A 112,137-nucleotide genomic window follows, 5' to 3' on the forward strand; every position below is an offset into this window, starting at 1 on the left:
TTTAAATGCTGTATAGGTTAAAGGAAATGTCTTAGAAGCTTGGTTTCAGCCTGTGCAGAAGTTTTCACCTTTTTCAAGCTGATTCTGTTTCTACGAGTGTATTTGTGTTTATGAAAATCTGGAAGCTGGCGGAACTGTCTCCCCTTGACTTGTACTTTCTATCATTGGTTCTTTTTTCTTAAACTCCACTGTACTTAGAGTTCTACTTTTGGTCTTTTTTAGCGTTATGTGCATTTCCTGTCTCTTTAAGACTTAGCAGCAGAGAGCCTGTCTTCCTTTTAACAATGAATTTCTACTATGTGTCGAGAACAGTGATAGGCACTGCAGGGTCAGAGAGGGTGACTAAAATATTGTACCTGACTTCCAAGGTTCTCCTTGGATGTTAAACATTATAATAAGGTATAATCAAGGTATTCGTTAAATGTTATGGGAGCAGAGATGAGGGCAAAATTGGTTCTTCTTGGAGGAGTTGGGGAAGGCTTCACATTTGAGCTAGATCATAGTATGACTAAAAGTTAGGATACGTTTTTATTCAACTCTGTATCGCTCATGGTAAATACTGAAGCACAAAAGGGGCATGACTTTTTTTTTTTAATTGAAATACAGTTGACAACACAATGTTACATTAGTTTCAGGTGTACAAAGTAGTGATTCCACAACTCTGTTACACTGTACTCACCACGATTGTAGCTGCCATCTGTCAAGAAGAGCATGACCTTTGAAATCAGACCTGATTTTCAAGTCTAGCTTTGTCACTTAATTGACACCTGTCCTTAAGCATCTTTAGTCCTTGAGCCTGAGTTTCCTTATTTGCAAATATGGTAATAATAACACAGCTGCATAAAACTTACAAAGATTAAATGAGAAAGAGTATATTATACAGTATTTAAAGCTGTGCCTGACACAGTTGATCAAATCCAACATGCTATTGATTGTAAGATGAAACATTATTTTATATATGACTAAGAAAGAAAATAAACAACTAGTTAACCCATGACACACCATTGATTGTAAGATGCATCCCATTCAGAAGTGTTAAAATGTGGGGGGAAAAGTCTCACAATCAACAAAATACAGTAATAAGAGGAATTTCAATTATTTTTATGTAAAAGTTTACTACAGAACTGTGGGCTGCTAGGATAACATTTCCTTCCCTTGGGCAACAATATAGTGACCCTAATCCCCTCATTGAAGAACAGTGCTAGAGGCAAGTTAAAATAACGTATTTTCTACATTCTACCAGATTCCTTTATCATATTTCCAAGTTTTCTAAGCTTTCAGTTGTATTAATTTAAGATTTCATTTATTTGTTTGAGAGAGAGAGTGCACGAGAGGGGATAGGGTCAGAGGGAGAAGCAGACTCCCCACGGAGCAGGGAGCCGGATGTGGGACTCGATCCCAGGACTCCAAGATCATGACCTGAGCCAAAGGCAGTCGCTTAACCAACTGAACCACCCAGGTGCCCCATTTGTATTAATTTTTAGATTTCAAAAGTTTTCCCCATGAGGACCACCATTTCAGACTTTATCGTCCTGCTCCAATCTCTATGCCTATTATAAGGGTTTTGTCCTGGGACTTCCTTTTGCTGTTCTCTGGGTAGGGTTCACTATTTCATGTACCCGTATCTCCCCCTTGCCTTAGTTTATACTTTATGTTGTGGTACACCCTCAAGGAACTTGTGGAAGGTAAATGGGAGCTAACCCTTCAGTGTGCTTATTAGAAGTATTAGTAACAATACTGTTTATAAACAAATACTTAATATTAGGCTAGGCATCATAACAGATTATGAGAGAAATTAAATCCCATGGGGTACCTGGGTGGCTCAGTCTTCAAGTGTCTGCCTTCGGCTCAGGTCATGATCCCGGGGTCCTGGGATCAAGCCCCATGTTGGGCTCCCTGCTCAGCGGGAAGCCTGCTTCTCCCTCTCCCACTCCCCCTGCTTGTGTTCCCTCTCTTGCTGTGTCTCTCTCACTGTCAAATAAATAAAAATCTTCAAAAAAAAATTAAATCCCTGCTTATAACTGAGATATGAACGGGTAAGAGCAACTTCTCTGAGCCTCACTTTAAATTTGTAGAGATAAAAATGCCTACCTTTCAGAACTGCTTTGAGGTTTATATAGAATGAGAGCAAAGTTCTGAAGTCAGACTACCTGTCTTCAAATCTTGGCTTCACCACTTCACTAGATGTGTAATTTTAAGCAAATCTTTCACTGCATTGTGCCTTGGTTTCCTTGAATATACAATGGCATAATGATAATAGTGCCTAAGTCCAAAGGATTTTATTTTATTTATTTCAGAGAGTGCAAGTGGGAGGAGGGGCAGAGGGAGAGGAGAGAGAGAGAATCCCAAGCAACCTCCACACTAAACACAGAGCTGGATGCGGGGTTTGATCCCATAACCTCTAGATCATGACCCGAGCCGAAATCATGAGTCGGATGCCCAACCTACTGAGCTATCCAGGTGCCCCCAAAGGGTTTTTTTTTTTTTTTTTTTTTAAGATTATGTGAGTAAAGTGTTTAGAACAGTACCAGGCTCATAGAGAGGGCACATTAAGTGTTAACTGTTATTATTATTGGTTCTATTAAACCACCTACCTCATAATCATTGAACAGTTTTTTTCATTCTATCCATTTTCCCTGGATTCTTACTCTCTTTAAAAGCTTCAGTTACCATCTGTCTGCTTCTGATCTGTAAAATAGTATCTGTAGCCTAAGTTTCTTCCCTGATTTTCAGACCTGATACCTGAAAGCCAAGTGGGCATTTACATTTGGAGATCTGAAACTAAACCTTTCCAGTTCTTCTACCCAAACTCCAATCTTCCCTTCTTCCCTTATTCTCCTAAAGAGTAGCACCATCATGTACCCAGTCTTTCAACCCAGAAAACAGGAATATCTAATCACCAAATGTGATAAATTCTCCCTGCCTCATTTCTCTTTTTTTCCCCCACATCTTTCAACTCCTACAGTTTAACTCAGGTTACCATTGTCTTCCTTTGCATTACAGCCTTCTACCTGGTTGGTCTCCAGTTACACACCCAACTGTCCCCTCTAAGCCATTCTTTTATGTAGCCAATAGTGATCTTTCTCAAATACAAAGATTTTTTTTTCCCCACTAGGCTGGCAGGACTAGATAAAAACTTTGAGAAACGAACACTGAAAAGATTATGAGGACCCTCCCCAAAATACACTTTAAATTAAAACAAATGCTAAAGTAAATGTGAGTTTATTATCTTTTGGAATATTTTATTTATTCAAATAATTTTCACTCTGTGAGTGTGGGTCCCAAGTATGTGCTTAATTTGTCTTTTGGGTAAGCAGCACTGTTTGAGGACAGAGACTGGGTCTTGTTTATTTCTGCATCCCCAGCTTTTGGAACATGGCCTGGCACAGAGAAGCTTCCCAATATATAATGAATGAATGATACAGTTGGGAGAGAGGACAATAGGTTGGACAAATATCTTGGAAGAATGGGGAATTTTAGTTGGACTTTGAGGAAAAAGTGAAATTAGGATGTGGGAGAAGTGGTGATCAAAAGCATTGAATTGGGAATGAGAGAGAGGACATCATAGTTTGTGTGTAGTTGAAACAACCAATATGTGTGAAGAGGCTGTATGTTTAGTAGAAATAGAATTGACTAGGTAAAGTGACTGTATTTTATCTGTAAGAGGTACATGGTTGAACTTCAGGAGAGCCATAAATCTGAAACTGTAGACAGAACTTTGTGCATTTTTTTCCTGAATCAAAGATTCATAGTTTTTATCAAATTCTCAAGGGAGTTTATAAACCAATAAATGTTAAGATTTATGTTGTATATTTGAGAGACTGATGGGTCTTAAGCTTGATGCTGTAACCAGTTAGTGTTCAAAAATTTTTTGCTGCAGTACTCCTTAGGAGCAGAAGGGAGAGAATGAGAGCCTAAGATCTGGAGATAGAGCCTGAAGATTGGGACTTTTAACAGTATATGTGAATTTTGCATTAAGGGATTGGTATTAAAGTTTCTAATGACCAGGGAACTCTAATTCAGGACTACTCCTTTCAGTTGGCAAAAAGATGAGCCATCGAATTGGAAAGGAAAAATTAAAATTAATCTTTGTTTGCAGATGACATCTTATATGTAGAAAACCCTAAAGATTCCACATAAAAAACCAACTGTTAGAACTAGTAAACAGGGGCTTCTGTGTGGCTCAATTGATTGAGCATTCGACTCTTGGTTTAGGCTCAGATCCTGATCTCAGGGTCATGGGATCAAGCCCTGCGTTGGGCTCTGCAGAGTCTACTTGGGATTCTCTCTCCCTCTGCCCCTATCTCTGCTTGTGTACGCTCTCTCTCTCTCTCTAAAATAAATCTTTAAAAAAAAAAAAAAAACTAGTAAACAGGGGCGCCTGGGTGGCTCAGATGGTTAAGCGTCTGCCTTCAGCTCAGGTCATGATCCCAGGGTCCTGGGATCGAGCCCCACATAGGGCTCCTGGCTCAGTGAGGAGCCTGCTTCTCCCTCTCCCTCTGCCTCTCTCCCTGCTCATGCTTTCTCTCTCACTCTCTGTGTCTCAATAAATAAAAATCTTAAAAAAAAAAAAAAAGAACTAGTAAACAAATTGAGCAGAGTAGCAGAATACAAAAACCCACTGACAAAAATCAGTTGTGTTTCCATAACCGTGAACAATCCAAAAAGGAAATTAAGAAAACAATTCCATTTGCAGTAGCATCAAAAACAAAATACCTATAAATAAGTTTAACCAAGGAGGGAAAAGATTTGTAACTCAGAATTATAAAATACTGATGAAAGAAATTAGAGAAGACACAAATAAAGACATTTTGTGTTCATGGATTGAAATGCTGTATTTTTAAGATGTCAATACTACCCTAAGCAGTCTGCATATTCAGTGCAATCCCTGTCAAAATTCCAGCATTTTTTGCAGAAATAGAAAGATCCATCCTAAAATTCCTATGGAACCTCCAAGGATCCTGAGTAGCCAAAGCAATCTTGAAAAGGAAGAATAAAGTTGGAAGTCTCATACTTCCTCATTTCAAAACTTACTTTCAAGCCTCAATAATCAAAAAAGTGTGGTACTGGCATAAAGACAGATACATAAACCAGTGAAATAGAATAGAGAACCCCCCAAATAAACACTTGCATATATGGTCAAATGTTTTTCAACAAGGGTGCCAAGACCATTCAATGGCTAAAGGACAGTTTTTTCAGGAAGTGGTATTCAGAAAACTGGATATCCACATGCAAAAGAATGAAGTTAGACCCTTATACCATATACAAAAATGAACTCAAAATGGATCAGAAACTTTAAGAAATAAAACTATAAAACTCAGAAGAAATCACAGGGGAAAAGCTTAATGAGATTGGATTTGGCAGTGATTTATTGTGTATGACACCGAAAGCATAGGCAACAGCAAAAAATAATAAGTTGGACTTTATCAAAATCTAAAACTTGTGCACAAAAGGATACAATCAACAGAGTGAAGAGGCAATTTATGAGATTGGAGGAAATGTTCACAAATCATATATTGGTAAGAGATTAAAATCCAGAATATATGAAAAACTACAACTCAACAGCAGCAAAACAACTCAAAAATGGGCAAAGGACTTAATAGATGTTTCTTCAAGGAAGATCTACAGATGGCCAATAAGCACATGAAGGAATGCTCAACATCACTAATCATTAGGGAAATTCAAATAAAAACTATGAGATACCACGTCACACCCAGTAGAAAGGCAGTTGTTCAAAACAACAAAATAATGTGTTGACAAAGATATGGAGAAATTAGAACATTTGAGCATTGCTGGGGGAAATGTAAAATGGTGCAACCACTAGGAAAAAGTATGGTGTTTACTCAAAATATTAAACAATTACCAAATGATAGGGGCACCTGGATGGCTCCGGTGGTAGAGTGTCTGACTCCTGGTTTTGGCTAAGGTCATGATCTCATGGGTCATGGAGCTAAGGACTGGGAAGAGGGAAGAATGGAGAGTTATTGTTTAATAGGCATGGAGTTTCAGTTCGGGAAGATGAAAAAGTTCTGGAGATGGATGGAGGAAGGTGATTGTTGCACAAGAAAGTGAATGTACTTAATACCACTGAATTGCACCTCCAGACCTGGTTAAATGGCAAACTTGACGTTATATGTATGTTACCATAATCTTATTTTTTTTAAAGATTTATTTTATGAGAGAGAGAGAATGGAGGGGAGGGGCAGAGGGAGAGGGAGAGAGATCCAAGCAGATTCTGCACAGAAGGTGGAGCCCAGCAAGGGGCTTGATCTCACCACCCTGAGATCATGACCTGAACCGAAACCAAGAATCTGCCGCTTAGCCAACTGCGCCACCCAGGCGCCCCATATGAGCACTCTTTTTAATACCAAGATCTGAAAACAACTCAATGCCTATCTACACATAGAGGAATAAATTATATAATAAATAAATTGGAGCGTATTTAAACAGCACTACAAATGAATGTATTACAGTTATATGCCACAATGTGCATTAATCCTAACAATATAATATTGAGTGGAAAGAGTAAGTGCTTAAGAATTACAGGATGTGGTAGACTTTCTATAACGGTCATAATAATAAGTGATGCAATGGAGGATCAAAGATGGATGTAAATGTAAATTCCTGTCTTAGTTTTCAAGTTGGTGGTGATTTCATGGATATTTGTTACTTTAAATGAAAGACTGAATGCTTGAGGGCCTTGAACACACCAATGATGCGAATGTGTCATGAACCAAGAATAATGATGAATCTAATTCTCTGCATCTGAGCTAAAATAAAAAAATTCTTCCTGTGTTCAACTCTGTATCTGTTTGTTCTAAGTAAGAAGAAGAAAGTAGAGAGGTGGGGAGTAATCTTTTAAATTACTTACCATGGGGGCACCTGAGTGGCCCAGTCACTTAAGCATCCAACTCTTGATTTTGGCTCAGGTCATGATCTCAGAGTCATGAAATTGAGACCCCCACCTTGGGGCTTAAGATTCTTTCTCTCCGTCTCCCTCTGCCCTTCCCCCCCATTCTCTCGCTCTCTCTCAAAAAAAAAATTTTTTTTTAATAACTTACTATCAAGTAAAAATGATACTCTAGGAAAATATGTCACATTTCTTTTGCAGCTTCAGATACCCTCTGATTGATTGCCACTTATGCCTGGGCATTTAAGCATCTCAATTTTAGAAGATAAGTGACAGTGGAAAGTCACCCAAATATCTTGAGCTTGGATGGGAATTTTGCAAAATAAGCAGTGTTTCTGTGAAAAAAAAAATTTAGTCTGGCAGCTTTACATAGGATAGATACATTTTTTTTTTAAGATTTTATTTATTTATTTGACAGAGACACAGAGAGGGAACACAAGCAGGGGGAGTGGGAGAGGGAGAAGCCAGCTCCCCGCTGAGCAGGAGCCCGATGCGAGGCTCTATCCCAGAAGCCTGGGATCATGACCTGAGCTGGAGGCAGACGCTTAACGCTTGAGCCACCCAGGCGCCCCAGGATAGATACATTTTTGAGAGAGATTGCAGTCAGAGTAACCAACTATCAGGCCATCACCATGATGCAGTTTTCAAGTAAAGGGAGACTTGAACTAAAGTATCAGCAGAAACTGGGAAAGAGCTAAACTAAGAACTTTTTGTAGGATGAAATAGTAATTCTTAGAATTAAATAAGATGAAGTAGGGGCACCTGGGTGGCTCAGTCAGTTAAGCGTCTACCTTTGGCTCAGGTCATGGTCTTGGGTCCTGGGATTGAGCCCTGTGTCGGGCTCCCTGCTTGGCGGGAAGTCTACTTCTCCCTCACCTTCTCCCTGTGTGTGCTCACTCGCTTGCTCGCTCTCTCAAATCTCCAAAAAAAAAAAAAAAAAAGATGAAGTAAATAAGAATACTTAAATAATTCTAAGGTTTCTACCAGAAGTATTTCTAAGTTTTATGTGACCCAAAGCTTATACAATTCTAGGGACTCCCTTTAAGAAAAGTGGTATGGCAAAATCAAAATAGGATCAAAATTAGATACAAAAGTGAATACTTCTTTGAAAGGGCCTAGTGCAAGTGAGGATTCCAGAAACTTAATTTCATTAACGTCTTGGCAAATCTGTCTCTGGATTTTAACCTGTATGGGGACAAACCTGACACAGAGTGGCTGGAAGGGCAGCCTTTTAAGAGAGGAAAATATAAAAACTTCAGTCTTGGCAATAAACTTCTGTAATATTAGTTAGAAGGGGCATTTGAAAAAAAATACCAAAACAGATCCGCATTCCTTTTCCCATGTGCAAATCTGGCCCATCTTAATAGAAGCCTAAAATCTGAGGTGACTTTCCCCATTACAAATACACAACTGTCGTGCTTACTCAGTATTCCTCTATCATTGGCCAATAATTCACTTTTACTCACTATTTAGACTCTTACCCTTCACCTTAGTGGTTCACTTTGCTGCCAAAAAGACGTTGATTTCATTCACAGAGAAACATAAATAGCATAAGTAATTCTGTTGACTGCCCATAGCTTCATTTCCCCAGCTTCAGTCCTTTTTAGGAGCTCAGTCTCCAATTGACCTATATATCTGGCACAGGGCCTGTTTAGTGGATACTTTTTTTTTTTTTTTAAGATTTTATTTATTTATTACAGACAGAACAGGAGGGAACACAAGCAGAGGGAGTGGGAGAGGGAGAAGCAGGCTTCCCGCTGAGCAGGGAGCCCGATTCAGGGCTCGATCCCAGGACCCTGGGATCATGACCTGAGCCAAAGGCAGACACTTAACGACTGAGCCACCCAGGCGCCCCTTGGATACCTTTTTTTAAAGAATTTATTTGTCGGAGAGAGAGGGAGCACAAGGAGGGGAAGAGGCAGGCAGAGGGAAAAGCAGTCTCCCCACTGAGCAAGGAGCCAGACGCGGGACTCAATCCCAGGACCCTGGGATCATGACCCAAGCCGAAGGCAGCCATTTAACCGACTGAGCCACCCAGGTGTCCTGTATTAAAGTTATTTTAAAATTTTTCTTTAATTTTTTTCTTTGACCATTGGTTCTTTAGTAGTATGTTGTTTAATCTCCGCGTATGTGTGAATTTTCCAGTTTTCTTCTTGTAATTGATTGCTAGTTTCATACACTGAGGTCAGAAAAGATGCTAGACATGATATTAATCTCCTTAAATTTATTAAGGCTTATTTCATGGCCTAACATGATCTCTCCTAGACAATATTCCATGTGCACTTAAGAAGAATGTGCATTCTGCTGCTTTTGGATATAATGTGTTCTAAATGTCTTAATTCTACTTGGTGTAACATATCGTTTAAGTGCAACACTTCCTTATGGATTTTCTGTCCCTATTATCTACCCATTGTTGAAAGTAGGTTATTGAAGTCCCCTACTATTACTATGTTGCTGTTTCTCCCTTCAGGTCTGTTAATATTTGCTGTATATATTTAGATGCTTCTATGCTGGGTGCATAAATATTTACAAATGTTGACCCTCTTTTGGGTACATTATATAATGACCTTTTTTTGTTTCTTATTACAGTCTGTCTTAAAGTCTATTTTATCTGATTTTAAGTATAGCTACTCCTACTTTCTTTTGATTTCCATTTGCAAGGAATACCTTTTTCTATCCTTTCAGTCCACATGTATTTTTTTAAGATTTTATTTATTTATTTGAGAGAGAGAGAACTAGGGCGAGAGAGCATGAGTGGGGGAGGGGCAGAGGGAGAAGGAGAAGCAGACTCCCTGCTGAGCAGGGAGCCCGACATGGGGCTGGATCCCTGGACTCCAGGATCATGACCTGAGCTGAAGACGATGCTTAATCGATTGAGCTACTCAGGTGCCCCAGTCCACATGTATTCTTAAAGCTTAGCTGAGTCTCTTGTAGGTAGCATATAGTTGTTGTTGTTGTTGTTAATCCATTTAGATACTTTATGTCTTTTCCTTGGAGAATTTAGTCCATTTACATTTAAAGTAATTATTGATAGGTATGAACTTATTATTGTCATTTTGTTCATTATTTTCTGGCTATTTCATGAGTCCTTTATTCCTTCTTCTCTTGTTCTCTTTGTGATTTGATGATTTTCTGTAGTGGTATGCTTAGAGTCCTTTGTCATTAACTTTTGTATATGTGCTTATAGATTTTTGATTACCATGAGGCTTACATAAAAGAGAAAGATATTTTGCTTTTGAATCCTTTTCCATCCAAATAATTTTCTTGTGAAATGTCTGTTTATACCACTCCCCCTGTTGGTTTTTTCTTTTCCTATTATTAACTCCTGTACTTCTACAACATCCTTATATTTGTCAGTAGCTTTGCTTATAATTATAGAGGTTCTCCACTATTATTTTCCATGACTTTATGAAAGTCCTATATCTTTTAAAAGAGATTTGCAATTTCACTTTGCAAACACTTTGGACTGAATTTGCAAATAAACTAATGGAGCAGAAAGATATGTTAAACGAGGAGGGATATGTGATGATTCATTTTTATAAATGATTGGTTCATTGGTAAATATATGATAGGGAAACTTTTGCTTCCTAGTGCAATCTATTAACTGTGAGGACCTAGGTAATGAAACCCTGACTATTAAGGATCCCTTGCAGGCATTTAGTGGGGTTCCAGTGAGTCTCCTAAGAGACAATGGATGTGAAGTGCTTAGCGTTTGTTCCTGGCACAAATAGAGTTGATTACTTAATTCTTTGTGTTGCCAAGGTATACTATAATATCACATCACACAGTATTATGATTGCCTAATTGTTTGTTTCTTGATAGTCTGTGACTCCTAGAAGGTAGAAATGGTTTCTAATTCATCTTTATGCTCTTGATACTCAGTAAGTGCCTCATACATGGTGAACATTCAAAACATGTTGAATGAGTAAGTAAAGGAATGAATGAATAGATATCTTCCTTGTCTTTTCTTGTTATGATAACCTATCTCAGATTATCTATTAGTCTTCCACAAAAGTAATTCCTTTAGGCTATGAAGCTATTTTGTTTTTTGCCTTTAATTAAAAAAAATTTTAACAAGGCAAATACCTTTGTACTGATACGGAATGTTCTCCAAGATACAATGATAAAAACAAAATGCAGAACGATTTGTAGCATATGCTACTTTTTTTTAATAAAGATTTTATTTATTTGACAGAGAGAGAGCGTGCGCATAATCAGGGGAAGCAGCAGCAGAGGGAGAGGGAGAAGCAGGCTCCCCACTGAGCAGGGAGCCCGATGTGGGGCTCCATCCCAGAACCCTGAGATCACGACCTGAGCCGAAGGCAGACGCTTAACCAACTGAGCCACCCAGGCACCCCTATGCATAGCCCATCTTAAGCATATGTGAGAAACCAGTAAGAGTGACTGCTTTTGGGTAGTAACACTGGGAATACCCATGGTAAAGATTTACTTTATTACTGTATACTCTTTCAATTTACCTTGTGCCTATATTACCTATTCTATATAGGTATAGATAAATATATATAAATTTTATTTTACAAAGTTTTTACCATTTGTGAAACCTAAAATAACTGGTGAAAAGAAAGACTGAGATGATGTTGGGATATTACTAATTCAGGTTAGAAAAGTACGTAAAAATGCATATATACAAGTATGTAAGATTTTAAAAATATTTTTTCTTTGTCTTCATCTACCGGAAGGCTTACATATTGCATATTTCAAGTTGGCCTAAAGGTCACAGATACATAAAAATTGGATGGAATTTAAATTACTTTTTTTTTAAGATTTTATTTATTTATTTGAGAGAGAGAGAATGAGAGAGAGCACATGAGAGGAGGTAGGGTCAGAGGGAGAAGCAGACTCCCCGCCGAACAGGGAGCCTGACGCGGGACTCGATCCAGGGACTCCAGGATCATGACCTGAGCCGAAGGCAGTTACTTAACCAACTGAGCCACCCAGGCGCCCGGAATTTAACAGTTAAATTGTTTTTCTAAGTGATTTCCACACTCTTTGTCGTATAATTTGGTTTTTCTGTGAGAACCTTTCACCTCTAGCCATACTAAGTTTTGTTTCTGAGACTTTCATTCAGTATGGGGGTTTTGTGTGTGTGTGTTTGAAGGTTTTATTTTTTTTTTAAAGATTTTATTTATTTATTTGAGAGAGAGAGAATGAGAGACAGATAGCAAGAGAGGGAAGAGGGTCAGAGGGAGAAGCAGACCCCCCGCTGAGCAGGGAGCCCGATGTGGGACTCGATCCCGGGACTCCAGGATCATGACCTGAGCCGAAGGCAGTCGCTTAACCAACTGAGCCACGCAGGCGCCCTGAAGGTTTTATTTTTAAGTAATCTCTACATCCAACATGGGGCTCAAACTCACAACCCTGAGATAAAGAGTCCCACACTGCACTGACTAAACCAGCCAGGCGCCCTTCATTCATCGTGGGTTTTATGGTTACTCTTGCACAGACAACCTAAAATATGCCCAAATATCCCAAATTAAATGATCTATATACAGTTTCTCCCTAAAGCATAATAGATTCTGCCAGTATTCTGCCCACCCTTGGGTCTAACCTGTTGTATTCACTCCACCAACTTCCAGCTGCCTGATGTTTTCTGGCATCAGGAGCCTCTGCCTTTCGAGCCTAAATGGGTTTAAACTTTAATAGTCATTTATCAGTGTATCAAAGGCCTTAAAGGGGTGCATGCTTTTTGATCCAACAATAGGAAAAAAATCAGAGGATGGGCCAATAAGCATTTTTAAGGATGTTCTCACAGCCTTCAATTTAAAAATTTTTAAAAAGCAGAATATCTAAATGCTAAAAAAGAGGATTGTTTAATACAGTATAACAAATGTATGCAATGGAATACTGCTCAGTATTTAAAATTATATAAATGTATATTGATTTCACTGCACGTTCACAATATATTATGTGACTATATCGGTTCATTGGTAAATATGTATTAGGGCAAACTTAGCTTTTTAGTGCAATCTCCTAACTATGGGGACTTGGCTAATAAGATCTTAGCTAAGGGGCACCTTCACTAAGTACCATATGAAAGTTATTTAAATTAAATGGATTTACATACATACATGGCTCAGTCGGTTAAGCATCAGCCTTTGGTTCAGGTCACAATCCTAGGGTCCTGGGATTGAGCTTGTGTCGGGCTTCCTGCTCAGTGGGGAGCCTGCTTCTCCCTCTCCCTCTGCCCCTCCCCCTGCTCCTGCAGCAGTCTCTTCCTCTCTCTCGCTCTATCTCAAATAAATAAAATCTTTAAAAAAATAAAAGTATTCGGGCGCCTGGGTGGCTCAGTTGGTTAAGCGACTGCCTTCGGCTCAGGTCATGATCCTGGAGTCCCTGGATGGAGTCCCGCATCGGGCTCCCTGCTCGGCAGGGAGTCTGCTTCTCCCTCTGACCCTCCCCCTCTCATGTGCTCTCTCTCATTCTCTCTCTCTCAAATAAATAAATAAAATCTTTAAAAAAATAAAAAATAAATAAAAAATAAAAAAATAAAAGTATTCAACAATAACAGCAACAGTGAAGCCTTACTCTCTTAAATACACAAAATGATGTGTGTCTGTATTGGCCAATTAGGTTCCTTTGTAGCAAATGCAGTACACTGGTTTGTGGGGTATTCCATGTAGAATACAGCTGAAACATTTCTGTGAACAATGGATAAGTTATATTGGATTTGATTCATTTTACCTGTGTCAGGCCACTTTTGCACAACACTTGGGGAAAATGCTTTATTGTTTACTCCTACCATATGAAAGGAAGGAAGCAGTTCCCAGCTGTTAGGAAATATAAAGCCATTTGGGAAATCTCCTGGGTTGTAAGGTATTACTGATACAGAGATGCTGAACCACAGCTACTTTTCTAGGGAAAGGAGAATTTGTAAATGTTATTACTTAGTTAAATTACTTTATCTTAAAGTAGAACTACAGATATAACTTATTTAAATTTTCCCAGTTTCAAATAGTGAAGCCAAAGATTATTTTCACAAATTAAAGTTGCTCTGGGACCTGGTTAGATGTCTCTGCTGTACGTTTCCTTAGTACTTTCCTTAGCATCACATTTTTTGTCATGGCTTATTCGAGGATGTTTTTCTTTTCTTTCTGAATTGTAAGCTCAGTAGGAGTAGGAATGATATCTGTCTTACTGGCACATAATAGGAACTCAGCATTTAATGAAAGAATGTATAAAGAAGGGATGGAGGGGCGCCTGGGTGGCTCAGTTGGTTAAGCGACTGCCTTCGGCTCAGGTCATGATCCTGGAGTCCCGGGATCGAGTCCCGCATCGGGCTCCCTGCTCGGCAGGGAGTCTGGTTCTCCCTCTGACCCTCCTCCCTCTCATGCTCTCTGTCTCTCATTCTCTCTGTCTCAAATAAATAAATAAAATCTTTAAAAAAAAAAAAAAAAGAAGGGATGGATACAGTTCCAACTTAGAGCTAGGACATAAAGAGCATAGGCTTTAAAATGCACAATGGAGACATTCCTTACACATTGATAGAGAAGTGCATGTTACATTTAAGGTTTGAAGTGCATGTTACATTTAAGGTACATTTGCATTTAAGGTGAAATATTTATGTTAGTAGTTGACACTCACCAATTCTAGTAAGTAAAATGCCAAGATAGGAATATTCTACTATGAGTCCCTGTGAGGAGTAAGAATATAGAGAAAGTGACAGATAGGCTACAATGTCACAATTATATAAATTCATCATTTAATAGATGAATAAATTGAAATCCATACAATTTAAATAACTTATAAGGTTTCATAGTTCATTATTGATCATTCCAGACTGTGAGCCAGGTCTCCTGATTTGCTGGTCTAGTTCTCTCTCCACCAAACTTAAAGGATTGACTATCACCTAAGTTCAGGAAAGGAAGAACAGAGATAATCTTCTTGTTCTTCAAACATGCTGGTCCAGGGGCGCCTGGGTGGCTTATTCTGTTAACCGTCTGTCTGCCTTCGGCTCAGGTCATGATCTCAGGGTCCTGGGATGGAGTCCTGAATCTGGCTCCTTGCTCAGTAGGGAGTCTGCTTCTCCCTCTTCTTCTGCCTGCCCTTCTGCCTGCTTGTGCTCTCTCTCTGTCTCTGTCAAATAAAGTCTTTAACCGGCCCCCCCCCAAAAAAAAACCAAAAAAAAAAACCAGAAAAAACCATGCTGGTCCACATTTCTTCTTCAGCCACAAAGATCAGCAAAAAGGGGGGGAGGGTCATACATACCCCACAAACCAATGTACCAGTGTACAAAACAGGATTTCACATCTGGAATACTATCTGTAACTCTGTGTCCATACCACAGGAAAAATACACTAGCCAGAGAAGAACTGCAGGAGGTAGTGAAATTGACCTGACAGAAGGATTGAGAACAGGCTAAAGACATTGTGATGTTTCAGACTGAGCTGTTAAAAGAAAATATAACTCTTGGCACTACACCTGAAACTTTTAAGTTGTCAGCATAGAGGGACGTGAGATCCTTCCACAAAATAGCCATGGATGCTATTGTCAAGACGGTCTGTCATGAATTAAATGATCCATGAGACTGATCCGGTGTGTTCATTCACATGGTTTTACTTACAAAACTCTATTTCTTGTCATTTTAAACCCCATTTAATCCCTAAAAACACCACCAGTGGAGAGGGGAACATGAATGCCTAATTGTTTTCTTCTCTGGTGACAAACTGTGGGGCTTCAGGTAATAGAATGACACACTTGGAGGCCCCTCCTCTGTTGATCTTCATTTCATTCCAAGTCCTGTGATGTTATGGATGAGAGATCCCTCCCCTGCAGTTATAACTATCAACTACCCATCTCTTCTATTCATTTCCTCTTTTGGGGCCTGTGAATATCTTCCTGTGTAAGCACGTCTTGATTTCTAATACCCATAGTGGAAACTGTTTTTTTGTGATACTGTCAGAGCACTCAAAAGATAAATATTTTGAGTATCCTAAAATAAACAAATTATCCGTTTGTTTCACATCTGTGTTGTGTCCTGTTTCTTTTTTTTTAAAGATTTTATTTATTTGCGAGAGAGAATGAGAGACAGCATGAGAGGGAGGAGGGTCAGAGGGAGAAGCAGACTCCCTGCTGAGCAGGGAGCCCAATGTGGGACTCGATCCCGGGACTCCAGGATCATGACCTGAGCCGAAGGCAGTCGCCCAACCAACAGAGCCACCCAGGCGCCCCTTGTGTCCTGTTTCTTGTTGGAAGTTATCAGATGTCAGTCTTCAGCCTTCTTCAGGGTTTGTTTCTTCTTTAATCTTCTCTTTTGTATTTAACTTTTAATATTCTCCTGTCCCACATATTTTTCAAAGTTCTAATATTTATTTCATATTTATTTGAAAGTTTAAGTGATTTTATAATATTAATATATGCATTTTTCAGTAGATAGCGAAAACTGAGCAACTCTTCTGTAGGTGAGCAGTATTCTAAAAACTTTGCATATGTGAATATTCAAAACTGAATAATAATACTAAACTGCTGTTAATGATTAGCTCTTAGGGAGGGAATTAAAGAGGATGTTCACATTCTATAAAAAATTTCTGCATTGTGGGATGCCTGGGTGGCTCAGTCGGTTAAGCATCTGCCTTCGGCTCAGGTCATGATCCCAGGGTCCTGGGATCGAGTCCCGCATCGGGCTCCCTGCTCCGCGGGGAGCCTGCTTCTCCCTCTGCCCCTGTCTCTCTCTCTGTCTCTCATGAATAAATAAAAAAAATAAAATCTTTAAAAAAAAAAATTTCTGCATTGTTTTGCATTTTTATACTAAATACAACTTTTTAAGCCAGAAAACAATTATAATAAATTATTAACAACTGTATATTAAACATGAGACATTATCTAATATAAAGCTAAAGTCAATAAATATCCTTCTCCGTGTAAATAGGTCTCTTAGGACCTCCTCCAAGGTAGCAAAATACTGTTTATTTCCTTGTAAAAGATAATTTGTTGTTTTGACACTTGGTTACTATAGAGAAGCATTTCCTAGGATGACTTCCACCATACACTGGTTCTGCTCCTTAGTAATAGGCAAACCAGAAAAAAAGGATTCTCTGGTTTGGTAACTTTGGTTAAAATACTGGTTTAAACAAACATAGGTAAGTTTCTTTTTTTTTTTTTTTAGGTTTTATTTACATAGTTAAGTTTCTTAACTGCAGTATTTCCCAGGGTGGTAAGTGTGCTGATGGACACTGGGACTCTCCAAGAAGTTACGTGGGAACACAGTAGTGCACAGGTTTTTCTAAACTTATGTGTTCCTGGTATCTTTTTTCCTCCCAGAACCACTGTTTCAAGGCATATATTTTGCTAAACACTGCTTTAGGGTGTTCAAGAAAGAGTTATTTTCATAGTGAGGGATAATGAAGGGCCCTCCCCCTTCTTACTTATCCTAGGATTTATCCATATCTAAAGATACAGTGATCAGGGCGCCTGGGTGGCTCAGTTGGTGAAGCTTCTGCCTTGGGCTCAGGTCATGATCTCAGGGTCCTGGGATCCAGCTCCGCATGGGGCTCCCTGCTCAGTGGGGAGTCTGCTTCTCCCTCTCCCTCTGCCCCTGCTCCTCCTCCTCCCCCACTCATGCTCTCTTCCTCCCTCCCTCTCTCTCTCAAATAAAATCTTAAAAAAAAAAAAAGATCATTGCACATTGTTTTTGAGCCAGACCCAGATTATTTAAAGTATAGATTTTTCAAATATTAAACTGACCTTACAGTTTTTTAAATAAAACTGGGTTGTGATGTATTATTAGATTTGGTTTGTTAAAATTGTGTTCAGGATTTTTACATGTTCTCATAAGAGACTCTGGCCTTTAATTTTCCATTTTTGTAATATGTTGTCAGATGTTGGTGTTAAAGCTATGCTGGTCTCATAAAATGAGTTGTGAAGTGTTCCATCGTTTTCTTCTCTCTGTGTAATCTTGTTATTAATTCTCCTCTGAATGTTTACTGGTAGAGTTCACTGGTGAAGGTATCAGAGCCTGGAATCTCATTTTGTTGTGTTTTATTTCACTGGGAAGTTTTCAGTTTTGCGAGAGGTGTCAGAGTCTGTTCGGTGTAGGGGGCAAAGTCCCAGAGCCTTGCCAGCAATGAGCAGCGGACTTACTTAGGCACAAATTAGGGGCAATCCTTCAAGCAGTTCCGCCAGACTGAAGATGAGGGTCTGCTTCAGAACAAGAGATGAAGCCAATAGTAGGGGGAATCCTGGAAGTGAGAGAGACACAGAATGGCTGAGATAAACTCCTCACACGTTCTTGGCTGACTAGAATATTACACATGAGTGAAGAGACCCAGGAGAGCCCACGGAAAAGCAAAAGACAGCCTTTCAACCAGAACCGCCACCTTCCAGTAATTTGCCCAAAAGACCAATACAAAGGGTAAGAGGAGAGGTACCTGCTACGTGTTCTCTTGGCCTTTTAGAAAACATGGAGTTGTTCCTTTGGCCACATACATGGGAATTTACAAGAAAGGTGATATTGTGGACGTCAAGGGAATGGGCACTGTTCAAAAAGGAACGCTCCACAAACGTTACCGAGGCAAAACTGGAAGCGTCCACAGTGTTACCCAGCATGCTGTTGGCATTGCTGTAAACAAACAAGTGAAGGGCAAGATTCTTGCCACGAGAATTAAGGTACATATGGAGCATATTAAGCACTCAAAGAGCCGAGCTAGCTTCCTGAAGTGGGTGAAGGAAAATGATCAGAGGGGCTCTTGGGTGGCTCAGTCGTTAAGCGTCTTGCCTTCAGCTCAGGTCATGATCCCAGGTCCTGGGATCGAGCCCCACATCGGGCTCCCTGCTCCGAGGGAAGCCTGCTTCTCCCTCTCCCACTCCCCCTGTTTGTGTTCCCTCTCTCGCTGTGTCTCTCTGTGTCAAAAAAAAAAAAAAATCAGAAAAAGAAGGAAGCCCAAGACAAAGGTACTTGGGTTCAACTGAAATACCAACCTGCCCCACCCAGAGTACTTGTGAGAGCCAATGGGAAGGAGCCTGAGCTGCTGGAACCCAGTCCCTATGAATTCATGGCATGATAAATGTAAAAACAAACAAATGAGCGCCTGGGTGGCTTAGTGGGTTAAGCATCTGACTCTTGATCTTAGCTCAGGTCTTGATCTCAGGGTTGTGAGTTCAAGCCCCGAGCTGGCCTCCACCCTAGGCATGGAGCCTACTTTAAAAAAAAAAAAAAAGGAGGGGAGGAGACTTGAGAGCTGGCTGGATCTGTGAATGCATTCTCCAAGAGATAAACAATTTTAGTTGGATATTTCAGTACTTCACCATCAGTTATGTGATGGCCAGAAGTACCTCAAAGACCTCTACCTACAAAGAACATCGACCAAGAGCCCCAGCTGATGTGCTCTGAAATACATAGCTGCATTTGCTCCCTGGCCATGCTTCCCCTAGGCTAGACACAGCCAAGGACGCTGTGTCGTTGGACTACTAAGGCGGGTCCATTCCTAGGAGATAGGAGGTTCTTCTGATTGCTAATGTGTCCTTGGACTACTAAGGCAGGTCCATTCCTAGGAGATAGGTTCTTCTGATTGCTAACAACTTTGACTTAAGGACTCACAACAGCTTGGCTGAACCTTCTTAGTCTTCATCTAGTCTAGAATGCTTCTGCCCACCCTTGTCGCTGTGCCTCTCCCATTCTCAGGGTCAAGCCCATCCTGTGGTCTGAAGGACCTCTCTCCCAGGCTTTTCCGGCGCCTTCCTATTTCCTCTCCCAGCCACTTCTCCCCTGTCTTTAATCCTATTGTCATGGGCTTTTTAGGGGGCCCATATTAGCACAAGTGGTATGAAGAGTGGTCCAAGAAAATGGGTGGTCAGATGGGGATTCGGGACTGGCTCATCTGCTACCCAGCAGGTAAGGACAGTGCTGTCGTGGTTGGGACATGGCACAAGGTGGTGACTCAGCTGGTAGATTCCCCTAGTGGTGAGCTGGGAAGATGTCCTGGTAGAGGAGAAAGCTTGTGGCAGGTGCAATGGTTCAGGCCTTTGAAAAATATGGGGGACCTGAGGCGCCTGGGCATCTCAGTCAGTGAAGCATCTGCCTTCGGCTCAGGTCATGATCCCAGGGTCCTGGGATTGAGCCCCGCATCGGGCTCCCTGCTCTGCGGGAAGCCTGCTTCTCCCTCTCCCTGCTGCTCCCCCTGCTTGTGCTCTCTCTCTGTCAAATAAATAAATAAAATCTTAAAATATATGTATATATGGAGGACCAAAGCCTACAAAGACAGTGGAGTTGGCTTGTAGTTATCAAGTTGTAGTGGTACTCTACTGTTAGCAAGCAGTTCATGGTTAAGTGAGAGAACACTTCTGGTAGCTTCCAAAGAGGCCCTGATCTCTTGCAGTAGAAGGGTAGGCACATTTGAGGCTGAAAAACTAATTGTTAGAGCCTTAGAGCTCCATAGTTGTTTGCATTGGTCAGCCAAGGCAAGGAAGGTTAGGAGAATGTTAGAGCCTTCATGACAAAAATTGAGGATCCTGAAATATGGGACATCCGGATGGATGCCTTTGAGCATATAGCCTGTGCAACAACCATGGCTCTGGACCCTCTGGGCTTACAGAGGTGGCCCATATTCCCTAAGAAGAGCTAACATTCCTGAGATGCTCTCCTCTGAAGCTGCCCTCACCCCTACTTCCTCTCCTGACTACCAGACTGATAACTGGGGTGATGTAGGGTCTGAGTAAGTTATACTCAAAATTCTACTTGTGTGCATGCATGGGCACGTGTTTTCCTGGGGAATCTGTTGCTTTTGTTAGTTTTTTTTAGTCTGCGACAAAAATATTTCTGAAACACTAGCTTTCCTCCCTTAGGCCTCCTTCCCACCAGGAACAGCTGTAATTTCATTACAAAGCAGAATTGAACTAATTTTCCCTCCTAATGACCTGGGGGAGAGTTCACTTTGGCACACCCAAATAACTTTACAGAAAAATACCACTTAAGGAAAGAAAGAAAGAAAAAAAAAAGAAAGCAAGAAAAATACCAGTTGAACCCTAAGCACAGACTAGTCTGCTGGATCTGCTCATCTCCTTTGGCCTCCAACACCAGTTGGTGCTTCAGCACATCATCTTCAGGACAGTCAAACCTGCCATCCTGGGCCACCAGTCTAAATCCAAGCCACTAGATAAGATTTAACTACTCCTCTGAGGCAGTTGCCTTCAGCTGCGCCATTCTCTGCTTCACTTGTGGACAATCACCACGGCTGGGACTGGGGTGAAGCAAGGAGGGCGCTTAGAGCCAACCCATTAGGAGGGGCTCGTTTTCAAGACTCCCCCTACGCTGGCCCCTTACTCCATCTGAAAGAGCTTCCTTGCGTTTTGCACCCTTGGGGGTCTCCCTTGTCAGACCCTCGTCCCATGACCCTGTCCATCACCAATTCTAGTGCATCACTTATGGTACGATGGAAAGAGCATTAGTGCCACGGTCGTGGAGGAGGGGGGAGTAGGTCATATACAGAGAAGGTGACCTGGGAGCTCACTGGGGGAGGTAAAAGAAGTCAGTGCAGAAGAGTGGGAGAGCAAGGGTTTTAGTCTGGAGACAGGAAAAGAAACGAAGGGTCAGATCCCTGTCTGGGAGAAGCCCCATGAACAGGCAGAGTGAACGCAATGGGGTTGCCAGGAGCTTGCTCTTACTGGGTGCCGTAGTGTCTGGGTGAGACTACTAAACTCCTGATGATGTCCCGGTCTTACTTTCATAGCATCTTGTTAGAAAATACATCCTGGTATGGGGATTGGGAGACAAAATCGGAAAATCTCCATGGAACGAAAATCTGTATGTTAACATTTTCTAAGTCTGGGAAGCCTTCTTAGGGCATATGGGATTTCTGAAGTTGGGCCAACTAAAATGTAAAGGCCCATGGGGTGCCTGGGTGGCTCAGTCGGTTAAGGGTCTGACTCTTGATTTCGGCTCAGGTCATGATCTCAGGGTCATGATACTGAGCCCCACATCGGACTCCACCCTGGGCGTGGAGCCTGCTTAAGATTCTTTCTCCCTCTCCCTTTGCCCCTCCCCCCCTAAAAAAAATAAAGGCCCTCATATGACTATTATCTTTGCAGGGGAAAGCTGTATGCACAAAAATCAATGTGTTGAATTTAATGAAATTAACAAAACTTGCGTTTATGTAACATTCTATAGGTTATAAAGTCTTCTGATGCTGCCTTTTTAATTTTCAGTCAATATAAATTGTACAATTCAGTGGTTCTTATGATAATCAAAGTCGTGCAACCATCAAGATAGTCAATTTTAGAACATTTACCTAAAAAGAGGGGGGCACTTGGGTGGCTCAGTCGGTTAAGCATCTGACTCTTGATTTTAGCTCAGGTCATGATCTCAGGGTCGTGGGATCAAGCCCCACCCACATTGGGATCCGTGCTGAGCATGGAATCTGCTTAAGCTTCTCTCTCTCCCCTCTCCCTCTGCCCCACCCCCTTGCTTGTGCTCTGTCTCTCTAAAAGAAATTAAAAAAAAATAAAAATAAAAAGAGGGGTGTCTGGGTAGCTCAGTGGGGTTGTATGCAGACTCTTGATTTCGGCTTGGGTCATGATCTCAGGGTTGCGAGATCGAGCACCACGTTGGGCTCTGCACTCAGCAGGGAGCTTGCTTGAGATTCTGCCCCCCCCCTTCATCTGCTCTTCCTCACTCTCTCTAAAATAATAAGTAAATAAATCTTAAAAAAATAAATTAAAAAATTAAAAGAAATCCTGGGGGCACCTGGCTGACTGAGTCAGTAGAACACTGTTGATCTCAAGGTCATGAGTTCAAGCCCCACTTTGGGCATGGAGGCTATTTAAATAAATAAATAAAAAGAAATCCTGGACTCATTTAGCAGCCATGCCCCATTTCCTTCCTAACCTCCCTAGCTGTAGGCAACCACCAATCTACTTTCTATCTCTGTAGATTTGCGTGTTCTGGATATAACCTTTTTTACCTTAAAGTGACCTTGGGGATTAGGAATTCTTATCTTTGAAGCTCCTAATCCCGAAACGGTGGGGCTTCTATGGGAAGAGCTGTGATCTGTGATCCAATAGAAGGGGAGAGAAATGGAATTTGACAACTGCTATATACCAATATATAGTCTTTATTTTCACAACCACCTTACAAGGCACCTTATCATTTAACAGTTGAAGAAACTGAATTCCATAGAAATTAAGTAACTTGCCAAAGGTTACAAAGTAGTAACAAAGCAAAGGTGTAAAACTTGCTTTCCCAACTAGAGCTCATTGTCTTCTTTCCACTAGATCAGTGATTCTCAAACTTGGCTGGGTGCTAAGAGGTACCTGGAGGGCTTATCAAACACAGGTTGCTGGGCTCCACACACAGAGTTTTGGATTCTTTAGCTGTGTGGGGATGGGGTCCCAGCTTTTGTATTCCCAGCTGCTCCCACTGCTGGGGTTTGAGACAGCTCTATCATGCTGCCCACAGTATCTGAGAATGTACCTAAGATCACAGAGCCAGATGTAAGCAGCTCTTCAATATCATCTGGTCATCTCTTCAGAACAGTATTTATGATCTGTCCAAGCAATTACTGATTGATAAAAGGCAATACAGGCAACTACAATGTTTCGGAGAGAAACTAAAGTTTAATAACCTTTCTTTTTTCCGGTTTGGAAATGGGATAAGCAATTAGAGAATTAACCATGGTTTGTGAAGCACCCAGAGGTAGAACTTTTCCGATGGAGACAAAATGTAGTGTTCCTTGCCTAGTTCGGACCTACAGCCACTTAGAGGGAGGGCAGGCAGACGAGGACCGTAGCAGAAATGTCTCTTGTTCTTTGGCTATAGCTGCACACTCATGCTGACTTCATCCCCGTATGTTAACTAGGCCAGAACTTGATCAGACGGAAATCTGTATATAAACGAAAATGATCACAGATACCGAGAAAATAGTATTTGCTTGAATCTGTTCTAACTCTGGATTTTATTGAACATGTTTGATTCTTTTTTTTCCTGGTGGCAGGGGAAGGAGGACAGGTAGAGATCCTTTAATTCAGAATCTGCAGTGTAATTGCTATAGGAGACTCAAACGTGATTTGAACATCCCCAGCTATGGGATTTGGTGACCAGGCTCCTGAGTGAGGATGACACAGCACAGGGAATAGCACAGACAGCCTGGCTGGCTTTATAGAGAACAGAGATACAAAAGTCCTTGTCGAGGTCACCAGTGCTCAGAATACTCTTAATTTAAACGGACTTGGGTAACTTCCTTACCTGTAGGTAAGGCAGCCCTAGGGACAGAAGAGAGTGAAAACAGGGAGTGCAGAGTGCAGCGGGATGTCCTTGCTAACTAGGCCTTACCTTTGTATAGATAGCTTTTTTTTTTTTTTTTCAGGACACTTTTATGTATATTAACTTACGCACAGAGGTCAAAATTATTAAACAAGGTACAGAAAGGGTGCCTGGCTGACTCAGTACAGAATGTGACTCTTTATCTTGGTTGGGGTTGTGAGTTCAAGCCCCACATTGGGGGTAGAGATTACAAAAAAAAAAAAGATAAAATCTTTAAACAAGGTACAGATAAGTTTAACGGGTTAGCTCAGTTAATGAGTTGGTCCAACTAGTTAATAGATGTACATACAAGACTAGCTGTACACAGTCACTTGGAACGCCAGGAACACAAAACATTTGGAAATAAGAGTAGTAACCATGTAAATACCATGTAGGGAATACCACCTTTCATTCCAAAATGGTGGCAGTGAAGTTTACTTGTTGGTACTTTTTGACCTTTTCCATATTCTTCATTTGTTCATTCAATACAGTGAACATGTATTGAATGTTTCCTACCTGCTGTCATTCTACTCAGTTGGCCCTGGGAATGTAAAATTGAGACATGGCGTTGCTTCATTTGTTCAACAAATATCTGTGAAGGCCCTACCAGTGCCAGAAACTGTTTTAGATGCTGGGAATATAGTAATTAAAAAAAAAAAAAACAAACACCAAGAAATGTATAAACCAGTTTGGAGTAAGCCACTTCAGACTAACCAGGTAAAGGCAAATAAATACTCCAATAAAAATGTGGGCCGGATAGAGGGATGGGTCGATGACTAGTGTGATAAGTATGGTACAATGTTCATGGTAGAATCCAGATGGTTATATCAGTGTTTACTGTAAAATATTTCAATGTTTGAAAATTTTTATGATGAAATATCATGGAAAAAAAGCTATAGAAAGAAGGAAGGTGGGGATTTGGGAAAAGTTCATAGAGGATGTGGCATTCTCATATCCTCCTCTTCTTTCTCTAGCTACCTGATATCCCCTTAGCTCTGGGTCCATCGAATTGTCCAAGTTCCAACAGGCTTTATCTTGGGCTCTAAAGAGCTCTGCAAAAGTCTTTGAAGACTTAGATCTCTTTAGTGGAGAAAAGACATTGGGGAGAAGAGGCAGCCTCCTGAATCAGCTACAACCCACCCACCCAACAGCCCTGTGGTAAGGCACCCTCCTTCTAGCTGACCTCTCCCAGCCAGGTAGCCACTCTCTCTATCTTAGCCTCCTGTCTGAGCTTCTGTGGAGTTTGATTTTGGATGGGGACACGAAATATGTCAGAAGTGAAAAGAACATTGTGCTTTCTAATATTCTTAATTTTCTTTAGCAATTTTTTTTCAAAAGAATTCTGAATTTAAGATAACTAAGTTTGAAAAGAATGCTATTGACTTCAACTCTCTTTTAGCCTGTAGGAGCCAGTCAGCTCATCAGTTCCAGATTCACAGGGGCAGAGACTGGAAGCTACTGATCTAATCCTACCTCTCCCCCCCGTACCCCAACAAAATTTCCCTTTGGGGTCCCAGCCTTGTAGGGGCCTCTTCCCTTCCAACTCTTACATAGGGCCTAGACTATGCCAGCAGCTATTCTAAGAACTTTAATATAACAATTCATTTAATGCAACAATCCTAGGATGGAGTGGCCATTATTCCCATGTAACAGATGAGAACACCGAGGCACAGGGAGATTATGTAACTTGCTCGTGGAACTGCGTGTGAATAGAGAAATCTGCCTTCAGAGGTGGGGGCTGCTGAGTCACCAGCGGATCCTGCCTTTCTAATCAAGTGACTAATTGCCCATCTCTGAATGAAAAACCAGTTCACTTAAAGGTATTAATGGGTCAAAATGGCATTAATTATTATTTTAATGTTTCCACAAATCCTAATTCAACAGGAACCTCAGTATTTGTGATTTCAAACTATGGTTTGAAACGGCCTTGCTTTTTGGAGAGCGTGTGCCCTTCAGATACCGCCCCCCCATTACCCTTCTCTAGGGACAAGGACTCCAGGCAGTCGCCTGCTAAGGAGGATGGTGTTTCCAAGAGAGGAAATATTTAAAGCCAGCGTCTGACATATTTTGGCAAACGGAAGGGGGAAATTTTTTCATTTGGGGAAAACGCAAGTTTTTAGCCTGAATAATGGGCAAATGACATTAACTCTTTGCTTCGTCTTAATCTTCCCTGCTTGTTCGAATTTTGCTTCCCAAACCTGGGGCGCTGGCATTCTGCCCTGGTAGCTTCGTATCCCCTTTGAAAGAGGGGGTAGCACACCCAGTTAAAGCGCCGAGCGCGTGTTTGCCTTCCGTCGGTCCGCCGGAGGTCGCCGAGGAAAGGGTTAACCGGGCGGGTGACGGGGGAGGAGGGCCGGGCTCACACCTCTCCGGGAGACCTCGGGTGGCGGCGGCGGGGCCCGGGAGGGGCGGAGGCTGGGGCCGGCCGCCTCGCCGCCTCCGCCTCGGCGAATAGCAGCGCGCTGCCCGCCCGGATTGGAGCATTAGCATCACGCTGACCTCCGCCTGGGCTGTAAACCGAGCCGGCCGCTGCGGGCAAGAGGCAGGCTCTCGGCGCCTCCGGGAAAGGCAGCCCCACGGCCGAGCTCCGGGCGGCTCGCAGGGACCCGGGCAGCGCCCTGCGGCGGCTGCGGGGCAGCGGGGGAGCCCGACGCGGGCGCGGGCGGGGAACGTGCGTCCGTCGGCAGCAGCGGGAGGAGGGGCGGCGCCAGCCATGGCCGGGGACAGCGAGCAGACCCTGCAGAACCACCAGCAGCCCAACGGCGGCGAGCCCTTCCTGATCGGCGTCAGCGGGGGCACGGCCAGCGGCAAGGTACGGCGGGGGTCGCGGCGCCGCGCTCCCGGGCCCGGGGCCGGGCGGCGGCGCATGTGGCGCGGCCGCGGGCCGTGTCAGTTGCTGCAGCCACCGCGTGGCCCGCGCGCCTCCGCTCCTGGCCGCGCTCCAGCGCTAGTCTTCCCCGCGCTGACTGCGGGCCGGCCGGCCGGGCGGGGATTCCGGTCATCGGGGTCCCAGGGGGCCGCCGACCCCCGGTCGCGGGGCTGGCGCGCTCCCGCTCGCTCTTTTTCTCCGCTGCGGTAACTCGTGGCCCGGCTCCTATGGGCGACCAGCTGGGAAAGCGGATGCTTATTGTTTTGCGGGTCCGACGGTGGGGGAGAGGGTTTTAGGCAGGGTCGCCGGCGAGCCCCTGATGCGCCCCAGCCCCGCTTGGAGGTCCCCGGTACCCAGGGCGGGGCAAGCCGGGGAGCCGGACCTGGAGGGCTGCGAGAACGCGCGAGGCGGCGTCCCGGGGACGGGAGTCCGTCTTGGGCTGGGGATTGCAGGGCTTTCTGGGGAAAATCCTGAGCGCCAACTAGGTGCGGTGGCATCAACGAAACGTTAATAGCAGGGGCTTCTGATTTTTATGGTTATAAGAGGAAACGTGGCCGGCTTCAAGGAGAAAGTTGTACTGGCTCCATGCTCCTCGGTGTCCGGGGCTTACGCGTCTTGGGTCCACCGAAAGGGGTCATCGTCTGGGTGTCCGACCCTCCTACGTGCCTCTCTTTGTTTTATCAGCAAGGCAAGGAGAAACTAGGGAAATGCTCTTTTAGCTTTATCCCGGGCTTTTTCTGCAGGTGGGGAAGGGTGGAGTCCTCCCAGATGTTTCTTTCTCGGTCCCCCCCTTGCTGCCTTTAAGGTGTGGGTACTTGTTCCTTGGGCGTTTAGCAGCCTCGGCTCGCGGTGGGAGCACGGGCTCCTTCCTGCAGGGGAGCCTGCGAGCTGGGGCCGTGCGCGCCGCGTCTGGCGACGTGGGATGCTGCCTCCCAGGGCCCGGGAGCGCCGAGCAGGAAGGCTGCTTGGCGCCATGAGGAGCGAGCCACGAGGTTCTCGCGCCTGAGCCGACTCCTCCCGAGCCCCTCCTCCATCTTGGCCTCGCAGTTTCCCCTCCAGGTCCTGACTACCTGGGCGCGTGGGGCTCAGACCTGGCGGCTGGCGCTCTGAAACTTCTTTCTAGATCAAGTTAATCTCGTCTCTCTAGCTCCCGGGGCTAGGAATCTGGCAGCTTCAGGTCCCAGAAGCTGATGTGGCATTTGCTGAATGCAATCCCCCCCCACCCCCCTTGTTCTGTGTTCTCTGCTCGTGCTGTTACTCGTAATTAAAAACAAAACCACGATGTCAGCTCTTAGGAAGTTTTCCCTGTTTTTAGGATTATCCTTGCCCCCCTCTTTCCATTGCATATGAATGTTGCATGGGACGTTTTTGTTGTTCATGGCTGTATTCCCAACACTCCTAGCATGATGTGTGACACACAGTTGGTCCCAAATATTTACCTGAGGTTCGGTCCTCCTGGGGGGAGGGAGACTTAAACTGGCAGGTGAGTTTGGCATTTAGAATGTCCTCGGCAATCACAAATGATAAAGTCACTGCGGAGGGGGAAACTGAGACCCTAAAAGGGGAAATAAGGCCATTCTCTTTATTTTTGTGGCCTTGTGTCATCACCTGGTCTCAATTGATACTCATTGTAAGTCCTAAGTGTTAACTTCTGTAATGTGTCAAATGGGAGCTACTGGTGAGCCATGATGGGAGTGGTAAGCGCTGTCCCTGGGGTTCTCATCAAGGAGGAAGATTATAGAAACTCTCAAGACAAGGTTTGTCTTCAAAACCAGGTTCTTGTATTTCCTCCAAAAGGACTTCTAGCGAGAGCAAGAAGTCATCTGGAAGAGAAGAAAAGCAACAGCATAAAGCATGTTGTACACTTTGGGCACTGATAAATACTAGGCATTGTTTAAGATTATTTTAATCTTTTTGTTGTTGTTGTTATTAAAAAAGATCCAAAGGAGCATTGGACTTCTGTAATTCCATATGGTAGTCCATTTGCTGCAATTCTATCTTGGTTCTCTTATTCCAGTCCTTAGTGCCTTAACTGCAAGGAATTCAAACATTCAAAGTTGTTTTTTTTTTTTTTAGAGGATGATCAGCATCAACAGGCTGGACCTCCTTTGGAAGTCTGAGCATAGTAGGGCAAGAGGATCTGGAAGCAAGATTGATCCTCTGCTCCCTGGGTTTTTATTATGCGCCTGTTAAAAGAGAATTTGGAAGAAACCAAAGGATCTAAGAACATCATCAAAAATGACAATTTTAAACCTAGAAGGCACCTCAGAGTCTCTGGAGTCCAACACTTAGGCTCATTACTTATAGATGAGAAAAATAATGTATCCAGGTCATATATTTAGTGGCGGAGCCAGTTTCTAGTTTTCTAGACTGGTGCTGTTCGTTCCCTGCCGTTGCCTTGTTGAGGAAGAATTGATTAATAAGGAAAAATAAGACTAAGGTGCCGAGGGGCAGGGAGGGACATATGTTTACAACCTTCACTTTGGAAAGGGGCTGCTTGGAAATGGCTGTGGAATGATTTCAGAAGTACTTGATCCAAAGGGAAATGGAAATGCAGATTGCTTTGTACCCTGGGCCCAGCCCTGTAGATCTTGATTGTTCTCCCCCTCCCCCATCCCTCCTTTATAAGAAAAAACAACTCCCTGTTCAGCTTCTCTTGAGGGCTCTAATTTGTCTCAATGTTGTGGCTGCCCTAAGTACAAGTATTGTCTCAGACTAAATTATTTTGGTTGTGCAAGGCAAAAATAGTGATTGCAGCTCTGTAGATCACATTTTTTAAGTTTGTTTTATAAGTGAAGATGAATTAGAACTTGAGAGTAAGCTTTGCCAGGCTGACGTGGCAAGTCATGGTTAAAAACTCATCTCAAAACTGTAGTAGGTTGAGAAAGTTGTTCTGATCTGTGTTAAAAACCAGGTTCTCGTGTTTCCTCGGAAAGGACGGGTCTGGAGAGAGCAGGAAGTCACTGGAAGAGGGGAAAAAGTAAACTTTTCTGCCAGCGTCTATGTCCATGACAGTGGGGGCCGTTCACTCTCCTTCTTGCTGTGACTTCTTCCCCGGACGGAGAAAATAGCTTCTCATTCTGCTTCTTCGCACTGCCATCAGAGTGGGCTTCCTTAGCTGTAGTTCTGACTGTGTCACACTCCTTTCTGGAAACCTTGGGCCACTCTCCAGCACCCAGACTGCTGGTCAAATGTTTCAGCACACAGTGCACATCCCCTTGACCCCCAAATGTGGTCCCAGACTGTTTATTCCCCGCCCCCCAACCCGAATGCACACAGACACATCTTTGGAACTGCTTTCACTTACTTTTGCTCTGGGTCTTCTCCAGAATGACCTATAATCCTTTTAAGCCTTCAGTTCTGCAAATACTTCCTCCAGGGAACTCTCTTATTCATTTCCTTAGTCAGAATTGTTTTGTTTGTCTAATGCTTCCCTAGTTTTACCGCAGTTTGCTGTGCAGTGTGGCTACCCCTTGACTACTTCCCGCAGCCTAATGCAAGTTCTATAAGAGCATCTCACGTATTTATTTGAGCCTTATTTGGGTGTTTGATGCCGCATTGGTGTTTGGTGTGCGTTGAACTGAGTTAGGCAGGCCAAAATTTGTAATTACTCTTCTATTATTTAATTCATAAGACTATTTGAATTAGGATTTGAGGCCACAGTGGAAACCCTGTTTAACTCTGTTACTCATGTTGCAATGACCCAAATATAAAAAGCTCCCCAAACGCTAATACATTGGTATTGCTTATTCAGAGCCTGGTATTTATTTAATATGTACTAAGTAGGTACTTGTTGAATGAATGTCATTGTGCAAAATACTGTATTAAGTGTTTAAAAAAAAGATTTTATTTATTTGAGAGAGAGAGAGCCCACGTGCGTTGGGGGGGGGTGGGGCGGAGTGGCAGAGGGAGAAGCAGACTCCCCACTGAGCAGGGAGCCCAATGCGGGGCTCGATCCCAGGACCCTGGGACCATGACCTGAGCCGAGGGCAGATGCTTCACCGACTGAGTGATCCAGGCGCCCTGTATTAAGTGCTTTTGAGGAGAAGTCGGGATACGAGGATACCTGAGAGAAAGTCTCTGTTAGTATTATAGTTAAAACTTGCTTAAACCACTTTCACCACCAAGCCAGTTTATCTTTTTTTTTTTTTTTTTAAAGATTTTCTCTTTCTCCTTTTTTTTTTTTTGAAGTAATCTCTACTCCCAACGTTGGGCTCGAACCTACAACCCTGAGATCAGCATGCTCCACTGACTGAGCCAGCCAGGTGCCCCTAAGCCAGTTTACCTAAATCATTGGATTATCTCTTCCCTTTTTTTTTTTTTTTTTTAAAGATTTTATTTATTTATGTGAGAGAGAGAATGAGAGAGAGAGAGCATGAGAGGGGGGAGGGTCAGAGGGAGAAGCAGACTCCCTGCTGAGCAGGGAGCCCGATGCGGGACTCGATCCCGGGACTCCAGGATCATGACCTGAGCCGAAGGCAGTCGCTTAACCAACTGAGCCACCCAGGCGCCCTATCTCTTCCCTTTGAAGTCAGGCAGGTGTGTTCCCCATTGATGGATAGCAGTGGAAGATGAGGTTAGAGTTTTTGACTTGCCTGACCTCACGTGGCTGGTAAGTGATACGACTTGGATTCGAATCCAGATTTTTCCTTTCCTAAATCTGTGTCTGTTCTGAGCTATCTTCACAGGCAACAGCCAGTCCTCTGAGGTATTTTGGGGGAGGTCGGTCTGACTGTGTATCAGTCAGACAGACCAAGAGAGGAAAACTGCAGTCCCCTCAGAGGTGTGGGCTGTCACCTCAGCTCTGCTTGGCCGTGACTCAGCATCTGCTTTGGAGCACTCTGGAATATGCTGTGGGCCGGCGTCTCCTTGGCTCCATCACCCTGTTCCTGAGACCTCAGCAGCCATCCCCATCTGGCCAGCTTGTTGACTCCACACCCTCCTTCTGTAGGTGCTTCCAGAACCGCGGGACTGGTTTGGTCCTGCTGTTTTTCTCAGAGACCACCCCGAACTTCCGCCATGGCCATCAAGGCCTTGTGTGATCTGGCCCTGCTGACCTCTTGCCCCTCTCCCCCTTGCTCTCTCTGTTGCAGCCATATTGGCTGCCCAGCATGCCTGGCTTTCCCTCTGCCCCAGGAATACTGCTGGCTCTGCAGGAAATTCTCCTATTCCTTGTGCCAGTGCCTAGCACCGTGCCTGGGAGAGGGAAGCAGCAGCAGCCTGTCTTGAGGTGTCCGGTTGGTTCCTCTTCTGCTGCTTGTCTTCCCCCAGCTATGCCTGTGGTCAGCTGCCTTCTCTTTCATTCCTTGCTTGTGTGTCTTTGAAGTGTGGCTTCTGATCTCGCTCTCTGTGGTCACCTAACTCCAGCTCGCTCTATAGCATTTGCTGAGATCTTCTGCCTGATGTCCTCACTTCTTTGTAGAGTCTTGCTTTTATGAAGTTCTGGGCTGGGGACAGATTGTATTGGGGAGTTTCACTGTTGAGGGCCTGAGGTTTCTTGCTAGTGGGCTCTGAGATGGTGCTGTTGGACTATTCAATCTGTGAGGTCTTTCAGATGTGTGTCTTAGTGTTTGAAACCAGTGAGAAAGCTTGGAGGGTATACTCCTGTGTCTGTGCGCGTGTGCACGCTTTCTTGTCCATCAAGCCATTTTTTTTTTTAAAGATTTTATTTATTTATTTTTTAGAGAGCGAGCGAGAGAGAAACAGCATGAGAGGGGAGAGGGTCAGAGGGAGAAGCAGGCTCCCCGCTGAGCCGGGAGCCTGATGTGGGACTCGATCCCAGAACCCTGGGATCATGACCTGAGCCGAAGGCAGACGCTTAACCATCTGAGCCACCCAGGCGCCCCACGCCATTTTTATCATTAAGCCAACTTACTAAAGGATTTGATCATCTCTTTATCATATATCGTGTATAAGTAAGTATATGTGAATTGCATAAGTATAGTCTCTATAACTGTAAAACACAATAGGAATTATAAAACTGAGGAAAAAGAAACGCTTAAATGGTGGTGTCTTTAATGGTATAAAGCCTTTTTTTTTTTTTAAGATTTTATTTGTTTATTTGACAGAGAGAGAGAGAGAGTGAGAGAGGGAACACAAGCAGGGGGAGCGGGAGAGGGAGAAGCAGGCTTCCGCTGAGCAGGGAGCCCGATGCGGGGCTCGATCCCAGGACCCTGGGATCATGACCTGAGCCGAAGGCAGACGCTTAGTGACTGAGCCACCCAGGTGCCCCTAGTCCTTTGAATCCTGATTTAAAGATCATCATCTTTGAAAAAGTTAACTCCTTAAAAAATCCAGGAACAAGAAACTCCCCGTTTGCAGTGTTTACCAAATCACAATAGTTCCATCCCCCAAACCCAGAATTTCTTCCATCAGTTGTTTTTGCAAATCAAGGTGCTCCATTTAAAGGTTTTTAACTAGTGGACCAAGTCCTTATTTGGAATATTTTACAGGTTTTAACAAATTTCTGTTTACAAGTTTTATAGGTGCACACATAGTTTTTGGCAACAGAGTTGCTTAACAATGGAAACGTTTTCAAATCTCTAAAAGATAATTTGGTCATCTAACTTTAATAAATGTATTTGTTTTCTTTCACTCCTGTGTAAAACCAAAAAGTCAAAACTTTACTTATTTTCTTTAAAGATTTTACTTATTTAAGAGAGAGAGAGCACAAGCCGGGGGAGTGGCAGAGGGAGAGGGAGAAGCAGACTCTCCGCTGAGCCAGGGAGCCTGTTGGGGGCTCGATCCCAGGACCCTGGGATCATGACCTGAGCCGAAGGCAGATGCTTAACCGACTGAGCCACCCAGGCACCCCTCAAACCTTTATTTTTAAAAGAGAAGTATTTCTAAATGAACAAATAACTGCAAAGTTTACATGAAAATAAAAAGGGAAAGACAGGAGTGTCTAGCTTTTTTCTTTTTTTTTTTTGACAGAGAGAGAGAGAGCACAAGCAGGGGGAGCGGGAGAGGGAGAAGCGGGCTCTCCGCTGGGCAGGGAGCCTGATGCGGGGCTCGATCCCAGGACGCTGGGATCATGACTTGAGCCGAAGGCAGATGCTTAATCCTCTGAGCCACCGAGGTGCCCCAAAGACAGGAGTTTCTAAAAGACAAAATAAAAGGTGTAACGGTTGTCAGGTTTTTTTTTTTTTTTTGAGATTATTTATTTATTTATTGGACACAGAGAGAGAGAGAGCACAAGTAGGCAGAGCGGCAGGCAGAGGGAGCAGGAGGAGTAGGCCCCCCGCTGAGCAGGGAGCAGGATGTGGGACTCGATCCCAGGACCCTCAGATCACGACCCTCGGATCACGACCGAAGGCAGAAGCCCAGCCGACTGAGCCACCCAGGTGCCCCAGTTGTCAGGTGTTGACAAAAAGTACTAATCTGTGTTTAGGTCGCATGCTTACAGAAGTTCAGTGAACATGAAAGTTCACACAGAGAAAGCCAAAGTACTTACAATCATAAAATTGCCATCAGTAGCCTACTTAACATAATAACGGAAAAGTCTAAAGAATCCTAGAAAGCACTGAACCTTCAGGCCTCTCCTGAGCAGTAATTTGATGACATATGGGGGCATTGGTTCTAAAGTGGATCACGTGTGCTTTGAGAATTTTGATTGATGATGGAAGAAAGTGAGAATTTTAAAAAAATCAGGGTTGCTCTGTTACCTGGCTACTAAAAATGGTCTTTCTATAGTATAGGGAAAAAGCAGTTATTGCCATATGGTTACAAGCTCTGAAACTGCAGGAGAAGTAATCAGGAGTGTCTCTGAACCTCCCATACTTCCTGTAGTAACCTTGACTCCCCTACATGGTAACCTTGAGTACCTTATGGAGCAGGTGGTCAGCAGTTTCATTCCTGCCCTGTGTGGTCCCCCACATCATTTGTGGTAAGGTATTCCTTTTCACAGGAGTAGTGATGGAAGGTTCTGCCACGTGCCCTTTGTGTGACTGTGGAAACACGGGAGGACTTCTGTAGGACACGGTAGATCCGTAAGAGTTGTGTGTGTGCAGGTGAAGTGGGGTTGTGCTTCTTCATTGCTTTAATCAGTCCATAAGTGTGCTGTCTTTTCTGAAATTTTGGCCTTTCTTTTCCCCTGAGCTGAAGGGCCATTCTGTCATATCCCAACACACATCTGCCGTTGACCTGTCCTCTAGGAAGCCCCAAGTTTTGCAGATGTCTCTAGCATGGCCTCCTTCCCCATGGTGGAGGGTGAGTGCTGTCTCTGCCCTGTCCAGGTTGGTAAGTCTCAGGCTATGGAGAGAGAGCCTGTAGAAGAATGGCAGGCTAAGAGTCCTGACTTGTGATTTGCACTCTGGTCTTCAAACATGTTTGCATCCTCTAACAGCTAAAAGAAGTTTTGGAGAATTCTTTATTCCATTGTATACTTTTGCCATAAGTGTTTTTCACCCTGATTAAAGACTTGCAAAGGATATATTTCTGATATGTTGTAAATACTGACACTCTGAAATAATAATTGTTTCATTCTTTTAAGTGTATCTAGTGGGCTCTGAATACTGTAATAATTTGGCCTATTGTTATCCATTAAAAAAATACGTGAATAAGCTCTTACTTGAGCCAGAAACCTTCATTTTTTTCCCCTCCATGAAATCACACTTCCATTTTCCCTGCAAAATACTAACTTAATCTCATCTATTTTTATGCTTGAAAATCTTTTATTGATCATTCTATCATCCTTATGCTACAAAAATATATGTGTACATTGGAATGATTTTATTTCCTATTACAAGTCTTTTCAGTGTTAAGTTCTTTCAGATTATATTATTATGGTTTTTGCCGTAAGTTAATCAGAACATGTAGATAAACATTTTGATAAATTCTTAAAACATAAAAGGTAGACTTTGATTGGAAAGCAACTTGATGAGAGCGATGGAGCTCCCCCACCCAAGTATGCCATGTATAGGTGGGTTATTACCACTTAATGCTGGAAAAGATTTGTCTCTTGTATAGGTAGAAACTTCGAGAAGCCCTGTTGACGTAAGTAGGTGGGAATGGGAGGGCTTTCATTATATCACGGTCACTCAGTTTTTACCTTTCAAAGTATGTGTCAGAACCCAGTATATTTTGATGAATCAACTAGCTTGCCACCCACCTCCTGTAATTTTGTCAAAAGCAGAAAGCTGGAGACCTTCAGATTTGTAAAAGGGTTTTGTTACGTCATTAGCCATTCACTTTTTAGTATCAGTGCTCGTACTTCACATTGCCCCTTCGTATGGCCACTCATATAGGGAACATGCGTTCCAGCCTAGCTTTGCCAGATACTTACTAGCTATCTGTATATTCATCTCCAGGAGAGGCTCCTGTCATCCCTTAACATTTCTCAATTCTGTAGCTAGCCTCAAGTGTTCTTTGTTTTCTCACCATTGGTCACACATACCAAGTACTTCTTCCGTCCGCACCTGCACAATGCAGTTGGCGTTCGTGATCTTGTGGTAGGGTCCTAAAAGGCTCTTACCCCCTGCCACGTGCCAACATTCACTTCCGCTGGATATTAACTGGGTTTCTCGTAGATCTGGGGACCCTGTATCTCGCTGTCCTAGATGTTGCTGCTAGCGTCCCTCCCTCTACCTACCTTCCTTTTCCTTACTCGGGTAACCCCTGCTCGTCTTTTTTTTTTTTTTTTTTAAATTGCTTTAAGTAATATTTTATTGAGTGTTTACTATTTATTTATTTATTTTTATTCTTATGTTAATCCCCATACATTACATCATTAGTTTTAGATGTAGTGTTCCATGATTCATCATTTGTGCATAACACCCAGTGCTCCATGCAGAATGTGCCCTCCTCAATACCCATCACCAGGCTAACCCATCCTCCCACCCCCCTCCCCTCTAGAACCCTCAGTTTGTTTCTCAGAGTCCATCGTCTCTCATGGTTCGTCTACCCCTCCGATTTCCCCCGCTTCATTCTTCCCCTCCTGCTACCTTCTTCTTCTTCTTCTTTTCTGCTCATCTTTCTATATGTGTTCTCTCTTGGCCTCTCTTGGGAAGTCCTCCCGGGCATGCTTGGGTGTCCCTCTTCTGCGTGGCTGAAGCATCCCAACAACCTCAGTCATAGGATTTCCCCCAGCCCGTGTTGCCCTTGCTTGTTGAGTCTGTCTTCCTCTCTCGAGACCGAGTCTCTGCATCAGGGACTTGTTTCTCCTCACTGTTCCCTGAGGCTAACATGTGGGCTAAAAAGTCTAGGTAGGTCCTCAATAAATATTTGTTGAGTGGCCAGATATTAAGGACCTCTTTCTGAAACTCCTTGCCATTTTCTCTTGGGATCCCCATGGGAAACTCTGTATGGCCAATATTTAACTCCTGATCTTACCCTCACATGTGTTCACCCTGCTCCCTTCCCCATCTCGGCTGCTGACAGCTTGAGCCTTCCGGTTGCTCAGACCTCAGCCTTGGAGTCATTCTTGACTACTCTCTTCCACTGGTTTCTAGTGCATTAAGAGAGTTTGTTGGTTCTACCATCACAGCACGTCCTCAGTCCGTCCCTTTTCGCCTCCACTGCTTACCCCCCTCGGTCCAAGCCACCGACATCTCAGAGTTGGGTCATTGCAGTAGATCCTGGCTCTTCTCCCCCTCCTGCCTCTGTCCTTGTACATTCTGCTCTCCTTACAGCGGCCAGAGTGATCCTGCTCAAGTGAAGGTTGGATAATAATTTCCCTGCTCTGCTTAAAACCCTGCCATAGCTTCCCATTTTACTCCCAACAGAGAAGCCAAAGTCCTTGCAAAGACCCACAGGGTCCTCAAGATGGCTTCGCACTAGCTGTTCCTTCTGCCAGGATAGCACCTCCCTCAGATAGCAGTATGGTTGGCTCTGTCACCTCCTCATGGTCACAGTGTTTAAAATTGCAGGAGTGCCTGGGTCGCTCAGGCGGTGGAGTGTCCGACTCATGGTTTGGGCTCAGGTCCTGATGTCGTGGTCCTGGGATTGAGCCCTGCATTGGGCTCTGCGTTCAGTGTGGAGTCCGCTTCAGATTCTCTCTCCCTCTCCCTCCCGCTTGTGTGTATGCGTGCGCTCTCTCTCAAATAAGTAAATAAATAAAATCTTTCAAAAAAATTGCACACGGTAGGCACTCAATTACTTGTTGAATAAATGGTTGAAGAATGTATTCCTTCTTTGCTCAGTTATCTCTTCTAATATTAGTTTTCAGCATTTAAACCTGGTTGCTTTGGCTGTTGCCGGGAGATGTGGATAGTTGTCCCTTGGCTGTTCATATTTGTACTTCTTCTTGGGGTCCCTTTACATGGATAGGATTACTGGCACATTGTCAATCACAGAGCTCAGTGTAGGTATACATGCTAGATGGCTAAGGTGCCTGTTTCATGGTGCATTTGTAAAAATAGAAATCAACTGGAGGGTAACCATATCTTATCAAATTCTTATTACGGATGCTACCTATTTTGTTTGATTAGGTGCTTGTTAATATGAACTGGATCTTTAACTCAAGAAATGCTAGAAGAGTAGACTTTTTTTTTAATATTTTATTTGAAATATTTCAAATATTTATTTGAGAGAGAGAAACAGAGATAGAACACGAGCGAGGAGGAGAGGGAGAAGCAGGCTCCCTGCTGAGCAGGAAGCCTGACACGGGGCTCGATCCCAGGACCCTGGGATCGATCATGACCTGAGCCGAAGGCAGATGCTTAACCGACCGAGCCACCCAGGCACCCCTAGCAGGATAGATCTTTTAAGCCAAAACGATCATCTTCCCTATCTTAGGGGAATACAGATCCATCATCTCTGGAGAAAAGCTATCTCTACTTTGGGGCAGCTCGCCTTAGTCTGAGTACTAGGCCTTCTGTAGCTAGGATTGGAGCCGGGAAAGGGCTGAGCAGAGCTACGGGTGGGGGCATGGTCACTTTTTAGCTTCTGAGTTTAGTGTGGCTCGTAGGGAATAGCATATATATCCTTGTTGAGTTGTAGAGATTTTTTTTTTTTTTAAAGGTTTTATTTATTTGACAGAGAGAAAGACAACCAGAGAGGGAACACAAGCAGGGGGGGTGGGAGAGGGAGAAGCAGGCTTCCTGTGGAGCAGGGAGCCTGATGCGGGGCTCGATCCCAGGACCCTGGGATCATGACCTGAGCCGAAGGCAGACGCTTAACAACTGAGCCACCCAGGCGCCCCGAGTTGTAGAGATTTGACATGACAAAGACACTTTCCAAAGCTATCATCCCATTGGGATTATTAGTGTTCTTCTGTTCAGCAACACAGATAAGTAATTACATGTATTCTAAACTTTCAGTTTCTGCTGTAAAACAGCAGTTTTAAGATCTGAGATGCTGCCATTTAAAACATTTTCTTTTCTTTTTTTTTTTTTTTTGACAAAAGAAATGCAAACACAGTAAACTGGAGTCATTACGGTCTTTACTGTTCAAGTCAATTTATGAGAGGATTGGTAATAAGAAGTACTTCTGACTGAGCAGGAGTAGAACTCAGAACCCAGGGAATATACCCAGGGGCCAGGGTTGGCCTGCCCCATCTGTGTGGCTCATGGGTTGGCATCTCCACCAACAGGTGCCTTGGAATCATTGGACATTTATCAAAGCAGCTGTGGCATGACTGCCCTTTGTCTCTGTGGGGGCTTCTGAGGGTGTGTTTCTCTTCGGTGGCATATTGGTTGTCTAAGAGAACTTTCTCCATGCATTGAGTTTGCTGAGGAGATGGGCCAAGAGCCTTTAGGGTGAGGCCTATCTCCTGAGGACCTATTGATTTTTCTACTGAGGCAAAACATGCTGTTTTGACAAATTAGTGGCTTTATTTTTCTCCACTTCATGGTAGAGAGAGTAAATATTTGAAACCAGACAGGACAGAATAGTATTTGACACATAGTATTGAACACAGAGTGTTTGAACAAGAGAGGCAGTGAATATTCTTCTGGAAGGAAATGCAAGCATTAGTGCTCTGCTTGGCTCACGATGAAGGACACAAGCCTGAGTGCGTGCTGGGCTGTTTGGTTTCTGGAGGCCATGATCAGGAGAGGTCACGCTTGATGCGCGGAAGCGGGTTTAAGGTCTGTATGGTGTGATAGAATCGAGGCTTTATGAGGTCTCTTCTGGAAGACGCTTTCTTGCCCTAAGTCCAGACAGCTTGTTGTGGTCGAACAGACATGGGCTTTGGAGTCAGCCACGCTTGTGTCAACATCCCAGCTCCACCACTTTTAATCTCTTTCTCCTGACCCCCGTTCCTACATCTGTGAAAAGCAGATAACTGTCTGATTTGGAGAGTCGCTGGGAGGACGCAATGAGAAAAGGCATGCAGAAGTTTCTCCATTGTGCTCTTTCTGCGGGGGGACCATGGTTTGTGCTCCAGGCAGGTGTGTGGCCGTCTTGCTCTCTGTCCGCCTCTAACCAGCCCAGCTTCCTGGACACGTGAGCCAGATGTGTCCAGGTGTGGTGTCACTGATAGTGGTGAGGACCTGTTAGGACAGTTTGATTTCCACTTACGAACGTGATGTAACTTGCTTGAGGCGGTGGCCCTTTGCTGATAAAGTGCCCAGCGAGTCAGATACTGGTCACTCCCTTCCGGGGGCCAAGGCGTCTCGTCTCTTCTCTCATTACCAGCTTGCTGGAGGCCTTAGCAGTCCTTTTCTGCACTTGTCAAGTTGGACGTTTTCTTGAAAAACAAGCGGACTTGTTTTCTCATGGTGGTTAGGGGAAGAAAGAGCAGCATACTCACACTTCTTTTTAAAAACCCTTCTGCTTAAAAATGGAACCTGTGCGGGCGCCTGGGTGGCTCAGTTGGTTAAGCGACTGCCTTCGGCTCAGGTCATGATCCTGGAGTCCCGGGATCGAGTCCCGCATCGGGCTCCCTGCTCGGTGGGGAGTCTGCTTCTCCCTCTGACCCTCCCCCCTCTCATGTGCGCTCTCTCTCTCAAATAAATAAATAAAATCTTTTAAAAAAAAACGAAATAGAACCTGTGCAAAGTGTACAGATTTTAAGTGTATGGTTCAGTGAATTATCCCAGCGTGAACACACCTGGGGAGGTACTCGCCAAGTTGAGGAATAGAGTGTGCCCAGCACCCCAGGTAGCCCTTTGTCATCACTGCCCTCACTGCCCCTTCCGTCAGCGAATTGATGAGATGGTAGAGACAAGGCCTCTTTCATGGCTGTGGGGTCACCGGGACTTACTTGTGTGACTCTAGGAACTTGGTTTTGTATAGAACATACATTAGAAAACATTCAGTCGTCATGTGCCTAGCAAAATCCTGCTGCTCCTCAAATCCAGGTCACGAATGTCTCCTACTAAAGTTTTTACCCTTGGGGGTGCCTGGGTGGCTCAGTGGGTTGAGCATCTGGCTCTTGGTTTTGGCTCAGGTCATGATCTCAGGGTCCTGGGATCGAGCCCTGCGTCGGGCTCTGTGCTCAGTATGGAGTCCGCTTGAGGATTCTCTCTGCCCTTGCCCCTGCTTGCGCTCTCTCTCTCTCTCTCAAATAAATAAATTTTTTTTAGTCAAACAGGTTTATTGGAAATATGCCTTATAATCTTCAGAGAAAATTACGTGCAGCATTTTACAAAATGTATTTAACAGCTAACCCTTCTGCAAATAAGCACATTAACATCTCTAAGTGAAATACAATTTGGAAGATACTGACTTAATACATTTACTATGGAGCTAGATTTATCAAAACATTCAAATTTTTAATATTTCCCATTTTTATCAATTCCTAGAAAAATACACTATATATTAGTATAGTAACACTTTTATTTATGCAGCACTTAATTTTGTCATAAAATAGTAGTGTGTATCTTTTTATTTTATAAAATAAATAAATCTTAAAAAAAAAATAAAAGCTTTTACCCTTGTCCGCCCCTGAAAGAATAGGTCACGTCTTCCATTCATTTATTCATCCAGTAAATGCTCACTGATTGCTTAGGAAGCACCAGGCACTGTTAGGTGCTGGGAATACGGCAGTGCAGTAGATAAAGCCCGTGACCTCATGGAGCTTACATGTCTGGGTCTGACTCATCTCTGCTCACCCAGGGCCCAGCATAGTACCTGACCACATGGCGGGTATTTAATAAATGTCTGCCAAACCCAACTGAACAGCCTCGCTTCACTCTCCGGTAGCATCATCCTCTTATGTTGTGGTCGGCTGGCAGATCTGTGACTGCTGGATTCTGGGGTCTGGATGGCAGGCTATCCATCTTTGTATCCTTAGCCTTGTGCACAGAAAGGACTTTGTTCTGATTATGGAAGGCGTGACAAGGGCCCCGTAAGTCGTGTAGTCAGTCAGTCAGCGCTGTCAGAGATCTAGAGGAGTGGGAACGTGTTAATGGCTGTGGTAAAGCTTCCCCAGTAGTCTCCTAGTCCCCTAGTCCCCAAGTCCTGTTAAAGCTGTTGATAAGGAGCTCACTTTCTGTAACATTTGACAATGACCATTTCCTCCAGCGAACTTTGTTTTTATGTCCCTGCTCTTGGCTGGTTTTCTGCCTCTCTCCCTGTTCCTTTCTCAGCCATCTCTCTGGGTTCTTGTCTGCCTGTGACTGCGTCATGTTTCAGGACCCCCTGCTCGGGTCAGTGGTTTTCTCCTGCTCCATCTCTGGATCCTCCATCTTTCGATGACTCCCATGTTACTGCCTGTCCCGAGTCCTTTCCCATTCATCCAGCGGTCATGTGTCACCTCACCTGGTACCATGCACAGACCTGCGCCGTCTGTGTTGTCTCTCCACACAAAGGCATGTCACAGAAACCCGGGGTCCAGCCAGCGCTCCTGCATCTTCCCTCATCCACACCCCCCCCCCCTCCGCCCCGGAGTCCGGTCAGTTCTGCTTTCTCCTGAAATTCACCTCTCTTCCCTGCATCCATCATTTCTTGCCCAGATCACTCTGCAGTGGCCGATTCCCAGCTGCCAACCTGGACCTTTTTCAAAACATTCTCCACATTGCTGTTGGAGCAGAGCAGCCTTTTTGAAAAAATGCAGCTGTGATCAAGCCTGTCACTCCCCTATAATTCTTTGGAGGGGGGTTCTCCTTCATCTTCAGTCTTGCCGTCAGCACTGCCTGCGCACCCCCCCCCCCCAGCTCTCCCCAGGCTTCTGGCTTAATCTCTCCAGCCTTCCTGCCACCCTCCCTGTGCCGTTCTGTCCTTTTGCAAAACTCATTGTCAGCTCCTTCCTGTTCCCAGATCTCAGAGCGCTCACCTCCGCACCTCTGGACATGTTGCTGCCTCAGCCTTACATGCTGTCCCCTCCTCTTCTGTCTGGTCACTTCAAAGCCCGAGGAAGTGTCTGTCAGTCCCCTGCAATCTGAGGTGAGGTTCCTATCCTGTGTTCCCCCCCGCTGGCAGCCACGACTGTTGCTGTCCACTGTTTGTCTTTCCAGACGACTGTGACTTTTAAGAGCAGCGTCTTTTTTTATTTTTTAAAGATTTTATTTATTTTAGGGGCGCCTGAGTGGCTCAGTCGTTAAGCGTCTGCCTTCGGCTCAGGTCGTGATCCCAGGGTCCTGGGATCGAGCCCCATATCGGGCTCCCTGCTCAGCGGGAAGCCTGCTTCTCCCTCTCCCACTCCCCTTGCTTGTGTTCCCTCTCTCGCTGTGTCTCTCTCTGTCAAATAAATAAATAAAATCTTTAAAAAAAAAAAAAGATTTTATTTATTTTATTTGAAAGAGAGCATGAGCAGGGGAGGGGGAGAAGCAGACTCCCTTGTTGAGCAGGGAGCCCGACGTGGGGCTCGATCCCAGGACCCTGGGATCATGACCTGAGCCGGAGGCAGTCACTGAACCGACTGAGCCACCCAGGCGCCCCAAGAACAGCGTTTTTGTCTCCACCCACCGTGCTTAGAATATCATAGGTGCTCAGAAATACTTGAGGGAGTGTAAGGAGGTGTTGTTTTTGTTTTGTTTTATTTTTGCCACGAGCGTGGGATGGGGTCACATATGGAGTTCATCTGGCTTATTTTGTTTTTGTTGTTGTTGGTAGTGTTTTTTTGTTTCTTGTTTTTGCTTTTATTTCGTTTGTCTCAGGCTTTTCATCTGATTTTGAGATCTGAAAAGTTAATCTTACATCAGTAGTTCTTGGTCGATAAAGCTCCTCATCGTCACGGTTGTTGCTCTCCACAGAGCTGAACATTAGGCTAGCATGGGTGAGAAGTGTTCTTGCAGGAGGCCCCCTTGTTTCTGTTGGGAACGGTCTGCCCTCTACCTTGCCTGTCTTGTGAGTTGGGCCCCATGAGTATGTAGGTGTGTGGAGGGTAAGGGGGGTAGGCATGGGCGGAGGGATGGCAGACGGACTGTCACTGTTGCGTTGGAACACAGGACTGGTGCAGAAGACTTTGACCTTGTGAGATTAAAAACTATTAGTTCATGTGAAGAGTTCTTGTATTTCAGTGTGGACAACTCAGCTTTAAGTGAGCCCTGCACTTGCAGCAAAAACCATAGCTATTGGGCTCTTAGGCAGATGTTTGAGTTTCAGGTTTGAATTGAGGTATTTTGAGGGGTGGCGCAGATTTTTAATTTATTCGAAATAACTTTGATCATGTCTTGCCAGTTTTCTTTCTCAATCAAAAGTGATACATGGGGCGCCTGGGTGGCTCAGTTGGTTGAGCGACTGCCTTCGGCTCAGGTCATGATCCTGGAGTCCCGGGATCGAGTCCCGCATCGGGCTCCCTGCTCGGCAGGGAGTCTGCTTCTCCCTCTGACCCTCCTCCCTCTCATGCTCTCTGTCTCTCATTCTCTCTGTCTCAAATAAATAAATAAAATCTTTAAAAAAAAAAAAGTGATACATGCTTTTGCAAAACATTGACATATTACTAGCGGGGCACCTCTGCATTCCACTGCCTTATTTTATTTTCCTAATTTAATGCCATCTGAAATTATTTATATGTGTGTTTATTATCTGTTTCCTTTCAAAATCCGTCTGCTGCTAAAAGCTCACTTCTGAGCACCGACTGTGTGCTAGGTGCCAGTCTAAGTGTTCAACACATTCTATCTAGCTCCTTTAATTCCTCGAGAGCCCCAGGGGCTAAATGACTATGATCGTCCCCAATTTCCAGATGAGCAGATGGCAGCCCAGAGAAGTGAAGTGACTACCTTGTGCAGGCAGCACTAAGTGGTGGGACTGGGATTTAGAGGGTAGCCGCCTCGCTGGAGTCCACTCTGCTGTACTGAGTCTGTGCGTACCCTCGCATCACAGATCCTCCAGTCTGGTTGTTTTCCCCAACACAAGAGCTCTTTCTTCTCAGTTACAAACATACGCTTATACCCAGGTACAGTCTTTTTTTACATAAATGTTGACCCTCTTGGGAAACATTTTTTCCTCCATGACTCCCTGGGGACCCCGTCCCTAGAGGTGTGACAGCACCTTACCTCTGCAACAATTAACAGGATCTGAGGTCAATTTATGTTACCTAAATTTGTCAGTCTCCTTGAGATTTGGGAAACATTTTAGCCTCATCAGCAGTATCCTGGGGAGAGGGATGCTCTTGCAGATGGTTGCTGCCATATCTTGCCATTGATTTTTGCTGGTAGATGTCATCCCTGTAAAGAAAGTCAGTGTCACTGAACTCTTAAGCGTATACCTTATTTGGAGTTTTGAGCATCCTGGGTACTGTCGGTGATCTTTTCTAGGTTCTTATAATTGGGCTGATAAGAAAAAAGACCGCTTAAGGGGCGCCTGGGTGGCTCAGTCGTTAAGCGTCTGCCTTCGGCTCAGGTCATGATCCCGGGGTCCTGGGATCGAGCCCCGCATCTGGCTCCTTGCTCGGCGGGAAGCCTGCTTCTCCCTCTCCCACTCCCCCTGCTTGTGTTCCTGCTCTCACTGTCTCTTTGTCAAATAAATAAATAAAATCTAAAAAAAAAAAAAAAAGACCGCTTAAAAATTTTTTTTGTATTATTTTTATAGTAATATTTGGAAGGTGGTTAAGTCTTGTCTTTCCTTTTCTTCCCCTCCAGCGGGAGCACAGGGTTGTCCTGTAGGGGAGGGGTTCTTAGATTAGCCTGGGGTCCGTGGATGGGCTTCAGAAGGGCTGTCAATCTCTTGAAACTTGCGTGCAGAATTTTGTCAACTGTGCACATTTTGCTGGGGCAGCATTCCATCCCAGAACTGTGAGGACCGCCAAGAGCCATCTTTGATATGAGCACTAACATACTCTCAGTCTCTGCTGCAAGAATCCTGGAAACTGGCTTGATTTAAAGATTAGAAATCTTTTCTAGTCCCCGAAAATAAGGTGGTGGTGTGACTAAAACTCAGGAGAGGATAGTTTGGACTTTTCTCACTAATTGGGTGGATACGTGGGCTCGGCCTGTTATGGGGGGCACCTATTCAAATTAAATAATCACGTTTTGGTGTGACAGCACCGTTACGCTTGCTTTGTCCGCATCTCAGCCTTCTCTCATGGAGACTGGAAATAGCTCACACCCTCATGTGTAACTGCTGCTCTTATGTCCACCTGCTACTGTTTGTGTGCAAGTACACGGTTAAAAATTAACCTGGGGGGGCACCTGGGTGACTCAGTGGGTTAGGCATCCGACTCTTGAATTTGGCTCAGGTCATGATCTCAGGGTTGTGAAATCGAGCCCTGCGTCAGAGCCTGCTTGAGATTCTCTCTCTCCCTCTGTCCCTCCCTCTCTCTTAAAGAAAAAAAAAGATATAACCTGTATATTACTACTTTGGTAGGCATTTAAAAAAGTATATGGTGGGGTGCCTGGGTGGCTCAGGAGGTTAAGTGTCTGCCTTCTGCTCAGTTCATGATCTCAGGGTCCTGGGATCGAGCCCCATGTTGGGCTCCTTCCCTGCTCAGCACAGAGTCTGCTTCTCACTCTCTCTCTGCAGCTCCCCCTGCTTGTGCTCCATCTCTCTCTCTCAAATAAATAAATAAAATCTTCAAAAATAAAAAAAAGTATATAGTATAAAAAGATAGTATTGACTCAGCTCTGCTACTTCCTAGTGCAGTGATCTTGGGCACGTGACTTGCTGTGTGCCTCATTTTCCTCATCTGTAAGATGGGTACAGAATAGTGCCTGCCTCTCAAAGGTTGGAAGGATTATATGAAATAATAGAAATGTTTGGTAAATGGGAAGCAGCCAGTTAGTGTTAGTTCTTAGGAAGATGTTGACGACAGTCAGGACCGCTACTCTCCCCACCCTGCTGTGAGGCCAGAAACCGGTCGGCCCTCCTCCTCCACCCCATCCCATTTTCCCACTTTCCAGAGACCACCACTTTCAGCTCTTTTGTTCTTTCCTCCTTTTATTTGTCTCCATATCACATTCACATGGTGTTACTCTGATTTCCCCCTCTCAATACCAGGCATGCATTATTGACTTCCTGTGGTAGACGATTAGGTTTTAAGTGACAGCTTTCCCCTCCCCCGCACGTCTCTTCTTCTACTGTGATTATATCAAGTCCGGTTAGAGCGACACGTAGTATTTTACATTATGATCACATAAACATTGTTCACAGCTGAGTAATGGAATCACGTGTGGGGATGTTATCGAACATTTGAACTGCGGCTCTGAGTTGAAGAAAACCAGAATGGGGAATTGTTGATTTGCCCTTAATGACGAGTGAAGTTAAAGTTGGCCATGTGGTTGCTGTCTCTTTAGGTTTATTTTGTGACGTGCTCGTTTTTCTCCTCCAGTGTTCAGTCTCAACTCATTCGTTTGTATAACCGTTCTAGAATCTTAGGAAGAACTGGTAGAAGTTAAGCTTCTAGAAGAAATGCGACAGTTAAGATAGACTGGGAGTTTGGAGTAGCAATGGACGATCCTTAGGTCTGCGTCAACTTTCGGGACTGGCTGCCCTTCACGTTCTTACCCTTAGGCTGATTTCATCCGTGGATAGAAAGCCTTAGCTCCACGGGGGGTGGGGGGATGTCACAGGAAGGCACAGAGATGGGACTGCCTCAGTGGACATGGAACAAAATAAGCCCAATGTGGGAAAAGGCAGATGAATGTGGTGATGGAAAAGTAAGTAAGAATGATAACGGGGAAGAGCAGAGTCTTAGAAGTGCCCTCGAGGGAAGGACTAGGCAGATTCTCATCGTTGGAATGTCAATATCGATTTACTTGGTACAGGTTACCAGGGTGGGGGGAGGGGCAGGGGATAAGGAAAAAGGTGGAGTTGGAGTTCTGTGCTTCTCTCGTGTTTACCAGTGAACCCGATGGAGGAGGTCAGGTGTCCTGCTCTGAGAATCACGACAGGAAGCAAAGCCTTGTGTTCTGGATCCGGGAAGGAGTGGGGGGAAGCCCAGAACAAGGCAGAGTTTTTCTCTGAAGCCCCGCTAAAGGCACTAATGTGGGTGGTGGTCCTCGAGTGAACTTGGTTCTGGGACTTCCAGGCCTCTGAGATTCCGAGGGAAGGGGGCAGGGCAGGGTGGTCGAGGAGGTGGTGCAGAAGCAAGAGGAGAAAGCCAGTGCTTGGGTACTAGGTATAGTTTGAAACAAAATTACGAGATCCAACATTGGCAGGAAAATGAGATGAACTTCTGCGTCAAACAGTTCCTTCCCCATCTTTGGCTCTGAAGTTTTTGTGTCGGGCGTTAGAGGCCAGTTTTATAGGGTGATGGTAGTGAGGGAATCTGGAGTATCTGTAAAAACTGGAAAAGCTAGTTTTCAACAGCAAAACCTGTCCCTTGGAGTGAGTCATAGGGAGTTTTCTTGTTCGAGGTAGTTTTTCTTCTCTTCCTGTTCTCGGTGTGGTGCCTCAACTCCATACTTTTCACCCAGCCTCTGCTGGGTTTTGCTGAATAGCTACGAGCAAGTCATAAGCTTCTGCAACTTTGTCATCTTCTGTATAAAGTAAGTGTGATTCACAGTACCATGACTCAGGGAGATTGGCTTAACAGGTAAGAGATTCGATGAGGGGGACCCAGAAATGGCAGGAATGGCCGAGAACCTGAGCTCTCGCCATGTCCCAGAACAGTCGCCCAGTGTTTACGAGATTTAGGTACTAATGATGTCACGGAACCTCTTCATTTTCCTCTCCACAACCTAACTGTGTCTCCCTTCTTGAGTATTTCGCAACTCCGGACAAATGAGTTATCTTCTTGGGAGCTCTTCACTGACACACAAGCTCAAGGCTCTGGCTACACAGGGCTTTTGGAATGTCTGTTTTGAGAGCAGTTGGAACTGAGTTAACGTGAATGTGAAGATTTCATCTTGTCAAGTGTCTTCCTTAACAGTTCCAGCGTGTGGGGTCCTGAGCTGCCTCCAGCCTGCTCAGCTGGAGCTGTGTGTGCAGTCAGAATTCCGTGCTCTCTGGGCGGTGTGAACGTTAAGGCCCCTTTCCCGGTTGCCTTCCCTTTGGCCCTGAGGGAGAGGCCGGAAGCAGTGAAGCAGTGGTTTCTGGACTGGTTTTGCCCAGGGACCTTGGAGCGCCTTGGAGGCTTGAGAATCCCTGTGCTGTCTCCCAAGCCTGGGCTTGGCCTCTGAACCAGCCCCTGCAGTAAGGGATGTCGGGTCCTGGGATAGTCACTAACTTCATTCAGGTGATTCCGTGCACGCCGTGGGAAGGTGAACTGTGGTTTCTTTCTAGGACCTGATCACTCTAATAATGCGGAGAACTGACAGGCAGTGTAAGTCCCTATTACTAACCTGACCAGTGCAGCGCTGTGTCTGTGGCCTTCTCAGTGAAGTGTATCCCCGCCCCCAGGCCCTAACTCCCTCTCTCAGAGTTCAGGGCTAACTCGGTATTTTATTTTATTTTGTTTTGTTTTGTTGTATTTTGTTTTGTTTTGTTTTGTTTTATTATTTTGAGAAAGGGAGAGAGTGCAGTGGGGAGGGGCAGAGGGAGATGGAGAAAGAGAATCCCAAGCAGGCCCCATGCCCAGCGTGGAGCTCTTCGAGGGGCTGGATCTCAGGACTCTGACATTATGACCTGATCAAGAGTCAGATGCTCAACTGACTGAGCCACCCAGGTGCCCCTTGATCTTTTGCTTTTTAAAAGATTTTATTTTTAAGGTACTTGGGAGTGAAGCCTGCTTAAGATTCTCTCCCTCTCCCTCTGGCCCACCCTCCCTTGCTCTCTCTAAAAAAAAAAAAGATTTTATTTTTAAGTGATCTCTACACCCCATGTGGGGCTCAACCCTATAACCCCGAGCTCAAGAGTCGCACGCTTCACTGACTGAGCCAGCCAGGCACCCCAGTCTTTTTTTTTTTCTTAAACGTAATTTTTGAATCTCTTTAGATTAAAAAAATCTGTCTTTTCCTATATTTATGTCGATTTTTGTTCTTTCACTCTGAAGCAGCTCTCTGCTAGCCTTTACTACACCACATCTTTTTTTTTTTTTTTTAAATATTTTATTTATTTGACAGAGCGAGAGACACCGTGAGAGAGGGAACACAAGCAGGGGGAGTGGGAGAGGGAGAAGCAGACTCCCCGCGGAGCAGGGAGCCTGATGCAGGGCTCGATCCCAGGACCCCGGGATCATGACCTGAGCTGAAGGCAGACGCTTAACGACTGAGCCACCCCGGTGCCCCTACACCACATCTTTTCTAGTCCATAGATACCTTTCTTTACTCCAGTTCTCAAACTTTTTCCTTTGGGCTTCTGTTTTTCTTAGAGATCCCCAAAATTTATTACACCCTACTTTCAGAGCACCTAATTGAGAAGATTTTAACTGGGTTTGAAAAGTTAAGTTATCGTCTGAAGATGTGTTAAAGAATAAGAATTATTCAACCAAGTGAATTTGAAGATCTCATTGGCTTTATTACATGATTCATAAATCGGGCAGCATCCCATCTAGCGAGTCGAGGGGAGTTTGGAGGAGTTGTACAAAATGGAAGGTTTTTATAGGAAGGAGTGAGGGCGAGGAAGTTTAGCAAGAGAAAAGATTGTTCCAGGCAATGTGGCCTTCCCTTAGGGGAAGGACTGGGGGTCTTATTAGGTGGATGACCGCAGCTTCCCCCAGGGCCCATGAGACCCATTCCTTCATTGGTGCTCAGCAAAAAATTACTGACAGGTTAAGACTACATTTCTGGGGAAGGTGGAAACCGCAGTTAGGTTAGGCCTTAAGCCCTGGTTTGATGACCCGGCCTGTCCCAAGTGATGCCATTTTGGGCCTGTGGTTTTCTTTTTTAACAGGTGTTTCTAATAATTTGCTAAATACCTTGAACACATGGACACTGAAGAGAGAAGGGACAGAATCTGTAAAGTATCTCACTGGGGGAAATGAGGATTGCCATTTTTTTCAGCCTTGAACAGTAAGTAGTGCAGAATGTTTGGCAGCCTCTGTTGTTTTCCTTGTTTTGAACTGTTCTCCATTGGTTGGATGGACACTTGTAAAATAAATACATGAAAAGGACACTCTTTATCTCTGGAATGACATAGATTGTAATTGGCAGGGTCCAGCTAGCTCTCTTTAGGACTTCTTTCCAGAAGTAGCAGACCTGAGGGCGCCTGGGTGGCTCAGTTGGTTAAGCGACTGCCTTCGGCTCAGGTCGTGATCCTGGAGTCCCGGGATCGAGTCCCGCGTCGGGCTCCCTGCTCATCAGGGAGTCTGCCTCTCTCTCTGACCCTCCCCCCTCTCATGCTTTCTCTCTCTATCTCATTCTCTCTCTCAGATAAATAAATAAAATCTTTAAAAAAAAAAAAAAAAAAAAAAAAAAAGAAGTAGCAGACCTGAGTATGTGAAGGTTAGTACCAACGAGTCAGGCTTCCTGAATTCATCCTCATTTAATGCCTATTTCCAGTCCCTGTCTAAATCTCCATTTATTTTGCAGCAAAGATGTCCCAAAATAAGGCGCTTATATATAGCAACAGATCCTACAGCCTTGCCATCTTATTTCAGAAGAGCTTACCGTTCACACATTTTAGCAGGCACAGAATTCACCATGGTAGGAAGTGAAACCATCTTTGCATAATTCGGACCTTTCCCAGTTCCTGCATCTTCCATCTCCAGCTTCTTCTGTCCTGTCTAACAGGGACCCACATAGCCTCTGTCGGCTGAACTTTCTGTTGCTGTTACACGTATGCAGGGCAGTAGAATATGTCCCCCTTTTTTTTAAGATCTTATTTATTTATTTGACAGAGAGATAGAGAGAGCCAGAGAGCACAAGGGGGGGGGGGGGAATGGCAGAGGGAGAAGGAGAAGCAGGCTCCCGCTGAGCAGGGAGCCCGACAGATGACCTGAGCCGACCTGAGCTGGAGGCAGACTCTTCACTGACTGAGCCACCCAGGCGTCCCAGAATATGTACTTTTTTTTTTTTTTAAGATTTTATTTTTAAATTTATTTGACAGAGAGACACAGCGAGAGAGGGAACACAAGCAGGGGGAGTGGGAGAGGGAGAAGCAGGTTTCCCGTGGAGCAGGGAGCCCGATGTGGGGCTCGATCCCAGGACCCTGGGACCGTGACCTGAGCTGAAGGCAGATGCTTAACGACTGAGCCACCCAGGCGCCCCGAATATGTACTTTTTGAACCTTGCTCCAGGTGGCGTGCTGGGAGTCACCGCGTGTGACACTGTGGTGTGCAGAAAGCAGGGGCCACGTGTGAGGTACAGCATGGAGGTTCCAGGACAGCTGGTGGGTGCAAGGGTGAGGATGGTGAGTCTGTGCAGCATCCCCGAGCTGCCCTGGGCGGGGAAGACCTGGAACTCCGTTTCCTGGCCCCGGCCGGCATGGGGCAGGGGTGAGAGTCGCCGAGTAGAGCAGTCAGAATACTGTGACTCTGCCCCTGCTCAGCCCCTGGGTGTGCCCTGGTGCAAGCCAGCTAACCTCCACAATTTTCGATCCTCTCTGTAAATGCAAGGTGTCCCTGGCACTGTGGTGTTGAGAGAATAAAATGTGAAAAGAGGTATGAAAATGTGTGACTCATAAAGAACTCTCCCTTGGCAAAGTGGTGTGTGTCTTCCCGTGCAGAAGATATTGCGTATTATATGTTCTAAACAGTATGTTATATATTATATAAATTGTATAACCATCCCCACCTATAATAGGTGATAAAATGAAGACTTCAGAAGTGTCTTACCCTGCCCACACAGCTAGTCTGTGGCATAGCCAGTCCTGCATCTTCGAAGCCTGGTTTCTACTAAGCTAATCAGGGTCCCTTGAAGTAGTAGGCAACTTACCGTTAACGCATTAATTTTTTCAGCAAACGTTAAGTGCCTCTTGTATCCCTAATACCTGACATTTGAGGTCGAGTTTTTTTTTTTTATATTTTTTTCCCTTAAGTAACTTGTAATGAGCTTTAAAGGCTCTAAAAAAAAAAAAAATCTTCCTCTTTGTAACCACTCCACCCGTGTTTCTTAGTCTTAATTTCTTAGTTGACATTCTTGTGTATATTTATTTATCTTGCAGCTGGCCAGGGGGGTGTCTCTTAGGAAAAGAGACTTGGAATGACTTCAGTGAGCAGACGAGGAGTTGTGACATGTGTCACAACTTGCTTGTGTTCCGGTCGGCCAGGTGGTGATTTAACTGTTGGCCTTCCTGGCTCCAGCTTTGGGCTCATCCAGTGGGAGTGGGAAGGCTTTAATAGATGCATTAATTGGAAAACACTGTCAAATGTCACTCCTTCAGCAGCTGCACCTGTCGACAGGGACCCGTATTAGAGCCTGAGAATTAAGGCTGTATACATTAAATACAGCCCTCTGGGAGATCTGAGGCTCGGGGGCTTTCTTTTTCATGTTTGGTCACGTGTTGACGCGGATGAGACTCAGAAGCAGTCTGACCTGTGCCGTGGCTTCATTCTCTGCAGACAGAACCTTTGGGGTCTTGGGGCGCCTGGGTGGCTCAGTCGTTAAGCGTTTGCCTTCGGCTCAGGTCATGATCTCAACATCCTGGGATCAAGCCCCGCATCGGGCTCCCTGCTCAGCGGGAAGCCTGCTTCTCCCTCTCCCGCTCCCCCTGCTTGTGTTCCCTCTCTCGCTGTGTCTCTGTCAAATAAATAAATAAAATCTTAAAAAAAAAAAAGAACCTTTTGGGGGCTTGAGAAAACATTTGGACTCAGAGAGCGCTAGCAGCTACTAGCCTTCTCACACCTGCTTTCTTTAGTGATCCTGAGGTCAGAAAAAGTCATGTGAAGTAGATGGCCTTATTCCTCTTCCTTCCTTTAATGTGTGGTAAAACTGAGGTGTGCAAGTGAAAGTGTCTTCTTTACGCACACATAGCTGGCACTTGCTACTTGACCCCTCTGAGTCCCCGGGGCTAGAAGCCGACGAGGCGCCTTCGGCAGGCAAGCTGCGGCCCTGAGTAGCACCCCGAGTCCCTAGTGTATTCGGCGGAGCCAGAGTGCCTGTTGTATCCCTCATCCAGCGATGGGGACAGGGATCGGATAGAGGTGGTGGCCGTGCATCCATCTGGTGACTTGGTGTGACACGCAGCGCGGTGTATGCTGGGAGCGCCCAGAGGGAGACAGGCGACTGAGGTGATGTCCGAGCGGGAGTAGGAGGGATGAGCAGTGTGTGCTCCCACCTGGTCCACAGCAGGGGTGAGAGGCGGGAACAGCAGTGCCAGCCCCGCTGGACAGGCCTGTGTGCCAAGCCACGGTGTTTGAATGGTGTCCTTGACATGTCCTTCACCTGCTGCTCTGGCTGCCCTCTGACGGTCATTCCGCATACCCACCCTCCTACCCCCCCCAGCTCTCTTTGTCCCTTTTACCTCTCAGCTCTTGTCTTAGGCTGTCAGTGGTGGCCTCGCGTATTAAAGGGTTAGTACTGGGGATGCCCGGGTGGCTCAGTTGGTTGAGCATCCAACTCTTGATTTCAGCTCAGGTCATGATCTCGGGGTCCTGGGATTGAGCCCCCCATCGGGCTCCCTGCTCTGCGGGGAGCCTGCTCCTCCCTCTCCCTCTGCCACTCCCCCGGCTCGTGCTCCCTCTCTCTCTAAAATAAATAAATCTTAAAAAAAAGCCTTAAAGGGTTAGATGCTGTCACCAGGCCAGCCCTGTCGTCTGGGAACAGCTTCCCTTACGTCTGTTTCTGCTGGAGGGACTGAGAGAGTGGTCCGGAGGAGTTCCGAGGATCCTGGCCTCTAGAATTAGCACTCTGAGGAAGTGAGGGAGGTGAGCGTGGTTGGAGGACTGGAGAAAAGTGGTGGGTTCTTCCAGACCATTATAAAAAAATCTCGATCGAGGCAATATCTAGGTTTGTGCGGGAGGTAGGCGTATAAGGTACCACCAGCATTACTGAGTGTTGGAGCCGCTTCTGCCAGATGCACATACAGATTAAAAGGTGCCCATTTGGGGCGCCTGGGTGGCTCTGTTGGTTGAGTGTCTGCCTTGAGCTCAGGTCATGATCTCGGGGTCCTGGGATCGAGCCCCGTGTTGGGCTCCCTGCTCAGCGGGGAGCCTGCTTCTCCCTCTCCCTCTCCCTGCCGCTCAGCCTGCTTGTGCTCCCCCGCCCCGGGTCAAATACATAAATAAATAATCTGAAAAAGAAAAGGTGCCCATTTACTTCTGTCTGAGGTGTAGGCATGGGTCTTCTCTTTCAGGGGAGGGAGTGGAGGCTCAGAGAAGTTTTAGGTAACCTGCTCAAGGTGGCTCAGCCAGTGAGGGGTGGAACCAGGCATCGACGTGTGGGTCTGTCTGTCCAGTTCCTCCTGCGTGCCTTCCGCACCTCGTACTTGTGTCATTGTTCTGTTGGCACTGTCCTGTGTGTCACGCAGTGACTGACTGTGGTTCCCTGTCCACCCCCTTGGCAGTCTGGCGCATGAGGCTCAGTGTTGTAGACAGACGAACAAGCAGGCCGCCGGCTGCTCTGACAGGCCTGGGAACTTGTCGCTGGGGAGACCGGCCAAGTCCAAGAAGGTTATGTCAGGCTTCGCCGCGGAAGCGTCTGGGCATGCCGCAGGATCTGCTGGGTCAGCAGTACCTGTTTCATCAGCCGTTCTGCAGCTGTGCAGGTGGTTCCTGTGCTGACTCCCTGCCTGGTGTGCCTCCCTCGGCCCAGGAGAGGACCACCGGCGGGAGGGAGAGTTTCAGACTTTGCACCTCTGCCAGAAGAACATTCCCTCCTTACCTCCGAGAAGGTGTCCACAGAGGCCAAGACAGGCAAGAACAGATGAGTGGCTGATGGGCCGAGGGTGACCTAGGCATTCCAGCTCTGTTCAAAGCAACAGAAGTTGACCATGGGAGCCGGTGCTGGATTCTGGACTCATCTGTCTGAGGCCTTCAGGGTGAGCAAGGCCCGTCCGGTTAGCAAAGTGAACGTGTCGAAAGGGGCTGAGTGAACTGTGAATCCGGATTGACCTCTGCTGGATAACTTCTGCTGGGGTTGCTTTTGGTTGCTACGATGTGTTTACTAACCATATGAGGGATGAGCGAGGTAAGATCGTTTGCTGAGTTCTGACACAGGGAACGAAGGACTGTAATGAATGAGGTCTAGCCCAGCATGGAGCCCAGTGTGGGGCTGGAACTCACGACCCTGAGATCAAGACCTGAGCTGAGATGAAGAGTCAGACACTAAACCCACTGAGCCACCCAGTAGCCCTAAGGCCTTGTTCTTCACGTGCACATCCTGGGACAGGTGTTCGAGTGGGTGCCATCCTCCCCTGCTTAAGGAGGCTGCCGGTGGAGGCTACTGGTGATTGGAGAGTGGAGCGTGACACCAGTGGCTGCTCCTGAATTTGTGGGATGTCTAGGGAGAGGCTCATAGCTGTCACCTTCCTCCGTTTGTTGGAGACTCTTGGCCTCCATCCTTAGCTGCTGTCGGAATTGGTCGACCTCCACTGCCCTCTGCTGCCGCCTGTTATGTGCTCTCCTGGTTACGTGTTAACGTGTTCAGGCAAGTGTCATCTGTCGTCTGGGTCCCATCTCTGAACCTTCCCCTGCATTTCAGACCTCAGTTAAAAGGGTCAACTGGATCGAAAGCGAAAGACCCATCCCCCAAACGATTTGTATCAACAACAAGCAATAATGGGATTAGCTATGGTTTATTGACCACTTAGGACGTGCCTGTAAGGTAGGTGTCCCCTACCTGGCCATCTTAGGAGAAACTTAGGTGGAAGGAGGTTAACCGCTTGGCTCAAGGTCACCCAGCCGCATCTGGATGCAAACACAGATCTGTGGAACTCCAGCCTAATTTCTCTTCATCATGCTATCCAGTCTCCAGGGAAATAATACCAATTTCATGATACCACTTTTATCATTTCAGTAAATTATGTTACATTTTTGGTAAACTGATAATTATCGGGTGGCCCGTGGGAATAGAAAGAGCTGGGCTGGAGATCCCCATCATTTTTATTCTGTAATGACTCCCACTTGAAGGTTGTTGCTCATTGGAAGGAAAGTCCTAAGTCCTCCCATCAACCTTGTCAGAGATCCTCACTAAATACCTGAATGAAACATGAGAGTCCCCTGCTCTGTGCTCCCAGCAGTCTCTGCTCATGTTCAGTCTCTTACTCTCCATCTTCGCTTCCTTCCGAGTGGTCTCAGAGAGAAAAGTCCTGGAAGCTAAGCCCTGTACCTGTGCTCTATCGTGTGTCTTCTTGCTGCATCCCAAACACTTTTGCCCTTGATAAGGCAGCCCCAGGCCAGGACCGCACATGTCCCCAGGCTGTCTTCTGGCCACACCTCCACTGCTCCGAGGTCCTTGGGAGGAAAACCCCCATCAGCCCTGAACCTCAAGGCCATCGTGTTTCAGATATGCCTCTTTCAAGTCCTGACACCTTGGAAGACTTAGTTGTAAAGAGAAATGATTGAAAAGGATTCCAAGCACCTTTGTTTCCGTAAGGAGCAGTTAGTGAATGGAACAGCTACAGTCTGAGACTTAAGTCAGCTTTTTTTTTTTGACTGCCTTAATCGTCCAGTCAGGTGGTTGCTGGCTGCTGGCCACGACTCAGCCTCTGCTGACTTCAGCACTGGCCAGGTGGGGCCTAGTTTCAGCACCCAGGTCTGAATGTCATTGCTGAGTGGCCTTGACAAGACGCTTAAACCTTAAACCTTCAATGAGAATAAAATGGTGTCCTACAGAGATACTCAACAATCGTTTCCTTCCCTTTCACTTGAAATCTGGAAGAGCAGCTTGTTAGGAGTTGTGTGTAAAAATAACGCATAAATAACCTCTAATTGAGGATCTCCCAGGGTAGGAAAAAAAAATACAGCAAAGCTTTATTTAGATTAGGGACCTTGGTAGGCATTTGGCTGTTTAGCGATGATTTTTTTTTTTACTCTCTGGTTCTCAGCTGCCCCAGCCAGATCTGGAACCTAGGAAACATGTAATTCCATGTAAGCCTCTGGGCGCCAAGAAAAGAGATGCACAGGTTCAGGGATGTCCATTCAGAGGGCACTGCCTTTTCCTGTGCCTGGAGCCAGCTATGCTAGAGGTCTGCTTTGCACGTTGACCCTAAGAGGTGTGATGCACTTGAGGGTGTCCCTCTGGGGGGATGCACAGAAAAGTGGCAGGGCAGAGAAGCACGGAGGAGAGCAATCTAGAGGGAGGTGGGCTGGTTGTGTGTTGAACAAGCCACGTCAGAAAAACGCTTCAGAAACAGAGGTCTTTCTATATCCTCAAGCACCAGCATTTACTCGTACAGATTCTCTTTTTTCCTTAAATTTGACAATTGCAGCAGCATTGTTTTCTCTATTTTGTAGACAGATTGTCAGTATTTTGTCAGCAGTATGGGTCAAGTTGACATCAGAAGCTATGCTGGGAACCTAATCCTTACTCATTTGTACAGAACATGTGTTCCTGCCTTTGCACAGCCTGTGAACTTTCGGATGGCCTTGTGTTTGTAAGTTGGGGGCTATTTGTAGGGTATTTTGTAAAGAAGGAAACCTTTTCAAGCCAAGGCCTTCCATGGGTTATAGGGGAGTTGTCATTGGAACCCAATGCTAAAAAAGCATACTTGAAATTATTTTGGTTTTGTTTTGTTTTTAAGTAGGTGCCACACCCAACATGGAGCCCCCAACTTGGGGCTTGAACTCATGACCCTAGGATCAAAACCTGAGCTGAAATCAAGAGTTGAACACTTAACCGACTGAGCCACCCAGCCGCCCCTAAATTAGTTTTAGAATTGACCTTGATAGGGCAGAGCCTGAATAACCTTAAACAGGATGTTCTAGAAATGAAGAATGTTGGGGGCATAGAAATCATCTGGTCTTCCTAACTGCTGGATTGCAGACTGGTTTTGTCATTGATAAAGATTAGGTTCTCCAAAGTGTCTATAGAAAGCACATTTGAGGGGAGCCTGGGTGGCTCAGTCGGCTAAGCATCTGACTTCGGCTCAGGTCATGATCTCAGGGTCCTGGGATCGAGGCCCCACATAGGGCTCCCTGCTCAGTGGGGAGTCTGCTTGTCCCTCTGCCCCTCCCCCTGCTAGTGCTCATGCACGTTCTCTCTCTCAAATAAATAAATCTCAAAAAAAAAAAAAGGATAGCATTTATGATGTATGTCAGTTACATTATGTATTTGTTAAACATGGCAGTCACCTTGCATGTGTTATAAAAAATCACGTCATTTATTTTTTAATAGTTCCTGCCTTGATTTTTCCAGTTACCGGATAAGTGGCCCCACGTATCACGGTTCTGGATCTGCCACCTGTTTTTGTGCATTCTTTGGCTTTTGTAGTGGTCAGACTCAGGGTGTCAAATGAGAGTAGGAAACCACAGACATCTACCCAAGCACCATGTATCCTAATGATAATGGATGGTAAACTTCCCCAGAGAGCATGGCTTTTCCTCTTAGCGGTCATTTTTAAGCATTGTAAATAGCCTGATTTTTAAAAAAACATTTCAGACACAAATGTCATTTTATGATTTGCATGAGTATCGGCATCTCACATGTGGGATTTTGGGTTGGACCTCTTGCTGCCTGAGCCATGTCATTTGGTGTATAAAAAATTAATTAGAATAGTATAAAGAAGAAAAAAGTGACTTCTGCTTCCTTCACCCAGACCTAATCTTTGTTGAAACTGTTACTATTTCTTTCTGAACTTTAATATATATACATCCATGAAACTTATTTTGTCTTTGGATGATACTGAGAAAAAAATAGTTTTGTATCATAATTTTTTTTTTAATTTTTATTTATTTATTTGACAGAGAGAGACACAGCGAAAGAGGGAATACAAGCAGGGGGAGAGGGAGAGGGAGAAGCAGACTCCCAGCTGAGCAGGGAGCCCGATGAGGGGCTCGATCCCAGGAGCCTGGGATCATGACCTGAGCCGAAGGCAGTCGCTTAACGACTGAGCCACCCAGGTGCCCCTTGTATCATAATTTTTTAAACTTCATGTTTCTTTAGTATTTTTCCATATTACCAAATATTCTTTTTTAAAAAAAGATTTATTTATTTGAGAGAAAGAGAGTGCATGCGCCAGCTGGGTGGGGAGGGGAACGGGCAGAGGGAGAGAGAATCCCAAGCCGAGTCCTGAGAGCACAGAGCCCGTCCTGGGGCTTGATCCCAGGACCCTGATATCATGACCCGAGCCGAAGTCAGACGCTTAACCAACTGAGCCACCCAGGCGCCCCCCATATTACCAAATATTCTATGCAAACGTGACTCAGTAGCCAAGACTTACTGAACAAATCCCACCCCCTCATTGTTTGACTGGGTAGGTTGTCATCAAGTGTTTTGCAGTGATGGACATTTGGTTCCTCTTTTTTTAAAAAATTTTTTATTGTTATGTTAATCCCCATACATTACATCATTAGTTTTAGATGTAGTGTTCCATGATTCATCATTTGTGCATAACACCCAGTGCTCCATGCAGAATGTGCCCTCCTCAATACCCATCACCAGGCTAACCCATCCTCCCACCCCCCCTCCCCTCTAGAACCCTCAGTTTGTTTTTCAGAGTCCATCGTCTCTCATGGTTCGTCTACTCCTCCGATTTCCCCCCCTTCATTCTTCCCCTCCTGCTACCTTCTTTTTTTTTTTTCCTTAACATATATTGCATTATTTGTTTCAAAGGTACAGATCTGAGATTCAACAGTCTTGCACAATTCACAGCGCTTACCAGAGCACATACCCTCCGCAGTGTCTATTACCCAGTTACCCCATCCCTCCCACCCCCCCCACTCCAGCAACCCTGTTTGTTTCCTGAGATTAAGAATTCCTCTCTCAGTGAGGTCATATGATACATGTCTTTCTCTGTTTGACTTATTTCGCTCAGCACAGTACCCTCCAGTTCCATCCACGTCGTTGCAAATGGCAAGATCTCATTCCTTTTGATGGCTGCATAATATTCCATTGTATATATATACCACATCTTCTTTATCCATTCATCTGTCGATAGACATCTTGGCTCTTTCCACAGTTTGGCTATTGTGGACATTGCTGCTGTAAACATCGGGGTGCACGTACCCTTTTGGATCCCTACTTTTGTATCTTTGGGGTAAATACCCAGTAGTGCAATTGCTGGATCATATGGTAGCTCTATTTTCAACTTTTTGAGGAACCTCCATACTGTTTTCCAGACTGGCTGCACCAGCTTGCATTCCCACCAACAGTGTAGGAGGGTTCCCCTTTCTCTGCATCCCTGCCAACATCTGTCATTTCCTGACTTGTTAATTTTAGCCATTCTGACTGGTGTGAGGTGGTATCTCATTGAGGTTTTGATTTGGATTTCCCTGGTGCCGAGCGATATTGAGCACTCTTTCATGTGTCTGTTGGCCATTTGGATGTCTTCTTTGGAAAAATGTCTGTTCATGTCTTCTGCCCATTTCTTGATTGGATTCTTTGTTCTTTGGGTGTTGAGTTTGATGAGTTCTTTATAGATTTTGGATACTAGCCCTTTATCTGATATGTCATTTGCAAATATCTTCTCCCATTCTGTCGGTTGTCTTTTGGTTTTGTTGACTGTTTCCTTTGCTTTGCAAAAGCTTTTTATCTTGATGAAGTCCCAATAGTTCATTTTTGCCCTTGCTTCCCTTGCCTTTGGCGATGTTTCTAGGAAGAAGTTGCTGCGGCTGAGGTCGAAGAGGTTGCTGCGTGTGTTCTCCTTTAGGATTTTGATGGACTCCTGTCTCACATTGAGGTCTTTCAACCATTTGGAGTCTATTTTTGTGTGTGGTGTAAGGAAATGGTCCACTTTCATTCTTCTGCATGTGGCTGTCCAATTTTCCCAACACCATTTGTTGAAGAGACTGTCTTTTTTCCATTGGACATTCTTTCCTGCTTTGTCAAAGATGAGTTGACCATAGAGTTGAGGGTCCATTTCTGGGCTCTCTATTCTGTTCCATTGATCTATGTGCCTGTTTTTGTGCCAGTCATTTGGTTCCTCTTTAATTATTTCCTTAAGATCAATTCCTAAAAGTTGAATTATTGGTTAGAGGGATGAACATTTTTCATACTGTTGCCTGGCGGGCAGAATTCTTGGTGCTTGCCATTGGCAGGGCTGTGAGCGGTTTCTCAGGACAGCTGGGTCCCAGATGCAGCGTGTTGCTGGGGGAGGGGGGGGCAAGGCGGTGAGCCTCCCCCAGCAGGCGTGGTGAGAGCCACTGGAGAAAACACTCAGAGAACTGTCATTCCTCACATTTTCTGTTCTTGCCCCCCCCCCCTTTTTTAAGATTTTATTTATGTGCCAGAGAGAGAGAGAGCAGAAGCAGGGGGAGTGGCAGGCAGAGGGAGAAGCAGGCTCCCTGCTGAGCAAGGAGCCGGATATGGGACTCGATCCTTGGACCCCAGGACCATGACCCGAGCCGAAGGCAGACGCTTAACCTACTGAGCCACCCAGGTGTCCCTGCTCTTGCTTTTTTTTTTTTTTTTTTTGCGGAGAAGGGGGCTTCGCGTTCTTTCTCACTCAGCTCCATTTATATATTCCTTACTTTTTTTCATGTAAAAAGATAGGCTTGTATCATATTGTCGCTCTAAACCTCTCCCACATAAAAAAGTGAGCCACTGGCTATGCATTCCATTTCAGTAGGAAGCTCTTCAAACAAAGTGTGTACCGTGAGAGCATCATAAAGGTGATCTGAAATGAGCACACTCGTGATTGTCACCAGGGACCCTGTGCGAACACTTGGAGGAGGAAGAGGCATGGTTAACAAGGATAACCCCAGCTGTAACAACTAATTACAGAATACCCATAATCAGACTGGCTCCCATCAGTAGTGACAGAAGTCCTGCCAGGATTCTTGGTTCTAGGAAGGTGAGAGACCAACATTAATGCTTCTGCCTGCTTAGCAGAAAGCTCTAGTTCTCCTTCTTCTTCCACAGATACTTGGTGTGTGGCTGGAAAGGGAGTGGTTGTCCGGTATGGGAATCAGGGAGAGGAAGAAAAGGACTAGGAGCAAAAGTACTTGTGGGGGCAATCCTTTAAATCTTCCGGGAAGAGGAAGTTATCTCTGGGAGACTGAAGTCTATGCTTGTGTTTTTCCCATACCAGGAAGTAAGTACCCCTTAAGAGTGTGGCCTGAAGTTGGTAACTAGTAATACAGGCTATTGATTTGTTTTAATTAGGTGTTTGTTTGTTTGTTTGTTTTAAAGATTTTATTTTATTTATTTGACAGAGAGCACAAGTAGGCAGAGAGGCAGGCAGAAGGAGAGGAAGAAGCAGGGTTCCCGCTGAGCAGGGAGCCCAATGCGGGACTCGATCCCAGGACCCTGGGATCATGACCTGAGCCGAAGGCAGAAGCTTAATGACTGAGCCACCCAGGCGCCCCTGTCTCTATGGATTTGACTACTTTCAGTACCTCATATAAGTGGAATTGAATAGTATTTGTCCTTCCGCGATTGGCTTGTTTCATTTGGCTTAATTCTTTGGGAAATTCTCTCAAGGTTCATCCATGGTATAGCATGGGTCAGAATTTTCTTTCTTTAGGGTGAATAGGTATTTCTTTGTATATACCACATTTTGTTTATTTATTCATCCGTCAATAGACAGTTGGGTTGCTTCCATCTTTTTGCTATTGTGAATAAAGCTGCTGTGAACACAAGTGTACAAATATCTACTCCTGCTTTCAGTTCTTTTGGGTATATACCTACAAGTGGAATTGCTGGCTCTATGGTAATTCTATGTTTAATGTTTTGAGGAGTCGCCATATTGTTTTCCACCAGTAGTACACAGGGTTCCGGTTTCTCCATATCCTCACTAACCTTTATTATTTTCCATGGTTGTTTTTTGTTTTTTGTTTTTTCTGATAGTAGCCATCCTAAATGGGTGTAAAGAGGTATCTCATCCTAAATGGGTGTGAAGAGATACCTCATTGTAGTTTTGATTTGCATTTCCCTAATGATTAGTGATGTTGAACATCTTTTCATGTACTTACTGGCTGTCTGTATATATCCTTGGGCGAAGTGTCTGTTCAAGTCTTTTGTCAATTTTTTAAATGGTTTGTTGTTGTTGACTCATAGGAGTTCTTTATATATTGTGGATACTAGTTCCTAAAGGGATATGAGAATTGCAAATATTTTCTCTCATTCCTTAGTTTGCTTTTTTACTCTGTTGATAGCATCCTTTGATGCATAAAAGCTTTTAATTTTTCATGAAGTCCATCTTAATTATTTTTTCTTTTGTTGCCTGTGTTTTTGGCATCATATCCAAAAAACCATTGCCAAATCCAGTGCCATGACGCTTTTCTCCTGTGTTTTCTTCTAGGACTTTTATAGTTTCAGCTCTTATATTTAGGCCCTTGATCCATTTTGAGTTAATTTTTGTATATTGTGACAGGTGGGGTTCCAGCCTCATTTTGAGTGTGTGTGTGTGTGTGTGTGTATCCAGTTTTCCTAATACGATTTTAAAGATAATTTTATTATGTGAAAGACGATGCTTAGCTGCTGCTCACAGGGGTTATTGAGCCAGTCTCTGGCAGGAGGGTTCTGTTTGGATGATGTAGGACGAAGAGATGCAAGCCTCTCACTCCATTCTGGAGAGTGAGCACACTATAGGACGCTTTCCCAAGGGAACTGTCTGAGTACTGTTTCCTGGAAATGTGCAGGAGTGATTTCAAGTGAGATGAGGAGGGGGGTGAGGATACCATTAAGGTAAGATTACAAACACTTGGTATGCAATGTGCTTCTTACTTTGCTGTCTTCAGTTATGGATATATCATTTATGGAAGGCTTGTCTGGACTGAAACTCCCCATGGGTCTGTAGTTTGTGGTGTTTTTTTGGTGGGGTTGTGTGCTTATTTTAGCTATTTGCCTTGGTAGGGAGAAACAGGATTTCATACTCTTAACAGAATATCCTGCACGGGGTGGGAAAAATGCACCTTGTAAAGAAAGGTAACTTTACACATGGCCTTCGTTTGTGATGTACTCCATGCTTGCTGTGGATTCCCACTCTTACCGTGGGGCCACAGGCCTGATCCCTTAGCCTGTGTGCAGCTGTGGGCCTGAGGGTTGAACGTAGAGCCTGTGTCTCTTTCCGGAGGAATTCCAGAGGGACACAGCTGCAGGTTTTTCTATAACTGTTTGTGTGTGCACAGGAAGTTCTTACAACCCACAGCGCTACATCTCATTTCCGTTCAGTTGCTTGCCGTCCGAGTCCCTGGCCGTCTGGCTGGAAGCTCCTCGTGCCATCTTGTGGTCCTCCCTTGACCCAGGCAGGATCTCAGGAGCCGAAGGCAAAGCAAGGGTGTGAGGGTCACGGAGGAGAAGACATCATAGGGCATTTATTATAAGTTTTTGTGTAAGGAAGTCCTCTCTAACAGGATAAAGAAGCATTAGAAAATGTATCTATTTACATAAATAAAATTTTTCTTCGGGAAACACCCCTTCGAAGTAAAAAGACAGTAAACTGGAAAAAATATTGGTGATAAAATGAGAAACAGCCCGTTTTCTTAGTATAAAAGAGCTTTTGTGAATCAGGAAGAAGAGAGCCATAAGTGAGCAGAAAAGTGAGGATAAGGTATCAACAGTGTGGTTTCAGAAAAACAGAAGGATTTTAGGCATATAAAATGTTTATTCTCACTTAAAACAGTGGTAAATTAGGTCGATAGCATGAAGTTAGATATTCCTCAAGAGTAGGAGGAAGTAGCTAAATGTGAATCATTGAAGGGGGCTATGGCTTATGTATGGAAATTTTTAAAAATGCAGATTCTTTGCTTTAGCAAATCCAGTACTAGAAATTTATCCTGTTTATATAAAGCTTGTTTTATTTTTTATTTTTATTTTTTAAATATTTTCTTTATTTGAGAGAGAGAGAGAGCTAGCACGAGCAGGGGAGGGACAAAGGGAGAGGGAGAAGCAGACTCACCGCTCAGCAAGGAGCCTGATGTGGGATTCGATCCCAGGACCCTGAGATGATGACTGAGCCGAAGGCAGACCTTAACCCACTGAGCCACCCAGGCATCCCCGATTCTCATTTTAAAGGCCCTGAAGCATATTGCCAGACCTAGAAGCAACTTCTTGGTCACCAGGCACACCGTAGGTTAAGTTCAGTGCTGTGCAATTTTGCTTTTAAGTATAGTCGAAGTGTTCAAAAATGGGTTGAATCTTGTTGAGGATGCATGATAATGATTAACCAGGATATTTGAGGAAGTCGACACTTATTGATAATGCCAGTTAGCGATAGTTTACCCTTAGAGCAAACAGAAACACCAGGAAAAATTCTGCAGGAAAAGATTGTAAAGTGAAACGGTATGTCATTATGGCATATATCCTCCGGAAGAAGAAAAAAAAATTGCGTCCAGGAGTATATAAAAATAGAAGTTGAAGAAAGTGCTCACATCCTCTGATTAAAAAAAGAGCGAAATCGAGCCCACTAAAAAATGACAGGTGCATTCACTTCCTAGGGCTGCAGTAACAAATTGCCAGAATGTGGTGGCTTAAAACAAAACAAAATATTTTTATTCTCTTATAGTCCCGGAGGACAGAAGCCCAAAATCTAGGGGTTTGGCGGTGTTGGTTTCTTCTGGAAGCTCTGAAGGCAAATCTGGTCTATGCTTCTCTCCTGGGTGCTGGTCGAGCTCCTTGGCTTACAGATTCTGGTCCCTACCCCTGTCTTGACATGGCATTCCCTGTATGTTTCTGTGTTGTCCTTTTCTGTTTCTTATAAAGACCCTTGTCATTGGGTTTAGTATCCATCCGAATCTGGGATGATCTTGAGATTTTTTTTTTTACTTAAAGATTTTTATTTATTTATTCATGACAGACAGAGAGAGAGAGAGAGAGAGAGAGAGAGGCAGAGGGAGAAGCAGGCTCCCAAGGAGGAGGGAGCCCGATGCGGGACTCGATCCCAGGACCCCGAGATCATGACCTGAGCCGAAGGCAGACGCTTAACCATCTGAGCCACCCAGGCGCCCAGATCTTGAGATTCTTAACCTTAGTTACATCTGCAAAGACCTTTATTCCAAATAAGGTCACATTCTGAGGTTCTGAAGGTTGGAACATAGTCCTGTGTTTTGGGGGGCCACAATTCAACCCACAATAGTCTATTCTTTTGTGCTCCCCCCCGCCAATTCCATGTCTGTCCCACATACAGAATACATTCACTCCATACCAATTAGTTATTTGGGGTTTGTGAGAAAAAAGAATTTTGAGAGGGGAGAGCCTGAATTTCTGGTATTAAAAAAAGACATTGCAGAAGATGGTCATTTAACTTTTTTTTTTTTTTTTTGAGATCATTGTCAATTCACATACAGTTGTAAGAAGTAATACAGAGTTTACTTGTACCTTTTCCACAGTTTCCCCAATGGTAATGGCTTACAAAACACAACCAGGGTATTGATACTGATATACAGTGAAGATACAGAACATTCTCATCACCCCTGCCTTCTCTGCACTACCATTCCCCCTTGTCCCTAATTCCTGCCAACCACTAACCTGCTCACTATTTCCATAGTTGTCATTTCTAAAATGTGATGTAAATGGAATCCTACAATATGTACCCTTTGGGGATTGCCTTTATTTTCCTTAGCAGAATTATCTGGAAATTTATACAGGTGGTAGTTTGTTCTTTTCATTGCTAAGTAGTGTTCCATGGCATGGACATACCACAATTCGTTTAACCATTTACCCCTTGAAGAACATCTGAGTGGTCTCCAATTTTGGCTGTTATGAATAAAGCTTCTATGAACATTTGTGTACATGTTCTAGGGTGAGCATGTGTTCATTTCTTTGGTATAAATGCCCAGGAGTACAATTTGCAGGGTCATATGGTAGTTGCATATTTAGTTTTTTAAGAAAGTGCCAAATTGTTGGGGGCACCTGGCTCTGTCGGTAGAGTATATATATGACTCTTGATCTCGGGGTCATGAGTTCAGACCCCACGTTGGGTGTAGAGATTACTTAAAAAAAATGAATAAATAATAAAGAGCCAAATTGCTCTCCTGAACTGTTTGCATTTCTATCAGCAGTGTATGACTGATCTTTTCTCCCTATTGTCACCAGCATTTGGTGTTGTCACTGTCTCTTCTTTTGGCTATTCTGATGGGTGTGTAGTGACATGTTGTCTTGATTTTAATTTACATTTCCCTAATGGCTAATGATGTTGAATATCTCTCCATGTGCTTATTTGCCAGCTGTGGATCCTCTTGGGTGAAATGTCTCTTCATGTCTTTTGCCCGTATTCTAATTGGGATTCATTATTTGTTTTTCTGCTGTGGAGCTTTGAGAATTCTTTATGTATTCTAGATACTAAACCTTTGTTGGACATGTGTGTTACAAGTATTTTTCCCCATCTGTAGCTTGTTTGTTCATTCTTTTTTTTTTTTTTTTTTTTTTTAAAGATTTTATTTATTTATTCATGAGAGATAGAGAGAGGCAGAGGGAGAAGCAGGCTCCCCACGGAACAAGGAGCCCGATGCGGGACTCGATCCCAGGACCCTGGGATCATGACCTGAGCTGAAGGCAGACGCTTAACCGACTGAGCCACCCAGGCGTCCCTTGTTTGTTCATTCTAAGAGAGAATGTTTCACTGAGCACATTTTATTTTTATTTTATTATATTATGTTAATTACCATACATTACATCATTAGTTTTTGATATAGTGTTCCACGATTCATTGTTTGTGTATAAAACCCAGTGCTCCATTCAGTACGTGCAAGCACATTTTATTTTTGATGAAATTCATTTTTTATCAATTTCCCCTTTTATGGATAGTGCTTTTGGTATCAAGCTTAAGAAAACTTTGCCAATGGGGCGCCTGGGTGGCTCAGTCGTTAAGCGTCTGCCTTCAGCTCAGGTCATGATCCCAGGGTCCTGGGATTGAGCCGCATCGGGCTCCCTGCTCCGTGGGAAGCCTGCTTCTCCCTCTCCCACTCCCCCTGCTTGTGTTCCCTCTCTCGCTGTGTCTCTATCTGTCAAATAAATAAATAAAATCTTAAAAAAAAAAAAACTTTGCCAAGCACTAGATCCTGAAGACTTTCTCCCATGTTTTTTCCTTAATAAATCTGATAGATTTTCTTTAAAGATTTTATTTACAGAGAGAGAGGGAGCACGTGAAAAGGAGGAGGGGCAGATGGAGAAGCAGACTCTCCACTGAGGGGGGAGCCCAATGGGGGGCTCGATCCCAGGACCCTGAGATCATGACTTGAGCTGAAGTCAGACACTTAAGTGACTGAGCCATCCAGGTGCCCCAAATTTGATAGATTTTTGCCTGTGGTCCATTTTTAATTTAATTTAATTTAATTTTATGTTTTTTAAGATTTTATTTATTTGTCAGAGAGAGCACAAGCAGGGGGAGTGGCAGGCAGAGGGAGAAGCAGGCCCCCCGCGGAGCAAGGAGCCCAATGCGGACTCGATCCCAGGACCCTGGGACCATGACCCGAGCTGAAGGCAGCTGCTTAACTTCCTGAGCCACCTGGGCGCCCCTGGTCCATTTTTTTTTTTTTTTTTTTTAAAGATTGATATATTTATTTGAGAGAGAGAGTGTGAGTGGGGGAGGGGGAAAGGGGGATTTTTTGAATCCCTTTCTTCAAGGCTATGAAGAATAAATACTAAGTTGAGTTTTCAAAGACACTAAAAGAGACTTTCAAAAAGGAAGGGAAGTGGGTGCTTGGCACAATGTTTTCAGTTTCCTTTCCCTGCTGCTCTGTATTTAGGCCTGGGTGCTGGAGGAGAGCTAAAGAGGAAATTAAAAAAAAAAAATCTTTTGAGAACCTGATAATTTGACTTCCGGTTTTCCACAGTGTGGATGAGGATTGCTGGGAAGGAAGAGTTAACGCACACAAAGCTGGTACAACAAAGCACCGTTGTGCTGCTAAGTCTTCATTAAACGTTTACCCATGTGTGGCCTTCAATTTGGAAAGATTCAGCAGAGGATCCAACTGGCACACTGTGCTCTCCTTTATCCCATTTATTTTATTTTATTATTATTATTTTAAAGTGGGGGAGAAAGTCAACTTTCTTTTTGTGTCTCTCCCTCAGAAGGACTTTGAATCCTGGGCCACAATTTCTGTGCTAGACCTATTATTCTTGTCCAGTAAGCCAGACTGCAGCAGGTGGGCGGGTTTGGGTATGCCTTGTTCAAAGACATCCTTGTCTTTTCCTAGGACAAGGGGCTTGGTTTGCTGGGTCTTACCCTCTCCACCAGCCTCCTGGCCCTCAAGTAAAAAAAAGGGGAAGGAAATAGATCCAGCCTCACTTGGCAGCCACGAGGCAGTAAGAACTGACCCTCCAGCCGACTTCCTCTTCGTTCCCACCTTTCCAAGAGGGCTTCCTAAGCAGCGAAGTCATCGCAGCTTGCCATGATCCTAGATGCTTTTTTTTTTTCTTTTAAAGATTTATTTATTTGAGAGAGAGAGAATGAGAGAGCACATGAGAGGGGGGAGGGTCAGAGGGAGAAGCAGACTCCCTGCCGAGCAGGGAGCCCGATGCCGGACTCGATCCAGGGACGCCAGGATCATGACCTGAGCCGAAGGCAGTCGCTTAACCAACTGAGCCACCCAGGCGCCCGATCCCAGATGCTTTAAAGAGTGTGTGTGTACGGGGCGGGGTGCCTTTTGTGCTTATCCTGTGGGGGATACAAAGACATAGCTACAAATTGAGTATTCAGGCTCAGAATCAGCCAGAGGAGACTGGAATCAATCACTGTTCTGTACTGAGTCATTTTTTTTTTTTTTAAGATTTTATTTATTTATTTGACAGAGATAGACACAGCGAGAGAGGGAACACAAGCAGGGGGAGTGGGAGAGGGAGAAGCAGGCCTCCCGCAGAGCGAGGAACCCGATGCGGGGCTCGATCCCAGGACCCTGAGATCATGACCTGAGCCGAAGGCAGACGCTTAACGACTGAGCCACCCAGGCGCCCCTGTACTGAGTCATTTTAATCCAGTTGTGAGGCCTCCTGGCTGCTTGGGGACAAGCACGGTCCTGTCTTGCCCGATGTTTGGCCTTTGGTGGCACCTGTTTACCAGGCTGTGGATGAAACGAGCATTTGGCTTTACAAGGAGGAGCATGGGCACCACCCCTCCGTCCACACCCGCCCACCTGCCCCAAAAGATGATGTCGAAGAACTACAGCAGTTTTCAGTTTTGACCGGTTTGCCTTCCAGATTTCCCCCATGATGTTCACGTATATGTTACATGGTTACGGTCCTGGTGTGCACACCAGTCTGTATTCTGTTTCCCGCTTACACATTGACACATCATCTTCCTGTAATCCTCACTGATCCCACTGTAAGTCTGATACCTGGCCAGAGGGTAGGAATGTTAATGATCCTTTCTCCGTACTGCTTTCTGGAAGGGTTTCACCAGTTTGTAACATGCCAGCGCGTGTGCATCTGTTTTAATGCGGCGAGGTTTTATTTTATTTTTAAGATTTTATTTAGAGAGAAAGCATGAGAGGGGAGAGGGTCAGAGGGAGAAGCAGACTTCCCGCTGAGCCAGGAGCCTGATGCGGGACTTGGTCCTGGGGTCCGGGATCATGACCTGAGCTGAAGGCAGTCGCTTAACCAACTGAGCCACCCAGGCACCCACGCGGCAAGGTTTTAAAGCGTTTGCTTGTTTCTGCTTGAACACACCTGCAGGAGCTCACCTGTCTCTCAGAGCATCAGTCCAGCCTCCTTTTAAGTTGTACTTAAATACCATTTTCTCCCCAAAGAACGAATTGTAGGGGATCAGAAGTGATTTGTCTTGCCCTCTTCCTAGTAAATTACTTACCAGAAAAATTAACTTCGGGCGCCTGAGTGGTTCAGTTGTTAAGCGTCTGCCTTCGGCTCAGGTCATGATTCCAGGGTCCTGGGATCGAGTTCCGCATCGGGCTCTTTGCTCCGTGGGAAGCCTGCTTCTCCCTCCCCCACTCCCCCTGCGCTTGTGTTCCCTCTCTTGTGGTGTCTCTCTCTGTCAAATAAATAAAATCTTTTAAAAAAACTGAAAAAAAAAAAAAGAAAAATTAAGTTCGAAGGAAACCTGTGCTTTGTGAAGCCCGCAGGGCAGCCAGAATGTTCTGCACCTGGCAGCCCCTGTGTATCTGTTGCTGGCACAGTACGTGTGTGTGTGTGTGTGTGTGTGTGTGTGTGTGTGTGTGTTTAGGGTCGTTCTGGCCCTCGGGAAGAGAAGAGGTCTCCACCTCTCGTGTGGCAAGGCAAGGCAGTATGCGCAGTGCTTAAGAGTGTGCGTTCTGAGGCCAGCCTGCCCGAGTTCGTTGGAAGAGCGGCTCAGCTGCTTCTGAGCTGTATGATCTTGGGCTAGTTGTGTGATCTGCCTCCCTCTGCCCATTTCCTGTTGTGTAAGTGGGGATGATGAGAACATCCACCTTCTAAGGGCTGGTTTGAGGATTAAATAAGGGAGTATCTGCAAAGTCCTGCGAATAGTTGCTGGCATTTGGCACGTTCTGTGTTGCTCTTTTTTGTTTTTTTAATTTAATTTTTAAAAAAGATTTATTTACTTGAGAAAGAGAGAGGGAGCATACGAGCAGGAGGGAACAGCAGAGGGAGAGGGAGAAGCAGACTCCCCACTGAGCAGGGAGCCTGATGCGGGGCTGGATCCCAGGACCCTGAGATCATGACCTGAGCCACAGGCAGACGCTTAACCGACTGAGCCACCCAGATGCCCCTTCTGTGTAGCTCTTAAGTGTTAACTGTTGTTCATTATCCCCCAGTTGATTCTAAAGCAGTTTAAGTTGATGAGTAAGTGCTCCTTAATAGGGTTTTCCGGTAGGCACTCATGACTTAAAGAGAGCAGGGCCAAACATGTAATTTTATGAACCCAGAAGTGCGTTCTCGAAATGTCTTTCCTAGGAATGGAGCTTAATGAGATGGACAATTCACCGAAAAGTCCTGGGAGCATGTTTATGTTGGTGACTTGATCAATCAGGATTTTTCTCATGCAGTTGAATACCCGGGTTTTTCTAGGCTAAACCACCTTTGCATATGGATCGGGAATTAAAACTGAGAGCGTCTGTTGTGGGGAGTTTCTTATCTGGTATTGTGTATGTTCTGGGTTCCCCCCTCCTGGGTACTGCTTCCTTGGTGGAGCTTAGCCTGTAGCACAGGCAAGTACAGAAAGGTGGGGAGGATGTTGAATTCTGCTCTGACACCTCAGGGTAGATACATAGATGCTCGCAGGTGGCAGAGAGGTGTGCAGTGGTCCTCCTCACCCCACCTTTTAAAACTCGTGACATGGAAATGACTTGGCCGATGCGATATTCGTGGCTTCTGTGATGAGTAAGGCAGCCTCATGGCCCGGGGCATGAGAATTACCCTAGCTTTCAAGAGAATATTTACACTGAGGCATACTGGGTATGTGAGGGTTGACCTCAGTATTAGGGTCATTTTGGTTGGAGAGGACAGAAAACCACAAGTGACAGAGTTTAAACAAGATGAGTAACCTCACTGTCCTTCCTCTCTCAGCTCTGTGATCATTGGAGTCTGGGACTCCCTTCATTTAGCTGCACCTTTAGTCACAGACCAAGGCTGCAAAGTGGCTACTTGTGCTCCAGCTGTCCAGTTTGCATTCCAGCCAACCGGAAGGAAAGTTGACAAGGGACTCTGATGCTTTAAGGAGATTCCAGGAAGCTGCCACTCCACACTCCTGCTTATCAAATTGGAAGCAGCAAGGGAGGCTGGGAAGCAGGGCCAGGTGCCCAGCTAAAACTCTGGGGAGTGAGATTGGGGTGCACAGCTAGGTGTCCCTGCCTTAGTGCTTTAGGATGACGTGGAGGCTCGTGCTAAGAATGAGGGCAAGGTACGCTTTTACAAATAACCAGGTCTGGGGGCTCCTGGGTGGCTCAGTCGGTTAAGCGTCTGCCTTCGGCTCAGGTCATGATCCCGGGGTCCTGGAACGAGCCCCATGTCAGGCTCTCCGCTCAGCAGGGAGTCTGCTTCTCCCTCTCCCTCTCCCTCTGTGCTCTCTCTCTCTCTCAGATGAATAACTAAAATCTTTAAAAAATACCAGCTCTGATTGAAAAAGAGGTCTGCTGGATGAAATCAGACATTTTCTGTGGTAATTGTGACATACATTTGAGTGAGCCCTCCTGGTGCCCAGTCCTGCCAAGCTCCGGGAGCGAATGCTGAGTCACAGTTGGTCTTTCTGCTCCAGGGGTTGTAGGTTATTGGATTGACCTGTGGCTGCTTTTTGGTACCTAAGACACTTTCATTACATAACAATTGAGTGAGTTTCTGACTTAGGTGTTTGTATATGTGGGGTGGGGGAGGGGTGGTGGTAATTGTATCGTGGCCAGGAGAACCCATTTGCAGTGCATGGGTTCCGGGGCATCTGGGCCCCCAAGACTGATGGCCTTACAGATATTACCGGAGCGCATTGAATACCACCTCCCGGTTGCTACCATGCGGTCAGTTTGATTGGGAATCCCGTCAGCATGTTTGAGCTTTATTTTACTTTATCCAGGGCAGATTACTGCTGCTTTAGTTTTCTCGTGCCTGTAAATTAGAGCTTCAGAGCTGGGGGGTCAGGCAACCTCTGCCCCCAAAGAAGTGATGTAATGTCTGGGGGCCGTGCTGGACGCCGTATCAGTTAGTGGTGTGTTTCTTGCTTAATCTTAGTGACAGCGAAAGCTGCTGTCTAGAGTAATTGGGGTAACTTGCAAACAGTCCCAGAGGGAAGGAGCTAGATGGGGTGCCCCCTGCTTGAAGAGGCTGAGCATCTGGCCTTCTTGCCCTGTTAGCTAATGGTGGTGGCAAGTTCAGGGCAGGTGTTAAGGGACGTCCACAACCCATTCCTAAGGCCGGGGAGGACATGGTGAGTCAACGCACTTGACCTGGAGCTGGCTGGCTCTTTTCAGCCCTGTGTTGGGTGGTTGCTAGGCTTTTCTCTGTCTCAGCAGCCCTCTGCCAGATCCTGAAGCAGCTTACCGAGAGTGGGATAGGCACCTCGATGGGATTCCTAAATGTTGGTCAGCATGGCCCTTCATCTGTGTTCTTCTATAAGGCAGCTCTTAAATACTAGCCCATTGCTCTAGGGACACACCCAACCTGAAGGCCTCCTGGGCTCTCTGCTGGCCTCCATCGAGCTTCTCAGCAGCTAAGTGTTGAGGGTGGAGGGCTCTTAACAAAGAAGCCACCCAGAGCTCTGTTGCCCTGTTTGTTTTACTCTGTCAGCAATATTGGAACTGGACAGAGGACCTGAAGGATTAGATATGTGTGTGTGGAATGGACACACACCAGCAATAGCACAGTTAGATGGTGTCCGGGCCATCCGAGCCACCTCCTACATGAGAATCACTTTAGAGAAATCATACTTCCTATGGCAGGACAGGAACCTGCGGCCCCTCAGCTGCCCTCTTGGAAGGGCCAGCTGAAGTGTCTGTTGACTGCTTGCTCCTGGGGCTTCCCGAATAGGAAGTGTGTCTCTCTGAGAAACGAGGCTAGCACATTGTTCAGCACATCTGAGGGACTGGCCTGATCATCGAGTCGAGTGCTGGAATGTTCTCAGAACTACAGAGCCTTTGGGCTCCCGGTTACTGGCTTCTAACAGCTAGATTCTTTTGAACAGACTCCAAATTTAGGTTCCAGATATCTTGAACAGTGTGTGTGTGTGTGTATGTGTGTGTGTGTGTGTGTGTGTGTACTTTCAGCTTCTTTTTGATAACACAAATCCCTTGGCCTGCCTTTAGTTCTCTGAAATTCTATGACATTTACCATTATGTTGAGTCTCATGATGCCGTGGGACAGAGCTGTGTTATATTCCTAACCACTTGCCTCCGTGTCTCCTTTCCCCCATCGTTGATCTCTGGAAGTAGAGTCTGTTTATGGAGAATATCGGGGCTTTGGTTCTGGACTAGTGAAAAGAATTGGGCATTTGAAGTTAGAAGAGCTATGGTTTTGAGATTCAGCTCTGGGACCTTGAACTAGGCATTTAACTGATGGACTCTAAGCTTCAGGCTCCTCATTAGGTAAAAAAAGAGATAAAATAGTAACATCTTGTTGTAATGGAATTAAAGGAGATGGTGTCTTCAGATGCCATACAAGTGAAGAAATTGTAAATCCCCTTCACTGATTATTCCATACATATATGTGTGTCTGTGCGTGCGTGTGTATATACATATATATACATATATATACTCCCCTTTTCTAAAATTAACCTCATGTTGACCTGGACTTCATATTCAGACAGCAACCCACAGTCCTAGCTGGCTTATTTTCCACCTCCCCACCTCTAGAAAAATGTGCTAGAAGTGTCAGGAACAGAATATACTCTGGATACGTTGCACTGAATGTGGAGATGCCACGTAAAACTAAGCTCAGCCCTAGCTCCAGTGGGCAATAGCTGTTTGCCTGTGGGGTGCAGCCAGTGAGGGGGTGAGCTCTGGGGTTTGGACCACTTGGGTTGAGTCCTGGCCCTACCACCCATGCCCTGTGCAAGTCATTTAACCTGTCTTCATCTCAGTCTTGCCGTCAGTGGAGTGGGTATGATAATCCTTTCTATCACAGAGGGTTGTCATAAATAAGTGAGATCATTTTAAAATACCGAGCCGAGTACCATCTAGGAAGAAACTGCCCATTTTGCTCTTGTTACAATAATAATGTTTGCTTTTGATTGTAATCCACACGTTTGGTAACATTCACCACCTTAGCCATAGTTAGGAGTACAGTTCTGTAGTATTTTTTTTTTTTTTAAAGATTTTATTTGACAGAGACACAGCGAGAGAGGGAACACAAGCAGGGAGAGTGGGAGAGGGAGAAGCAGGCTCCCAGATGAGCAGGGAAGCTGACGCGGGGCTCAATCCCCGGACCCTGGGATCATGACCCGAGCTGAAGGCAGCCGCTCAACCGACTGAGCCACCCAGGCGCCCCAGGAGTACAGTTCTGTAGTATTAAGTACAGTCACATCGTTGGGCAACCAATCTCCTAAATTTTGTCATCATGTAAAAGTGAAACTATATCCATTGAACACCTCCCCACTTCCTCCCCTCCCCCAGCCCCTGGCAACCTCTATTCTACTATGTTTCTGAGAATTTAACTATTCTAGATACCTTCTTTAACTGGAATCCTACAGCTTTTGTCTTCCTGTGACATAATTATTATAAATCTTAGCCCACCACACCGATTGCACCCTTACCCACTCTGGGCATTTTCTGTAAGCTCACAACTGTCTGTCTTCTCCAACCCTAGTCATTAATGCCTTATTTCTTTTCTTTCTTTTTTTTTTTTTAAGATTTTATTTATTTATTTGACAGAGAGAGAATGAGAGAGAAAGCACATGAGGGGGGAGGGTCAGAGGGAGAAGCAGACTCCCTGCCGAGCAGGGAGCCCGACGCGGGACTGGATCCCGGGACTCGATCCCGGGACTCCAGGATCACCACCCGAGCCGAAGGCAGTCGCCCAACCGACTGGGCCACCCAGGCGCCCTAAGCTATTGCATTTTTTTTTTTAAAGATTTTATTTATTTATTTGAGAGAGAGAGAATGAGAGAGAGCACATGAGAGGGGGGAGGGTCAGAGGGAGAAGCAGACCCCCCGCCGAGCAGGGAGCCCGATGCGGGACTCGATCCCGGGACTCCAGGATCATGACCTGAGCCGAAGGCAGTCACTTAACCAACTGAGCCACCCAGGCACCCTGCCTTATTTCTTTTCTTTTTTTTTTTTGAGATTTTATTTATTTATTTGACAGAGAGAGACACAGCGAGAGAGGGAATACAAGCAGGGGGACTAGGAGAAGGAGAAGCAGGCTTCCCGCGGAGCAGGGAGCCCGATGCGGGGCTCAATCCCAGGACCCTGGGATCATGACCTGAGCCGAAGGCAGACGCTTAACGACTGAGCCACCCAGGCGCCCCTTTATTTCTTTTCTTGAGCGAAGGAGACACCTTGGAGTTCCAGTTCATCCTTTTGAAGAGGGCGGGATTAGGGGAAAGGGAAATTAACATGAAAGAGACCTAAGAAGAGGACATTAAATAAGGCAAAGACCATTTGGTTATGGCACCGGGGAGTCTCTGTAGGGCTCCTTCCTCCCAATCTTGTGAAAATTCAAACCTCTCCTCAAGTAGAGGAATAGTATAATGAACTCCTGTGTACCCGTTGCCCCCAACACCACAGCTGCCTAGATTTTTTAGAGGCCATTTTTGACAAGTTCCAGGAGGAAGAAAAGTCTAGACTAACCTGGAGATAGGCGTTTCTTTGCTTGTTCACGCAGTGGTGTTTATCTTTATGATAAAGGACTTCTGCCTTGGGACTTCTGACTACCTTATAGGTTGAGGACAAAAGGAAGCAGGATTGTAGGCAAGTCATTTCACCCGGTTTCCACATCTGGAAAGGACAGCACTTGTGACTTATAAGGGTGGTTGTCGTGGAGCACTTAGCCTAGGGCCTGACTTTAATAAAATTTGTTCTAGGTGATGGTGGCGTGTTTGTAGAAAGTAGGATCACCGAACAGGCCCATGAAAACATGGAACCGAGACATACAGCTGTGGACCAGCAAAACAGCCCAAAGACTTTATCTTTGATAAGAAATGGTGATGAACACTGGCTTTCTAAATGTGCTCATTAACCCAGTTTTATTGGCCATTATATCCATTTGTCCTAGGTTGTACCTGAGTGAAGGGAAATGATTGTTTACCTGCAAAATTAGGTAATGTAACTTCGTTATATACACGTTTTTTGGTAGTAGCGAGATTGCTACTCATATTTTTTCTAAAGAACATTTAATGGGTTTTAACTAGAAGTAAAAAATACCACGATTTGAATAATCAAGTAGATTAAATACATTTGGCTCCATGAAGCCCTCTTCATTTTTGTTCTGTCTTCTAATAAAAGCTACAGGTGTAGACTTTACCCTGCATAGCCTTAGGATGTAAGAAACAGATGTAAGTTAGGAAAAGGAAATGATGAGCTTGCACCTGTTTAAAAATGTATTATTTATAATTGTTTAGAGGATTTGATTCTGTTGTGGTATTTTCATTTTTGAAACTAGCTTAAGTCATGTGCAAGTTTTACCTTTCTATGATTTTCTGTGATTTTCTGTGATCTTTTCCCGGAATAGGTGCTGTTCCAAAAATCCTGTTTTAAATTCTTCTCTGTTAATGTGTGAAAATGTCAGAAAAGTAAAATAGTTTTCTTTTTTTTTTTAAAGATTTTATTTATTTATTTGACAGAGAGAGCACAAGCACAAGCAGAGGGAGAAGTAGGCTCCCCGCTGAGCAGGGAGCCCGACGTGGGGCTTGATCCTAGGACCCTGGGATCATGACCTGAGCTGGAGGCAGATGCTTAACCAACTGAGCCACCCAGGTGTCCCAATAATTTTCAAAATAATTAGCAATTGAGTCAAAATATTGTTCCTCCAAAGATCCTTATTTGGTTGTGTGTCACAATTTGTGCAACAGGAAATACTGTGCAAAATAGTTTGATGTGGATTGACTAGGGCAACAGGAATGTCCAGTTTTCCTTACGCTTGGACAAATCAAATTCGGAGCTTATGAGAAATGGAACTTTATAAAGTGTCCTGGTTTTTCCTTATTAAAACCAGTTGGTAAAGTTAAGTTCGATAGTGAAGCAAGCTCCCAAGACTGAGCCCAAGAAATCTCTAACTATGCCACTCTTTTCATCTCTTGTAATTAGGTCAGCCAGCTCCATAAGGAGGCTTGGCTATGGCTTGTAGGGTTTTCGTAATGTAGGCATTCTTATTTTTAAATTAATCTGTATACAGTGAAAAAAAGGAACGAGTTCATTTGGTAACTACTGTCCTTCACTCTCTCACTCTTTTGAGTGCACTGAGGTAGATTTTAGGTTCTGTACCCAATTGCAATTCCAGTGTGTGTGTGTGTGGCGGGGGGGGGCCTTCCACACATCAACAAGCATTTCTCGGACACGAGCAAGTTGTCTGAGAATTCACCCCAATAATTCTGACACTACCTGGAGATAGGCTCAGGCCCCACAGGTAGGGCTCAGTCCCGCGAGAGCGCCCCCCACCCCCTCTGCCCTGCCATCAGGTGTCCTCAAAAGCACCTGTCGTCACCTGTGCTCCTGGCTGACTGGCCAGAGATTGAAGGTTCCAGCTGCCCCTTCCTTGGGTTTGATTGATTTGCTAGAGCAGCTCACAGAACTCAAGACGTTTTACTTACAAGGTTAATGGTCGATTATAAAAGGATATAAGGCAGGACTGGCCAGGTGGAAGAGATGCCCTGTAGGGCCAGGTGTGAAGAGGAGTGGAGTTACCGTGCTCTCCGAGCGGACCACTGTCCCCACATTTCCACGCGTCCACCAACCAGAAGGCTCACCAAACCTCATCCGCTTGGGTTTGTGTGGACGCTTCATGACATACGCATTTCTGGTTATATCGTTGTTGTTGGCCCCTGACTTAGCCTCCCCCCTCCTCCCCTCTGCCTCCCCTCCCTGGAGGTCAGGATGGTAGGATGGAAAGTTCTAACCTGCTCCTCACCAGGCTGGTTCCCCTGGCAACCAGCCCCTATCCTTAGGTGCTTTTCAGAAGCCGCCTCCTCAGCATAGCAAAGACCGGTGCACTGCTCCCCTCACTTAGGAAATTCAAGGGCTTTAAGAACTCTGTGCCAGAAATGCAAGGAGGACTAAATACGGTATTTCCGATTTTCACAGCATCACAGGTAGATATGTGTATTGCTGACAACACGACACAAAGCGTGTAGGTTTGAGTTTATCTGGAACCAGCTGTCCCCTTCACGGCAGGGATACCCCATATTGGTTTAGGGGTTGGTCGTGTTTTGTGTCCCATGTCACTCCAGCTCATAAGTGGTGGTGCGTATTTGTGAAGCGGCCACGAGGCTTACCGTGAGTGTGAGTGTGAACAAGTCCATGGCGAGGCACTAGAGCAAAAGTAAGCCACGGAAGTAGGACGAAAGCCATGACCTTGGCCTTCTAGCTAACTGGCCGAGTTCTCTGGCCTGGGTTTTTGATTCCACGTGTGTGCTCCGTCACTTCGTGACCCAGAGGCCCTGGCCCTTTGAGCCATCAGCAACATCATCAGTGTGTCTTCTTTTCCACTTTCTGCTGTTTTGTGAGTATCTATACTGGGGCAGAAGCAGGGATAAATAAATTCGTGTTCCTTTGTATGAGTAGCTTTAGGAGAGACTTTATGGAAGAGGAGGTAGAAGTTACTGTCCTCCTCACCCCTGTGGCCCCTGCAGATACCTGCGAGTAGTAAGCTGTGTTCAGGAAGGGAGGAAGAGGCTCTGGGACACTCCCCGCTCAGCGGACTTTCTCCTTCAGCCTTCTAATCCGTCATGCAAGATGGTAGCCTCCGGATTCTTCCTTCCAGAAGCCACTGGTACAGGGCGTGTGCATCCGGGAGCGACTCTGCACACCTCTTTAATCCTCGGTGTTCTCTTCTTTCCTACAGTCTTCCGTCTGTGCTAAGATTGTGCAGCTCCTGGGACAGAATGAGGTGGACTGTCGCCAGAAGCAGGTGGTCATCCTGAGCCAGGACAGCTTCTACCGCGTCCTTACGTCGGAGCAGAAGGCCAAAGCCCTGAAGGGCCAGTTCAATTTTGATCACCCGGGTGAGTCAGGAGTTGAGGGTGTGTGTGTATGTGTGTGTGTGTGTGTGTGTGTGTGTGTTCACTGAGAAAATTGTTTGACCTCTCGGAATCTGTTTCTAGCGATAAAATGGGGGATAAATAAATACCTTGTGGGGTTATCGTGGGGCCTCAAGAAAGAATTTTGAAACACATTGCACAGTTGCATGGCTCAGTAAATATGGATGGAATCTGCATCTGAACGAGGGCGACTCCTTGTGAGCCTGTTGCTTGAGATTGGCCAGACACAGGACAGCACAGAGCTGGTTCTTCTGCCTCTTCTGATCTGAAGCAGCCCATGCCCCCTGCCCCCCATCCCACACGTGTGCACAAGGCAGGGTGTGAAACTCACTGATTGGTGGAAAGGACCGTGGAGGGTCCAGGATGTCTGCCTGCGTGACGTTTACCTTGACAGTCCCAGATCAGCACATTGCCCTTTAGCTGGTTTTGGTTCTTTTTTTTTTTTTTTTTTAAGATTTTATTTATTTGTCAGAGAGAGAGAGAGAGCACAAGGTGGGGGAGCGGCAGGCAGAGGGAGAAGCAGGCTCCCCGCTGAGCAGGGAGCCCCATGCGGGGCTCAATCCCAGGACTCCGGGATCTCATGACCTGAGCTGAAGGCAGACGCTTAACCGACTGAGCCACGCAGGCGCCCTAGGTTTTGGTTCTTAACAACTGTTGGAGTCAAAACTTGGTGCCCCTTATGGCTCCCTGAGTCACGTGTATGCTTTCCGGGTTAACGTATTCCAGCTCCCAAGACAGCAGCTGAACTTGGGGGGAGAGAGGTGGCTGAGGCCAAGGGTGGATAGAAAGGTAGAAAAAAGAAGTGAGTTTCTTGGAATGCATTCATATGTTCTATTTTGAGATCCAGGGAGTTTACCCTCTGCTTTGGGTAGAGATCTGGGTTTTTTCAGTGGGGGCTCCAGGTGGGGTATACGTCCAGGAAATAGATGTGGATGATTATAGGAGAAATCATTTTAAAATTCAGCAGCATTTTAACAGTCTGATTTCCTTCAGATGCCTTTGACAATGAACTCATCTTCAAAACACTCAAAGAAATCACCGAAGGGAAGACGGTGCAGATTCCCGTGTATGACTTTGTCTCCCATTCCCGGTAAGTGAGCTCTTGGGGGCTGGGCGTTGCTCCTCGCAGCTCCCAGAGCAGTCCGGTTTCCCAGGCTGCAGGCTGTGTCCTCCCCTCCCCCGTGCCCACGGCTGTCTGTGTGAGCGGCAGCAGCGTGCGCCGCGGGTGTGCATGGGTTGGGGAGTTTACCTGGTGCTTCCTGGAACAGTCTGCTCATCACGTTTTGCTAACTCTGAAAGGACAAGTTCATGAATTGGGGCTCGGGTGAGGGACTCTACACTTGTCCTGATTCACAGCACTGAGCGGTTGTTCCTGGAATAAGATGTAAAGGGGCTGGGCAGAGGATACAGGAAGAAGAACAAAGAAAACTGTTCTTTCTTCTCTCCTGGTTGGACCGGGCAGAGAGCTGTGAGGGCGCTGAGGTCACAGAGAGCAGCCGCTCAACTCCCAGGAGAGATTCTCAGTCGTGTCCTTTCTGCTGATCTGTGTTCGTGCTCCTGATTAGGTCTAGAGGAGGGGCTCATCTTCGTTCCCTCTGAGTGGTTGCCCGAGGCTCCTAGAGGACTTCACGCCTGCTGGCCAGGCTCCCAAAGTTCCCTCGAGCCTCCCAGGACTCTCTGCTTGCTCTGTCTCCTTGGGGACTTCCCAGGCAGACTCTAAACTTCTGAATGGCATTTAAAGCACGCGTAGCTGCTGCTTATTCTAGGCTAGTAATTGCTCAGTAAGTGTTGTTTTCAGCCCTGCGCTGTTTCGAAAGTTTCTCCCAGCTGCTTTCATTCTTCCCTCCCTTTCTTTCATTCTATCGAGTGGAATTTTTTTTTTTAAATGGGAAATTAGATTTCATGCATCTTTTACTACCAAATGCCTCTATAATTAAAAGCCCATCTTAATCTCCATGTGTGTTCCTTGAGTACACATCTCAGCCAGCCTTTGATGTGGGATTCCTCACATGTTCTGTGCCTTTCCCAGAACTTGAGGGTGTGGCAGAGATTGGTTGGAGGAGGAAGAGAGTGAACACATTGTGCTGGAAAGCCAGGCTGCTTAGCGCCTCGCCTTCATCCCTCACCAGTATCTTCTGAAGCGTGTCCTACTATGGACCAGATGCTACTGTGCCAAAAACTCAAAGAACAAGATGCACCTCCAGCCTCAAAACACCACAGACCGTGCAGGAATAAAGGGGTTTAGTACAGGAATTGGAGCTTCTAAGACTGTTGGGTGGGGCGCCTGGGTGGCTCAGATGGATAAGCGTCTGCCTTCGGCTCAGGTCATGATCCCAGGGTCCTGGGATCGAGCCCCGCATCGGGCTCCCTGCTCCTTGGGAGCCTGCTTCTCCCTCTGCCTCTCTCTCTCTCTGTCTCTCATGAATAAATAAATAAAATCTTAAAAAAAAAAAAGCGTGTTGGGGGCTGGGGGTGCTGGGAGAGCTAAGATCCGGGAGGCTATAGTCTAAGGGTCCAGGGTCCATGGCGAGTCCAAGAAGCTGCCACATCTGAGCCCTAGCTTCCAAGGGAGGGGGCGACTTGTGGAGTAGCTGCAAAGTTGCCTTGTGTGGCTATTAAGGTCTCTTAAAAGTTAGATGCGTTTTGTTTCATCGTCTACATTTCCCATTGGCAAAGCACCCTGGGACCCCAGAGGGAAAAGGATTCTGGGAATTGTAGTTTCTAGCCTTAGCAGGGAGTGGTGATGATGTCTTGTCCACAAGAGACACAAGGGAGCCCACCAGCTCTCAGGTCCAGGGCCGGGCACTACCTCAGAATTAAAATGCAGCTGACAACTAATGTAAGGGCCTATGGAGGAGTGTGAAGGAGGGAGGAAGGGCTGGAGTATTTAGAGCAGGTTGTATAAAGGAGGTGATCTTTAAGCTGTATGTTGGAAAGCCTAAGAAGTCGTTGGGGGAGGGGATTTTCAAGGTAACGGGTAGGGAAGCATTTCAGGGACAAGCTTGGTGGGGAATCGCAGCTGGTTAGGAGTGGCGGAATGGGGGTGAGTGTGCAGGAAGAGTGGCTAGGAGGCAGGCAGGCCCCAGAGAGGAGAGGCTGGGGACGCCAGGGCCAGAGCGCGAACATGTTGGCAGTAGGGAGTCACAGACGGCTGTTACGTGGGAGCAGATCATTCTGGTGGCAGGAAGAGAGGATCCACAATGCTGTTTATGAAGCCCTTGGAGTCGTAGCCCAGGCGAGAGACTCCTGAGGGCCTGAGGTCAGGCGGTGGAAATCCTGGTGGTTGGCAGGAGGCAGGACCTGACCAGATGGAGGAGGTGGGGGAGGGGTAGCGTGTGCAGCATGAGGTTCATGGATTAACCACGAAACCCCAGCAGAATTCCCCATCCAGATGTGATTCACCCCCCCCCCCCAAATTCCTTCCCAAACCATATATTTTATAGCCTTATTCTTTAGTGGCCCACAGCCCATCTCTTGTGAAACTCTGCCTGACCACTTTTGGCCACAGCAGTCCCTCAACTCTCAAGGGCCACTCGTTAGGGACCCAGCTGTTAGAGTTTACTGCTGCCAACCCATCCACGGGCCTTTCACGGTGACGTACAAACAGATGTTGGACTAAGAGAAGACTCTTGTTTGCTGTTAAATACCCTTCTCTGGCCTTGCCCCTCCTGATAAGCCAAACGAGAAGCTTGGATTCAGGTTATCTCAAATGCTCTAATCATCTCGGTATCTTATGTGGACTTCCCAGCCAGACTCTGAACTTCTCCACGGAATATTGCACCAAGTGTGGCTCCTCTCGTGTTCTGGGCTGGTAGTTGCTCAATCGATGTTGTTTTTAGCTCTGGGCTGTTTTGAAGGGTTCTCCTCCCTAGGTGTACATGCACACTTGGGAAGGGGTCGATCCCAGCTTCTTGGGGCACCTACAACAGCACGGACAGCGTTCTCCTTGCTTTCCCAGGATTGAAGAGCATGTTTGTTGAGTTGGAAAACCACCTACCTGTTCCTTGTTCGTGCTTACCAGCTAGGCGTCCTGATCGTGGTGTGAGCACACGTACACCTAGCATGGACAAGGTGCTCTCCGGTAGAGTGTTTCCCAGACGGAGCCCTGGGAGTTTCCCTTACCCCACACAAATGGAAACAGTCTCTGTTTCCCAGCAGAGACTTTTCCACCCTCCTTCCTGTAGGGCAGTTGCCTACAGCGGCTCATTGTTTTACTCACTCACTGATCCTTTTTTCTAGCCCATTTCCCTTCTCAGCTCTGTCCAGTTGGGTTCTTTATCCTAAACCACAGTGGGCACCCTGTTTTCTGGTAGCTGACATTCCTCCAGACTGGTGCTCCTCACCCCTGGCCGCATGTTAGAAACACCTGGGGTGGTTTTCTAAAATACCAGGGCTCTGACTCTACCCCAGGCAAATGAAATCAGAGCCCTGAGGGGTAGGGCCCAACTATACATTTTTTTTTCTTTTAAAGATTTTATTTATTTGACAGCACACAAGCAGGGGGAGCAACAGAGGGAGAGGGAGAAGCAGGCTCCCCGCTGAGCAGGGAGCCTGATGCGGGACTCGATCCCAGAACCCTGAGATCATGACCTGGGCCAAAGGCAGATGCTTAACTGACCGAGGTGCCCCAGGCATACATTTTTTTTTTTTTAAGATTTTATTTATTTGAGAGAGAGAGCATGCGCGCCCATGTGTGGTGGGGAGGGGGTGCAGAGGGAGAGGGAGAATCTTAAGCAGACTCCATGCTCAGCGCAGAGGCTCAGTCTCACGACCCTGAGATAAGACCTGAGCCAAAACCAAGTCTGAACCAACTGAGCCACCCAGATGCCCCCAGGCATACATATTTGTTCTGAAGCTCCCCAGATGGTTCTGTGTGCATCCAGAGTTCCATCACTGGCCTAGAGAGTCTCCTCCTCATACTCACCCGGTCCTCTTCTGTTGTCTTTTATGCCTCATGTTCTGCCACTTTGGTAGTTGTTGCCGCCTTAGAACTTAGACAGGAACCCGAGGGTCTGAGCTAATAAGGAATCAAAGAGTGTTTATGGGAGGGAAGTTCAGTGCATCCTCTTGCATGGGCAGCTGCTGGGGTCCCTGTGTTTGCACAGATAAACCCATTGTCTTAAATGTTTTATTTGGTTTTATTCCTCAATGTCCGCCTAAGTAGTAAACCTTGCAGTGGAAACTGTTACCTTCCTTTCAGTGACTTGAGCAAGAGGCAGTAGAGGATGGTTAGGACAGAAGCAGATGGCAACCCTGTGGGGCAGATGGGGAGGTAGCGCGCACCCCTGCCTCACTGAGGAGGAGGAGGAGGGCCTCCAGGCCCGGACCCACAGTCACAGTGCTGCTCATGCCCGAGCCAGACCAGATGGACCTCGGGACGCTTTCCTTCCCTGTAGATGCTTCCTCTCCTCTCTCTCCTTCTCCGCAACTTCCTTTTTCTGCCTCCTCCTCTCCCATCCCTTCCTGCCTCCTTCAGTTGCCTCCGGACAAGGGGAGGGCGTGGGGCTGTTGGGAGAAGACTGTGAGTTTCTGTTTGTGAAAGTTCAGTGTTAGCTTCCATAAATGCCGGGCCTGAGAGCATTCCTGGAGACGCCCCCAGAGAGAAGAAGAAATCACATCTGCTTCTGTCTGTCTCCATTGTGTGTTCAACAGCATGTTTGTTTTTTTCTTATCCCAAGGAGAGGGATGACTGCCTTCTCTTTTTATGGTGAGAGCTCAGAAGAGCTGGTCAGAGACCTTTGCCCCGGTCGTGATGGCCCTTTGGTTGGTCTTCAGTGGTGGTCTGAGGGCCCTGCAAGGCTGCGTTAGCTCCCCCTTCCGGTCCTGCTGTAGGTCTACAGGGAGGGGACCCCAGACTCTCAGACAGACACTGCTATCCTCCTCCCTTTGCTCACCCTGCCTGGTTCGGCTCATCATCTGCTCTGTGCTTTGCAGGAAGGAGGAGACGGTTACTGTCTACCCCGCGGATGTGGTGCTCTTTGAAGGGATCCTGGCCTTCTACTCCCAGGAGGTGCGAGACCTTTTCCAGATGAAGCTTTTCGTGGACACAGATGCGGACACCCGGCTCTCCCGCAGAGGTGCGTTCTAAAAGCCTCCAGTGGCCCTGTTGGTGGCCCAGTCCAGCTGAGTGAGTTCAGCCCCAGGATGTCCTGCTTCTCAAACACTTGGTGACATCTGAGAAGGGGTTAGTCACTGTGTTGGGTAATGAAAGGCCTGTGAGGTCACGAGATGAAATCAGAAGTTTACATTGTGATTTTGCTGGAGAAAAGTTTGATTAAATGCCCAGTTCTTTATGGTTTTCCCACAGGCATCGTAATCAAGACAGGAACTAACTAGGATGTCTGGGGGGTAGGAATCCTAGTGACTGCAGCACTGGGCAGCTTATCCCACCAGCCCACTTCTCTAGCCCTTTATTTTCCAGAAAGCTCTGTGGAGGTTTGGTGACTCTGTTCAGCCAGCTGCGGAGCAAAGTCGCTCGGTCATTCCCTCTGCAGGCCTTACTGAGGGTGTGCCTGTGCAGGTCCCCATGCCTGGTGTCCTGAGGGACAGCTGCCCTTCGCTGGGGAGCAGAGCCCGTGAATTCAGCCCTGCAGGGATGGAGTGGAACCCTTGCTCCCCGCCGCGGAGATCAGGAGGCTTCACGGGGGATGGGGTAGGGTGATGACATAGACAACCCATGAAATTACACGGTGCAGATACAGACACACGGGGCTTGTTCCGGGAAGCAGGTGGCTGGAGTTCCTAGAGGGCTGTCCGAAGAGATGCTGGAAATTGCTTGAGGCAGATTACGGGGACGTGGCTTCCCATTTGGTCCCTGGTCCACGAAGGTGAGCTACCGAGGGGTTTTGAGCAGGGCAAGCAAAAGGGCCTCGGCTCTCTGTTGGGAGATGACTCTGATGGAGGGAGTAGAAGTGAAGACTGCAGGTAGGGCTGCTGTAGGAGGTGGCAGGGATGAGAAAGGTACCAGCAGAGTCAGAAAATGACAGCTCCCCCCCCCCCGCCCGCCCCTGTGGAGGCCGTGGGGGTGGGGGTGGGGGTGAGGAAAAGAGCAACAGAAGGTGAGGAAAGTGATCAAGGCTTCAAGTCCCCGTTGTGTGGAAGAGGAACGAGACCCCGGGAGTGACTCCTAGTCACAGAGCAAATCGTGGGCAGATTGGAATTTTATAAGTTCCAGCCCAGAGCCTTCTGACCTCAAATTCTGTGACGTTTTCTCTTCTCGGTTCATGAAACAGATTTGTGGTTTATCCACTTAAACGTCCTCTCTTTGCAAGAACTATAAATGGAACCAGCGGAATATAGAGAAATGAGTCCCTGGGTTTTGTCCTCCCAAGGAGTAGTGTCTGCATGCTATTAAGTGAATTGTTGTTACACTCTAATCCCAGGTGGGGTGTGGGGGGGTAGAACTCCTCGATGGAAGAAAGGAGGGTGGGAGGCCCATATTCTAGTCCCAAAGCCTCCAGCTAGCTTTGTGACTTTGGTGGCTCTTGGGACTCGTGTGACCTCCCAGGCTTGGGTTTTTTTATGGGTAAGATGAAAGAAACAGGACTATTTTTAGGGTCATGACTTTGGCCAGGAAAGAGTTGCATGGTCTTTTTTAATAGATAATCAAGGCCGGAGGCTGATAGTCCCTCATGCATCTGCCCCAGGGCCTGGCTTATCACCTTAGTCCCCAGACCCAGGTCCTGCCGTGGTTGATCTACTCGATGTCCCCATTAGTCTGTTAAATCAGGGAGGCAGCATGATGCACCTGGGGAGAAATTGGAGTCAGATGAACTGGACTTAAATCCTGATTTCACCATTTAGTAGATGTGTGACCTTGGGCAGGTTATGTTGTTACCTCTTTGTACCTCATAAATAGGGATACTCGAGTTGGTTGATTACATATTGATCAGTACCCCTGGGTTGTGAGGGTGAGCTGTAATGCAGGTTAAATGCCTGGCGGTGCATTAGCTGGTGTGTTAGATCAGGAGTCTGCTTTGCCTCAGATGGTAGATGTTCTGCCTGAGTTTTCCATCAGGACTGGTCAGAGCCCCTGAGTCGTCATTGCATCCTCAGGAGCTGGGACACCGGCCTGATCCCATTGTTCGGTCAGCACATGGTACTGAAGCCCCGGGGGGTGCAGTTATGCTTGAGGGAGGAGCGCATGCGAGCCGTGGCCCAGGAAAATAGAACCAAGTTTGAGAAGTACAGAATTCAGAGTCCTTGGAAATCAGACGATCTTGGCCTCTGATTCAAACAGATCATCATGGCACCGATGACGTGGAAAATTCTCCCTTGCTCTCTTATACTTGGATCATTGTGCGAAACGGGGGCGAGGGGGAGACAGGAGGTGACGGTGGCTTTCTGTGGGGTTTCTCTGGCCGCTTTCCCTCTCAGACCTCTGTCTTCTCCTGTCACCTGCTGGCGAGTCACTTTCTGGTGGACTCTTGGGACGTTCCACATGCAGCTTCTGCAAGTTCAGTTCTCTGTCCAAGTAGCACAGAAAACATGCCTGGCATGTGCTTTGTGGGATGGGAGGGTGGGTTAGTCAGGAGCAGCTGCTGGGCCTCAGAACAGTCCTGGAGACTTGAGTTAGTGCCATGGTTTTACCGTTCCACTGTCACACTTCCTGGGCTTGTGACCCTCGCGGTCAGAGTTGACCATCATGTGGGACGGGGGATTTGCCTTTGAGCCATGCAGCCTTGGAAACACTTACCTCCATCACGGGAACCCCTCATACTTTGGGGGTTTTGGTTTCTCCCAGCTTTCACCTCCCCTCCATGTGTGTTATTTACTCTTAAGCCACCCTTGAATTCGGGGACGGGGAAGAACTGAGACAGGGGACCAAGGAGGGCTGACACCTACTCTCTATACTGCTATAATTCTCTGTGTCCAGTTCCCATAGCTTCAGGGCTGCAGTGGACCTTGAGATAGTCTGTTCTGTTACTAGAGTAACACATTTCCTCAACTAATTTTTAAAGTGAATCAGCTGAACCATTGAGGAATTATATTTATTCTGGGTCCTTTTAAATTTCGTTCTTGGCTTTGGCTGACTAGAGGAGCCCTGGTGGCTTTGGAAGGGCGGCCGTGAGAGCCAAGCAGGGAAGGTAGGCAGACGGGTAGTTTCCTGCCCTTTCCCCCCTCTTCTGAAAGGGCCTTTCCTTTCCAAGCAAATGTGCTGGGTCAGAGTGATGATCAGTGAGCCGGTTTTGAGTCCCTGGAGTTTCCGGTTTGTGCCAAGACCTTGTGGTGACTCAGTCCTTGGCTTGGCCCTGTTTCCTAACTTCGCCTGAGGAGCAGGGCACTTCGGTGCAGTGAATGGGCTGGCCTTGTGTTGCCCTTGGCTTGAGGAGGGGTCTCGGGCTGTTTGAGGTGATAACTCAGTGGAAGGCTCTCGGGGAGCAGAGGTGGGCGATGCCTTTTGATTTTGCACATTCCCAGTGTTTGGGCAACATTCTCACCCGTTTCCTGTTTCCTTTTCCAGGGTAGAAACTGTAGGATGGCTCCTCCCTGTCTTCCCTGTTTCGCCCTCCCCACTGTGTCTTCCCACGTGTCTGTGCCCTGCTGTCCCTCCCGTACTGCACCCCCCACTCCCTGTTGTTCTGCGGGACCCCGCTCTCGGTGTGCTCTGCTCCCCTGTGCTCGCCTGAGCTCACAGATGCTGCCCTTCCAGGGGTCTGCTCTGTCAGGGAGCCATCCCTCTCCTGAAGCTTCCCAGATTCTGTTACCATCATAATCCGTGGCAGAAACTCAGGTTTATTGAACGCATACTATGTGCCAGCCACAGCGCTGAAGAGTTTCATGTCCATCCTCTTGTATTCTGAGGAGTAACGGCTTGATGAGAAAGTCTCTGTGTATCATGTCTCTATTTTACAGTTAAGGAAAATGAGAGTCACAGAGGTCGAGTAACCTAAGGTCACAGAGGTAAGAGTGGGGTCAGGATTCCAACCCAGGTCACTTTTGCCTGCATTGCTCCCGATGGCGGGCCAAGGGGTAGCTCTGGGCCCTGGAGCAGCCTCAGTGTGACTCTCCTGCTCCCCACACTCTTCCCCCGGCACCTTCCTCATGCAGTGGCCTGGCAGGGGGAGCTGTCGGGAGGAGCTGACAGGTGATAAGGGGGCTGCAGGCTGGGTCCCAGGGCAGCGGGAGAGCGTGAAAAGCATGTCTTGTGAAACAAGCACATCAGGCTTTTGCAGGGCTTTTAAGTAAAGCTGCCTGAGTGCGGGCGTGTGTTTGTTTTTTCCCCCAGCTCTGATACCCTTTGCCCTGGCTTCCTTTTTTCTTTGTACTTTATCTGGGGACGTGAAGAAATTGGAGGCCACGCTGGCTGTGTGTTCTGGCCCAGGGGAGCCCACTAGCTGGCGTGCCAGGGCTCCCGAGGCCTGTGGGGGTGAGCCACGTGGCGGCTCGTCGGCGGCCTCCTTGGCCCCATCTCCCTGGCCCCCGGCGCCTGAATGCCCGAGAACACCGTTTCCCCGGCTGGGCGAGGCACGTCTCTCAGCCCCGGGGCCGGGAGGGGCTGTGAGGCAAGTCCTGACAGCGCATTAAAGGCCAGGGTTCATGCGGAGAAGGCTCCTTGTAAATGGAGGGGCTGGCGGAGGAGTCAGGAGGTCTAGCAGCAGCACCTCACGCTCTGGAATGTGGTCTTCTAGTCATCTGATCCTCACAGAGTGCACACCAGCCCGAATCCTACCCGCGGCCCCTGCGTGCGTGCGTGCGTGCGTGCGTGCGTGTGTGCGGACGCACGGAATTATCTAGAGACGTGGCTGTCCAGAAATTCACTCACAAGTGTCCCCTAGTTCATTTGCGGTGAGGTGCATCCCTCGCTCAGTCTAACCTGAGCAGTGGTCGAGAGGAGCCAAGAGGCCTTCACGAATGATCGTTGATGGACAGGGTACCCTTTCAAGGTGGGGCTGGAAGACTGAGCAGCCGTGGTACTAAGATTTACAACACCTGTTTGGAGCGAATCTCCTTCCAAACTCTCACTACCGAGTTCGGGGGGAAACTGAGGCTCAGGGATGTTAGTGCCGAGTGGCAGAGCCAGGATTCCAATCCCTTAGATGGTTGGACCCTTTTCTGTTTGTTTGTTTGTTTGTTTGTTTGACAAAAGACTCTGTTAAAATAATAAAGGTGTTGGATGAAAGTCCCTAAATGACACTGTCCCAGACAAGAAGGTAGAAGATGGTGAGTGTGGATCAATCTGGGTGGCTTTACACCTCCAGCCCACCATTTCCAAAACCATGGTATGGCCGTCTTTCACTAAGTAGTTTTCTGTTTGGCAAGCCTCCCTGCCTGAGGTTAGCAGGAATGGCTGACCACAGCTGGACTCTCTGCCTGCCCTCCACCCCTGTAGGGGCTGGAATGTGGGGGGAGCCAGGCATGATAAGGTGGCACATCAGCAATAGGTCAGTGGACTGCACACAGGTAAGTAAGTGCAAGGGGACAGCGTCCAGGTGAGCAAGGGGCTCCTTTGCCAGGGAGCCCCACCACCTCTCTGGGCCCCGTCTACTCCCTGTTACGAGCTCCGCAGGACTGTCCTGCTTTTTATGTTGTTCACACTGCAGATTTATTTGGGTCAAATGCTGCTTGAAACCAGAAGACTGTTGGCTGAGGCTGGACAGCCTTTTGCTTCAGAGATCCTTATGTCATAGCCAAATTTGACTATAGCAATAAAAATGTAACTTGTTTTTCTTGAAGCTGCTGCTGACCTGCTCTTGGTCAAGTCTCTCAGGAATCCGGCTTGTGAATCATCCAGAGTAATTGTGGAGTCCATGTGAGCCTGGTCTGCCTCACGAAGGGTGGACATGTGTTGGCTCATGCACCATTTTCTTGATTCTTGTTTTTCCTTTTCTTATAGTATTAAGGGACATCAGCGAAAGAGGGAGGGACCTTGAGCAGATTTTATCTCAGTACATTACGTTCGTCAAGCCTGCCTTTGAGGAATTCTGCTTGCCAGTGAGTTGTGTTCTTGGTTTGTTTTTTGTTGAATTTAGAATTTAAAACTGAATCGTACACATAAAGGTATGTAAGTTGATGGAGCCCCCAGCCTGAATTTCATTCCTCTCTGAATGATCCTCTGTCTTCCCTCCAGTCCCAAGAAAGGGCAACCTTTGAGGCTTTGTGTTCTCTGGGAGCTGTAGGCCACCATCTTCATCAGAATGGTCCTTCAGGGTCCTGCTGTCTGACTCCAGCAAGTTCTGCAGTCCTTGCTTGGTGGGCTCAGGGTGTGAGGGTGTGCCATACCTAAGCATAGACTTGGCCATTTGGATCTTCAAAAGGTCTGTGATGGTTGCATATTGGTGCAGGGAGGGCTCAGCAATAGGGTATTTCCTTCTGAATCTCTTCTGCCACTGCATTGAGCCTCCCCGCCCCTTTGAGCTTGTCTTTGGCCCCTGGATACGTTCCCCTATGGGAAGTATCCTGCCATGCTGGAATAAGCTTCCATACTTCTGCCCTGGCTCAGGCTCATCAGTCCTCCTATGGCAGCTGGGAACTCTCTGGGGAGGTGGCTTTCAGAGAAGGAAGGTTGGGGATATGGGGAATTTTCAGCGTTTAGTGAATCAGCCCTTGGCACAAGAAACACACTCGGTTTCATGGGGACAGACAGGTGAGTGTTGAGGGAGGGCCACCAGGGATAAGAGATGCAGAGTGGTGGGGGGGGTGGGGGGTGGTGGTAGAGGAAGACGTAGGAGACGATGTTGTTTGAGACGCCTGCCCCTGTGTCGTGTCTGCACCGGGTTGGCCTCACCATGGTCTAACTCCCTAATGATTTATAATTAAGCTGTGAGAGTGGGGAGACATTGGGGCTTAGCCTGATCTTGGGTAATCTCTTTTGGGAGATTGGAATCTGAGGGCATCGAGAGTAGAGTGAGGCTGAGTGTGGGAATTTCTCTGTTTCTCGTAGTAATGAACTTGTCTTTCTCCTGGAAAAGTATGATCTCAAACTATCTGTTCCTTCAAGTCTGTTAGAAGGTTTTGCATCAAACCAGACTATACTTTTGTTTCAGATTGGGGACAGGTGGACTTTCTGAGTCAGTCTGAGTAACGCTGATGCCCTAGTCATTCCCCTGGAGAGGATTGGGTCACAGGATTAGGTTTCTGGGCAGAGGGCAGAGGGAGTGGAGAAGCCGGGAAATTCTATCTGTCCATCTATCTCTCTGAGGACTTCTCCTGCTCTTTTTACCTTAATAATAGAGCAAGGTAAACTTATTGGACATAAATTAGAGTTAACTGCCAATTTTCTGCTGTTTCACTTAGTTGTAATGGAGCTTAAAATTCTGCACGTTTTCTGGGTGGTTTCTGCTTGTTCCCACTGTCCAGCCACTCTTTGCTCAGGGAAAGCCAGGTGCTTGGATCTGATAAATTGTCTGCCTAGTTCAGGTTGGGTTTGGGCCTGACACAGTTTTCCATTTGAACGGTTCTAGTACAGAAGATGCCCACGCGCTGAAGGCATTTTTGTGGTCTTATCCTAAACTTGGGTCATACACCAGAACACACTTATTTGTAAAGTGGTCCACAAAATCCCAGTAAAATAAGAAAACAAAAAAGGGAATGTATCTAGTTGTGGCTTTACTTTGTTTTAAGTGTGATAACAGAGCCAATGAAAATGGTCATGGGGGGAATTATTTTTCTTGGGTTTACCCTTGCGTTAGGATCAATGGTGTCACCTTTCAGACTGTGTGTAGAAGTCCAAGGTGAACCACTTCCCTTTTTGATTTGGGTTTTTCTAATTCATATCTTTCTTGATAGGGAGGAGGCAGTTACAAGTTTGGTTTCAAAGACCACGTTCTCTGTACAGGTCATAAGCTTAAACAGTATTAAACCATTAATAATGAGAAATCAAGAGAGCTGATATATTGTAATTGAGATAAAGGGGATAAAAAATACTATGTTCGTAGCCTCAAGCTGCCACCCTCTGGGGTCAGTGGTAGAGAGGCTGACCCTTCGCTCATGGCCCCTCAAGAGGGGCTTGGGCCAGTTTCTCTGGAACTCCTCTTTAATGCATTGTGAATATCTTTCTCCACAGACAAAGAAATACGCTGATGTGATCATTCCTAGAGGTGCAGATAATCTAGGTGAGTCCTGGTCAGGTCGGGGGGTGGAGGGTTATCCCCTGGGGCATAACTTCTACCCTATGTCAGTCCTACTTTGGGACAGGATATGGTGACCAAGCAAGGCTCCATGGATGTGGCTGAACCACTGCTCTTCTATTGGGATCCAGAAAGGAATTTTTGCCTACACGTTTGGCCTTGGGAACAGGCCCCTGTGCATACGTGTGTATGGACCTGGTGACAAAACAGGAATTCGTGCTTCTCTAGCAGAAAGCAGAGGGCTGGAGACTCTCCTCTGCTGTCCCTCCCAGCGATGACACTTTGGGGCCTTGCATCCAAGGCCACCTTTTAGCAAAAGCACATTTTCTTCTTAATTTAGAATGGCCTGCCATCAAGGTAGCCTTTCCAAAAGGGAGTTGTTTGCATTTATTTATTTATTGGTTTTGGCTTGTCTGAGAAGTAGGGGTACCTCTGGACTGAGGCAGGCTGGGGCATAATCTGTGAGAAGTCCCTATCTTCTCATTCTCTTATTTATTTATTTATTTATTTATTTTTAAAAGATTTTATTTATTTATTTGACAGAGACACAGCGAGAGAGGGAACACAAGCAGGGGGAGTGGGAGAGGGAGAAGCAGGCTTCCCGCTGAGCAGGGAGCCTGATGCGGGGCTCGATCCCAGGACCCTGGGACTGTGACCTGAGCCGAAGGCAGACGCTTAACGACTGAGCCACCCAGGAGCCCCTCATTCTCTTTTTTAATTAATTTTAACTTTCCTGCATTTAAACAGTTAATTTTTTTTTTTTTTTCTGAGCCATTTGAGAGCCCATCATAGCGATGAATATTTCACTGTGTATTTCTTTCTTTTTTTTTTTTTAAGATTTAATTAATTTATTTTAGAGAGAGAGAGAAAGGGGGAAGGGCAGAGGGAGAAGAAGAGAGAAAATTTCAGAAAGACTCCCCACTGAGTGTGGAGGCCGACAAGGGCCTCGACCTCATGAGCCCAGGATCATGACCTGAGCCGAAACCAAGAGTCGGATGCCCAACCAACTGAGCCCCCCAGGCACCCCTCACTGTGTATTTCTTAAAGAGAAGGGCATTTTCATTCATAGCCATGGAACAGCCATGCCATTCAGGGAGGTGAAGATTGATAGTCTCCTTTGACAGATTTGAGTACAGGCCCGTTGTTTTGTAAAATGGCCCTCAATTTGGATTCATCTTTGTTTCCTCATGATTGGATTCAGTTTATACAAGCTGGGGAGAATACCATAGGAGAGATGTGTTGCATGTTCTTCGCAGCATCTCAGGGCGCACTTGATGTTTATTCTGTGTCTGGTGATGTTAACATCAATCACTTGCTTGAGATGTATCATTTATTTCTAATGCTAGGAACAGAGAGTCCCATATTACATTTCCTTTAGAGGAAAGAGCCTTCTGTGGGGATCAGGCTACTTGGGACGGGGAGCTGGTGGGTTCCCTGGTAGAAGGCTTGTCTCCTCCCCGCACTGTCCCTGACGCGGCCACTCTTTGCCTCACAGTGGCCATCAACCTCATTGTGCAGCACATTCAGGACATCCTGAACGGAGGGCTCTCCAAACGGCAGACCAATGGCTATCTCAACGGCTACATCCCTTCACGCAAGAGGCAGTCGTCCGAGTCCAGCAGCCGGCCCCATTGACCCCTCTCTCCTTCAGGCCTGGCCCCTATCTTCAGGAGACAGGAGGAGGGATCAGGAGGCACTGTTCATCCGTACATGTGCTTTCCTAGGACATTGCTGTATTTAAGAACACACCATGGAGATGACATGCCTTTGTTTTTCCTTTTTTTTGTTTTTTTTGTTTTGTTTTGTTTTTTGTGCTTTGGAGCGGCGAAATGAAACCGAATTTGACCCTGAGCTTAAATGACAAACTGTGCCAACTACTACTGGTGATGCCTAATTATGAATCCAACGTGTAACCAGTTATAAATACATATATATATATATAAAAGGATCTATTTTTGTGTAAATGTACAAATACTGTAAAGCTGTTTGCTGTTAAGTATTGTGCAGGAGGGCCTGTACTTGAGTGTTCGGGACTCGAGAGCTGGAGTCTCACCGAGGGGCCATGGCCGCTGTGTTCCGGGGCGGTGGGGGGTTGGGGGGCAGGAGAAGGGAGGTTCCCGGCTCATGATTCTCGGGCCTGTGTGGCTCGAGGACTATGGAGTTGGGAGCCTTGGATTGCCCCTGCCCTGCCAGATGCCACATTCTTGGAGCTGGAGCTTAATGATGTGTCGACAAGAGATACTCTTTTCTTTCTTTCTTTCTTTCTTTCTTTTTTTTTGAGTTGAAATTAGGCAAGACCTCAGCTCAAAAATCAAACTCAGGGAAGACGCCCACTGAGGAGAACAAGTCTTCTGTGTTTTCTTCTTGCCCAATGCCCCACCTCTGGCTGCCCGGGTAGCTCAGCCACTCCTTCCTGACCCCCTGTTTCTCAGTCTCAGTCTCTCCAAAAGCCAAAGCTGCCCCTCTCTCCTTCCCTGACAGGGATTTGACAGGCTCTCTTCTGGTAAGATGGGGAAGGAGAGAGTGGAACGGTACCTGGTGTGGGGTCTGAGGAAACTTTCGCTGGCTCCCCGTGCCTCCCGGGGAAGTCTGCAATCAGACTCCTTGGGCCTTTTCCCAGAGGGTAGCATGCATGATGGCCTCTGGAGTCTGGGCTTTGGTTGAGGACTTCTGCTGGCAGAAGGACAGCTGACAGCCCTTTGCAGGGTGGCATGGGGAGTGAGTGGTAGTTTCTGCTCACTGAGACGCAGGGCCTGGCGACGGGGCGAGGACAGCACACACCTTTCAGCAGGAATGCTCGCTAGCAGCATGCCAGCCAAGCGGATGGCCATGGTTACCGGGGAGAGACTCCCACCTCTCCTGAGGGCTCCCTCTTTGAGAGGAGTACAGATCCCTGAAGATTCTTGGTGGAGGGGTGGAGGAAGTGGGGGGATCAAGTGAGACCCAGGAGGGATGATGCTTGGGTCCTAAAGCCTCCACTGTTAACTGCAGACGAGCCAGAGCCTTCCATTTCTCTGTTGATGGTCTCAGTGCTTGGCAGGCCATGCCCGCAGCCTTTCCACCGCCTGAAATGTTTTGGGGGAACTTCTGTCCCCCGCCCCCCACCCCAGCTTTCCTAGCCTGCTGGAGCCATTCGGGTACATCTGACACACACCGTGTCTCTCTAGTCACACCGAATTGTCCCTCAGACTCACCGCCATCCAGTTTTGATTCCCCCTTTCTGGACTCAATGTGACTCTCACTCTGGCCATTTCAAGAAGTCAGACCTCCTCCCCGGCAGAGCTTTGCCACCCCTGAGACATTGCAGAGACAGCTGCAGGCCCTGGAGGGGGCTCGCTGGGGTTGGAGCAAGGGAAGGCTCCTGAGGTGCCTACGTCTGAGGCCGGTACTCACCGGGATGAATACGTTCTGGAGTGCTTCAGAATTAATATTCTCTTTCTGTCACGCCTTGCACGGTTCTGAGATGAAGGGTGGGTGGCAGGCCTGGGTTAGGATCCTGAGGACTCAAGGCCTCTGGCCTTGATGGGGCCTCTCTGTGCTCAGGGGCAGCCCACCCCTGTCTCAGGGAGCCTTGGCCTTTCGGTGGGTAGCACATTCAACTTTACTTGAAGCTCCCAGGTGCCAAACCATTTAGTGCCTTGGCTGTCTGTCCCACTGCCTTGGAAAATGGAGTCTTCTCGTCTCTGAGCCTTGACGTCCTTAGCTGCTTCCTCATCTACCTGTGGTGTTGGGACCAAGCCTCCAGTGTCTGAGTAGCCCAGTCCTAGCTGGGAAATGGCTCTAGGCTGCCTTGCCTCCTGGTAAACACCGTCACCAATTCTTGGTGGCTTGGCTTGGGGCACTGGACCGAGCTCACTGGGCAACACTGACAACTCCCTTGGTTCTGTGACACACTGTGTGGGGCAAGGAAGGGATGAGAAGCTCCGCCCCTGCGTGGCCCCCTCAGCATTTAGCCAACTATCTGAACTTGAGCTTTCTATACGACAAATCTGGACTTGGTATTTTGAGAGTCATTAGATCTCTGATTCTACTGGAGAGTCAGCAGTAGGATAATTAGGCCAGAAACCATGACCCGAGTCCTCTGGGTCCTCTCTCTGGTCCAGGGGGGTAGGTACCAACAAGCAGGGTGGGGTAATGTTGATCATGTGTGCACGGGAGTCCTGGGTCTTCAGAGCTGCCCAATGGTGCTTGCTTCCCCCCGCCCCCCCACCAGGTATTACCCATACACCAAGTGTTTAAGGAACAAGCATCCAAGCTTTGTGTCATGGGAAGACCTCACACTCCTTCATGCTAATGGAACTTGTGCTGACCCAGGTTTTTTTCTTGGGCACCTGAGGCCAGTAGGGGCAGAGAGATTGGATTCTGTAGGAGGAGCTCACAAGTGTTTAGAACTTCGGAGTAGATAGGGTAGGGCCTCGAAGAGGCAGTGGTTAGACAAGGGGATCCCTGAAGAACAGGCCAGGGGACGGTGGTAGGGGAAGGACTCCAGTTCATCCTTCAGAGCCCATCATTCCTCCAAGAACCTGCTCTGGTCTTGGCTGCCCAGTGGTCATGTGGATGCCGCCGTCCTGCCTGTCCTTGGCTTGGCACTGGACACTTGTCTCCGTGCCCAGGGCAGACTGCCGGTCTCTCATGAGACCTCTGGGTCAGGCTGAAGGCTTGCGTGCTCCTCAAAGCAGTTGGGAAGCAGGAGGGCCTGGAGCTGTCGGTTTGTGTATCACCCCCTTCACTGTCCTTGTTCAGCGCCCTTGATCTAGCAGCCTTGACCTGGGCTAGCACCTAAGGCCAGCGGAGGGAAGTAGTAGTCTCTGGCAGGGCGGTATTTTCTTCTGCTCTGGAGTCTCGCACCTGCCTGTCAATGATTCCAGCACCAAGGACCCGCGGTTGGTTAGTTAGGCTAGGGCAGGTCCTGGATTGCAGGGCTCTGCTTCTGGGGAGGACCCACTGGGCTTCCCTAACTGCCTTTTACCCTGTCTCAGGGTGGTGATGGGGGGGGAAACAGGCTTGGTGTCAGGTACAACGAGGCAGAGACAGGTTGGGAAAAGCACTGGGGTCAATCTGGAGCTCAGAGTCCCCTTTGATCTTTTGTCTCTGGGCCCTGTGCTGCCCTCCTCAGGCCAGGTGGCTGGTGTTCAGATCAGCTTCCTTGCTGCTCTTAGAGGTGGTGACTGCCTCAGGAACAGGGTGAGTAGCTAAATAAAGACGTAGGCTTTTTTCTTTGTTTCAGATGCTTGCTCTTCCTCCTTTCTACCACCCTGCCTTTATTGTTAGTAGTTACAAAAATGACCACATACTATGTACTTTGCTGTAAATAAAGACTGGACAAAAAAAGAGCCAATTTGTCTCCTTTGTGGTGTTTGGGCAGGAGGAGCGTGACTGAGGCCAGCAGGCGTGAGGGCTCAGCGACTCAGTGGATGTGACTAGGAGGCTGAGTGCACACAGCCTGCTGTCGCTAAGCCTCGCGGTGTGGGGCTGGACCCCCAGACCTCAGCTGTCCTGGAATGCTGGTGAGACCTGCACTTGCGCATTTCTCCTCTGTCCCCCAAAGCCAGGGCCAAGGTTTCTGGGAGGCTTCTGATCCCTGGGATGTTCTGGCTCCAAGTCGCCTAGCTCCTCCCTCACTGCTAGCCCTGGGCCATTCACCACCACCCCATCCTCATCTCCCACATTGAAACCCCAAGCAACCGTCTAAAGGAAGAAAACTTTATGGGGGTGGGTGGAGGAAGTTTATAACAAGGTGAACAACTTAAAGAGAACTCGTGTGTGTGTGTGTGTGTGTGTGTGATTACTCTGAATATATCTATTGGTACATACCAATCAATGTAGATATTCATACATCTCCCTGTTTTTTGTTTTTTTTAAGATTTTATTTGAGAGAGCGAGCGCGTCTGTGAGCCAGAGGAGAGGAATAGGGGGAGAGAATCTCCAGCAGACTCCCCAACGAGCACAGAGCCTGACTCTGGGCTTGATCCCAGGACCCAAGATCATGACTTGAGCCAAAACCGAGAGTCAGACGCTCTACTGACTGAGCCATCCAGGCACCCCACACATCTCCCTGTTTTTAAAAGACCTAGGTCACCCACCACCAAAGATTGTAAAATAATTGGCTTTTGTGCTCTTCTTAGCCGCCAGTCCCCCACCAACCCTGCGCCTTCTTGGCTTCCATCCCTTCACCACTGCCTTCCAATCACCCTCATTACCGTGCAGTGAAAATTAATGAAGGGAAACCTCGCTAAAATGGAGTCAGGAGGTCCGGCCGGGTGTTCTGGCACCCTACCCACGAACCACTCCTTGTCAACTGCAAATCCAGCAGGAAGAGAGGACCTCGCACAGGGATACTACTTGATTATCCCGAATGGAGGAAAAAAGGCTTACCTCCTCTCCCGCCAGCAACAGCCCAGCCAATGGGAGACCCGCACAGCTCAGCCAATGAGAGACTCGCATAGCTCAGCCAATGAGCGGCCATGATACTTCCCACCCCCCCCCAAGTTTCCTCCAATGGGCTTGTTTGTAACAGCGTTCCCGACTTCCGCTTTCCTCTATAAAAGCCGACACCTCTCATTTGTTCCCATAGTTGGCTTATCCCAGCTTGTAAGTCTTTGCTGTTCCGGAATAAATCCATCTTTTGCTGGTAAAATAACTGGCGGTTTTATTTTTAAGGTTAACAGTGCAGAGCCACTCTGCTGTTTCCAGGCACTTGTTTCACGGATACATGCAAGCCCATCAAGGAATGTAGCAGATCCAAGGGAACTTTCATTTAAGGGGATCCACCCTCAGAAGGCTGCTATGTTTTGTTGGTTTGTTTGTTTTTTAAAGATTTTATTTATTTATTTGACAGAGACACAGCGAGAGAGGGAACACAAGCAGGGAGAGTGGGAGAGGGAGAAGCAGGCTTCCCGCCGAGCAGGGAGCCCGATGCGGGGCTCGATCCCAGGACCCCGGGATCATGACCTGAGCCGAAGGCAGACGCTTAACGACTGAGCCACCCAGGCGCCCCAAGGCTGCTATGTTTTTAAATAACACCTAGGTGCCTCCACAAGAGCTGGTATTATCGTCAGGCAGGACTGTCCTCTCCAGGCCGGTGAAGACATGATCAGTCACGGAGCAAGTGCCTTGCCTGGTGTCCCACAGGTAGTGGTTGTGCAAGCCGGTTTAGCTGTGTTTCCCCTTTGCCTTGCTCTCCACCTCCTCAGTTCTTGGCGGACCACCTCTGGAGCTGGGTGCTTTGCTTGGGACGCAGCTCGGTCCTCAGATTTCAGTTCTGCTCCCGTGTAAGTGGAGGGACAGTGGGGCAGGCCAGTGAGGCCCTTAGCAAAATTTGCTTTGCTTTGTCTCCCCACCCTTTGTCACAACATCCTCCCATCCAATCTTCCGCTCCACAGCTTGGAGACGCCCGCTTGACTAGTGCTGATTTAGTCTAACCCTCCCTCGGTTCAGATGAAAATAAGCCTGTTCGAAGGTTCTACGGAAGGGGGAGGGGTGGAGAAGGGGACCTGGCAGGTGGGAAAGTTCACATTTCTATCATCATCTGGTGGTGGAAGATGTTTAGAATTTTTTGCCTTTTTTTTTTTAATAGTGCGCAGGCGTGGTGGGAAAGCGCAGGGGGGGAGGGAGAGAGAATCTCAAGCAGAGTCCCCACTGAGTGTGGAGCCCTACGTGGGGCTCGATCTCACAACCCTGAGATCATGACCTTTGCTGAAATCAAGAGTCGGATGCTTAACTGACTGAGCCACCCAGGCGGCCCCATTTTGTTGTTGCTGTTTTGTTTTTTAAGATTTCTGTTTTTGAAGCTGAGTTTCAACAGATCACTTGCTTAGAATGAAGTTAACCTAGAATGAAGTTAATTCACTTGCTAAATCTTGGGCTATGCCTCTATATATACTCAAGATATTTTTTCAATCCACTGCGAACCTAAAAAAACATAGCCAAATGAGTCCGCTTGAGTTAGGACTAAACCCAGACATCGATCCATTCGCAGTGAAATGAGTGGAGGTGAGGGGCCGGAGAACATGAAACTGCCTGACACAAACTCACTGTCCTACAGTCCAGTTCCTGCTCAGCATTCATTCGCCTCTGATACTGAGGGTGTTTGGGGGTAGATCAGTGCGTCCTCTGATGTGTTGCAGAATGACAATGGCCTGGGGTTCAGTGCAGTCTTTGTTGAATGCAGACCGCCCGCGGCCAGGGAAAACCAGCGTGGCCTCTGCCTTCAAATCTCACGTGTCTCCGTGGGTTTTATGCTGAAAAGTCCAGGATTCTCTCACGTAAGGTAGTAACACCTGTGGATGTTTAAAGATGCCTCTTTATCAGTGCCGTGTACTTTCTTTTCAGTTCGTGAAATTCCCGACTTTCATGGCAATACTCCCTTCGGACTTTTCCAGTCTTCTGTCCACCTTCACTGTGCTTCAGCCCTCATGCAAGGTATGTAAGGAATGCGGTCCTGCTCCGGTTTCGCCGCGGAGGGGACGGATTTAACCCCGAGCTGCTGGGAAGGAAGCACCCTGGCAGGTAAGGCTGTCTGGTGCGTGTCTGCCATCTAGTGGTGGGATTTGGATCGCAACAGGAGGGTGGGCTGGCGTGGCTGGGCTAATGTCCTTTGCTTGGCTTCTGTGGTTTTAAGAGAGTTGTCAGTGTCCCCAGACTTCTTACTGCCGATGTGATTTCTCTTTTGTTCTTCCTTGGAGAGTCTTTATGAGAGCCTTCATTAGGGCCGATCGGAAATGACCCTCTTGGTATCTCTATTGCTGTAACCTATGGGAAGTGGTTCTGTGAGCTGGTCATCACAGTCAGTGGGGGGTTGTTGAAAAGATCACTGTGATCCATTCCTGGGAATTCTGATTCTGGTCTGGGGAGAAGATCTTTTATAACAAACTGTGCAGGTGAATCAGATGCATAGGCAGGGCTGGAAAGGAGGGGCCTTGTGTATCTCATCATACAGACCGTTTGGATCCGTGGTGTTCATTGCACTGGGGGGCCCATTTCTCCCAGAAATATCTGTGCTGTAAGGCCTCTCTCTGCCTGTGCGGACCGGAAAGGTTTGATTTTGCTCTTAAGCCCATTCAAGGTCAGCACTGCCCTCTCAGGTTGCAAGACCCCCACCCCGACCTCTACCCCAGGAGATGCTAAACTATGGCTTCCCCAGGAGAGTTCCTCAGGATGTCCTCAGGGGTGGGCAAGGAGTCATCTTCAAGCAAGTTTTAGTCAGAGTGCCCTTCGCGACATTTTATCGGAAGTCTCGATAGAGAAAACAGAAGTGTGGTTAAAATTGGCAAGAGGGCATCTTGAGAATCACGCAGCCTCTCCCTTGGGAATTCTGAGTTTTCTTGGGATCCAGGAATCCAAGGCCTTCATTTTACAGATGAGGAAACCAGGGCCCAGAGGCAAAGTGACTGGGTCAAGATCCTACCACCTGGGCACTAGGTCTGCAGTGGACTTGATTAGGGCTTTAGAAAAAAAAGAATTCCCTTCTCCTGGGCTTCTCAGGGGCAGGCATTGTTGGCAAAAGTTGGGATGGATCTCCGCTCTTGGGCTGATTCTTTTTGGCAGGAAGAAGGACCTAAGTCATACTCACTTGGTCGACAGAAGGCTGTAGAATGAGGAGAGAGAATTGAACGCCTTCTACTTAAAAAGATTAGGTTTAGTGAGTTGGTGTCAACTGAATTTTGTGAAAGGGGTTCCACCTGTGTTTAATGACTTCGGTGTCATCCAGCTTCTGCTACAAGGAGAGACAGCCAGTTGGGGTAAATAACTCTGGAGTCAGCTGACCTAGCTTAAGGTGTGTGCTCTTTTGCATAATAGCTGGGTGGTGTTAGGCAGGCTGTAACCGAGGGGCAAAGCCCCCTGCTTGGCCCAGAGTATGGAATGAGAGTGTGTAGGCAGAGAGGCAGGACCTTGCGTGGTGTAAGTGCCCAGTGAGTGGTGGCTGTTTTTGTGCTCTTGGGAATTGGGCTGCATGGATGAGACTGAGTTCTGGGAAGGCCATTTCTTCTCTGGAGCTCAGGGAATCTGGGAGAAGCTGGCTGGCATGGGGAAAATCCCTAAACTAGAATTCTCGCAGCTGTTGCTAAAGCCCTGCCCAGAGGGTAGCCTCATCTATTGACAGAGGAGGGTTTAACAAAACTAAAATAGGCTCTTTTGCTGTGGAGACATGCCCCAGGGCTCTGAGCCTCCCAGGCTGAGACTCGCCCCTTTCTAGGCGTCTCCTCAACTCTGATGCCCCTGTGATGTGGGAGGGATGGAGTAAGGAAAGGTATCTGTGTAGGTATTACGTAATTTAAAATGGATCCGAAAACTTAATGGTGTGCTCTTTAAGACCTCAAAATAGTGAGTATCTTGGACAGTCCTGGCATCAAAATGAAGGGGTCGGATATCGTGTCCTCTGGTTCTGTAGCTGAAGAGTCTGTTGGGTGGACAAGCTGAGGGGGCACTGGGCATCTTCAGTGGGACAGCCTGTGTTGTGCCTGGCACGCCCTTCAGGACGGTGTCCCCTTCCCTCAGGATGTACCCGGGCTGATGAAAGCACCTCTCTTTTCTCAATTAGGGTTTTTAATTTCTTTTTGTCCCTAGGCCCCTCTAGCAGTGTGCCTTCTAAGGACCCCCTCTCAGGATACATGAAATAACACCCCAAAACATATATATAAAATTTTTTTTTTATTTAATTTTTAAGATTGTATTTATTTGAGAGAGAGAGAGCACAAGCAAGGGGGCAGGCAGAGGGAGAGGGAGAAGCAGACTACCCACTGAGCAAGGAGCCTGATGCGGGCTCCATTCCAGGACCCTGGGATCATGACCTGAGCCAAAGGCAGATGCTTAACCGACTGAGCCACCCAGGTGCCCCTATATATATATATTTTAAAGATTTTTTATTTTATTTATTTATTTGAGAGAGAGAGCTGGTGCATGAACAAGGGGAGAGGCAGAGGGAGAGAGAGAATCTCACGCAGACCCTGTGCTGAGCATGGAGCCTGACATGGGGCCCCGTCCCAAGACCCCGAGATTATGACCCAAGCCAAAATCAAGAGTTGGACGCTCACCCAACTGAGCCACCCAGGCGCCCCAGGAAATGAATTATATTGAAACACAGTTACTGAAATATAGAAACAAATGCTATGATAATGGTAATACATGTGCTTCTTTATTAACCCATCAAATAACAAGATCCTGTGTCAGGTCTAAGAACTACCGTGATTATGTAGAATTAATGAACCTAAATGATATTTTGAAATTCTGTAACAACTATATAATATGTTATGAAAATGACTGATTTCTATGTCTGATAAACAAGTATAAGTACAGCTAATATTCCTGTGGTTTGTTGCCTACATTCATAACGTAAGGAAATGCAAACATTTCAGAGGCTGGTGAAAATAAAGAGGTAAGTTTTAAATTCATAGACTGCCTGAATTTTGCCCTTCTGTCATTCTGTCCTTAATCCTCAGACTAAGAACCCTTGGGTGAGATCCAAATCTTCTGAGTCAGCTGGTGACTAAAGTGGACAAAAGTGTCCCCTTTCAGTACATGTCTTAAGCAGGCCAGGCCCCAGCCCTGGCCCGGGGCGGGCAGTGCAGGATGGGCACGGAGTCAGGCAGCCTCGCTGTGGTCTGAACTTGCCTGTGATGTTGGCAGGTCCTATCACTCGTCCTGCCAGGCTCTCCATCTGGGAAATGAGAGTGTCATCTCTGCCCTGCTCCACTTAATGGTTTAGTACATGATGGGAGAGTATATATAGAACCTGAATTAGAAACAGTAAAAACTATAATGTAAACATAAAGTGTGTTATTTCAGTGTAAAGTGTAACGAGGCCAAAGCGGTATTTAGAAATGATCAGCTTTGACTCAGGCCAAGTGCTGGCGAGGAAAATAAGATGTCTTTCATCCAGAAAGGAGAGTAGAACGGATGAAAACGGTGAAGTGAGTTCGTGGAGTCCAAGCCTGTAGCAGCCACTCAGAGACCGTGGCTTTGGGGCAGCATCTGTGACCCGGCCACAGGCACGAAGACAGTTCATTTCTTTACCTCTGGTCAAAGAGGTCTATGATCCATTTTCTGTTAATTTTGGTTGATGGTGTGAGCTGTGGATGGAAGTTCATTATTTTGTGTGCAGTATCCATTTATTCCAGCACCATCGTTGTGAAGACTCTCATCTTTGAATTGCTTTTGCACCTTTCTAAAAAATCAGCTGTTTATATTTGTGGGTCTGTTTCTGGACAGTATTCCACTGATCTTTTTGTCTATTTTGGTGTCCACACTGTCTTGATTACTGCAGCTTCATAATAAGTCTTGAAAGCAGGTAGTGTTTGCCCTCTAACTTTGTTCTTCTTTTTCAAAATAGTTTTGGCTATTATAGGTCCTTTGCATTTCTGTATACATTTTAGAATCAGTTTGTCAGTTTCTACAAAATGTCCTGCTGAGGCTCTAATTGGGATGGTGTTGAATCCATAGGTTAATTTGGGGACAATTGCTATCTTAACAATGTTGTGTCTTTTGACCCCTGAACAAAGTCTGTCTCTCCATTTTTTTTTCGTCGTCTTTGATTTGTCTCAGCAATGTTTTGTAGTTTTCAGTTTACAGGTATTGTACATCTTTTATCAAATTTGTTTTTACGTATTTTGTATTTTTTGATGCTATTGTAAATAGTATTTTTTTAAAATTCCAAATTCCAATGTTGTTGCTAGCATATAGAAATACACAAGATTTTTGCATACTGGTCTTTCATCTTGCGGAACTCACTTATTTGTGTCAGTATTATCTTTAGAGTGTTTTCAGGAAGAAGCAGAGAGAGAACAGTGGTTAAATCTATTGTGTTTAACCAGAAGTTCTTGAGATTTCTATATTCACTTGTATCATCTCTACAGGTTTGGAAATTACACATTATATTTTTCTTTTGCGATTATCTTTTAAAATTAATGTGCAAGCATTAGCATACTTGACAGAATCCCTAACCTCCTCCCAAACAACGTAGGAGCTTTAGAAAACCTTAACTCTGATCACACTGTCCGTCCTACACGTTCGTGTTGCTAAGTGTTTTAGTTCCACCTTGTTCTTTTGTATCCGGTAAGTTAGTTATCATTACTGTTTTTCAAAAATCGTTATTGCTGTCAGTGCTTGTTTATATTTACCCAGAATTTTGCTAAAATGCCTTTACTTCCAATGTCATTTTGCATTATTCTTTGTTCTGGATTAGATTTTCTTCCTAAAGTACATCCTGTAAGTGATCCCCTCACAGAGGGTGTTAGTGGTCTATGCTTTGTTGGAAAATGTCTTTATTTCACCTTCACTTAAAAAAAAAAATTTTTTTTTAAAGATTTTATTTTTAGATAATCTCTACACCCAGTGCGGGGCTCAAACTTACAACCCCAATATCAAGAATTGCATGTTCTACTGGCCAAGCCAGCCAGGCGGCCCTTACCTTCACTTTTGAGTGAAAATTTAGCTGTGTATTTTCTCTCAACATTTTGAACATATTTTCTACTTCCTCCTGCCTTTTTTTTTTTTTTTTAAGACTTCTCTTTGTCTTTGATGTTCTGCAATTTGTCATGAAGTGTTCAGGTATGGATTTATTTTTAATTATCCTACTTGTGCTTTCTAGTAGCAAGATCTCTGTGTTTCCTCTAGTCTAGAAAATCACAGCTGTTTCCTTTTCTCCTGTTGTCTACTCACCTTTCTCTGTTCTCTCCCTCTAGCTATGTGGTTACATAGATGTAGGACCCTTTATTCTCGCCTCTGAGTCTCGTTACTCTTTTTATTTTTCACGTTTTTAGCTTCTCAAGGCTACATTTTTGCAAAGTTTCTCAGATCTATTTCCAGTTTCCTTATTATTTCTTCAGCCATGTTTAGTCTGCCATCTAAAATGTAACCGTCGAGTTTTTAATTTCATTGACTTTATTTTTAGCTTTCAGAAAAACTACTTCATCATGTTACAAGTCTGCTCATTGATTTTCTACAGTGTCTTATCCTTATGTTTCAATTCCTATTCTTGGCTCCTGTAAAATGTCTTTATTTTCTTGTTTGCTCCCCACTGCATTAAGCAGGGCTTTTTAATATTTTATCTAGAATTTCTAAGTATTTTGTAGCAAGAGGGTTTTCTGCTTATCTGAATCATCATAGTGAAAAAAAAAATATAAAAGTATGCCATTCGTTTTCTCAAATTTTTTGCTCCAGAAAATCTTTGCTTTGTCTACTGGGTCAAATGTCACCTGGAATTTTCAAACTTCTGCTGCTCTAAGTACGTGAAGTGTGCTGGGATGTTGGTGCTGTGGAGTGTTATGACTCCAGGTTAAACTGTAGGCTCTTTAAAATCAGGAACTGGAAGTGTGCTTTTCCTGTATTTTAATGTGCTCTGACATATACTTGTCCACATAATCAATGCCTACCAGTTGGCTGATTTCCTTATTTGACTTTTCTTTTGGAGCCAGATACTGTGCTAGCATGAGATACACACATATATATATATATATTTTTAAGATTTTATTTATTTATTTTTGCGAGAGAGCGAGCACGATCGGGGGTGGGGCGCAGAAGGAGCAGCAGACTCCCCACTGAGCAGGGAGCTGGACACGGGGGCTCGATCCCAGGACCCCAGGACCACGACCTGAGCAGAAAGCAGACGCCTAACCGACTGAGCCACCCAGGCCCCCGAGATACACATATATTTTTAAAGTGGGTCGTGGAAATCTGTGCGTGAGTCGTTCCTGATCAGAAGGGTGGACTGTAGCCTGGGGGCGGCCCTGCTGGCAGATGGGGGGGGGGGGGGGGGCGGGGGAAACGGCTCCATCTGTGCGCTGTTTCTTAGAACTGGCCACGAGATGGCAGCAGTGAGCCACAGTACGGTCAAGTCCTGCTTTCACCTTCAGATCGGATGGAGGACAGTCAGTTCACAAATACTGACCATTTACTGTGTGCCAGGCAGTGCGCCAAGCCCTCCCTGCCCTCAGGGACCTCACACATAGCCAGCAGCCACTCACGTGTAGACACAGCACTCGTATGGAGCAGAATGGAGCATCCACAAAGAGGGATGATTCCGGTTCCTGGAGATAGGAGAAACCATTGACACCTTCCCAGCGGAACCCACGCTGGTCAGTAAGAAGGAAACCTCCAGTACCTGTACTCTGTCTCATCCAACCCCTATGTGGTTGTTCCGTGCAAGCAAGTCTTAGCATTCCCATTACTTTTCTGGCTAGAGGCCTCCTAGGCCTGGTTTTGCAAGTAACTAGTTGTGTGACCCTGGATTAACTATTTCCTAAGCCCCAATTTCCTTATTTTTGGATGACAGGATTGGTCCTTGCTGCTTCACAGGGTTGAGTCATCTTTAAGTAATAAAGGTTCATGCTTTGAACATTCATTAGTGTCATACATTTATGAGGCATTAAGATAATTGTCCATATACATTTCCCTAAAATTTCTTCAGGGCCGGTTGGGACCATTGTGGGCATTTACTGAGCTGATTAGAACGTAAAGTCTTCCAAAAGAGGAGACCCATAACCAGCTGACGCATGCCAGGCTGGTTCCGACCAACCTCAGAGTGGAGAGAAGAGCCGTGTTCCTGACATGCTGGGATTGGCGTCAGGCACTGATGCTCCCAGGAGGGATCTGGCCTGGCATTCAGGGGGCCCTGTGTCTCCCCCAGCAGGAGCTCCTGTGTCAGGCCCCCCAGGGAGGGGCCTGCCTTTCCTTCCCTGAGGAAGAGGAGATGGGGGCAGTCGGGCTGTAAGCGTCCCTGAAACAAGCCCCAACAAGGAAAGTCACAGTCGCCTTTCAGGACCAATGTGACAAGGGCCGGCTGGCTAGTGGGGACTTTCCCATCCCTGCTCGCTTGTGAGGGAGGGAGACTCCTTCTCCAGCCGATGGAGGTTTCGGGTCCCTGGGCGGAAGGGAGAAGAGGGCAGCCTGCGGAGGTCACCATGCTTACCTGCCACAGTGGAGAACATTCCAGTGAGACCGCTAGTCCTTCTGCCACCAGAGTGTCTTTTAAAAACAACCTGTCGATTCGATCACAACCAGTGTTTTTAAAACTTCACTTAGAATGAGGTTTCCATGCAGACATTTGGTGTGAGTGTGTGTCGGGGGCTGCTGGGGCGGGAGTGGGCACCTGTATTAGAAGAGCATTTTCTCTGAGACGGTTCTGATCAGGTTTATGTTAGAGATTTATTTGTTCTTGCAAGGATCACTCAGTCAGCAACAGCATCCTCCAGTTTGCTAACAGACATTCTGTAACGTGGCTTCTGGACACTCTCAGATGCGGAGACTTCTCTCTTGGCTGCATTTTGTGTGTGTGAGCACCAGGAGAAGCGGTTAGCACACGGTTGCCTCTTTAGCATTGGGGAGGATCTGGCAGAAGGGTGTGTGTGTGTGTGTGTGTGTGTGTGTGTGTGTGTGTGTGTGTGTG

At 46.4% G+C, this 112,137-nt stretch overlaps 2 protein-coding genes across 3 annotated transcripts; both read left to right on the forward strand.

Moving 5' to 3' along the window:
• Positions 1-18,253: 18,253 nt before the first annotated feature.
• LOC110588169 (60S ribosomal protein L21-like) lies at positions 18,254-18,927 on the forward strand (the record flags this gene model as incomplete). The annotated part of the gene is made up of 2 exons (XM_044916032.1): positions 18,254-18,616; positions 18,793-18,927. Coding segments are annotated over 2 exons (498 nt in total), but the record flags the coding sequence as incomplete, so codon positions are not given.
• Positions 18,928-26,816: 7,889 nt separating this feature from the next.
• Positions 26,817-97,761, forward strand: UCK2 (uridine-cytidine kinase 2). Of its 2 annotated transcripts, none has more exons than XM_021698407.2 (7): positions 26,817-26,970; positions 81,492-81,651; positions 82,681-82,777; positions 87,622-87,764; positions 93,524-93,621; positions 95,693-95,741; positions 97,252-97,761. In XM_021698407.2, the coding sequence occupies exons 1-7, from the start codon at positions 26,872-26,874 to the stop codon at positions 97,389-97,391; spliced, it is 786 nt and encodes a 261-aa protein (XP_021554082.1). In that variant the 5' UTR covers positions 26,817-26,871; the 3' UTR covers positions 97,392-97,761. The 2 variants fall into 2 exon arrangements, with proteins under 2 accessions (XP_021554082.1, XP_044772238.1); XM_044916303.1 differs by lacking the exon at positions 26,817-26,970 and adding an exon at positions 76,118-76,156.
• Positions 97,762-112,137: the final 14,376 nt, after the last annotated feature.

The sequence above is a fragment of the Neomonachus schauinslandi genome, chromosome 6 (assembly GCF_002201575.2).
Source record: "Neomonachus schauinslandi chromosome 6, ASM220157v2, whole genome shotgun sequence".
NCBI classification, from domain to species: domain Eukaryota; kingdom Metazoa; phylum Chordata; class Mammalia; order Carnivora; family Phocidae; genus Neomonachus; species Neomonachus schauinslandi.

Excerpts from the sequence above, each read along its gene's own strand:
- UCK2 (XM_021698407.2), top strand. The coding sequence starts at position 26,872 with ATGGCCGGGGACAGCGAGCAGACCCTGCAGAACCACCAGCAGCCCAAC. Across the intron at positions 26,971-81,491 it reads GGGGCACGGCCAGCGGCAAG|TCTTCCGTCTGTGCTAAGAT; the intron begins GTACGGCGGGGG and ends TCTTTCCTACAG. Across the intron at positions 95,742-97,251 it reads TAGAGGTGCAGATAATCTAG|TGGCCATCAACCTCATTGTG; the intron begins GTGAGTCCTGGT and ends TTTGCCTCACAG.